This window comes from Pseudochaenichthys georgianus, chromosome 10 (assembly GCF_902827115.2).
Source record: "Pseudochaenichthys georgianus chromosome 10, fPseGeo1.2, whole genome shotgun sequence".
In the NCBI taxonomy this organism is placed as follows: Eukaryota; Metazoa; Chordata; class Actinopteri; order Perciformes; family Channichthyidae; genus Pseudochaenichthys; species Pseudochaenichthys georgianus.
In genome coordinates this window covers 30,057,431-30,186,271 of record NC_047512.1, presented here as the reverse complement: position 1 = coordinate 30,186,271, position 128,841 = coordinate 30,057,431, and the positions used below count along the sequence as shown (strand labels likewise).

The window sequence follows — 128,841 nt, the reverse complement described above, 5'->3', positions numbered from 1 at the left end:
CACTAACAGGCCTATCAAAATCTCGCCAGAGGGAATTGTAATTATGTCAGAGAGCGGTAGTGAATTTCTAATATTTTCTCTCCATAACGAAGCTATCATTTCAGTGTAAACCTCTCTATATTTAGTTTTCCTCCGCAAGAATCTATAGAATTTACTGTATAGGATTACAGTATCTGCTATTTGGCTGCCTTCTTTACTCTTCTTTGAAAGCAATGATGATTAATGGTCTCTTTGGATCTCTTTCTAGTCGTCCCCTTTTGGGATAATGAACTGCATGAGAACTTAGTCTCTAGTGTCAATAGACAATAGACGGTCGGTAGCCTATAGTCATTGGGCCATTCATTCATTGAGGACGAAATGCTTGACACATAATTGATCATGTCCATGTCTGTGCCCCCTTTGTGTGTGTGTGTGTGTGTGTGTGTGTGTGTGTGTGTGTGTGTGTGTGTGTGTGTGTGTGTGTGTGTGTGTGTGTGTGTGTGTGTGTGTGTGTGTGTGTGTGTGCGCGCGCGAGAGAGAGAGGGAGAAGGAGAGCTTTTCTTAATTTAAGTGCATTTATCCAATCAATGCCGCCCCCTAATGGTTGTGATGAAATCGATTCCAAGGAATACAGGAGTGTGGACTTCAATATAATTAGAAAGGAGAGATAAGAGACATTTAAAGACATGGTTTATGGTTCCTGAAATTATTTGTTATTACATCCCGTTGTGCCCTGACAGCCCATCAGCTTCAAAACCCAAATGATTATGCAGTCTGTGAGTATTTATATTTCTGTGTGCGTGAGGATACCATGGCTGCATCAGAGTATGCATTTCTGGCTCACCTACTTCCAAGGTGCATGGAAAACAGAGGAAAAGTCTGCAGAGGTCATTTCGTCTTTCTTTACACTAATAAGTGTTGCTGGAGTTCTGCCATTGCTGCATCCTCAGCAGCCTGGCTGAGACCATCAGAGTGTTGTCATAGTAACAACAAACAGAGGCCAGTTGCCACAGAGCTGGTATGTCCCGTCTGATGGCCTAGACATCTGGGATACCTGATACCTCAACGGCCAATCAGACAGTCACATAAAGATACCTGATCTGCTGCGAGCCAATGAGACGCCTCCTGTGCAAAAACTTTGACGAGGGCCACAGCTGCGGCCTAGGATGAGTAGCCAATAGGAATATGTTTCCAGGACGATAGTGGTGGTGGACATACCACGCTGTTGTTGTAAGAGTGTGATCAAACTACAGCCTGGAAGCAGTAGAATGAAAAACACATTATAAGCCAAGTACAATAAAATGCAGACATGTGCCTTGAGAAGCGATCAGAACTAATCTGTTAAAAGTACATGTGGCAGAAGAACGGCGCATAATAATGAGTAGAGGATTATGGGGGATATGTAGGAGTATTGGACTGTCCACGTTATTCTACATAAACAGAAAAGCCTTATGCAACGTGACACAAAGTGAGGTTCCGTAAGGATAAAGGACTCGGAGTGTATTGAGCGTAGCTTTCACATTCAGTCTGACACAGCGTAGGCAATTAGATCGTTTCCCCTCCTCTTACAGTCACCTATAAAATAGTGGCATTTCCAAGGAATGAGGTCATCATGTTAATGTATATAGGTGCTCGTGATTAGTGCTTCTATAAATAGCGTGAATGTACTTTCATGTCACTGAAGCTCATACACAGACGCTCTTCAGACCCTCCCATTGGAGTCAGCAAATTAAGATTACTTTTATTGTTCATAGTCACACTTCCTCCTAGGGAAGGGGGGATGCATGTATGTAACATGGTTCATGGCTATCCATCCAATAGTTGTTAAAACATTTAATGAAGTTGACATTTTAATATTAATATCACTTTCAATGGTGGTACTACATCAAAAGTCACCACAATCGGTAAGGATTTATCCTCTACATCAGGGATGGGCAAATGCGGCCCCCACCTCCTCTTTTTGCGGCCCTTAATATAAACAACGTAATTAATTAAAACAATTTTATTATTTTTACTTGTAGTAGCTACTACCGTCCACTAGACTCCTAGTTACGTCGCGAGCTGCGTAGATGATTTCAAACACCGCGAAATAATCTGCGACGCATTTGTGTGTATTGTGTTTGTTTCCCGGGGAAACCCTCACAAGAAACACCGGCTGTTGTTATGCCTGCTGTGACGTTAAATTGCCTCTTGTAATTATGCCTTTACAAGCTTAAAAGTTGTTTTTATCATCTGAATTTGGCGAAACAAGTTTAATATTCTTAAAACCAAGACTTTGTTTATTTGAAATCAGATGAAAACAAACTGTCACGGACCCTGCCGTGTTATCTATGATTACTATGCTTTTCATTCATAACTTCAGCGGGAGGGAGGGGGAGCGGCGCTGAGGAACAGCAGTCTGACAGGTGTCTGTGTTGACTTTCCCATTATTGTGGAATAAGGGGAATGCATAGACTGGCTACAAGTGTTTTAGGTTCAAGTTAGACAACTAATGTCTGGGTTAGTGTTCATGACTTCATGTGTATGTCATCTAATGGTTAATCTCAATTCACACACATTTTCCGTGCTTTCCAATAGTTTAAAATAGTTTTATTCCACTGTTTAATAACCTGTTCAATACAAACATGCCACTTGTAAAAATGAAATAACATTTCTGTGAACTGATATTTGTTTTGTGAGCTTATTAGAGGATGTTCCCATTTTTGGGGGATGTTCCCTTTGATTGTAAAATGTCAATGAAGATGTCAGACTTAGTATATTTGTTAATAATTACATACAACACATGGAATTTGTGTGTGTGTGTTCCAAGTTAATCTGCGGCCCCCTGGTGGCCAGTACATCAATGATGTGGCCCCCACCACCATCAAAGTTGCCCATCCCTGCTCTACATGAATATGTCTGCAAAAGTGTTGGCCAATCTACCTAGTAGATCTTGGGATATTGAACAATTAAATGTGAAGGCATTACTAAAGTCCGCCAGGAACCATGACAATCCCAAGCAAATATCATAACAATCCATCTATTAGTTATCAAGTGATGTCACTGACATGCCAACTTCCTGTGGGAGTTTGTGGAAAGACAAGGTGTTGTTGACTAAAGTCAATCGGATTCATCCTCTGGGGATCATGAATGTCTGTACCATATGTTGTGTCAATCCAGTCTACCAAAGTTTAGATGTTTCACAAAGTATGTGAAAACTTGTATAAGAACAGGAAATCCCCAAATTCAGATGAATTCATCCTTTTGGAACCATGATACCAAATTGCATGTTAACCCAAGCAGTAGTTGTCCAGAAATGTCACTAAAAAGCTAAATGATGTCAACCTCATGGGGGCGTGATCGGAAAGACAAGGGGTTCACCAAAGTCAGATGAATTCATCCTCTTGGAACCTTAAATATGTATACCAAAATGTTACCAATACATCAAATATTTGTTGAGATATTTCATTAAAGGGAAGAAAAAGTCAACCTCATTGGATTCTAATGTAAAAACAAGGGATCAACAAATTCAGTTGGATTCATCCTCTGGGAACCATGAAGATCTTTACCAAATTCCATGGCAATCCAACCAATAGTTGAAATGTTTTAGTCTGGATCACAAAAGTGGATTGTTATATAGCTTGACATATTCATTTTATAATGATATAAAGAGAGGAACGCAGGACATCTTCTCATTAAGACATGTTGTCTTTTCTGAATGAATGATTAAAAGCAAAATGGTTTCACTTGAATATTCTCTTCATCGTCTTCTGATTTGTATCAGATCTAAAATGGAGGACAGTAAGGCAGAAGAGGGTGTATATTTTGTCTTCCGCTCTCTTAGACTCCAAGATGAACCCTGCTGCCGAGGACAAAGTTCCTTCCCAATCTGCTATTTACACTTCGCAAACACTGAAACCATGACATCATCATTCCGGGGTAAAGCCGCTGCGTTCCTGCAGTCGACCCAGCAACCTCACAGTGAAAATAAATCACACTTAAAGTGGCCTCCGATTTCTTTTAATCTGCCCTTAATGAAGTCTGGCACATTTCCCTCTGATGTGGCTCCACAACACGGCCGTGATCTACGGGCCAAGCCGGAGACCCGAGGGCTGCGGCCTCTCTGGAGATGTGGGACATGTGGCTTAGGCCGGGGCTATGGATCCAGGTATGAACGGAGCCCCTTTGGCATGTAAGGGGTCGAGTGGTTAACCCTCGTTATCTGGAGAGGACTAGGAACATGTGAGTCGGACGTTCCAGCTGTAATCAATATCAAGCAGCCATTAACCAGTGAGACAACACGTCTTCTCAAAGCCACACACATAAGCACTTAGCAGCCTGTTTCCCGTCTGTCTCACACACTGTAAAGTGTTCACTAAAGGAAACACTAGGGCATTGACGCAAACAACATGGAAATACTCCAAACACCGGGCTTGTTATAATAGTGGGAAAAGTCTGTTAATGTAAACGGACTATTTTCGGAGTGCGACACTTGAAAAGTTGTCGTGTGAGCTATTCCTGCTGCTTTGATTCAACTGTAAGAGCAGCGAGGCCGAAACACAACAGCTGGGGCATCCTCAGACTTGCATTTCCTGTTTGCGGTACGCTTGATTGCTGTCCAGACGTCTTCCTCCTCTTTCTTTCCCCCTTCTCTTGCTTCACTCCACCTTCTCTCCTTTTTCCATCTCAGCCATCATGACTGACAGGGTTGCACTGATTACAGACAAATAACAATCTGCGCTAAACATGTCCTCTGCAATTTAACATCCCAGCAGGAGATGTAAGCAAAACCTCATCTCTTCTCCTCTCTTCTCCTCGCCTCTCATATCAGTAATTAGGTCTGATAACAAGCCACGACAATGGATGTTTCGTGTAGCCGTCTTTGTCTACATATAAACATCTGGGGATCTTGATAACAATCGTGATTAGAAGCCGGTTCTGATCCTCCTATCTTAACTCGCCACAGTTCCCTGCATTATACCTTTTTTAGCCTCTCGGATGAGATTAGAATTTAAAAAGAGAAATTGTTCTTTGATGCTTAATATCAAAAGAACTCAACAATTCCCCCTTGAAAAAAAAACTGGTGGAAAGTTTCCATGCAGACACACAAACACACACACAGAGACACACACCTTATTAACTGGCTGTGATTATTTGTTAGCGTAAACTGCATTTTGTAGGCCTGTGGCCCGGAGGGTTTAGAAGACAGCTACATTGATGGAGAGAATATGCCAAATGCTGGCCTGGGGGGGATGTTCTGTCCATTCTAATATAATTACAAGCCTCTGATAGATGAGTCTTTTCTCCAAGGCTACTTGTCTGTCAAACATTAGGTCACACTCAGCTTCCAGACTGGAAGGGGAAGAGGGGGAGAAAGCAGTGAGCAAAGAAGAGGAGGGGGATAGCAGGGGGCTCAGGGCATGGAGAAGAAAACGTCTGGAGAGGTGCCTCACTCCCTGCCAAGAAAATGAGGGCAACAAAAGTGAAAAAGGGGTTAGAGGAGAGAGGGAAAGGAATGAGAGAGAGGGTGGGAGGGTGGGAGCCGGTTGAAAGAGAGTGAAAATGAGTGCGGGTGGGGGTTAAAGAAAGAGGAGAGAGTGAGGAGGCTACAAAAGAGTGCATTCGAATCCGCTCTAATTAAGGCCTGCGTGATGGACAGGACCTGCGGACGTGCCTTCTTTTCTTTTCGAGTGTGTGTGAGGGGACGGTGTGATGGTGGGAGGGGCCGGGCCTCTAGTAGAGATGTCTACTGCCAGCAGTCTGAATGGGACAAAGACCTGAATAGAAACTTCAAAGCGACCTCTGTGAGCTCACCCCCCCACCCCTCCTTCTTCCCAGTCTCTTGGCTGTATGATGGTCAACAAGCTCCTGTTCAAGTGGTGTGTGTGTGTGTGTGTGTGTGTGTGTGTGTGTGTGTGTGTGTGTGTGTGTGTGTGTGTGTGTGTGTGTGTGTGTGTGTGTGTGTGTGTGTGTGTGTGTGTGTGTGTGTGTGTGTGTGCTCACAGCATGTGTGATTCTGTTTTCTAGGCTGTTATTTTCTGACTGCTACATGCATTTCTTGGCAGCTATGCGTGTAGTGTGGATTTCAAACGGTGTCTATCTGCCCGCGTGTGTTTTGTCCCGCGTGTGGGGATGTGTGTGCTTGCTTTAGAGCTTTAGAAGAGCAGAGTGCAGGATGCAGATATAATTGGAGCAGAGGATCTGACTCATTGCTCTCCCCCTTTTGAACCGAGCACTGGCGGCTGGGATTGGATCTGAAACAAGTAGCCCACAGAGCTGACGTGCTGAAGAAATTATTGTCGCTATATTACACGGAGGGATTCGGCGTCTAATTCCATCCCAATGTCCTTACTGATTTTGGCCCACGTTGTATGATCTTGTGGCTTGCGTCATCTAATTCTGTTTGGCTCCAGTTCAGGGGCTTCTAATGATCTTCCACTTATCACCCCTCTCTCGACAGTAGATACTCCTCAAAGTGGCTCTCTCAGCAAAGCAACAGCCTCACACGACTCCACCGAGTTGGAATTCGTCCTGGGGCCCCTGAGAAAAACAGGAAGGCCCGGGGTGATGGCCAGGGCAGCCGCACAGATAAGACTTGTGTGTGTTTTGTGAGGTTCGGCATCTGTGTGACCGTGTGTGTGTGTGTGTGTGTGTGTGTGTGTGTTGGAGCCCCTCACCAAAGTATCTGTCCTGCCTGAGCCCACTTCGCATCAGTCAAGAGCCAGGTCAGGCTGCAAAGCCCCCCCGGGATCAACGTGTCACTGTAGCCACTCTGCGTCGCTGACATGTCCTCGGTGACATCATCACTCGGGGACACTGAACAGATGATTAATCTCTCTTCAATGCTCAGTTGAAGAGCCATTTAGAGCCCACCTCTAATCAGAATAAAGTGGCCCCAACTATCTCATCAGCGCTGTCTTTCTTCCCCCTGGCAGGTGCTGGGTAACCGCAGCTTTGATCATATATTTATATTTATAAGAGGTAATACGTAAGCTCTTCATGCAGCCCCATACCTCATAATGCCTGTGGAGAAAACACCCTGTGAATGTGATTTTATTTCCTGTCGCTGTCACCTGTTTCCTGGGAAATTACGTTTTATATACCAACCATAGAAAATCACATTGAGATAACCTTATCTGCAGATAGAATGCTATCCGTCATCCTGCTTATGTCATGAGCATGAGTGTGTGCAGCTATAAATAAAGAGGCCATAAAAATCCTGGAGGAGGTCCGTAGTGTGTAATCCCCCCCCGACACACACACACACACACACACAAAGCTGTAAGTATGACATGCCTTTAAAACAAAGACGCAAAAGAATCACAGCTAGGAAACATTGCACCTCAGCACTGTTACACAAACACACCGTTGGCAACATGAGATATATACAGTGAGAAACACACTTTAAATCAAGGGAGGAAAACCTAAATCTGAGGGTGTCCTTGTTAGTAAGAAGCAGAGGGTACACGAGTGCTCTCAGCCGCATCATCAAAGCCTCAGCAATTACTCCCATGCTCCCTCACTCTGGCATAAATCTGCTCTTATCTCGGCTCGCTTCAGGATCAGGGAATATCAGCTCCAGCATCTGCTCCATCTACAAACCCGGCCACTAATAGCACAACAAAGTGGCTCCGCAGGCATAAATAAAGGCAGGAGGGGCACCGGAAAAAGCAACAAAAAAGAAAAAGAAGTGAAACAGAGAATGAAAGATAGGCAGACGGAGACATAGGTGTAGGGGTGTGTGTGTGTGTGTGTGTGTGTGTGTGTGTGTGTGTGTGTGTGTGTGTGTGTGTGTGTGTGTGTGTGTGTGTGTGTGTGTGTGTGTGTGTGTGTGTGTGTGTGTGTGTGTGTGTGTGTCTTTTCTGGCTTGTCTTATTTGCCTGGAGCATTGGGGCTCGCTCACACTGTGATCTGTCAATCAGCCGGTCAGGAGGAAACTTTCCAATAAGTGATTTCCAAGCTCGGCTCCGGAGGAATTCTTCACGGGAAATGAAGACATATGGAGTGGAGGCAGGTCACCAGCCCGGGTTTGGGGGTAAAAGGTCAGAGTTGAGGGTTTAGTGGTCAGGGGCAGATATGAAGTTAAGACCGGCATGTCATATTTATTGGTGGGGTTAAGATAATCATCGACTGTTTGTCAAACGGAACCTATGAACTCGGGATTAAGGCCCCCGAAGGACACTTTTTTAGCATTATTAACTTAGACAAGGACAACTCAGCAGATTTTCCAGGTCAGACTAAAGTTCTGCAGCTGGATGAAGTGGCTGCGGTGACGGATGATCAGCTCTTCCAACTATTTTTAGGAGGATGTTTATTTTGCTCACGGCCGGACTGAAGCAACATCTTTCATCCTGACCTCTTTATCGCAGCTGTGACCCTGACCTCCTTCCTCCTCTTGCCATTCTGTCTCCTGTACCTCCCTTATGCATTTCCTCCTTCCTCTCGAGGCCTTCCACTCCTTTTTCGCCCTGAGCCAACCACTCCCTGCTATACAAATACTCCTCGTACCAGCCTGATACATTTTTCCTGCGATGTACAATATAGATACCACTCAAATTTACAACCATTGGGAAGGCTTTTAAATTAAACGTGCAGCTAAAAGCCCTCTCGCTGTGAATCAGAGACAAAATGTTTCAAGTCAATTAGTTATGAGGAAATACCTCAGTTCCAGGTGCTGGGGGGGCCAGGGGTGAGAGGTGACGGGTCACACACCACCCCTCAGGGCTCCCTGACCTCACATGACTGATGAATAGTGCGCTAACAAGAAACAGCTCTCTCTTACCGAGTCTGCACTCTCTCTTCTTGTCTTTTTTTCTCCTCTCTGGGATGAGGTCTGGCAGCAGCAGAGTAGGCATACTTCTACCTGCTGAACCTTTAAAGTACCCCGCCATCTGTCAACCCCTTCGGATTTATAATTATCATCATATCACATTCAAACTAGGCACTGTCGCACTCTTACATAACCTAACCCCTATCTACTAGCGCATGCAATACTTAAGAATAGATTGAATACATTATTATTGGGTGAGGTGTTAAATCTTGGCTGGCTATTGAAGCGCTCTCTTTCTAATGAGGCCGCTCTACCTCATCTCTGGCTCGCAGGGAAAGCTAATAATCACAGGCACATGCATGGGCCACCAAACACATGCAGTCACACCCAGTGCACCCCCGCATGCATGCACACATGGACATTGGAGGCACATTTAACACGTGCACTCCGGCCATTTGCACAGTCATATCATCGAGCCAATTAAAGAGATGAGTCTTATTAGCAGAGGTGTCCCAGGCCTCGTAAATCACCGGGGTTTCCTGGCAGGGGCTGTGACATGCAGAGCGCTTCGTCATCTTTATTAGACCCGTCTCATCACGCCCTTATAAGACACTCATCCAAACTTTACAGAGACTCATGATTTAGCAGAGCTGGAACGCCATAGAAATGCGTTCAGTCATCTGCACGGGTCACCTTTGAATAAGCTTCAAAGGATTCGAAGATGGAGGAAATGTAAGCCTTATGTGGCACAGTCAGTTGTAGAATCTTTTACTTATCTAAAATACAAGTGTTGAAATACAAGTAAAAGTCCTACATTCAAAATGTTCCATAAGTACAGTATATTGTTAGCAGTATTGCCATCAAATTATATTGAACATACTAAAGTACTCCTCATGCAGACTGCAATATATATTATGCCGTTGGATTATAATGATCAATGCGTTCATGTATTTATCTCCTAAATGCTGCAGACGGAAAGGGAAGAGCTTATCTTTGTACTTAAATGCTGCTGGGGTGGTCGACATTTCACCAAGGGATGAATTATGTTATTAAGTTATAGAGTCAATGATTTATGCTGACCTATAATGATCAATGATAAATGATTTGTAGGTTTAAATATGTATCATTCATCTGAATCTCTATCTTCAGAAGCTAAAGGTATCACATGAATGTAGTGGAACATAGTGTATGAACAGAAGAACTTGTATTATTGCAAACAAACATCTATAATATCTGCGGAATAGGAAGAGGGGTGGGGGCAGAATTGGCAAGGGACTCCAAAAAGATGTCTGGATTTACAATTGTACAGTTTGTATCTGTACGTTTGTGTCATCTTGTGAAAATGACAGGAAAATGTGATCCAAATTTGGTCACAAAGAAAACGTAGTTGAAAAATATCACAATATCAAACTGGGAGTTAAAGAGGAGTGGATGTAAAGTATCAGGGAATGGAAATGCTTAAATTAAGTACCTCAAAATTGTACTTGAGAGAATCTACTTATAGCGCTACTCGGCACAGTGCTAGCTCACACACAGGCTCAAAGAGCTTCCCTCTAATTGAAAACCATCATTACGTCCACTGGGACAAGTGAAAGTGGCTTCACTACAATGATGTGAGGTGAGGAGAGAAGTTGTCGAGAATCAGATTTCATGGTAACCCCGGGTAAATATCACCCTGCTCCCAACTGACATCTCTCCTTGTTTTCCTGCCTCGCGGGGCCCACTGAATCGCCAGACCACCTGCAGCTCTGCTGATGACAGATTCCCTCCACACACTGGACCATCCCAGCCCTCAGTGTCAAAGGGGCACTAATCCTCCGGCTTCTGTCCTATACACACAATAGGCCTGTCACTCGTTCAACATACCTTTAGCTGTTCTGCCCGTGTGTCAATACGGGGAACACCGACAGAACGAGGACAGTAGTTCCCATGCCGCTCTATTCATAGCTTTCCACAGGAATCTCTGACCTGTTCTGTCTCGTGAAACCGGCTCCTCATAATGAACGCCATTGATACCTTTTTTCATTTCACATTCACCTCGACATCTCCGTTACGGCCCACAGAGCGTCAACCTCTTAATGCAGGAGAGATTCTTTTCCCGTTTATTTGGATACCAGACATCTTTATTGGGTGCTTGGCGTATTGCAAGCCGTTTACATTTTTTATTTCATTTTCTTGATGTCAGATAGCAGTCTCTACCAGACAGTTGGCTCCAACACTAACCCTAGTTGGACAGTTGGTTAAACAAGCTTGTTATTCCGTCTCGGTCGTTGAACAAAAACTGGTACTAGTCGATCTTTTTCAGCAACCACTTTTGTCAAGCTAAATACGCCTTACTGGTGACGACAGGCGCAGCTTGGCACCAAAGTCCAAACGCACCCACCAGTTTCAAAGTCTTAAAAATTAGCTAGAGTTGCTAACTTCTTAACTTGTGAAATATGGATTCAGCTCCCTGCTGAAAAAACCAGCATAGACCAGCTTAAGATGGTTACTGGTTTTTACTGTGTTCGGCTGGTTTAGTTGGTGTACCAGGCTGGACAAGCTGGCCAGGCTGTTCTTGCTGGTTCAAGACCAGCCTGGTCAGCTAAACCAGCATAGCCCAGCATGGATGTCATGCTGGTCTATGCTGGTTTTAGCTGGTCTATGCTGGTCTACCAGCAGTCTTGCTGGCGAAACTGAAACAGACAGACAGAGAGGGCGGGACACGGGGGAACGGCGAGACGGCAGTGGTTGAAACAAAGCAGTATTGTTTTGACCGCCCGCCCACACAGCGGCGTTGGAAGCTTCTTCCAACGCTTCTGCCAATTCATGTAAACGGCAATTTATCGAGCTCAGAAAAGTTATCGAGTCAATTTTTATTTATAGTACGATAAGTCAATTTATCGATTATCGCGACAGGCCTAGCGCTGATATAGTTTATATAATATGCGGTTGAATTTAAAATTAAATGATTTCCGGTGCAGAGCCAAACACTCAAGTTATAAAGTACATACTGGTGTTAATAAAATATAGCGTATATCCCTCAATTTATCGACAATAAGAATGACGATACATACTTCCGGGTGTAAAGTAATATATCTATCATACTGTAGATCCACATCCACTGGAGGTAGATTCTGAAAGTAAAATATACACTTCTCACTAGAAATGTAATCATAAAGCATTATTATCGCCAAACTATCCTACAATTTAGGATTTTCCACTGAAAAAAGTGTTGGATTCAATATTCAAAGGTCTTATCATATGCACAGCAGCTACAGTGTAGAAATGTCAATGAAATTCTTCTGACCTGAGCTCCTCCAACAATTCAACATATATAATAAAATACAAAAATACAAAATAAAAAGTAGTGCAAAAAGTTTATATACATGTAATATAATATGATATTTACAATGACAGAATATGAAATTAGATAATGTAAATTAAGATAATAGACCTAATCACAGTGAATGTTCAAAGCAAAACAAAATGTCCTTTCTCTTTTCAAGAGTGCTTCAGAGGATGGTTGAATTCACAAAACGTGGAGAAGACCGAGAGGGAGAAGTTACTACATTTCACAAAAAATACCGTTGTGAAAAACGGAAAGAAACAATTGAAGGAAACTGCTTAAAAATATGAAGTAATGGGTGTTTTGAAAATGTTTTCAAATTTGTGTTAATGTTCATTGTGTGTTATAAATTATTTTCCTGCTTCTAATCATTTGATGTATGAGTATTTATTTACAGACACTCTATACATTCTGGTACCTTTCTGGTAAGGTAGGTGCTCTGATCTGAAATGATAGATGTTCATTGAGCTACTGCAATTGGGTGAGAGTGTTTCATCATCATATATGACCAGCTTAACCATCAAGTAATCCCAGTTAAAGTTATACTCAAGATCATACCAGTCTGACCAGCAAATGGTGACCACCAGCTTTTACCAGCTAACCCGACCAGCAAATGGTGACCAGCTAGACCACTGCGACCAAACCAGCTATCCTGACCAGCTAAAGTGTCCAAAACCCCTCTTAACCAGCCAACTAATCCAGCCTAATATTGACAGACCAGCCTTGTTGGTCTAAGCTGGTTTTTTCAGCAGGGATAGTCAACTCGTGGCCTACATTTTGCTAAACTAGTGCTGTTGAAAGACACATTGCACTGTGACAAGTGAACATTTCGCCTTAACTAGTTAAATATTTGAGCAGTGTGTATAAATAGTTAACTAGTAAAGTCAGAAGTGAGCATTTTGGCTTACACATCGAGGCTACAGAACATTGCCTTCTGATATCAAGAATATGGAATAAATACTCTTACAGCTTGCTCCTACAGCCATATTGTTGGAGTTGGCACAGAAATGTCAGGCATGGGGTTTACTGCACCATGAGACACTGCTAGAAAATGAGTCTGGACATTTGAGCGTCAGTGGCCTGGAATTCTTACTGTTTGCGTGCCTCTGTTGGCCTAATCTGAGGCAGGTCCTGCTAGAAGATTTTCCAGGGTCAGCTGCCTCCAAACTGAGATTACCACCAATGCTCATGTACGATTAATCCGTGGAATTAAAATTCTGTGTTTATCTTCTTTCAGAGTACTGTAAAAAAAAAAGTCTAGCCTTCCATGTGCTGCAGCTCTGAGAGTTAGAATCAATTAAATGAAAGAGCGGTTGTGATGAATATAGATTCCATGAAGTATTTGTCAGATCTTGTTAGTTTCCCCAGTGATATCTGCACATGCGTGTGTGGATCATGAGTCCCAGACCCTCCTTGACCCTCTTTGAGGTCTCAACAGCAGCTCAACTGATAGGGCCTGTGGAGGCCCTTGGGTTATCAGGAGTAAATATAAGCCAGGAGCCCTGTGGCTCTGATTTAAACTGAGCAGCCCTGACCCCAGAAACACAAGTTCACCTAACTCAGAGCTAGAAGATACACTGCTGTCGGAACAAGGGATGCACAAAGATATCTGCATGTCATCGGTCGAAAGAGGCTTCAAATTAAATTTGGACCAGACCAAAATAAACATTTCTGCTAACACGGACGACTGATTCAATTATGCGCATGTGAAACGAGCCTAAGCAGGTAAACAAGTAAGAAAACATCTATGCAGTGGTTCATTTTCCTCCAGAAAATATTCTGACTTAAAGGGTGCAGGCTTCTCAGCTTTGCTTTTCGGAATTAAAAAAGAGAGCCACATAAGAACTGAAGCTGCTTATTTTTTAGCACTTTGGCAAAATGCATTAAAGGGTAGTAGTAGTTCAAATGAAATGCAGGCAGATTTTGCCTAGTTTTAACTTTGTTCTACAAAGCCAAATAATGGGCTCCAATTCATTCACTTTACATTGAGTTTAAGCCACAATCTGTAAAGCACATGTTCTCATTTGGTGTCAGCATAATGATGTTAATTCCACTAAAAGAGGGGCCTGGTGTTAGGTGGAAGAACATATGCATGTATCAATATTGGCCAAAAATGTATGTAGTCAAAATCAAATATGGTGCATTCCAAAGTGAGAAGAAATCATACTTAAGAGAGAAAAGTAGACATACAAGTAAAGAAGCGTGAGATTTGGACATAAAGAAGGTCCTCATAAAACAGGTTTGATGACAACTGCTTTACGCTAAATCAAAAATGTCTATTTGGTGTCTTTCTTTACAAACACCTCCAACAGCCATGTTACAAACAAATCTGACAGCTCACGAGACAATTGCAGAGGTAAGAGCTTTCCTTATATTATTATAATATTGGACATGTGACGGGCAGACTGACGCAGTGATAGATGGACCTCTTCACGTATCACACATATGGAGTTGAATGGGTCGCGCTGTAATAGGCCCGCATTGATCTGAGCCCCTCTTTATTAATCATGCACTTAACACAGAAGTCTCGGTTGCTTTCATCCTTTCTCCTGCTACCTTGTGTCCTCACTTTTATCATTACAGCAACTCTGTTTCTGCAGAACAAGACATTACCCTCGCTGCAATGGGCCTCCTTTGATAGTCGACACAAATGTAAAAGGCTGTCATATGCACTGAGATGTGTGCGTTGGAGAAGCAGAGTGCCTGATCATTAATATTCATAACCTTTTCTGCAAAGAGAAAAAAAATACATGCATTACACAAAGTGACACCACTTATAGCACTGACACTGGAGTTCAGATGTAGGCATAGGTCTATACTGCCCCCTTGTGATGAAAAGTGAAATGCCACCCGAAATACATATTATGCAAAAAATAACGACATGTGGAACCTGGATTACTCCCAGAATAAGTGTTCAATGTGGCCAAAAGTCAAAAGTACCGCAGATGTAATGTGTTGATTTTTATTCAAAAGTTACTGTCTCCAGACAAGTACAAATCAGAAACAGAGTGACTGAAAGAGGATGGGATAATAGACAACAACTTAGAGTGTAGGCAAGAGTGCAGAAAAAAACGAAAGAAAAAAAAACCCGGAAATGGCCAAAAAGGAAGGGAAAAAAAATTAAATTTTGTATATATACACACATGATCTAATAAGAATTTATACCAATGTAGTGGTAAGTAACAAACAATAAACAGTACTTTTTCCTTAAAAGAATTTTCTTTTTTACTTACATAAAATAATTAGGCAAAACACATAATAGTCTGTTCATCTACTTTATCACATTACACCTGACCGCCTCATGTTTCGTGTCCTAAGAAGCCAATTATCCACCTTTAAACACGACCGATCCTCTGACATGGAAGATTACTGTGAGAGAAGGTGACCTTCACAAGCATGTTTAAGGCTTAAGCATGGAATGACTACAAAATAAAAACCTCAGTAGACAAAACATTTCATTAAAACTTGTGTGACAAATATATGTCAAAATCTAAGCTTTGTCTAGCTGCCACAGCGCTGCTGAATAACTCTCCTCTTCAGTATTGTCTTAATGACTACCTTTGAAATCATTTAAGTGTTTTGTGACAGGACCGTTTAATGTTGAGAAAAACCGTAACTCTGAATTTCACAAGTCTTATCATTAGTTTTATCCAAACTAATTTACATGTAGGAAAAAAGGTAGAAACCCCCGAAGACATTATCAAGACAAAAAAAAGAAAAAACATAAAAATACAAATTTAAAAATCTTCCTTGACGCATGGCTTCACATGCTTTCATTTTTTTTCCTTTTTTTTTTTAGTTTTACTTACATTTCTCAAACTTTGTGATTGAAGGTTAAAAATAAGAAAAACCAAAAGCACATATATAAAATCAGCACCGATTCATATATAACTTTTATTTAAAATGTAGAGATACCCATTTCAACATTATGCTGCTGGATTTTAAAGAGAAGAAACAAAAAAAAGATGTGTATTTCTTTGAGTGAGCTGCTATCTGCCAGAGCCCACACAGTGGCACTACTGGGAGAGAAATCTGCTCTTTGTTTGGGGGGGGGGGGGGGGGCACATTTCTCTAGTAGATGCAGGGTTACGGAGTGGTCCAAATCTTGGGGTAAGCTCTGGGACTTACTGCTTAACAGTGTGGGGAATCTTCACAGCATAAGGGGACTGATTCTACGTGACACCGCACCGCCTTAACCACCAGTGGTTACAGGACCGAGAAGAGGCCCAACAACAAGGACGTGATGGAGGGAGGAGCACAGACACATAAAGACCTCCATCCACCTGGCTAACACAGTACGAGCAAGCTACTACAGTCTGCTTATAAATTACTACTTCACACCTGGTAACTTACTACAATTGTAAAAAGGGTTAGACATGAACAAAAAAAGTATCTTAAGTTAAAAACACCAATTCAACCCCGTTTTTAAAAAAAAAAGGAAAGGAGAAAAAAAAAAAAAGCTATTATGTATTTTTCTTCAGACACGTCTCATTTCTAAATAGGTTTGGAAGTGGCCTGTCACACTATCTCTGAACAGGAAGAGCTTACCCAAGATTATAAAAGTAAATATTTGAAACAATGTCCTCTCTGAGCAAGCAACACTGAGTGTGGGTTGTCGTTGGTCCACGTGGAGTACAAGCCTGATTTCTTTTTTTGGATTTTTCTTACAGAAAACACTTTTGTTTTCACATCTAAAATTCTCTTTAAATACAAAGCGCCTCTTCTGTTATCCCAGCGTCAAAATCATCTGGAGATTAGCTTAAAACATGGACACCCCGAGGACCTAGAGGAGAGGGGGAAGCATTAACAACCAGTTCAAGTCAAAGACATTTAAGAAATCAGTAGGCACAAGACATGTAGGTACTAAGAATTTACTACTTTTCGACAAAGTATGCAAATTAATGAAATGTAGGAGTTGCATTTGGCATGTTTTATATAACAGAAGTAAATGAGTTTCACAACTTTAAAAATAGGAATACTTTGGTCGTACTTAGTATAAACCAAACTGGTTGGGTCATCTAATTTTTTATTTTTTTTTTAAATGTCAAAGATTCAACGAAACAAATGTGATTCTTGAAGCCAGCCACTAACATAAAGTAAGTGTATGTTTTTAATGTTGTCGATATCACAATGCACAGAGTCAAATGACTTTCTGGGTGTTTCTCAGTCTCGAGTAAAGAGCACCGAGTGCCGCCAAAGTACTGTTCCAATGTCCAGCATACTTGGAATTCTACCGAGCCCGGCGTACTTTGTTAGGAGAAATTTCGAGGCTGCACATGTGTAGATTCCGGTCTTAAAATCCCCACAATGCTTTGCGCACGGACCAATGTCCCCTGAAATGTGGCTGAAAATGTAAGGCGGGGCCTCATGTGACGCACACCTGCACACTTGCTCGCCCGTTTCATTCTTCGTTTTCCGAATGCCAGGAAGGATTCTTCCCTCGCTTCTGAAGCAAGATGCTCGGCAGACATGTGCTACCAAGCAAGCATACTCGAGATTGAGAAACACCCTCCGGCTTCCTATAGTTTGCTCACGCATTAGATTCATACATTTAAACTGATGTTTCTTTATCAATTATGCCATACATTTGAATAAGCTAGTGTTTGTTTTATTTGGCATGTTAAGACTGAACATTATTCCATTTATTATGTTTTGTACACATCTTAGCTAGACAAAAAAAAAAACGGGCCGATTCAGATTCTTCCAAGCCCAGCAATGAAGCACATTGTGATCGCACAGCCTGATCATTTGTCAAATCTTTTAGAATTCAAATTCAGGGAAAAAAGGATCTAAGACAGAGTTCTTGTGAGCAGGTTGTGTGCAGCGCTGAAAGCAGCTAAGTGTTCTGCGTGTTGGTTCCTCTCAGAAAAAGCATAATAGAACCAGACGGCTTGGTGTTTGGTGAAAAGAAAACAGTTTTTCTGCTGCGATTATGAAATAACTCAAAAGTTGACATAAAACAGACACATTTTCTAAGTGCTAGAGCGAGGCAGAGTGGGAGCGTTTCAGTGTGAGAACGAGCGCAGAGGCTTCCTGAGGCTGGAACAGGAATCCAATGCCTGCAGTGCATTCTGAATTAAATGAAAAATGGGCGTGTTTACACAGGCTAAATGTTGGCTTTCCAACCAATGAGATGTTGTGTTTGGCGGTGGAGCGTGCAGGCTGGTCAGCGGGACTTGTCTAAATGTTTTGCACCGCCTCATTCAGCACCACCAAACACAACGTGCCCTGAAGTGGTCTGTGTAATGGGACGTCTCCATTTCCTCACATACAGTTGAAGTTATTTTAGTGCGATGAGTTGTCTCTTACTATTCCTCACAAGCTCCTCCAGCTGGCCGTTACACAAGCACGCTGTTTATGTTTGTAGCACTATATAGTGCTACAAACATAAACATATACATATATATATATATATATATATATATATATACACACAGACATATTTATAACTGTGACCTAAGATAGAGAGAAGATGCAACCTACCGATTCATCCATGATAGAGGCAGGGTCAAAGTAGTCCGGCTTGAGCTCGGATCTTTCACGGCGGTTCTTCGAAGGCGGCTGGAAGAGAGAAAATGTGTTTAGAGTAGAGCTGGGAAATGAATACCATATCGATATGGTGATATGAGACGAGATATGGTCTAAGATTTGAGATTGTAATTGCAGAATTGTCGTCTTTGTCTTGTTTTAAAAAAGGTGAAACAGTAACAGTGAAATGATGTGTTTTATTATTGGCCTTTACAGACAGTCATAAAATCCACATTACTGATGATATTTGATTAAGAGTCAAAGGTCAACCATCAAATATTGCAATACCTTTTGAGCCATTTGATAGAAAATATCGTAATGTATGATATTAGTCATATCGCCAAGCCTTGTTTAAATATTCCACAAACTCTTCCTGCTCCATCTGCTTTAGTAGCCAGCCCAACGTTGTGATAATATGGATTTCAGCAAACCTGCTGTATTATTTAAATAAAAGAGGCTAAATCATTTCAGCAGATATTTGCAGCGTTGTCCTCATACAGCTCAATTCTGAAAGATGTGCAGCGTGAGGAGTGCAAAACCAGGGCAATTTCCTGGTTGATTCAACATGACATCTGGATTATTGAGTCAGAAAGCAGCACAAGGGAAGAATCCAAATGGACCTTTCTCTGGGATAACATTTGGTTCTCACTCATCATACATCGTGCTTTTGCGTTGTTAGGGTAAGTGGTGAAATAAATGCGTCATGTTGCGCTTACAAGTCGTCTTTTAAAACAAACAGACACATCCTTCAACAGCCAACAATTCCCTTTGATGATCTCCTGTCTTTTTTGCTCATTTTGATGTTACATGCTAATATCAACACAAGCTGCTTGTTATGGATTTTTGCATGGAAAACAAATCAGTGTTTTCTAAGAATAGCTGCCATGTAGGCAGAGAATGCAAACAAAACAAGTAACCAAGTGTAATTCAATCAGAATATATTCTGGGCTGAGCCATGGCAAAGCTAACGTAGTTAGCTGAGTGCTAATAAAAATCAAGCTGAATGGAAAAACTGAGGGAGACACATTCTGGAAACTATGTGGCCATAAAACAAAAGATCTTGATCGGTGGTCTTCGAGTTCAACATTCAACAGAAAATGATAAACAAGAAACGATGAGACGTCAAATCTCATGGAATGAATGTGTTTCCCTGGGCGATCCGAACCACACGGCTTTCTAACGGCAGTTAAAGTTTCTTGTGTGTCTCCACATGAGGTCTTTGGCCGGCCACTTGTGAGCTGGCGCCAGCTTCAGGATAGCATGCCATCCACTAACGAGGCTTTCTGGGACTTTGAGATCTTTGAGGTTTCGAAAACGATTATCTTCAGCATATCTCAGAATTGAAATCAGATTTAAACTGTTTCTGGCTGTTTGAAAATATATCTAGTATTGCGACTGCAAAAATAATCAGACCGTGATGATTCTCCAGATGCAACATCTGGCCTTAATGTCCGGGGACCAGATGTTACATTTGTAGCAATAACAGCAGCTAATGTTGCCTCCTAATGGCCGTTTGACTAAGTGTCTGAAGAATACTTTCCTGTTTGTTGAATCTGATCTCCAGAGATCCAAGAAGTCAACAGGGTGTTCGTAATGAAACGCCATTTAGAAAGCGGAAACAGAATCTAAGTGCATCACTGCTGCTGTCGAGAGAGCTTTAGAACATTCGGCTTCATTTGTTTGAAGTCTCGAGCTTTACAGGGTCTGTTTTCTTTGTTATTTATTCAACATTATCATTTATGTTTGAGTGAGCTGGTACATTTGATTATACTGTCGTGTCCTTTATGTGCATCTCTTGCCTGTACTAACTAAAAGAACACCACCTTTTTATTTAGGTACGAATGAATAAACATTATTGAGTTAAATGCGCCTCTTACCAGATCAATGTCCATGGTGTCAAAGTCCATGCCTTCGTTGAGGTCATCCATGCGGCCCTCTGATGACATCATCACGTCCTCAACGATCGGCTCTTCGTCTTCCTCCATCAGCCCAGTGCCGCGACGACTGCAAAAACAAACAGGTGTTCAATTATGGAAACGTAACTTCTATGTTCACACTATGTGCAGGTGTGTGTGTGTGTGTGTGTGTGTGTGTGTGTGTGTGTGTGTGTGTGTGTGTGTGTGTGTGTGTGTGTGTGTGTGTGTGTGTGTGTGTGTGTGTGTGTCTTACATGGCATGCTGCAGATTGGTCCTGAGCTTGGCGTAGTTCATGGCTCTTTCCTGCTGCTGGCGTGCTTCTTCCTGTTGTCTCTGAGCCAGCATCCACGTCACCTGGGAACTGCACGCACACAGGTTTTTACTCCACATGTGTTTGGTAATTAAACTGGAGATACTACAATGATGCTAGACTGAAATACCTGGCCTGGCTCCTATGAAAAGTCAGGTCGGATAAATTAACTAATCAGTCACTGTCCCAGCAGGAGCAACACTTGGCAGGGTGCTGAGTACAAGCATCTTGCAGCCGTTTACCCTCAGAAATTAACTATCCTAATGAAGTTTGGCTACATATTCCAGTCCGTTGATCCCATTCGTAGAGAAGAAGTGATCAACTCAACCGTATGATGGGCCTGGCCTATACATTTATAGAAACCTCTGGTAGGAGGTATCAGGGTTCAAGGACAACACATTATTCCAGGGCAAAACAGAACATTGGGGAAAGAAAAGGGTTTCAAAGTGTAAGAAATAAAAATGTTTGTGAAAAGTTTGATGTTTTTAACAGTGGAACTGAAAGATCGATTTAAATATTCCTATTCATAAATGCACCCTGAGGACATTTGGAAAGAGTGAACACTTGTCATGAATCTGAACTTTTATAAGTCCAAACTACTTTTATGTTTACCGGTTATTAATTTTGCAATGAAAAATATCATTTGAAAACATGTATTTTTTATTTGAATATTGTTAATTTATCAAAAGGAGAATCCAATTGTAACGGAGAACAAGTTCAGTGCTGCAAGAGTATTTAGAAAAAAACGTTTTAGTAAAACTGGTTTTGCGTGCAGGAAATAAATATTCTATAGTGAAGTAGTTTAAATACAAGTACACATTTGTATGTACAGTTGAGGCCTACATTATTAGCCCCCCAGGAGTTATGGAACATTTTCCTAAAATTCTTCCAGCATTGATAAAACTTGATAATCAAACATTAACCAGTGCTATTTAGTAGCTTTTGGTACATAAAATACATTTTTAGACTTGCTTTATATCAAATATACTGAAAAATGGGTTGGTCAAAAATATTAGCCCCCCATGTGAATCTTTGCTTTCAAACCACACCTAATCAACCAATCAGCTTTCAAGCCACACCTGAGCATTCAATCAGCATAAAAGGACTCTAATACCTTATTGAGAGGGTCTATACTACCATGCCAAAGACAAAGGAAATCAGTTTTGAGCTGAAGAAGATAATGGAGGCTCATGATAAGGGGGAAGGCTATACTGCTATTTCCAAGCGCTTCACAGTGTCTAGAACAAATTCTGTAAGAAACAAACCTAGGCGTGGTCGAAAGCGCAAGATTTCAAGAACTCTGGAGAGGGAGATGTCAGCAAGAATCCCCGGACATCTGCCAAGATGATTGTTGCTGACCTGGCCTCTTCTGGAGTTGATGTTTCAAGGAACACAGTGGTGAGGGCTCTTCAACGTGGTGGGCTACAGGGCCATCGTCCCAGAAGAACCCCTTTACTCAAAGAGTGGCACATCAGAGCCAGACTGAGGTTTGCCCGGGAACATTTGAAAGGTAAAGATGAGTTTTGTAAGTTTGGTCTGATGAGACTAAACTGGAACTGTTTGGGCACATGGATGTTGCTTGTGTTTGGCGAAGAAAGGGAGAGGCCTTCAACCCTAAGAACACATCATGCTGTGGGGCTGTGTTGCAGCCTCAGGCACAGGGAGCCTTGTTCGGGTGCAAGGCATCATGAAAAATTTAAATTATGTTGACATTTTGAGGGATAATATGAAAAAAATCTGCTCTTAGGTCGTCGCTGGGTCTTCCAACAAGACAATGACCCAAAGCACACATCAAAATTGATCCAACAGTTCCTAAAGGACACCAAAACCAAGGTGCTGGAATGGCCCACACATAGCCCAGATCTGAATCCTATTGAGAATCTGGCGGGTGCTCAAAGTGAATGTCCATGCTCGGAAACCAATTTGGACCAGCTGGAACAATTTGCAATGGAAGAATGGGCCAAAATCCCTCAAGAGACCTGTGCCAACCTAGTAAAGAACTACTCTAAGAGGTTGTTGTCAGTTGTGGCTCAGAAAGGGTACACTATTGACTATTAATGGCCTGGGGCTAATATTTTTTGACCAACCCATTTTTCACTATATTTGATATAAAGCAAGCCTAAGAACTTATTTTATTTTCCAAAATATACCAAAAGCTACTAAATAGCACTGGTTAATGTTTGATTATATCAAGTTTTATCAATGCTGGAAACATTGGGAAGAATTTTAGGAAAATATTCCATAACTCCTGGGGGGCTAATAATGTAGGCCTCAACTGTAACTTAGATTATTTTAATGAACCAGTACCCCCTTGTTACTGTGACATCACCCCTCGGGAATGCGGCGCTGACAAACACTCACTTGTAGTCCAGGGGGGTTTGGTGCTGCGGCGTCTGTTGATGGTGCTGCGGTAGTTGATGGGGCTGCGGCTGGTCCTGGGGGAGAGGGTACACTCCCATGAAGCTGTCATCACGCCCCCTCTTAGGGTCTCGCATGGCAGTGGAAGTGAGGTGGGGGGACGGCAACATGATGGGGGTCTGCATGCTCTGCTGCCACGGCTCACTGCTGCTGGTCTCCTCTGCAGGGGAAGGTCAGAGTGTGAGACAGGCTGCACAAAACTCACACTTGTTCTATTATACTGCTTTCAAAAGGCCAAGTTTGCACACAAGTTCTTTATACTGAACTTCAAATCAAAGTTAGCAAGTTAAGGATTGTTATTTAATATCGTTACACAAAGACCGGGATCTTGTGTGATACCAAGAACATGACCGTAATACTGGTGACCTGATATACTAAAGGCCCTGCTTTTCATCATTCAACAAGCATTTTGAATAATCCCCTCATGCAAACTTTCCAATAACAGTTATTTGTATTATTTTATCTCCTTATTTGAATCATTTGCTTTAGTTAGACGTAGGCAGGGGCGGACTGGCCATTGGGAATACCGGGAGTCTTCCCAAGTGGACAATTGACTAGCAGTACCGAGTTGGACCGGTCGAGTTTCCTGGGCTGATTTTTTTGTCCCGGTCCGACGTAGGCCTACATGTGGCAGTCTTGTTCTAAGCTATAGGCTATTGTTAATAATTAATGTCATGGTCTACAGATGTCTGTCTGAACTTTTGTATTCAAAGTGGGTTTAAGTTGACTTAAAAAAAAACTGATCATGAGAACATCCTCGGTCGTCAGTAAATCCTCAGCGAACACACAGACAGGAGCCGAGTCCTCTGACTCTCTCCCACCATCTGCTGTTTAATCTCCTCCGCATCAGATCGCCGGGCATCTGGGTTAATCTGGGCTCCAGCCCTGCTGCTGTAACATCACAGATGGGCTGGGCTCTAATGTATATGTTCACATGAACACCTGGGCTCTAATGTATATGTTCACATGAACACCTGGGCTCTAATGTATATGTTCACATTAAGACCTGGGCTCTAATGTATATGTTCACATGAAGACCTGGGCTCTAATGTATATGTTCACATGAAGACCTGGGCTCTAATGTATATGTTCACATGAAGACCTGGGCTCTAATGTATATGTTCACATGAAGACCTGGGCTCTAATGTATATGTTCACATGAAGACCTGGGCTCTAATGTATATGTTCACATGAAGACCTGGGCTCTAATGTATATGTTCACATGAAGACCTGGGCTCTAATGTATATGTTCACATGAAGACCTGGGCTCTAATGTATATGTTCACATGAAGACCTGGGCTCTAATGTATATGTTCACATGAAGACCTGGGCTCTAATGTATATGTTCACATGAAGACCTGGGCTCTAATGTATATGTTCACATGAAGACCTGGGCTCTAATGTATATGTTCACATGAAGACCTGGGCTCTAATGTATATGTTCACATGAAGACCTGGGCTCTAATGTATATGTTCACATGAAGACCTGGGCTCTAATGTATATGTTCACATGAAGACCTGGGCTCTAATGTATATGTTCACATGAACACCAGGGCTCTAATGTATATGTTCACATGAAGACCTGGGCTCTAATGTATATGTTCACATGAACACCTGGGCTCTAATGTATATGTTCACATGAAGACCTGGGCTCTAATGTATATGTTCACATGAACACCTGGGCTCTAATGTATATGTTCACATGAACACATGGGCTCTAATGTATATGTTCACATGAAGACCTGGGCTCTAATGTATATGTTCACATGAACACATGGGCTCTAATGTATATGTTCACATGAACACATGGGCTCTAATGTATATGTTCACATGAAGACCTGGGCTCTAATGTATATGTTCACATGAACACATGGGCTCTAATGTATATGTTCACATGAAGACCTGGGCTCTAATGTATATGTTCACATGAAGACCTGGGCTCTAATGTATATGTTCACATGAAGACCTGGGCTCTAATGTATATGTTCACATGAAGACCTGGGCTCTAATGTATATCTTCACATGAACACCTGGGCTCTAATGTATATGTTCACATGAAGACCTGGGCTCTAATGTATATGTTCACATGAACACATGGGCTCTAATGTATATGTTCACATGAACACATGGGCTCTAATGTATATGTTCACATGAAGACCTGGGCTCTAATGTATATGTTCACATGAACACATGGGCTCTAATGTATATGTTCACATGAAGACCTGGGCTCTAATGTATATGTTCACATGAAGACCTGGGCTCTAATGTATATGTTCACATGAAGACCTGGGCTCTAATGTATATGTTCACATGAAGACCTGGGCTCTAATGTATATCTTCACATGAACACCTGGGCTCTAATGTATATGTTCACATGAAGACCTGGGCTCTAATGTATATGTTCACATGAAGACCTGGGCTCTAATGTATATGTTCACATGAACACCTGGGCTCTAATGTATATGTTCACATGAAGACCAGGGCTCTAATGTATATGTTCACATGAACACCTGGGCTCTAATGTATATGTTCACATGAAGACCTGGGCTCTAATGTATATGTTCACATGAACACCTGGGCTCTAATGTATATGTTCACATGAACACCTGGGCTCTAATGTATATGTTCACATGAAGACCTGGGCTCTAATGTATATGGTTCACCTTTTTATTGGATAGTTTACTTTAATGTGTTATGTTTGTTTATTTTACTTAACTTTATTATTGCATATTTGATTAAACTTTTTATTTTTTATTAATATTAGTTTTTTTTTTTTAACCTATCTTTTATTTATTTCATGCAAGAAAGGGATCAACATTCACAGAAAGAAAATGTTCCCCAGGGATAAATAAAGTAGTTTGATTCTGATTCATGATTCTACGTAGTCAAAAAGACACCCCAGTTATGAGCCCCCTCCTTAATGATTGTGTGGGTTCCTTAGTGGGGGATACCTTCTGGCAGTTTCCTCTTGGCTGCTGAGGTTCCAGCTGTAACAGCCGGGGGTTTAATCTTCTTGGAGCGGACCGAAGACCCTCTGCTCGAGTAGCCGCTCATCACCGACATGGTGTCGTCATCGCCGCCGGCCTGCAGGGAGTTCCTGTAGGAGATGAGGGGCAGCCAGCAGTCCTCCCGCTGCAGCGCCATCTGGAACGTCATGAAGCGCTCCAGGTACATGTGGCTGAGGAGAAGCAGAAAACAAGATGAAGAAACTCATGCATCTTTGCAGACAACCAGGTGCACATTCCAACTGGGGGGGAAAGAGCCGCGCTGCACGCATCAGAGACACCAGTTGCACCAGTTGTCACAAACACCTGTTACACTGAAGACCCCCGACTGTCGGCTCGGCAGGGAAACACTTACACAGTCCTCTTGTCTTGTCTCATGAGCTTGGAGGAGAACTCGCTGAGGATGTCTAAGAAAGACAAGTTGAGAGGCGGGCCTCCCTCTCCCTGGGTGCTTGGATCCTTAAACGCAAACTCGATACCGTCCCTGAGACGCAGAGACAGGGAGAAAGAAAAGAAACACTGAGCAAAAGGTGTGGCTTCATGGGCATAAAACATTTAATTCCGACTGCGTAGTGTCATATAGTAAAATGAAGTCTAACAGATGGAAAATGTCAAAACATATTCAGTTAGTATTTTGAACCATTGTCATGTTGAGCTAGTTTAAAACATTAAGTCCAGCAGCGTGAGTTAAACGACTTTTAAGAGTTGAGTTTTTAAGAAGCTTCTCTCAGTACCTCTGAATACCTTTTATCAACAGATTGAGTGAACGTTTGGAATACATATAATAAATACGTAATGTGATTATTTTGGAATGATTTTGCACCTGCGATATGAATCATGGTATTTGAGAGATTGATCATTATTGAATCAGTTCTCATTGGAAAAAAAGAAGATTAAATGATTAAAGCGCTTCGCTCACTTTTTCGAAACAAATCCAACAGATTTGAAGAATGTTCTTCATCCGTGTTAGTTCTTTAAAGCCTACATAACTGAATGTGTCACTTAGTTCTGATTGTGAGAAGAACAGACAATCATAATGTGTTCACACTGCTATAATGTAATGCAGCGCCACATACACTTTGTACAGTTTAGTATCTTAAATACTAGATGGAAACAACGCTTGTTTAGCCTGGCTGTCATTTCTTTACCGCCTGTCGCACATCTGGCATATCCCGTTACATAGTGCGCCCATGTGTTGCACAAGTGTAGGGGACGCAAAAGCTAGCGTAACAAATGTGCATACATGAGATTTCCTGGAACCTGGCGAGATGATCCCGTTATAATCCACATGAGAAATGAATTGTGATGACGCTGGTGTGTTTACAAATGTGGAGGACAGTGGGCCTTTAATACACTCGTTTGCTGCTGAAAGGAAACAATATGTACTTCTTAAAAGGTCAAATGTGTCACTGCAACAGATAGCCTTAAACACGCTGGTGGGAATTACATGATGTAGCCACAGGAGTTAGCATTGTTACAAACTGAGAGGCCCACATTTTGCTAGACACGGAACACATTGTGCTGCTCTGGACTAAGTATGCAACAGAGGAGTCGTGTGTTTGTGGATCTGTTTCTCTGCCGTGCGTTTGATGTTTTTACGGGTTATTGGGAAAGGCAGAAGTGCAACATTATATCACTTAAAGCAATCATAAATCCAGAGGAAAGAACAACATGGCAAGCAGAAGCACGCTAATCAAAGGGTCATTTGTCTAACGTGACAGTTCCCAGATGCCAAGCCAACAAATGTAACAGGAGTGGAACGAAGCCTTACTTGTGAAGCATAGCGATAGCGTCCCTGGTTTTCACTTGGTCGAGACCGAAGGTTAGAGAAAAGCGTCGAGCCAACTCTTTGATTCCGCAGAATAAAGAGGAGGAGCGGTCGAACCCGTGGCCCAGCTCAGACAGCATCTCATGGAACAGCTAGAAGAAGGAGAACATAAGACTAACCATCTCTTACAAAGTAGGATGAAACAATTAAAAGTGACTGAAAGAATGAACAAGGGAGCAAAAGTGTGGTGACTGACCTGCTGCAGACTGATGATGAGCGTCTTGGCACACTGAATCTTGTCGATTTGCCGAGTCTTACTCATAGTCTCCTTGATGATGTCTCCATAATCATTGTAATACTGTAAAGAACGCAGAAAACATTACTCAGACATTAACATGTATCCCTGTAGACGAAAGGATTTATATGTGTAAGACGGACAATGTACCATCTGCTGCACGTGTACAGTTCATTATTGGCCACTTTTAATTGATCAGAACGTACCCTCATGTACTGTTTAAAGATGTCCGCTCCCGTCTTCATGTCTACCACGCAGAAGATGATGAGTTTACAGTAGGCAGCGAGGAGGTTTCTCCTCTTGTGCAGGGCTTCAATCTTTAGTGCCTCATCGTCCTGTTGCCCGTCTGAGGTGATTGGAGAAGAAAAGGGAAAATTACAAGCTGCACATTGGCCGATTTGCAAAAAGTGCATGTGACCACATAGCGTCTGCATCTAGCAGAAAGGCGCTCGGAAGAGGATCGTTTCACCACTGTAGTACGACAGACCAGAATCGCCACTTGGCACCTATTTCTGCTACTCTGTTTGACATTGTTTTCTACTAGGGGTCGATATTCCGCATTTGACCGATTATCGGTCTCTTTTTTTAAATCAAATTGCCGATAAATTGCGAGTGGAGCCTCGCAGTTTTTCAGGTTGATATGTGAAGCTCATTAGCTAGCCAACATGTATCTAGCAAATGTTTTGCAAAATATTAGACGATAGGTTTACAGCAATAGCCTCACTTTTAATAGTTTGCAAAACATTAGCTAGCACTAGTGTTTCGCAGTTGCTAGCAGCTTATTGGGATGTTATGCTAGATAGACCGGCATTGTTTTGATATAATGAATTAAGCATTATTGTTAGTTAAGCATGTCAGCCCCACTTCTTGTCTCTCTCTAACTCATAGCAGATGGCTGCACTAAAGAAAAGGGCACAGAGAGGAAACCAGTTGTAAGACGTTTAAAAGTTCATTAAACATAATATATGCTTAAATGCATTTCAAAGAAGTTGTGTTGAGTAGTGTTAATTTCGTCAGCTATTTTTTAATTTAGTTTTAGTCTTAGTCCGGTGTTAAATTTCCTTTTTAGTTTTAGTCATATTTAGTCACCTTAATCCTGTTTTTATTTAGTCAAGTTTTAGTCGACTATAAGTCTGAGCATTTTAGACTTATTTTAGTCAAAGAAAACTAATTATCTACTTTTTGTCTATGAAAACTGTTGAGTCTTTTTTAGTCATCAGATTATATAGAACATTTCAGTCAAACTAGCCAAAACCAATAATTTGTCATTTTAGTCAAACTTATTTCACAATAAGATTATATCTCGTCCTTATTTGATGAAAAACACAGGTTGAATGATTTAAGAAAGCAGCTTTGCAGAGAGTATCTTGTCAGGTTTGTGGTGTTTGTACCTCTGTGTTATGGCCACATTAATTCCCTTCTGATAAAACAATGCATTCGCTTTTTTTCTCCGCCTCATTGTAGCGAAAATGGGCCCAAATATCACATCGTTTCTTTCTCCCAAGCAGTGGTGGCTTTAGACTTTTTCGTTGTCAGTCATTTTGACGGACAGGATCGTAACATTTCCGTCATAAGCCATTATTACCTGTCGAGTGCACAATGTATTACTCACTCGCGCTGACGGGGGGGGGGGGGGGTATTCGGTTAACGCGAGTTAACTGCTCCCATGCCCTGTTGTTGCCATTTTATTTTCTGTTAAATAAGATTAGTTAGACCCGAGTCTTCCTGACAGTTCACAGTGTAATTCAAATCTACCGCCGCGCGCAGCACAGACACACACAGCTGCTGCCCTGCCAGTGCCGCAGCACCGGAAGTGGAACTGCAGGGAGAAAAACTGACTATCAGAGATGTAACGTTATCTTTGATAATATTTAGTCTCCTCATTTTTCGTCAACGAAAGTAAAGAGATTTTGGCATAGTTTTTATTTAGAAAACTACACTTTCGTCTCGTCACTTTTCGGCAACGATATTGCATGACGATTTTGTGACAGTTATTGTTTACTGCCGTCGGTGCCGTCTCGTCATCGTTTCGTTTTCGTCATGGAAAAAAAGGTCGCTGACGAACATATTTCGTCATAGTTTTAGTCAACGAAATTAACACTAGTGTCGAGTTGTGTTGGAGTTTGTGTTATTCTACATTTTGACACCAAGATTTTCTGATTTTACTGCAAATGTATATCGGTTCCAAATATCGGTTATCGGTCAAGGAGACCGATAACCGATATTTGGAACCGATATACATTTGCAGTTACTAATAATCGGTATGGGCCTTGAAAAAGCAATATTGGTCGATCCCTATTATCTACCATTACGTTGAACCTGGGAATGCTTGCTCTTACACTTTATATGAATGAGCTTCAGCGTTCATCAGTCTGACAGACGTAGAGCGAGGAGGACAATCCTCGTGCGGCAATAAAAGTACAAAACTCCCCAGCAACAGCATCCAAGGTCCGCTCGGCCGAAATGTGCTTTTCCATCTCTGTTATGATGTTTCTGTCTGAGGACGCGGCCATAAACAAGCTACTGCTCCAGTTTTTAATAGTGATGTCACCAAATCTTTTCTGAAAAATGTTAAACTATTTCTAACTGCCAGGGCTTGGAGCAGGCACACAAAAACAGGAGTGGTCTCAGAAAAAAAAGACACGGTGTAAACCGTTTTAAAAAAAAAAATTTTTATCAAGAATCTGTGAAAAAGACGCAACAATTGAAAAAGACCCTGGCGCTCAGAAAGAGGCACCTAGTGGACCCTTACTTGCTGTCCTTGCTTTGGGAGCGGAGCAGAAAGTAAATGAGCTGCCTGACCTGGTCATTTGTACCTGTGCTGTTTGTTTCATCGTCCTGGTCTATGAAGACATGGTTCAGGATGAAGGAGAGCAGCTCCACCTGCAGCGAGTCCTCGGGGGAATAGACCAGAGGCTCCAGGTGTTCCCTGCCTCCGGACACCATCTGGTGGCTGAAGATGAGTAGGAGATCACACAGGATGGTGAATGCCTGTAGGAGGGAGGAAGGAGACAGAAAAAGATACAAAAGGTCAGTGTGGACGAGAGCAGTGCAAGTGATGTTCCTGAGAAAATGATACAGGGAATTTGATATTGTACATCTGTTGTGAGGCGCAGATGGTCCACGTTAAAGATATGCATCAAAGATGTTTGCAACGACTGCTGCTACACATGTCAATGTCAAATGCACGTGTGTGTGTGTCACCTGTTCTTTGACGGCTGTGTTGACATTGGTGAGGTAGCGCTGACACATCATACAGAACGCCCTCATCTGCTTCCTCAGGGTAATCATGTCGTCCTGATTTTTTATAGAAAAGACAGATTTAATTTGTTACCATTGCTCTTTCAAGTTCTCCTCAGTGCAGAATAGGGCTATGAAGTTTGTCTTTTAGACCTCACCTTTTTGGAGTTGCCCTCAGAGGACTTGGCCAGGTTCCACAGGATCACATAGTGGGTACACTGCAGAGAGTGGATGACTATCTGCTCACCAGAAGAGAAGAAAATCAATCACAGATGAGTTAGCTTCATTACTTTTCTCAAAATGGACCATTTTAAGCGTTCACTTTGCGCGTGTGTATGTTTACTAACCTGCTCGGGCATGTCTCCATTCTCTATGCCTGTGTTGAGAAGCTTGAAGTTGCTGGTGAACAGGTCCCACCCCGACAAGTCATGTGCGCTGCAACAGGTTAGAGGAAAACTCCAGTCAGTTTCAGACACATGTAGCAGAGGTACATTATTGCTATGTCTTTAGCACAGGAGATTGAGAGGGGGAAGGGCATGAGGAAACGGTACTCAAATTAAAATGACTGTCTTACTTGTGGAAAGCTGTGATCCTCTTTATAGTTGACAAAACCTGATAAGCATCATCTTCATCAGCCTCTTCACCCTGGAAAGAGACATTTGGGAACCGTGTTAAATTGTTATGGTTTACTCATCAGGTAAAAAGACTGAGCCTCCCAGTGCGGATACAAACACGGCTTTTCAGATCAAACGTAAATGTTGATTTGACATGTTGGCAGGGCTCGACAGTAACGGTTGCCAGGTTGCCAAAAACTGTCAACAACTTCTTGGCCTTTGGTCGCCATCAGTGGCAACCAGTTTTTTACATAAAGAAATAAGGACAGCAAAATGTGCACCCCAAAAGAGATAAATGTTAATTATTTGTTAACATAAGTCTTGGGAGGCGAAATATATATGTACATTCTGCTCCGTTGTCCATTCACTTCTGGTAAAAGTTCCTAAATAAGAGTCCCGATCTTATTACTACCAAAATAAAAGTGCAAAACGAAACTTTAGCGTGTGAATGGTTTTAATTTATTTAAAATTAGAAATGTATTAGTCTGGCCAATCCAAGACTTCAATGCTGAAGGGCCAATGGTGGGGGTCAGCACAAAGGTCAGGAAAACCCACATTTGAAAGGGAGACAACGGATGACCAAGAAACCAGTGACTTGCTAAATTCATTTGTGAGGGATCTGTGAAGAACAACCGCACTACTGGTATTTAGTATACCAGCAATTGAGGGTGGACAAGTTTACTACCACTTAAGTTTAAATTAATTGTGTTAATTACTTATTGTAAAGCATTTGAACATTCTTTTGTGTCACATGTTCATCATTAAGTTGATGTATAACTGTATAGTATCTTAATTATATAAAATATAAGGTGACTAAAAATGGCAACCGTATTTCAGTTTTGGCAACCAAAAGCTGATGCCTGGTTGCCAGCCTGGTAACCACTTTTAAAGGTTAGCGTTGAGCCCTGTGTTGATTGACACACAATTTAGTACATTTTTCAAATGCACAGGATCCCATCCCTGCAGGTTATGTTGTTCAGTAAGAAAAGCCAAACACAAACGCATTGTATCATAACTTTTGAAATTAATAGTCACCAAAGTCTTGGACTAAAAGTCTTATTGCAGGTAAATCAAAGTTGACATTTTCCGGTGAAACATAACAATAAGGAAAAACATGGTGGCGAATTTATGATGTGGTTAAGTAGATAAGTGTTAGAGGGTCAGGCCCATTTGACCAGAAGAGTGATGAGTAAAACCATGCGTGTTTCAGGAACACGTGCGTCCCGTCACTCCTACCTCTTGAAGGAAGTCCTCCAGTAGCCGGTTGAACTTGTCCACCAGCTCATCCAGCAGCTGGGAGCGGGCGATGTCCACCTTGTTGAAGATGGTGAACTCCTCGTTGCAGAGGGCGTGGTAAGTCTTGGAGCAGACCTCCAACACGTCAGTGTCTGTGTGCTTCTCCACAATCTCCCTGATCTGACGCAGCAGGGACTCCAGGTGCTGCGTCAAGAGAGACGTATCATGTTATTGCAGTCAATGAGGAAGACAAACAAACAAACCCAATTTTCTCTTATTTAACTAGTGCTTTCTGTCTTACCTTTTCTAGACGCCCTGTGGTGTAAATGTCCAGGTCAAAGTACTGAGGCAGCTGCAGGAGGTTAGTTATCTTCTCTGAATCCATGGCGTACTGTGGGACAAACATTCAACGTTATATTTTCTAACAGATGAACACAGAGGCAGAACACTTGTTGAGAACACAGAGTGGCTGTATCATACCTTGGCCAGCAGAGGGGGCAAAGCCACAGCAAACAGCTCCGTCATTCTGGTCCTGTCATCCAGCTGAGTCTTCTTCTCTTTAGCCGTCATCACCTGATCGTACATGCAGAGAGTTAGAGCTTGTTCTGCACATCGAACTTTCTGTAGTTTACTTTTCAAAAGAGGCTATTTGCGGTTAGAGTTCGGGTTAAGTTGATGCCATGTGCAAATGTCACATTTATAGAGATGTATGTAGCTCCAGTTCAAAAGAAGAATGTTTGAGCGGCAGGTTTTAAATGTGTCTATGAGATATCTTAACTGTTTAAAAAAAAAATCTTCAAATTATTTAAACTTATCCTGCTCGTCAATAAGTAGTTTAGCTTTCAAATACATATTTAAAAAGGACCAAAAGGCTTCTAAAGTTATATCCCTTAAGAAATAAAAAGTTTATTTTTAGAACTTTAACGTCTCATTTCTATTAGATGGTAAAAAATTAAGTGAATGGTATAATATCCTGCCAGATGTGGTAACTACAGTCCTTAAGGAAATGGCTACACATGAACTGTCTACAGGCAATACCAAGCAGAATGGCGGGAAAACCTTTAGCAGGCTCTTTTATCTCAAATGTGTAAACACGAGCATTAAACAGTGTCATACATTCCCCAATATCAACCAACAACTGTTCACACGCTCCAACAAATGCAATTTACCATTCGTAGAAAACAATGATTTTATCTTAAATTCTTAAACACACTTTACCTCACTTTATGAGGGTTGAAGACTTATTTAAAAATAAATGTACTGTGCAAGTGAGTGAGGTGGACATAAAGTGCCTTTAGATTTAACACTGATCCATCTCCAAAGTTGACTGACTGATCAATGTTCAACACAATGGCTGTTATTACAGTCAGGCCTATGCGAAGAAAGCCCTGAATTATCATTTGAGCATTCTTTGAAAATGTGTGAGCCGCTCTTACCCTCTTGCCTGTTCCTCTCCCAACAGGTGGGTGGCATTCAGCCGCCTGGCGTACAGTGCACAGCATGATTTCTATCAGGGCCGTCTCTTGTCTCTCCGTGAGAGCTGCAAGAAGTGACATAAAACAATCAGAATGATCTGTTGGTGCTCAGAAGCGTAACACAAGCGGCGTTGGTTTGAATTAGAAACCGGTGCCTCACCTTCCTCCCCCGGCAGCGGGTCATCCAGCAGTAAGCTGATCATACACTCCCAGTCCTTCAGTAGCTCTGGACCGCACTCCCACAGAGAGTCCACCAGGTAGGCTGCATGCTCGTGGAGCTGGGGGAGGGGGGGGAAATGTTCACTCAAATGAAGGACACTGGAAGGAAAGACTTTAGCCCATGTGTGAGAGTAACTATCCAAACAGCGTGATGACATACCTCGCTCTCCAGGAAGAAGAAGACAGTGGTCTTGATGAGGTTGGCGTTGGGGCTTTGTCTGCCTCTCCTCTTGGGGGCACCTTCCTCCTCTGGTTCTCGCTGGCTGAACAATCTGTGAGAACATTAAAGCATGAGTTGGCAAACACACAACTGCAAGTGGCACAATGCAAACACAAGCTAAACTGAGGACTGACTGACTTGTTAAATGAACTAAACATAAAAACAAGTTGTGAACTTACAAAAACTCAGTGATGCAAAAGCTACAAAGTTTTTAATGCACCCTCACATACTATTTTCTTTAGTCATTAGGTGTGAATCTTTACTGGCCTCAGGATCAGAATGTCGATAAATCTCAACGCATCACAGCCCTCAATTCTTGTTTACTGTATTTCGATATTTACTCCATAAATGCTCTTGTCCTTAAAATGACCATTAAGCTCTCCTCCTTTCCCAAGTGGCCTCGAAAATAATTCCCCTAATGCTTCTCTGTTCTGTTCAGTGAGAAATTGGATTTAAGTCGGACATACTTCTTAAAGAGGAACTCTCCAGCTGCGATGGCGACGGGCCTGTGTGCCGAGTAGACCAAGTGATACACACTCTCACAGTCCTCAGGAGTCAGCACTTCATCTGTACTACTGCAGGGGCAAATAACAAAGTAAACATTAGTAACCAAGTAGTTATCAGAGTGCACTTGAGGTGATTATTGAAAAGTGTGTGCCTTTAACGCAAATACTATGCTCTATTTATACATGGAAATAATATTACACGGACAACCAAGAACACAGGCACTTACTTCAACACTAGAGTGAGCAGCTTAATCGCTTGTACTGCAACGTCGTACTCCTTGTCAAGAGTCATGGAGACAATGCGGTCCTGTGCAGAGAGAAATCAATTAAAGATCATTTATTTTGCAACTGATTAGCAGGTGACATTCTGTCAGTGCACAGTCCAAAGAGCATGTGTATACGTTTGAAACAATAAGGCTGTTGTGAGGCAAGTGTCCAGCAGGTGGTGCTGACCTTGAAGCGGCTGGTGAAGAGCTCCAGTCTGGCGTTGAGCTCTCTGTTGTAGTAGAGACCCTGCAGAGCTGTCAGACACTTCAGACGTACCTCGCCTTGCTGCACAAGAGAATTGAAAAAACAGTCATTTAAGTTCATAGAATACTTTTCCTTCTTGCGTTTACAAAAAATAAACCTTGAAAACATAACTCCCCGTTTCCTTTTGATTTCCAATTAGAGAATTAGTGAATCAATGGCAGTGTAACAGCAGGCATTAATTGTGTGTTCTGGATTTCTGTTGCTACACTTAACTAACAATTGAGTCATTGATTGGGCCTTTCACAGCCCTGCACACCCACACAGGTGCTTTCAATTATTCTGCTTGAGTAGACATCTGCTCAGTCTGACGTTCAGCTACACTGGGAATTATGTGGCACCACAGAACTCCCTGTAATGCCAACATAATCAATTGTAGGCTACACCTACAGATTCAACAAAAGTAAGAGAAGGAGGGCTTTAAAAGAGGATTTGGAGCAAAATATATTTTGTTGAGTTTGTAGAATGCGATTTTTAGGCCAGGTAATACTACAGCTCCACACAAATGTATTCAAAATGTTATTTTAACACCTTTTCTGCATTAAAACATTGTGCTTCCTGCCATTTGAATATTGCACTGATCCATGTTGCAATTTTTATAAAAATGTAGATTAGTTGTGAAGCCATAACTCACATAATTACTTGTTTCACACAGTCGTCAAAAGGTATGATGAGCTAAATAAAGTAATAACTTCACGCTGGACCGTGTGTGTGTGTTAGAAGAATCTTAAGAAAAAGAGCTAAAGAAATGTTGACCCACCTTATCGTGCATCGTCCAGCCCACATACTTCAGATAGCTGTCGTTGAGGAAGGCATCGCTATAGAGTTTCATCCACACTCCGATCTCTTCTATACAGATCGCCCTGATTTCTGCTATCGCATCACTGGAAAGCATCACATACGTCTTTGTTTAACAGGATACGATGATACAGTTTCGCTAAATGCTTTAAAAACCAGAATCAACGTCATCGTTTTTTTGAATAATAGATGAGCATTATGGGAAGCCATACCGATATCGGTGAACGAACACTCCTTTGAATATGGCGTTCATCATGTTTTCAATCTCATCCTGATTTTCTTGGAGCTGAAATGGAGAGCAGAACAAAAGACATTGGTCACACATGAAGCCTTAATTCACAGAATGCTACAGTAAGAGGTGAATGAGAGGCATCGTAAACATAACAGACGAGCGTGTTTGCCAAGTGAACCAGCAGATGGATGCCCGGTGGGACCTGCTGTTATATAAATGGGAATAAAACAGACAATCCCTGCTGAATAGAGAGGCGAAGTCCCTCCCTTTCCAGTTGAGCTCCATGGGACCTTATTTCGGAAAAAGTATGTATTGAATTCAATGGAGAGAGAAAGTTTATCTTTTGAATTGTGCCACGAATTACACTTATGATGTTTGTCAATTTAAAAGATCATTTTGAAAAAAATAATAAAAATGTGTTGTAAAACTGTGAAGTAACACTTTTTTTGTGTGAAACCGCTCAATGAACTACATCTCCCGTCTCGCACCCGTCACATTTCACCTCTTTCTTTCAGAATGAGGCGAAAAGTATTAAAAGAGGTGAAAATCACTCCAAGTCTGGGCATGTTGAGAGCTGTACATACACACAAGGGGAGTTAGTCGGTTCTGTAAGAGCCAGCATGCCGGGACCGGGATTCGTAGTCTTTCTATTTGTGTATTTTTCATAGTCTTATATTTCAACAGTTTTAAGACAAACTGTGACTTTTTTGACACGGAAATGATTTTTTAAATTGACAAACATCATATGTGTAATTCGTGGCACAATTCAAACGGGATCGAAAGATACGTTTTCTCTCCCCATTGACTTCAATACATAATTTTTCCGAAATAAGGTCCCATGGGGCGGAAGTAGATGGGCGTGACTTCGCTGCTCTGAATTAAATTGGCTATCTGGGAAAAGACGAACTACGGAAAAAGTGGTTAAAAAAGGCATTATATAAAAAAGGTAATTTAATTGGAAAGCAGACTTCGGCCTACATGGGAATAAAAACAATGAAAATGCAATTTCCTTTCCGACATCACTGGCTGAATATCTTTTGAATGGCAGAAGTTTATCTCTGTACTCTAGAGCGAGGGGGAAATAATAATAATCGTAGCTCTCTGCTGTGTTATTACTATAGCTCTGTATCTATCAAAACACACTGTTTTCCACAATTCTGTACAAGGAAGGATTTGATATTACATCAACAAAAAGCATACATATCACAGTGAGCGCACACTATATACAAATTGGCCTGTTGACTTCCTGCCAAAGTTGCGACAAAATCACAGCTCAAAATCACCCACATCTGGCGGGAATGTAATGATCCAATTAGAATTTGAATAATCTGATGTGTGTTGAAATGCGAAAGGCATGTGCTCAGGTATTTTTAAGCAAAGGGGGCAAGTTGCCATGCGGCCACCCTCACCTCTTTGCGTTTCTGCAGGAGCAGCTCCAGTCTGTCGTTAGCTCTTTTGGCCACGATCTTATTCCTCTCCGCCTCGTACTGGCGCTGAGTGTTGTCCATGTTGATGCTCAGGTTCAGAGCTACATTCACCAGGGCTGTCATCAGCTTCATGGCTGCCAAAAAACAAACGAGTAACATCAAGACACAGGCAAAACCAATGCAGAACAACGATAACCCTTTCATGCATTATTACTTCAAAGCCTCATGTGTGTGTTTCCCTGCCTCGATACTTTGTTTATGCTTCCATAGACGCACAACACAAACTAACCCGTGGGGGGAAATGTAATCTGTAGGTAAGAAAAGCAACTGAAAAATGGGACTTTCAAATATGACTTTCAGTTTCTTTAACTCTTTCATTTATTAGGAGGGGGCCAAACTTTTCCCTTAGAAGACCAAAACTAAAAAAGTAATGAGGCACAGGCCGAAAGCAAACACCTTTAAATACTTTCTTGAATGTTCTTCAAATCCTACATATTTAAAAATCAAACCTTATGTGCAGCCCTCTCATATTTAATCTTGGATGGGAATACGCTTGAAATGATACGAGGCAAACAAAGTAATGGCGCATTTCCATTGCAGGGCCTCGCTTGGCTTAGTACGGTATAGTTAGGCCTTGTTAGGACTGGCTCACTTTATGCTGTGTTTCCATTAGAGTTTAGTAGTTGGGGCAGTAACTATAGTAACGCAGTGTAGGCGGAGCCGTGACGCCATCTTCAATGTGAACCACAGAAAAACAACATCCGCCGTTAGCTCTTAGCCCTCAGAGCTCCTCATATCTGTTCAGAAACTAGACAAAAGTTAAACAAGTACAAACCACAGACTGCCTGTCTCATGGCGAATACAGTCGCTGGTTTATTTATGTCTGTATAGGCCGTTGTTGTGAGTGTGGACGGTCGAAGCATACAGCGTTAGCTTAGCCGATCTCCATTTAGAAAACACGCATTTTAAAAAAGGTGTTTCGCCTGCCGTCTGTCTGCAGACTTGTCAAAGCATAAATTCATGGTTTTTACTAACCGGTATCAGTATGTTGTTACTTCGGCATCATTTTGAAACGTGTATTACAATTAAATCACGGTCAAATATGTTCATTTTGTTGTAGTCCCCTTGCCAGCGATTCTCTCTCTAGTTTAGCATACTGAGCCCGACTCAGCCTGGTTGTTGGCCCGCTAAGAACCTCGATTTTATGGGGCCAGATAGGGATGCATACCGGTATCCGGTATTACCGAAATACCGGTTACTGGTGGCTACGGTATACCGTACCGAAATGAGATCCGGTTTCGATACTTTCAAAAAAAAAAAATTCTTTAAAAAAAAAAATATATATATATATATATATTTTATTTTAAAAGTGAGTCCGTGGCGGGTGTTATAAATTAGATTGCATAATCGTTTTTCTTCATATTTTATGTATTTTTCATTGTTTGTTCAATACTAGAAAGGTAAAAGTCCCACAAATGAACTGTGATGGGATTTGTTTTCTCTCACCAGTGAAGGTAAATGTTTATTTTAAAGATGAGATTTGTTTGTTTGTGCAATGCCGAGATCTCATGACCTTTATTCTATTATTTATTTGTTCTCTAGTCGAATCTCAGGTTTAACATTAATTATAACGGTGCTATAACGGTCTGTTTGCATTGACAAGATGTGCTATTCACGCGGCACACCTGATGGCGGGAGTTATAAAAGATATTCCATAATCGGTTTTCTTCATATTTTGTATGTATCTTTCATTGTTTGTTCAGTACTAAAAAGGTCCAAGAAGTCCCACAATTTAATTTAATATTCATTTGACATGTTAACTATATCGTAAAGTGCTTCATGGGATGATACATTTTCAAAGTATCACGATATGTATCGGTTGAGTATCGGTATTGTTCAGTGGTATCGGTATCGTAAAAAAGTCAACGATATGCATCCCTAGGGCCAGAAAACTGTGAAACAGTGCCCGCTAGCCGGAACTACACTAAGTGGAAACGCAACCAAAAACGGGCACGGCAAGCTTAAACCGCGCTGTAGTGGAAATGCGCCATAAGAGGCTAAGGGTACAAGTTGGTCCACACCTCTCATAGATGTCGTAAAAAAGTATCAACACACAGAGAACCTGAAATATCTCTGCAGTAACTGCTCCAACAGGGCAGCCAAGACCAGCGTCAACACCATAACAAAAAAAGCATGCAACAGTTGTACACCGCCATGAGAATAGAGACATTTTCCCCACACAGAACATCACTTGAATGTTTTCTGGTCGCACCCACACATGCTCAATTACAACTATTGTTTAAAGAATGTATAATAGAGTTGCATAAATCATTTTGGCAACATGTTCTGCATGCCTCTGGTTATAGTAGAGCACATTATTTGCATCATCCGGGGCCTTTGGCAATTTATTATAGCAGGTAAATCCATCTACGGCCTGGTATTTGTAAACAAGCACTGCTCATGATAAAGGTGTCAGGTACTGTGCTCTCACAGGGGGAACGCAACTCAAAGGGAGTTTAATCAGACAAGACAAGTTCAAACAGCCATGTTCAATAAGCGTTTAGGGAATTTATCTAGGGCTTGGAAAAAGATAACGTATTGTGAATATTTTGACAATTGCATTTTAATTTGCTATATTAGTGGGGCACTATTAGCATTGAAAAATGATATTAAATACTTTATTCAGAATTTAAAAACTTGCTACTATTTCCTAATTACACAAGTCCATATTGCAATGTCTATAACATTTGGATGATTTGAACAGCCATCATTTTCTAATTTGTTAAATTGACTCTATCACCCAATACAAATATAAAGAAAAAAGCTGTTCTGATTAACCAAAAACAGTGCTCCATGATCCCTCCCAACTGGCCGCTGTTCCCAGACACATAGCTACTCTGTTTACGTATAGAACATGCCAATTACTGCCATTCAGCGGTACCTCAACCACACACAGAAATACAGACTCCGCTCCTCCTACCTGCCAGTGTTGAGGTGTGTCTGAAGGCTCGGACTTGGGAGTCCGATAGTCCGGTGAGGAGGGAGATGACTGTGTCCATCATGTACTCATCATAGATGATACTGTATTGACACTGGCGCACGAGCACCGCAATGAATTCACAAAAGCTTGACTTGAACTTTTTCCACTGGGGTCCTGCTATGGTTAGAGGGTAGTCACCGCTGTCCTACAGAGGCCACAGAGGGAAGGACGTCAGTAAATGCAAAGAAAAAAACACGACTACAATGTGTAGTTATAACTGTCCTGTAAGAAATGTAGCAAATCATATTTGGTTAATATAATATATAACTTGAAATGACCTGTAAGATATTGTAATGATTTAACTGGAAAAAGTGTAGTTACCTCATCAAATTCTTCTGTCATTCGTCGGATGATCTCAGAGTTCTGCATGTTTCGAAACATTTCTCCGCTGACCACACCTAATTAAAACAGAAGAGTTAGACAGAAAATGTTTTACTTTACGTTCAAGAATACCAACTTAAAGAGAAGAGAGTAACAAATACGTCTGAGTGGTTCTGGTTCTTAATGCATCGAAAAAGGACCAATGCGAGGGGGATAACCTAAATAGATACACACGTACCTTTACATCCCGAGCACTGGATAAAGAAATTAATGAGATCTAGTAGCGCAACATCTCTGTCAGTTTTGTAGGACTCAATCCAATCATCAACGACAGACTGCAGGAAAAATAAAGGGTACAGCAAGAGACCATTAGTTAGAATGAGTTTGTTCGTGTGAATGGAGGAACAGATTTGTTTTATTGTGGCGATCTCAAATAGAATGCCATTCCTACCTGCATAGCACTCCTGCCCAGCCGCACCACCTCAAACAGCATCATGTTCTCCATGCCATTCTCTTGGTGGTGGCCATTTAACCGGCCCGCTCCCTTCCCGCCTTTGCCTTTCTCCCCTGCTGCTTTCTTCCCCTTCCTTCCACCCTGGAACAATATAGAAGACAACAATTAGTTATTAAGTGTGAGAATCAGTATAGAGAAACCATTTTTTTTTTGCATATACACTCGTCACATATTGGGTCAAAACAATGTTGATTGCCAAGTAAAATGCTGTGTTAGGCTAACAAAAGTAGCAACTCACATGCTCAGTCGGGCACAAACAAGAGATGCCCCTATTGATTGTTCTCGCTTCAGTAAAAAATATGCAACCAGGAGAATGTTATTTATATTTTTGGCTAATAGCACAGCAAAGTTCTGTTTGGTTAAATAACGGCGGTAACAGCTTAAACTTACAGAGGTTGCATTGACTTACATTATATTGTGTTTAAGCTCTTTTTAGCAAACAAATGTATTTGTTGAAGGTAAATGATAATGTTATCATGTTGTGCCTCAATGTAATCTGTGAAAAGGTTTGGCAACACATTTGTATAACAGATGTAATCACAGCAATATAAAATAGACAGAGTGAATTATGACCTGTTTAACTAACAACACTTTAAGCAGCTTATTGTACATTATCAAAATGACAAATGCCAAGATTGACTTGTAATCAAAGCAGATCTTCAAAAGAAAATCACAATAATTGATACTAATAACCACAGTAAATGACAATAACAAAGTAGAATGACAATATCTCCAACTAATATAGTCAGATGTGCTTTCTATACCTTTCCTTTGGCTGGGGTCGCACTCCTTCCATCGAGTTCCTCAGAGAAGTCTGTGTCTGAAGAGAATCGGGTATCTGTATCCCTGGGAGACACAAGCAAATATTAGATTTGAAATTCACATCATCAACCTCAACCTAAATCAGAGCAAATTAAATGTGGAAGCAAGAACTTACTGGTGAGTATAGGTGAACTCTGATGGTATTTCTGGTGCTGCTATCATTTCTGTAACATCTTCTGGATAACTTCAACTTATGACTGGCTTTATATCCTCAGAAAATAAAAAGACAGGAGAGGGTGCATGTGACCTAGAAAATGAAAGAGAGAAATTGAGTGAGCTACATGCAGACGTATTCCTTGTTTGGACACAGCAGAAACAATAAATGCTACAAAAGCACGTGTATGTGTATGTTCAAATAAATCACATGCTCTGTATTGAGCAAATGTTTCTTTGATTACATTCAGAGAAAAACGGTTTCACATGGTAACAGTGGGCGGACACTGATGCTGCTGTCATGCTAAGCTGTGTAGCCATTGGCTCCCTGGCTTTCTCTCTCCCTTGCTTTAGAGCCAACATCAGGCAAGGAATATTGGAGCGTCTTCCTCAATGGCCAAATATGGCACTGCCCTATCCGCCCCATACATATCTCCACCAATCAAACGACGGCATCAACATCAACAAGATACTGCAGGCCACAGAAAAACTATTGCATGCTTGTGATGTGTAAATTAGGGGCAAATACATCAAAGGGGAGGGCAGATGTAACTTTTTAAAATCGGATTTTGAATTCGACAGACATTTAGGACACGTGTAAAAGCCTCTGTAAGAATTGAGAAGACAATAAAACTACCCCAGGGAAAACTATTCACTCCTGAAAAGGACTTTTAACTCCACCTATGATATACCCGCTCGGGGTGCAATAGGTTCATTTTATGATCCGAAAAAACACGCAGTGATGATGACATGCAAGTGTCACTCGTATTCCTAAATTATACTAAAATGTATGAGTAGTGAGAAGCCTTCCGATAAATAGTCTGTGGTAATTAAGATGTAACGTTCGTCATGGTATTATCACTAACAATATCCCAAACGTGGTGGCCCACATGACGAATTCGTGAACGTACAAACATTTTTTGCTAATGAATATACAATGATCGACGTAGAAATCTTCACAACACAGTCAACGTAGACACATGCAACATGATCAATATGTATAAAGTAGTTGGGACTTCGCGAGTTCTAAGTTCATGGTTATATTTGTGGATTTGAAAACCTGTTAGGTTACAGTGCATATCGGTAGTGAGAGGATAATGCATGACAAGACGACGGGATTATATGGGTGTAGACTGAAAAAGTGGCGCCAAATTGGTCAGTGTATCTCATAAACTTGTTACTGCGGAGCGAGACTAGACGAGTATACCTCGATTTACTGAAACACACAATAGTGTAGACTCCTGCAAGTCAACTATGCCATTAACCACCGGCTCTGTTCCCTCCAACAACGCCGACACGGCTGCGTTCTTCATCGGCGCCTGTCAAAAATTGACACCGGTGCTCTGCTAATGCTAGCGCCACTAGCTGAGCAACTGAGGATTTCGGCGTTTTCCCCCCAGCGTCAGCCAATTGAAATTTGATCAAATAAGCATGCACTGGTCCATATGAGCGAACTGTGAATTACTGAACACAAAGGGCTACGAATGAACCGTGCATTTTCGTTGGTTATCGAGAACGTCAGCGTGTTCTAGCTCTATCGTACTTGGTCCATAATAACAAAACAACGCAAGCCCTACTGTACTAGCGCATGCTAATGCTGGCTAGTACACAATAACGCTAGTCACCAATGTTTGCGAGAACAAAACCAGCCTTAGTTCTACACACAACTCGTATGCAGTGCTTATCCGAAGATAAAGCAAATCATGCCAACAAATATGCTGCAATTTAGGAGTTGATATTAACTACCACTCGTTAGCTATGCTAACAGCTACGGCTAACGTTACCTAAAAAAACATCACGTCCTTGCGTCCTCCATCTTGCCTCGGGAGTTCCAGTACCGTATTGCATAAGCAACAAACACTTTGTTTACAAATATATAAAGTGCAAGTAAGTTGCCTGAAACAACAACACGTTTATTTTGGGTACGAACTACACACTTTGCGTCGCTGTGCCGAAAACCCAGTTCGTTAGCTTGCTAACAACCAGCCATGTACCGCGAGCTAGCGAAGCGACTTGGTTCAGGCAGGCGTCCGCGCTCAGGGCTCAGCTAGAGCTACACGGCTAGCAAAATACAAATCAACTAACTTCCAGATAGCTCTCCGCCATTTTACAGCTAACTTACCTTGTTGTGCAATATAGTCCCAGCAGAATCTTAACTTTTAATATTGTTGGACAGCTTCCGTCTGAATCCCACTGAAATTCTGTAAAAAGAGTTTAAAAGTCGCGGTCAGAGGCGGTTTCGGACGTTCTCTCACCCCGCTTGCTCCGTAGTTCGGTTTGTTGTTTCGACGACCTGGGAGGAGGATATCCTGGTGTAGAGCTACCACCTAGCGGCCGAGGGACTCGCTTTTAGATATACCGAGGATGAGCTGACATCTAGCGGTCACTGAGGCTCACTACATCCTACGACTGTGCTTTGTCCTCTCTTACAAGCTGCTGTGGAAACGCAAATAGCAACCTTATGTAGTCACGAAGTCGAAAGTATTTCGGTAAAATACTGACCTAAAAGAGAGTTTATTACCACCATAGTTCAGTATTTGATATAATACCTCAGTCAAATTAGCTAATTTAAATCCCTCTTGCGACACAGGGATATCAACTAATCCATAATGCGCCGGCGGCGATCTGCACCCTATGTAAAATATTCAGATTAACCAATTTCATATTGCCTGGACGAAGGTACGTTTTAACTGTTTGTTTTTTCGTTCTAATTGAAAAAAAAATAAGCAGAAACGGGTCGTTTTTTTGTTTTTCAATTTTGCCCCGAAACGAAAAAACGGAAATTCAGCTCGTTTTTTCGTTTTTCTGTTCTTACTGTTAAAACAAGTATACCACTCAATGTTTCGTTTCCATAAGTGGGTGTGTCTCCAGCGCCTCCTTGCTTTTGATTGGCTAGTGTGCCCTATGCTTGCGCTGTACTCTTCAAAATAAAGGTTCTACGTCTTTGCCTTTAGACTGCGTTACCAATATACGTATATTATTATATTCATACATACAAGTACAGAATACAGCCTGTCCGTATGTCTGTCTTTCTATGTATATGTCTGTCTCGATGTCTTTCTATCTCGATGTCTGTCTGTCTTTCTGTAACTATATTTTAGAGTTTAAAGCGTAGCCACTTTTACTCCACTACATGTATTTAAAAACCTTTAGTAACTTTACAGATTTGGATTAATTATGTGAAATGTAATCAACACTTAAATCAGACTTTAGTTCCACCTGGAGTACATTCACAAGCTACCCTGCAGTATACAAAGTCATTCAAACTAGCTGCACCTTTACCAGCTTTGAGAACACTTTCATGATCAATCATTATAAAACATATCATATATATTGTCCTGAAATGGACCAATCTGCACAATGACTACTTTTACTGTCGCTACTTTCACTATATTTTGATGAGAATACTTTTATACTTTCACTTGAGGAACATTTTGAATGCAGGACTTTTACTGTAACAGAGTATTCCTACACTCTGGTACTTCTACTTTGACTAAAGTACAAGACCTGAGTACTTCTACTTTGACTCAAGTACAAGATCTGAGTACTTCTACTTTTACTCAAGTACAATATCTGATTACTTCTACTTTTACTCAAGTACAAGATCTGAGTACTTTTACTTTTACTCAAGTACAACATCTGAGTACTTCGACAACCTCTGATTAATGGTTGATTTCCAAATGTTCTGTTGGTGCGTGGATGATACAATAATAGTGTTTGATTGTATTGCCTTACGTATGCAGCTACAGTGGCAAATGGGTTTCTCCCAAACAGCGACACTCGTGTCAGAGAGGACCCCACTTCCTGATGATAGCAGTCTGCAGCATCTGTAGCTTCAGGCAAAAGATCTGCAGGCAGTCTCTTTGGGCACCCACCATGAGCAAGTTGATCTGGGATACCCTTACCTTAAAAAAAAACACAAATAAGTGGCCATTGTTAGTGTAATGTTACATATCATGCATATCAATGAACCTCACACAGCGTGTAATCATAGCCTGCCCTTACACATTTTTTTACTTGTGCTATTAGTACACTTCTTACAAACTTTAAAAAGTATGGTTTTAATTTGACTGTTTATGTAGGCCTACTTACCAAAAATATATGTTTCATGCAATAAGAGCAATCTATAAACTAGATAGTAGATATGTCTTTACTCAGACAATTATTGAAATATATACATGCCACATTTAAACATTTCCATCAACCTAGTGTAAAAAAGGGGATACAGAGAGAAACAAATGTAGGATATAAGTACAACTTGTAAAAATGCATAAAGAAGGTCATTTGTTATGGGGCTTAAGTAACATTCTGAAAACTGCTATACAAACCTTGGATTCTGTGTGCATTCCAGGACTGCACCATCCGGTCAAGTCCAATTTTGGCTACCTGACAGGTAAGAGTGGACACACAATATCGTGTGATGTTGTCTTCGAGATTTAGTTCCTCCTGGTCAACAAGGTGGTTGAGTGCGCCTTTCAGTATGGGCTCAGAACAGTCTCATAATACACACATGCACACAGAAGGATTCAAACTTGTATTTCCGGATCCATACTTGTGTTTTTCAATGCACACACAAATGTATTCCGTTTCATAAACATGTAAATAAAATCCAAATACAGAAAAAAGTTTTACATATGTATTTTTGATCCTCACTTATTAGTTTCCCGTTTAAATCCCCTGAACCTACAATCACAAACAGCTTTCTGTGCACGGATCGCTTTGCATTCGTGTGTGGGTTTTTTGAGACTCCCCTGACGGTCAGCCGATTCGTACTTGTAATTTTTTTCTATCTATAGCCAATCAGATGTCTCCTTCATTCTAAGCCAATCACATGAGCGCGCCCCCACGAGGGTAAGATTACTTCATATACGCATTTTGCGCAGTCCGGTCAGCTCGCTAAACAGAGGGCGGAGCATCAGGTGATCATGCAGAGCAGCGTGTCTCCATCAGACTCAGCAGCTGATCTGATCTCTCTCTCGCGTCCGGTTATACTCCACTCGCGTTTATGTCCATATCGATCAGATCTAGCTCTCCTGATCGGCCTTTATAGAGAGCACCGATCGAACTATTAAGAGTGAATATCGGCCGATAATGACCGGCGGGGCTCCCCCCCGTTGACAGTTCACTGTCTAGCACTGGCTTCGTAGTGCACTGATCGATTAGGCTAAGCTAACCTGTAGCTGCTCCCTGCACACTCACAACAACTCATACACAGTGTGCGAACTATACCACGGTCACCGGGGGAGCCGGGATTTTTTTTTTTGCGGGGCCCCCCCCGCAAATGCTGATCCGTGCATTAATAGCAACAGCACAGACATAGGCCTATTATATAGAGAAAATCTGTTGCACACGGGGTGATGCCACAGGTCTACATTTACATGAAACGTCCCGATGGATCATGTTCATGTCAACAGATTTCCCGAGCATGTATGGGCTACGCAAACTTCAATCAACTTGATAATAAGTAATCCACGGACCACCAATGTAACGTTTGACTGTTTAATTAAATCAACTTAAAATGTCTCAAAAATGTGATCCACTCACTCCACTGTTGGCTGGTCCAGCCAGCCGGCGGCCGCGGGACCACCGCAGCAACAATGCCTGGTAAACATGCAGTGCCAACTAAACGAGCTTGTGAGTGAGTGGGTAGTGGGTGGAGCTGCGGGCAGCGTGCAAGCAGGCGACACTTTTTTCATGAATCATAAACTATAATTTTATTTCACTTATTTTACACCTTTGAAAAAAAAAACATGCCCAAAATGGAATTTATTTGGTCATCATATCAGTATTTTAGAGAGCTCCCCCCAAATTTCACAAACCATGTTCCCAGGGGAGCTCATGTCACTACTAGGGGAGCTATAGAGAGGCGAAGTCACGCCCATCTACTTCCGGCCCATGGGACCCCGGAAGCGAAAAATTAACATTGAATTCAATGGAGAGAGAACACGTATCTTTTGATCCCGTTTGAATTGTGCCACGAACTACACATATGATGTTTGTCAATCTTAAACAATAAGTTCCATGTCAAAAAAGTCACATTTTGTCGTAAAACTGTTGAAATATAAGACTATGAAAAATACGCGACTACAAAGACTACAAATCCCATTCTGGCTCGCGTAAGTGATGTCACAGGCGATAATTCTCCAAGTGGTTGCGACTCGTAATTAAAGCGAAGAAGAAGAAGAAGATCTCATAACCGATTTATTCCCTCCAATAAATAAGAGATTGCTAAAAATAAATTCACTTTTACAAGATGCATGTGTGCTTTGTACCAGGTTGTAATCACATAAGTGATCAAACCACTTGCTCGTTCTATCGCTTCCCGTCTGATGAAAGGACCAGGAGTCGCCGGATCAGACATCTCAGGTAATATACATGTTGTGCATGGAACACAGTCAAGTTAGCTACCTAGCTAGTAGCGACGAGTAGCGAGCACGTTAGTTAGCATTACATTACGTAGCCTTGTCATTTTTAGTAGCCTTACCATGAAGTTATTATTTTATTACATGAAGTAAGAGTAAGAGTAGATGGTAAGCATTTCGTGAAACATTTGAAGAGTAGCCGACTGCGCCATCCACCGGGTGCTAGGGAAGCAGTCAGGGAGAGTCGAAGGCAGGCAGGGAGCTTTGCATGACAGATTCTTCTGGACGTGTTTCATTGTGATGACAGTAAGGGTGAGTCAATCTGTTTGTTGGAAAGACAGTAGTTGAGTGATTACTGAGAGAAAATTATTAGAAGAGATAATTATTCAAAGTGTTACTGTTGTGTTACTTTAAAGTGTTGTTACTGACCTTTTTCTCTTTTATTTCCTTTCCCTCACCTGTAACTGCTGAGACCCTGAGGAACATGCACACTGACCTGCTCTGGCAACCTGATTTCCACTGTACGTAATAGTATTTGGTTATGGTATATTATTTATATACATCAAAGGCACAATGCACCCCCCAGAGACACACATCTATTGAGTGTGATATTTTGCATAGGTCAAGTGAAATCATCTTTACACACTAGAAAACTGTAGGAGCGGCAACTTGTTTTGAAATTGAATTTTTAATATCCGAAAATGAAGTTGATCTGTTTTCTTTATTCTTCTCTCTTCCCAGCTCCATCCATCACCGTGCTCTGTTCCTGCAGGTCCTGCTTGCTAATCATTATGCTCATATGTTTTCACACAATTACAAATAAAGTCAATGTATTGTATGACATGAAGTCAATAATACATTCATTCTGCCTTCATCCATTCTGCCTTCAACTGCACAATGACTGTGGACTGCACCGACATCCATTTAGCTGCCCCCAGTAAGATGAACCAAGCAAAGAGGGTCGCCATCATGCCCAAGGACATCCGGCTGCATCCGCGGAGAGAGGGCTTAGACTGACCTGAGACCAGCACACCCAAACACAACGGCTCTTTTAAGAGCCACCTACAGTTTCAAAGAGTTGCAATCCTACGTTGTTATAATGATCAAACCGGTTCATGTGTCACTTAGTTTACTGAACCGTGATGAATGAAAGAAATTAGTGAGGTAGTGGTTTACTGAAGTTACAAAGACATTACTATATGAGTAACAGGTCAGTGTAAACACAAGCTTCTGTCAATTATGGATCATTCAAACTATATACAAATAATATGTAATAAAGTTCTAAAATAAGTATTCGGTATATTCCTTGATAGCTTTTGGAGAAGGTTGTTTTTAAGTTTACTAAAAATCTATCGTTTCAACTGTTTCACTTTATAAAAAGGAACAGGTGAGTAGAGCATTATTGAGTTTCTTATTCTGTCAGTAAATTATCCAAATGAAATGTTTATCATTATTTTAGTCAACCCTAAACAAATTGATTGTACCTTTTTAATAATGACCTTACATGGTCGGCAAAGTTAAATTAACTTCAATCAAATCTGTTCTGAGAAAAAACTAATAAATGTTTAAAGATAGGAACTTGCCATCCCACTGAAGAACAGTCCGTAGAGATTTAAAGGCGTAGTTGTAGTTCAGTCCAACATTTCATTTGGATTCATTTCGCCAACAGGCAACTATTTTCATAAAGAATATATATATTTTTCAAAGTCAACTTTATTGTCAATCTTACTCAGTTTGTGTTTATAGACAGAGAGATCAAAAAGACGTTTCCAACAATCCCAAATACGAAAAATTAAATTATACAATTTACAGATGTGTAATGTATACAAATATATATATCCTATATACACCATCATGTATAATGATGGTGTATGATGTAGAAGGAAGTGTGGTAGATAACAAGTAAATATAGAGTTGCATACAATGTATGTACAGCAAAAGATGGAATAACTAAGAAGCACGCAGTACAATAATAATTACATGCAACAATTAAATAACTGCTCAGCATCTCCACCACAATCCCAATCTGCTGTGTCCTGTTTTCCTCCCCTCTGCATAACACCCATCGCACATACGGAACACAACGCAGAGTCTGAGGGTGTTAAGAGTATGTTTATTTAAATGTCCTCCTCTCTACTGGCCAACACAGGGAGCATATGCTGGGTGTAGAATTGTTCCAGGAGGAGGAGATTTCCATGCCATGCAGGGTCTTTGGGGATGAGGATGATGATCGCCTCCTTCGTGGTCCACACAACAAAGTAGCAGAGACTCCGGTCTGTGATGTGCAGCTGCCCTTGGACCTGGTGCCAGTATGGGTGATATATGACCCACCCTCCTCACGGAGACAGAAGGATGGTAACTGGACTGCCTCCGCGATGGTCATGTTCATGTCACCAAAATCCTTGAATCTACACACAGCAAATAAACTCAAATGACACATCGAGATGTAAAAGGAGATCACACATACAGTATAGAATATCCTGTATAGGCGATATAAAACTGGCCGCTTCAATCTGAAGAGCAACTAAAACAAAACACGGGAGTTTACCTTGTTCTTGTGAACACTAATGTTATCCACAGCACACACAGACCACGAAGTTCTAAAGGAGAACACTAGTTACTGAAACAAAACACGTTAGTGTACCTTGTTAGCTAATGTTAGCTAGCTGACATTAACGTTACACATTGCACTCATATTACTCACCAACATCTTGTAAAGCCGGTCCCGCTGCTCTTACAGAACCGACTAACTCCCCTTTCGTGTATGTACAGCTCTCAACGTGTCCAGACTTGTAGTCACCTCGTTTTATACTTTTATTCTCATTCTGAAAGAAACAGGTGAAATTTGCTAACGTGACGGCCATCTTTGTGATGGTGACGCGTATTGTGCGAGACGAGAGACCTGTAGTTCACTCAGCGGTTTCACACAAAAAAATGTGTAACTTCACAGTTTTACGACACATTTTAATTTTTTTGACTTGCAAAATATTCTTTTAAATTGACAAACATCATATGTGTCATTCGTGGCACAATTCAAACGGGATCAAAAGATAACCTTTCTCTCTCCATTGACTTCAATGTATAATTTTACGCTTCCGGGGTCCCATGGAGGCTCCCGGAAAGGGAGGGACTTCGCCTCTCTATAGCTCCCCCTGCTCCCCTCCAGTTCGCACTAGAGATGGCAAATCCGGATCATTTTATGGACTCGGAGTCTTCTGAGTCAATCATTGAAGAGATCCGGATCATACGAGTCATTTGAGTCATATGAGTCAGCATGACCAAGACCGTAGAAATCCTACCGGTGAAACCGAAAAGTTGTTGCATTTAACCAGCATATTAAACTAACTGTAGAGTATTCGCATTTGGTCTCTTTGGTCCTTCTGCAGACACTGTACCGGATGTAGGGATCTACATGCGGCACACGAGTAGTGTTGTGATAACTACCAGGTGTATGTATGTTGCTCCGTTACTATCAAGGTTATTAAACCAAGTTCTATAACAAACATGACTCGTTTATGAGAACATCAAACATGGTGTCAGAAGTCAAGTCTCCGGAGTTTTTTTTACGGCGGATTTTTCACGTCTGGGTGACGTTTGAGAGGACAACTAAGCCTGCTCCAACACGACGCATGCAGCTAAGCTAACATGGCGGAAGGATTCCGGAGACCCGACCCACTCGTCTTTGACGGTAACATCGCAGAGAACTGGCGAGTATTCGAACAGGAATATGACATTTTCATCGCGGCGGCACACTATGACAAGCCAGCACGGACACGAGCATACATTCTCCTCAATATAGCGGGATCAGAGGCCATCGAGCGCGAGAGGTCTTTCGTCTATGCGGCTGAAGTGAGGGGTCCTGGCGAGGATGCGCCCATCATCACTCATGCCGAGTCTAAAGAAGACCCGGAGTGTCTAAAAAGGAAATTTAGGGAGATGTGTAACCCTCAAACAAATGTCACTATGGAAAGACACAAGTTCAATACAAGGAATCAAAAAATCGGTGAGTCAATTGAATCGTATGTCAGTGCTTTAAGGATCAAGGCAAAGAGCTGCAAATTTGGGAATCTCTATGAAGAACTAACCAGAGATAGACTGGTCTGTGGTATCAGTAATGACAACTTAAGGAAAGTGCTCCTGAGAGACTGTGATTTAACACTAATCAAAGCTGTTAACATATGTCAGATCCATGAGATGACTGAAGAGCACAATAAAACGCTAGCTATGCCACAGCACTCTGCCACAAATGTGGATTCAGTTCAGACTTACCAGAGAGGAACACGAAAATACGACAACAAAAGGAAACCTCAGGCAAATGGAGCTAGCTCTATTTCCAACTGCTACAACTGTGGAGGTAGTCATGCAGCAAAGAGGGACAACTGTCCAGCAAATGGTCAACAGTGTCATACCTGCAAAAAGTGGAATCATTTCAAGAAGTGTTGCAATTCCATACAACAAGCATATAACAAGCAAGGGCCCAGGAGGATAGTTCATCAACTAGAACCTGATCAAGCTGATACAACTACAGATGAAACATTCTATGTTGACGGCGTAACACTGCAAGTAAGTGTTGACGCAACTGATGCACAGATCGATAAAAATGATGAGGCTTTTGTCACAGTGCAAATCAATGACAATGTAGTCGAGATGAAAGTAGACACTGGTGTGAAGTGCAATGTTATGTCAAAAATGTCATTCAATGTGATAAAAGGAGATGAAAAAATACAGACGTGTTTTAAATCCACTAATCTTGTTGCATATGGTGGTAGCAAAATCAAAACTGCGGGCGTAGTCAGACTGCAGTGCCACCTAGTGGGAAAAGTCCACACACTGCCATTCTACATTGTGGAAGAGGATGTCCTGCCACTGCTTGGGCTACGAGCGTGCAGACGGATGGGACTAGTTTCATTCAGTGAAGCAGTTCATCAATTAAGCCCCACTGACGATGATTTTTCAGTTGAGATCCAAACAGAATACAGCGATCTCTTCTCTGATGAGCTTGGAAAGCTACCTGTGACGTACTCCATGACTCTCGACCCAGATGTAAAACCAGTCGTTCGTCCTGCACATCGCATACCTGTGGCTATGAAAGACAGAGTCAAAGCTGAACTCGACAAGATGCAGGAACTGGGCGTCATCATTCCTGTCTCAGAGCCCACTGATTGGGTGTCCTCTATGGTAGCCACTAGCAAAAAGGACAAACAAGAAATCAGGATATGCATCAATCCAAGAGACTTGAACACGGCTCTGAAAAGACCACACCATCCTATGCGTACTGTGGAAGAAGTCGCCACACACATGTCAAAAGCAACTATGTTTTCTGTATTAGATGCAAAGAGATCTTTTTGGCAGATTCCACTCGACCATAAGTCTTCCATGTTAACCACTTTCAGCTCCCCTTTTGGTCGTTACAGATTTCTAAGAATGCCATTTGGAATCAATTCTGCCAGCGAGGTGTTCCAGCGCTCCATGGAACAGATTTTCGACGGATACCCCTGTGAAATAATCGTTGATGATATCATTATTGCAGGTAAAGATGTTGCAGAGCACGATGCCAACCTGAGAAAAGTGCTCAACAGGGTCAGGGAGGTAAACTTAAGGCTTAACCCCCTCAAGTGCAAGTTCAGGCTAAGCCAAGTCGGCTATGTCGGCCATGTTTTCACCAGTGAAGGACTCAAAGCAGATCCTTCCAAAACAAGTGCTATTAAGGAGATGCCAGTGCCAGCAGACGTCCCAGCCTTACAAAGATTTCTGGGGATGGTCAACTATCTTGGAAAGTTCATACCAAACTTCAGCCAGCTATCAGCTCCACTACGGCAGCTCACACATAAAGACACAGAATGGACATGGCACGAACAGCAGCAGAAAGCTTTTGAAGATTTAAAGAAACGCATGTCTTGCCCACCGGTGTTGCTATACTACGACGTTGACAAGCCAGTGACACTTACCTGTGACGCTTCACAGTACGGACTCGGTGCAGCGTGTTTGCAGGAAGGAAAACCTGTAGCGTATGCTTCGCGTACACTAACTGAAACAGAAACCAGATATGCTCAAATCGAAAAAGAGTTGTTGGCAGTGGTCTTTGCATGTTCAAAATTCAATGACTATATCTATGGTAAACCAGTCACTATTGAAACAGACCACCAGCCCCTCGTCACCATACTAAAAAGCCCATACACACAGCACCTGCAAGACTACAAAGAATGATGCTACGACTACAAAAGTACGACATCACTCTTGTGTACAAATGTGGAAAGCAAATGTTCCTGGCTGACACTTTGTCGCGAGCTCCCCGCAGCTCCACAGTTCAGCAAGCTGAAGAAGAGGACAACTTCGACGTGATGACTGTTAACTACATATCTTCTTCTCGCTTAGAAGAGTTAAAGAGGCACACCGCTGAAGACATGACTCTGCAAACACTCAGCACCACTATCAGACACGGGTGGCCCGCTAAACAGCATAATCTTCCACATGCCATTAGACCGTATTTCCCTTTCAGAGACGAACTGATTGTTGAAAATTGAGTCATAATGAAGGGTCACAAAGCAGTTATTCCTCTGTCACTACAGAAAGAATACATCAGCATCATGCACAGAGGACATCCTGGCGAAGAAGCTACAAAGCGGAGAGCACGTGGCATTGTTTTCTGGCCAACTATGACAGACAACATTCACACAGAAATACAGTCATGCTCTGTGTGCAACAGCACAAAACCACACCAGCAGAAAGAACCACTCCATCTGCATCCAGTTCCAGACCTGCCGTGGTCAACTGTAGCAACTGACATCTTTGAGTGGCACAATCAGCAATACTTAGTGCTAGTGGACTCATATTCAGGCTGGTATGAGATCGACATGCTTCGTGATATCACTGCAGCAACAGTCATTGCAAAGCTGAAAAGACATTTCTCAGTTCATGGAACACCTCACACCCTCATGTCAGACAATGGGAGGCAGTTTACTAGCCAGCGCTTTAAAGACTTTGCTTCACAGTGGGACTTCACTCATATTACCAGCAGCCCTGAGTATCCCCAGTCCAACGGGCTAGCTGAACGAGCTGTGCGCAGTGCTAAGCAGCTCATGGAGAAATCTCATAGAGATGGAACTGATGTTTTTCTCAACCTATTAAACATCAGGAATGTACCACGTGACGCAAAATTAGGATCTCCTGCACAGAGACTGATGTCGAGACAAACACGTACAACACTCCCAGTCTCGGTGAAGCTGCTTGAGCCACACATGCGTCATCCACAAGAGGTAAAAGCCCAGCTTCTAAACAAGAGGCTGTATCAAAAACAGTGCTATGATAAGTCAAGCCGACCACTACAACCTTTGATGGAAGGACAGGTTGTTAGGATGCAGACCCCACAAGGTTACAACAGGACTGGAATGATTCAAGAGATTTGCAAGGAACCCCGGTCATACGTCGTCCACTCAGACGGGAAGCTGTACAGAAGGAATCGTAGGCACATTCTGCCTGTAGCTGAGCCCGTCCCGTCACACACCTCCACAAGTGACACTGATCATCAGGACACAGGACTTGAGTTCACAGATTGTAACACACAGGAATCACTGAACAGTGAACACATGAGGGCTGATGTTCCCACAGCTAAACTGCTGCCAGACACTCCTGAGAGTGTCTACAGGACACGCTCAGGCCGTGCTATCAAGCCTAATCCCAAATACAGAGACTGAAACTTTGTCATGTATGCATAAGCATACCACTCTGAGAACAATGACTCTAAACTGTTAGTTCACACAGTTATGCCATATTGAGGCCTAAAGTTTTGTTGCATAGTGCAAATGTATTCTATTCTAGTAATCTACTTGTTACTGTAGTAATTACTGAGTTAAATGCTGCACTCCTTCTTTGAGATAGCCTCTGTGTTCATCAGTTACTAAATGCACACATAGTTTGATAATGTGTACATTTGCAGCATCCTGTATGTTCTGTCATATGTGCTCAGTATAACAGTTTTGTTCACTACTGTAGGAAGAGCTAAAGAAAGGGGATGTAGAGTATTCGCATTTGGTCTCTTTGGTCCTTCTGCAGACACTGTACCGGATGTAGGGATCTACATGCGGCACACGAGTAGTGTTGTGATAACTACCAGGTGTATGTATGTTGCTCCGTTACTATCAAGGTTATTAAACCAAGTTCTATAACAAACATGACTCGTTTATGAGAACATCAAACACTAACGTTACATTAACCTCCGCTACACAGTGTATTTTGCTTTAATAAAACATGTGTGTGTGTGTGCCTTTTAAAAAAACAAGTGTTTTGCATTATATGTATATAGTTATTTTAATATGTTCCTGTACTTAAGCTAATTTTGCACAATTGTGTTTTCATTTAATAATAATAATAATAATTGTATAATATATATAATAATAATATATAATTACAACTGTTTTGAAATGTTCTATAATTTGTTTCTTTTTGTGTGCCATGTTCAAAATAAACGAGTTTCCAAGTAAGATCCGATTCCTTATTGGAAATGCAGCTATTATTACAGGAGAGTCTCCTGTAATAATAGCTGCATTTCCTGAGGAGACTGTTGCACAACATGACCATTTTGTTAGAAGTCTACACTGAAACTTAATTTAGAGCCGGAAAAATCGCGGGATCCATGAATCCAGGTCAATGATCGAGAGAGACCAGTAGCCTACGAGGACTCAGAGCCGTAACATATAGCAGGCAGCAGATCCAGAGATCCAGCAGACTCGTCCCCATGCACGAATCTACAGCAGACTCAGCCCCTCCTCCGGCTCGCACGGCTCCCGCGAGTTCCACGGCTCCCTCGACGAGTCGCAGCAGACTCAGAGATTTGCGGACTCACGGCTCACTCACGGCTCCCGCGAGTCCAACGACTCACGGCTCACTCACGGCTCACGGGACTCTCGCGGGAGCCGGAGGAGAGGCTGAATTTGCTGTTGATTCGTGCATGGCGACGAGTCTGCTGGATCTCTGGATACAACAACGTTGTAATGTGATTGTACACGTTATAAAGAGAGTAAAGAGTGACGCAATTTATAGTTTTAATTGTTACGTCACATCAGGTGTAGGACTCAAAGGACTCGGGTTAATCGAGAGGGAGACTCGTCACGACCGGCTCATTACTAGGATCCGGGTTAATGATCCGGATGAATCATGACTCGCCCATCTCTAGTTCGCACCCTGCTCATACAGACATAAATAAAGCAGCTGTATTCGCCACACAGGAAACACACATTTAAAACGGTTTTTCCTGCCGTTTTTGTGTACACAAGCATTCATCAATGGTTTGGAAAGTGGCGCTGTACCTTAATAATATAAAGGCTTGTATTTGCGTGCATTTCCTGTTCGGAAAGTGGCGCTGTACTGAGAGTGGAGGGTGTCCTGAGATTAGCGCCTGCAGGCAGGCTCCATGGAGCTGTCAGCTCCGGACTGCGCAAAATGCGTACATGAAGCGCTACGTCATGAACGCAAGAAATCTACCCTCGTGGGGGCGCGCTCATGTGATTGGCTTAGAATTGAGGAGACATCTGATTGGCTATAGATAGAAATAATTACAAGTACGAATCGGCTGACCGTCAGGGGAGTCTCAAAAAACCCACACACGAATGCACAGCGATCCGTGCACAGAAAGCGGTTTGTGTTGCAGGTTCAGAGGTTTTAAACGGAAAACAAATATGTGAGGATCAAAAATACACATGTAAAACTTTTTTCTGTATTTGGATTTTATTTACATGTATATGAAACGGAATACATTTGTGTGTGCATTGAAAAACACAAGTGTGGATCCCGAAATACAAGTGTGAATCCTTTTGTTGGATCATGAAATACAAGTGTGAATCCTTCTGTGCGCATGTGTGTATTATGAGACTGTTCTGAGCCCATATTTCAGAGGGTAGTTTACCCTGTTGTTTACCTCTGGCCACATCCTTTCTATAATATGATTCTGTAATTTAAAGTAAACAAAAATGAGAAGAGTCAAATGTAGAGAGCACATTGTAATTTCCCAATTTCCGGCTTTGTATTTGATCCATTTCCTGTTGTATCCAGTTCAAAAGTACTGTGTATCTCTCCTATGTCATAGGAAAAAGCTAGCAGTCCCCTAGAGAAGTTTAGTGAACGCCATGGATCTATTGACAGCTTTATCAGCTAGCAGTTGGGTGAATAATGGAATGAGATCAGAAATCTTTTATTTGTCTCGCCACAGGGTAATTTACATGATTACAGCAGATAAAGTGAGGAATAAAAGACAAAAATGGCTATGTGGGGATTGTCCACAGTGTTGAGTATGTAAGTCGCTTTGGATAAAAGCGTCTAACAAGTGACATGTGATGTAATGTATGAACACGTTGATTGCAATTCAGATAAAAAAACAACTCGCCTGTGTTGACTTTGTTTGCATGTATGGCTGTCTGCCTGTGTTATTCCGGTAGTCTGCCAATTTCTCCTGCATGAAAAGAGTCAAGTAGAATTCTTTTCCATGGTCTACTCGGATTTGGTCCCACATTCCATATCGTAGGACAGCACTCCTGCAAAACAGCAATACAAAAGTCTTATGACATGTAACAGAATTTCATGTTTGTTGTTACAACCTAAGCATTGCTAAAGCGAATTTTGTACGCAGTTAAAATGTTGATCTCATCAATCAATTACCAAGTAATGTACAATATACAGTGGTTACCTGTCAGTAGTTTTCGATTTACAATATTTTTCCCAAATAAAACTGTTCAAATAAAGCTACATTTAGCCATTGTGTTTTTATTTAGCTAAATGTTTACTAAATTATTTACTGTCTGCTGTTTGCAACCTTTTTATTAGGTTATTATTATATTATTATAACAGAAACAGGGCACTGAAACTTACTGGTAAACCTCTTGATATATGGTCAGGTTGTTTTTCACTGGCATGGTGGAGTGGCTTACAATGTTGCTGGAGAATCCGTCCACGACAAGGACGTGGGTCACCCCATACATCACCAGTTTCTCGTTTTGGTCAATGTGCAATTTGTGACCCATGTACTCTGCACTGTATGGCACTGGATTTAAATTCCTTAATCTCTGAGGAATTAAACACAATGTTATTGTTCTCACAATATGTTCACAGCAATGTACAATACAGGAAAATCTAGATGTTTTTTAATAATACCTACACGATACCGCTCTGCATGATATGGCTGGTTAGTTTCTCTGAGGACACGACCAACACGCCCCTCTGATGCTCGGATTCCTTTTGAGGCCAGGTAACCAGTCATCATTTTTCTTCCATATGTTGGTCCAGTCTGAATTTGTAAACACAAAACAAAAACTAAATAGGACCAAGGTACGTTTTAACCGTTTTTTTTTTAGTTCTAATTGAAACAAAAAAAAACAGAATAGTTATCTCATTATTATTTACACAATTATGTGTAAATAATAATAAGTTATTAGTGAGTATTTCTGTCACATTAAGCCTCAACTCAGCTCCTACGTCTCAAAGAAAACCCATAATTCAGGGCTCGTTACATTTGTTTGTATTGTGAGAACGAATGAAACCGGAACTTTAGTCCACTGATGTATTGTTCCCCCACGGACAAATATCGGGGGTAGTAGCTTCCGGAACCGGAAGTTGCATTGTTTTTAGCACAGTAGGATGTAGCATATCAAGCAGCATTAGTGAAGAGATGGATAAAAACGTGTGTAGTTACATACTAAACACACTGTCTCCAACTGCCACTCATCGATGCTAACATATCAACTGTTACTATATGGTTAACTATCATGTATATAGCTATTTAAATGCTTATGAATGGATGTTTAGCTACGTCAATAGAGGGCAACGGAATATGACGCCGTCAACCAATTAAATGGGAGAAGACTGGAAGTACCAGAGAGTCTATAATCGGAGCTGAAACGTTTATACGGCCCCTCTCCCGTCGCAGCCTCAGAGGAACGTCATGTTTACTATAATTAAAACCCTGTCAATTTTACAAGAAGTGTCTTGGATTCTTTCTGGACATTTACTCCTCCCAGCATTCCGAAACCCAACAGTAGGCTATAGAGTCGTGCAGTGACACGTCCTAAAATCATAAATCTTTCGATTCGATTTATGATTATAAAAGTAGGGTAGACATGTGGAGATTATCCAACTGAACAAAACGTGATCCGTCTCTTAAATGTGTGTCAACCACAGACATTATTTCGAGCTATTTTCCAAAATCCTATGGCGAAATTGCATAGATTTTGGCGAGGGAACCAGAAGGAACTTACTTCCGGGGTTTAGGACGCTTCACTACACCACTCTATTACTATGAAGTAATAACTACAGTACTTGAGTAAATCTACGTAATTACTTTACATCACTGAATTAAGCCATAGGCCTACCTCACCTCAACAGCTGCTTTAGCAACCTCTACTTCCAGTTGGGAATCGTGCACTCTCTCTGCCTATACCATTTTGGGTACAAAAGCAACGGATGTTTGTTTGAGAGAAGTTGGGCCGGCCCTCGGCATAGGCAGTATAGGCGAATGCTAAGGGCGCATCAACCCATAGGGGGCGCCGAAAAAAAAAAAAAAAAAGAAGTTAGAAATAAAAAATAAATATTTTTTTTTAATTTCATAACAACACAATTTCCCGATTTTGGATCAACAAAGTACATCTTATTATCTTATACTAACAGAACTACGCCTATATTGCGTACAGCACCCATAAACTATGGCACACACCCCCCCCCCAAAATCAAGTTGAACTGCCCCAGTCCCAGTAAAAACCAAAGGTTTATGTGAAATTGTTCTTTTTTTGAAATAATGGTTTTAGTGTGCAATTATAGGTTTTAATTTTGTATTTGTATTCATTTAAAATAAATCAAACTCCCAAAACACGTACACAGCTTCTGTGTGCTTTTATTAACATTGGAATTTACTGTGTAAGCGGCCGCGAGGGGGAGAGCTTTAGAGAGCTCTCTCCTGAAAGACTGAGAGGCTCTGATAACCTCAGCTCAGTGAGGTAAAGGCACACCTTTATATGATCATTATAGTTATAAAAAAACAAGAGAATAGGTGAAAAACAGGTATAAAATACTGACAGTAAAAAAAAGTTGTTATTAATAAACAAGAATACAGTTTGAAAGGGGAGTGATTTGTAAAATATCCATAAAGAAAAAGAAAATCTGCTTACAGTTCTGTGTCATCTGGGTGTTGAGAGATGTTTCCATAGATCTCCTAATGTTGCTCTCAAAGTGCACCAGATTGATGCTTTTAACTTCAATATAAAAAAAAGTCTTCCCCCCCCCCCCCCCCCACTTAAATCATGTTCAAATGGATAGGAAACTAAATACAGTTGCACACATCTTGTGTCAATATCTTTGTTTTTGTGGTCATGCCACAACCATGCACGTGCGAATCATAGTGAGTGTCTGCATTTGGGGGGTGGGGGGGCGCCAGCTAAAATCTTGCCTAGGGCGGCAAATTGGTCAGGGCCGGCCCTGGGGAGAACCCTTTTGTTAAGCCACATTCATAGTGGAGATGATCGGATATATTTTGATCAGTATAACCATCTTTTATCATATTTTGTATAACTTCTCTGTAGGCCAACAAACTGGACTCCATTAATATTAATAAGGAGGGTGACTATATTTCCCGCGATCAAACTTTCCTGTCATGCGCACAGCAGTCCTGGTGTAATGCACCCTGTGTAATGCACACATTACCGCCAAGAACGACTTGTCGGACACGGCGATAGCAATATATTGTCAGTGGCGTTTCTATATGTACAAAAGTGGTGGGGCACAAAAAACTCAGATGTCTATATATAAGCTTCTGCAGAGAGGTTCATGGCTGGTGAGGCACTGGCACTGACTCTTTAGGTTTACAAATATATTAAATCAAAATATAATATTATTTTCAAAAGCTTTTTTTGTCTGATGCTTCAATTACTTTTAAACAGACAGTTCAACAGAAGGATACCCACAAAAATGTAATTGTATCATTTAAATATTGAATTGTTCTCTCTTAGTAATATCCCATTTTCAATAAAATTGCAGTCTTACCTTGACTTGAAGATTAAGTCCATTTGCCTATCCCTCTGGACAAAAATCTCTATTACTTTTTTGTAAAAGTCCTCCTTATCTTCTTGTAGTTTAAAAAGTCTATCATAAATCTAATCTAATCAATAGATGTATGATTCGAAAATGATAAAAGTAGGGTAGATATTGTGGATATTATCCGGCTGAACAAAACGTACATTTATCTAACAGCTACGTTTCCCACAGATCTTATTTTGAGCTATTTTCTAAAATCCTATGGAGAAATCTCGTTGCTTTTTTGTGGAGGGAAGCCATGCGCAGCTTACTTCCTGGTTTTAGGACGCCTCACTGCAGCTCTCTCTCCTCCTCTTCACACACCACACTTTTCGCGGCACACGTACTTACAGCCAATCAGCTCTGAATTATGTGAGATGACGTATGGTGGGGATGGCAGCACTTTGCCCCTATGGTCATTATTTTTTGCCACACACATTAAATAGGAAAATACTCTGAGCATGCGCAGTGTAGTTTTTGCAGTCACCGTTCACTTAAGAGGCTTCTCAATACTCAAATTTCCCCTCCTCGACTCCTCGACTCCTCGGTCCTCCGGTAGTGACCCGGAAATGAATTTCAGCGCGCCATTTTGAAGGACGTCTCATTTCTCTAAATGCACACCGAGGACCGAGGATCGAGCGTCGAGGAGGCTCTCTGGAGGAGCTATAACCGAGGATACACTGATGGTTCCTCCACGGCTCCTCCGCGGATGCATTTCCGGGAACGGTGGAGGCGTGACACACGGCCGGACTTATCTCAGCCAATGACAGCTCTGCATGCATCCCCTGGATATTATTTTAGAAACTGCTCTCATCGCAACGCGATGTTTACAGTGAGAACAGCTGTGAGGTCCTGCAGAAAGCAGAGCAGTGTGTAAAATAAATATCACTCAGTATAACAGACCTACTCTCTTTATTTGCTTTAGTTTAGTAGATATATACAAACAAAGAGTCGATATTTTTCTAAGAACATTTAGTGCTTCACATACTAAAATACACAACGGCTGTAGCCTGATTATGCTTTAGGAGCTTAGGTGTGTGTGGTACAGTGTGTAGGTGTGTGTGTGTGTGTGTGTGTGTGTGTGTGTGTGTGTGTGTGTGTGTGTGTGTGTGTGTGTGTGTGTGTGTGTGTGTGTGGTACAGTGTGTAGGTATGTCCTGTACAGTGTGTAGGTGTGTGTGTGGTACAATGTGTGCGCAGATGCGGCGGACAGACAGGTCTCAGTTGGTTTGGTGTCCTCTGCTTACTTTTAATACTTGCAAATACAACTTTTGGCCCGTAATTTCAATTCCCCATTTCAGTCTCTGATTGTGTTACGTTATTATGAGAGTGCTCTCATACTTTAAATTGCATATATTTATATAAATATATTTGTGTGTGTGTGTCCGCATCTGTAGCCTGTTATTGTCTCATTATACCGCACTCTCAATGAATTCAAGGTAAATATGTGGGGGAACAATGTTCAGCTGATCTAACAGAGATTATAAAATATGACAAAACACTCGACAGCTGATGCAGCTGTTGCCACGTAATAATGAACGGACGTCGCTTTAATATGACCGCTCAGAGGAGAGGAGTTCTCATTTCTTTAAACGTCTGCTGCTTCCCCTCCTCTTTCCCCGGTTCCCCTCCTCGGTCCTCCGCTCGCATCTCCTGTGGGCGGGACTAAGTCTCGAGGAGGGGAGTCGAGGAGGGGAGTCGAGGAGGGGAAATTTGAGTATTGAGAAGCCTCTTATGACAGTCAGAGGGAGGGGCAGGATCGGGTTTTGTCCCACATGGCTCTAAACAGCTCAATAGGCACACACTGTAGACACTAATTAGAAGAACACATGCTAAAACAGCAATGCACAGACGAATCAGATGATTAAACATGATCTTAAAATATATTTTATATATGTTTTAATTTATTTTTTGCATTTTGTTGTAATCATTATTTTAATACTTTCTGCTGACACTAGGTGGGGCTGTGCCCCACCTGCCCCTAATGACCAGTCGCCACTGAATATTGTTAACAAGAAAAACGGAGATGGAGTCATACTTTCTTTTCAGAGGCAGCCAGCGAGTTACTCTTAAAATAGACGACATGCGCGTCGACAGAATCAGCAGGATTTTTCAGGTATTTTTAAGAGATCCGTGATTAATTATTGATTGAACAGGCACATGGTGTGTTAACGTGTAACAAGCTAACCTCGTTTCAATAGCAATAAAGCTACGAGTCATCTGGACGAGAGAGTCAGTTAATCATTCATTTAAAAACAAAACAATATTTAGATATCACATTGTAAATGGGGAAGGATATTATTAGGATGTTATCGGATTGTATCCTTAATTTGGTGCACAAAATAGACATGGCATGAAAAGATGTAAAAAGATTCAATGATAATGATTTTATATGAACTGTTTTGCACAAATAACTGCATAACTATAATTGAACTTTTCAGAAGCGAAGCAAGAAGAAACTTCAACAACTTAAAAACAGCATTTACTTGGTGACAGCCCTGAGACAATTTAGTCGTACAGTCCAGCAAGACATTTATTTATAAACTATATCAGTGACATTTAGATTGATACTGAGTTCTGATATAGGCATACAAATAATCTTGAGGATTAACTACTAACTGCATGTTTTTTTAATACAATTAATAAACCACTACCACCATTGAAGAAACGACACAAAGGAAGAAATTATGCAAGGACACACATGGAAAGACAAAGAAGTGATTGTTTAAAAGGAAATTGTGAAATATATATAACCTGTTATTTTCTTTTAGGTCAACGCAGGTAGCCTTTTCATCACTGATGCCGCCAACGTTGTGGTTTTTCCATTGGATAGTGGGTGTTTCTGCTCACGGCCATTATGAGGTTCATGGGGAAAAACCTGGGGAGACTCAAAGGATCCAGACAGAGCCAGCTGAGTCACGGCCGTTTGCTTTTTGTCATAGTCAGCCAATGTCTACTGCAAACGAGTCAGTTGACTAGATCAATTAGCACCCCTCGGTCATTTCAAAGGTAATGAGATGCCCATTTCATACGTTGGCATGCTTTAGAATGTTACGTTTTAGTCCATGTTGCTAACTAAATGTGTGTCACTGTTCTTTTTGCATTACAGGTCAATACATGTGTCAGAAATAATGGATGGAAAGATTGTTTCCACAAGGGTGGTCATGATCAGATTTGTTGAATCAGAGGCAAGCGTTCCACTGATCACAGGAAAAGTGAATGTGGCCATGGGAGACAGTGAGGAGTACATCCTTACAGACACCGTTGGGAATGAAATAGTTGAGTCTGAAGGGACAATTGGTAAATATAATTATTCTATATTTCATTTTCATTTGTGCAAAAGATAAGGGTCTGAAAGTGCTATCAGTACAACAATGTGCCCTTTTAACATTTTATTTTCACGTGTGTCTTCACTCTTTATTTCTCTCATAAAGGGTCTTTGTACTGGAAGCCGAATGCAAGAAAGATCCATGCTGTTGAGAGCTCTGCTTTCAGGCAATGGCGTCGAAGAGGCTCAAGAAGCAGGTGTGGTTGGATAACAAAACTGATTTTGTCTGGAGAAGGTTTGAACTGGTCTATCAATAGGGAAATAATGTAATGTGTAAAGAAGGGCTAGCACTCAAACTGAAGGGTCACGATATGCAGCATTTCACTTTATTTTACTTGCTAACAACAGACTGGCAAAACCCTCTCATTATTTGAAAAAGGCTGCTTTCTGGCCATTTAGCATTTTTGCAGCTCAAGGGCTATATACGTTTGCCATCTGGGGCAGACATGCATAAGCATGGGCTTCACTGTAGCACACCTCAGTACTCTGTGGGTCAGCACATGGTATGAAGAGTCACAGTCAACATCCGTTCTACAATCAGCATTAATAAACAATATCCTTTAAATGTAATTTCAAGAAATGAAATGTTTCCACATGCTCTTGTTTATTTAGCATCATCTAATTTGCCATGGAATACATAACTTTCTTTTATCTCTAATAAAATGAAGAAAAAATCTTAAATGACTGCTAATACTTAAACTATTTTCAAAATGTGACAAAAACAGAAATGAGCTATCTGAAGTCCACACACTGAGCAACAAGGTGGAGGAACTGCTGGATGCATCCCAAGGCCTGGAAGAAGTCACTAGGAAGATTTCTGACATAGTGGCAGCCAGCCAGGACTTGGTAGTACCAAGGCCAGAAGTCAAACAGGCATTTAGCTGTTTGATCTGCAGAGGTATTGTTTTCATCCTCTCTTTGAATAATGCTCAGTGTAACAAACAGTATTTAAAAAATAAAACGTATAGGTGCCGGATTTTCATATTATTCTAAGTTCAGTCAGACAACTCACGTGTTCCTTTAACATGTTTATTAGAAGCAGCATATAGTTGAGTTTGGCGACTAGGCTCGGGTCTCATCACTCCATAGATATACAAAGCACGATGAGTGATGATTAAATAACTAACCCCCGAGCCTACAGGTGGAAGCTGGGGTGGTGGTGGGGCAGCAAGCAGCAGCGACGTAGAGGTAGCTGCGGCAATAGCAGCAGCAAGCAATGCATGGAGAGAGATCTGGCAGGTTAAATAGAGCGGCATATTAAGGAGACTCTGATTGGTTGGTTGTAGAGTGGCAAGGGGCGTTATGTATGAATGCAGCATAAGTGCTCGAGTTGACTGCCTGAACTAGCTCGCAGGCTTCACCCCATTTAATCTTTTCAAATCTATTTCTGAACAGTATCTTTCTCAGTTTGAGTGCATGCTTCAGAAATACAGTCCATGACATCAATCAGTAACTATCAGCATATCTTTAAAAACCTGTCTTTTTTCTTTTTAAAGACACAATGACTGGACCCATGTTTTCCTCCTGCTGCCGAAGCATCGTGGGATGCAGGCTCTGTGTGGAGGAGTGGAGGATAACATCTCCCCAATGCCTTAAGTGCAGGGATCAGGAGCCAGTGTATACCCAGGTTGCTGGACTGTCTGCAGCACTGGATGCTTTAAGGGCCCTACCCTAAAGTGGACAGCAGTTCAGTCGTTTATTGTTAAGTTTATTGTTTATTGTTAAGTGGTGTGTGTTCAAATTCCAGGTTCCATGATATCATCATACAGAAAATTATTGTTGTAGTTTTTTTTAGCTGTATGACTTGTTAATTGTTCATCTGCAATGTTTAATAAATGGAAAATTGTTTGAATGTGTGTCCATGGTATGTTTAATTATGTTTCTAAACACAGGCAAATAGCTGCATATACGTAAGGCAATACAATCAAACACTATTATTTTATCATCCACGCACCAACAGAACATTTGGAAATCAACCATTAATCAGAGGTTGTCGAAGTACTCAGATCTTGTACTTGAGTAAAAGTAGAAGTACTCAGGTCTTGTAAAAGTAGAAGTACTCAGGTCTTGTACTTTAGTCAAAGTAGAAGTACCAGAGTGTAGGAATACTCTGTTACAGTAAAAGTCCTACATTCAAAATGTTCCTCAAGTGAAAGTATAAAAGTATTCTCATCAAAATATAGTGAAAGTAGCGACAGTAAAAGTAGTCATTGTGCAGATTGGTCCATTTCAGAACAATATATATGATATGTTTTATAATGATTGATCATGAAAGTGTTCTCAAAGCTGGTAAAGGTGCAGCTAGTTTGAATGACTTTGTATACTGCAGGGTAGCTTGTGAATGTACTCCAGGTGGAACTAAAGTCTGATTTAAGTGTTGATTACATTTCACATAATTAATCCAAATCTGTAAAGTTACTAAAGGTTTTAAATACATGTAGTGGAGTAAAAGTGGCTACGCTTTAAACTCTAAAATATAGTTACAGAAAGACAGACAGACATCGAGATAGAAAGACATCGAGACAGACATATACATAGAAAGACAGACATACGGACAGGCTGTATTCTGTACTTGTATGTATGAATATAATAATATACGTATATTGGTAACGCAGTCTAAAGGCAAAGACGTAGAACCTTTATTTTGAAGAGTACAGCGCAAGCATAGGGCACACTAGCCAATCAGAAGCAAGGAGGCGCTGGAGACACACCCACTTATGGAAACGAAACATTGAGTGGTATACTTGTTTTAACAGTAAGAACAGAAAAACGAGCTGAATTTCCGTTTTTTCGTTTTGGGGCAAAATTGAAAAACAAAAAAACGACCCGTTTATGCTTTTTTTTTGTTTCAATTAGAACGAAAAAACAAACGGTTAAAACGTACCTTCGTCTTTGAGCTCTCTTTGAATATTAATAACTTCAGGAGCTTTATGCAAAAGTCACAAACGGTTATAGTTAATTAAAAATGTAACGTCTCCTTCTGGACATTTCAAGATACTGGTATTCAAAAGTTATACAAACCTTTGTGTGGGTAAAGTTGCATTGGTGTCCTCTGTGACTAGTAGAAGTAAGACAACTCAAAGCAAGAAAAACATTTCCAAGTCCAAACATTCAGATTTATTCACTCTTGATGACCAAACAGATTGCATGATGGAACGGTTAATACAACTCACTGATTAATTGTCGGCCCCTAATTAGAGTTGATTGTGTCAGTTAAAAAGCAACGGGCAGTTAGGGATCGACATTTATTTATTTCAGTAAAGAGCCAGACAAAACAGACAAGTGGGACACATAAGGGTATAAAACAAACACAATGAGATGACTAGTTCAATTACCCTGTGGAAAATGTCCTAAAAGAAAACACACAAAAAGACACGAGTACATCAACCAAGACAAAGGCACCTCTGGCAATAAAGAAGGTTGCATTGCTAATAATTATTCTTTAGTGTGTATTTACAAGTTTCTATTATCTATAAAATCAACATCAACTATTTATAATAAACCATCTCAGTATTAACAGCTATTTAACATCTCAGTGATTGTGAAGACACATTATTTTATTCTCATACTCAAACAAACAACATGGTCTTTAAATATGTCACAGGGCATCTACATTATTTATTAAAATACAATATTGAGATCGTGCGAAAGCAGCATTAATATTTGGCAAGAGTTTGTGATTCCCTTAGGCGATGTAGGTCTTGAGCTTCTGTGTTATGGCCCCACAGCAGATTGGACACTTGATGAGCGTTTCTGAACACTGCTTACAGGTGGCCAGATGGCCACATGGAATGAAGACAATACAGATATCTCTGTCCATACATATTTTGCACTGTTTTTCCCTCTGCAGCTTCCGTAGTTTCTCCAGTGGGTCCTCATCTGGAAGAAAGGGGGGGGGGAATTATATTAATATGAAATGACTGTTACACAGGCTTTGTTACATGTAGTCAGTATCAGTATTTTAATATTAGCATTTATAAACAGGATTCATATTTAATTAATGCTAATACACCAATGTATAATATACTGTGTGAGATACATGTTACATCTTGTATTACAATGTGCACATTTTTACTTTACTTTTAAATGAATACATTTACATTTATTGGACATTTTAATTTAACTCCCTATGTTTGTATAAATACCTCTATTCTTTTTATTTTATATCTTATTATTGCACTTTTCTACCCTGACATTTTACGTTTGCAAAACATTTTTATATTGTTATTAATCTTTTCTTTTCTTTCTTTTTAAAATGGAGCAACTATCACAAAACCACATTTTTCCCGGGACAACAAAATATGTATTCTGATTCTGATTATAATATGAAGCTGGTTTAGGATTCAGAGTGGACAGTACCTTGACTCTGTGACGAGGCAGCATCACTCATTGCTGTGTCGTTGAAACAATCATCCATTAGAGCTTCCAGGGTGGAGTAGCCTGAGCCAGTCGCACTGATTTTCTCCAGGATGGTCTTTTCCACCACACTGGGCTCCAGACCCGCCTCTATGGCCCTCTGAGCCATGTCGGACCGCAGCACCTCTGAAAACAAAGAGGACACATTAGTATATATATATATATATATATATATATATATATATTACAACTTGTTTCAATCAGTCTCTTTATTTAAGTAGTCGTGTCCTGTACATGAGAAGTTTTCTATAGTTGTTAAATTAGAAAAGGGGGAAATGTTCATATTTACCATTCCTATGACCAGAAAACCCATTCTGATGACTTGAAGTCTGGAAACAAACATGGTGATAGGGTCAGGTTAAGGCAAGCAGCACATCAAGTGACATCACTACAGGCAACAACAGATTTGATTTGCTTATAATTGTCCAGAGACCAATTAACATTACAGCATCATTATTTAAGTATGTTTAGTATTTCATGATTGTCAATTCGTCCAACACAAATCTAAATTCCCATAATGTGCATAAGAACTTTATACATTTACGAGCACATATGCACATGGATGTAGTTATTGGTTGCTGTAATTGTTCCTCATGCCCAAATTGTCAGGAAAGACGTCCGATTAGCAGGTCTAATCAAATATTAGAGATGGGTGACAACATCTGTCTTGTTTAACAATGCATTATAGAGCTAAACTGAAGTCAAGAAGTTGCTGGTTTTCTTAAAAGGTCCCCTATTATATAGTTTTTCATCAACATATTATAGATCTCAGATATATACAAAACATATCTCTGAAGTGTTTGGCTCGAAATACCAAACAGATCATGCATTGCAGTATCCCATAATCCCCTCTGTTTCAGCCCTGTTTCAAAAAGTGCTGATTCTCTGTCTGTTACTTTAGATGAAAATAAAGAGCCACTCCCCATGCCCCTCTGATAGATATTTGGTTAAAAATAACACAATGGTGCTCTAGGAGGAGATTCAAGTGATAATGTGGGGGGGGGGGGGGGGGTTACCTTGGTTGGTGATTGGCTAATGGTTACTCAAGCCAAAAAAAAAATCGTTATGACATCATAAAGTGGTCAAAATCTGAACAGCTCATTTTCAGACAGGTCTTTATATAAATGGATCAGCACAAAAAGTGAGCGAATCTTTTTTCCTGAAACGTTCAGAATCTCTCTACTCACCTCTCCCTCGGTCGTAACCGTGGAGAAAAATGAGGCTGCGGCTGACAGAGCACACCCTGACGCGCTTACCCCACAGAGGTGTGCTATGACGTGGAGGACTCCCCCCACCTGCCCTAAAGCAGGGGGAAAAGAGTCCTCCAGCCCCTATGGGCCCATGTGCGAATCACATCCCCCGGGGCAAAAGGTAAGCGCATTATGCCCGGGGAGGGGGTCAGCTGCCCACTGACCCACACAGCCCCCCTCCCTCCTCACCAGTCCTGCGTTGTCCCAGCAAGCACAGACGATGAAAAGGACCCAGACATGTCCAAGAGATAAAACTTTATGAAGGGGCCTGGCGTGCATATGTCCTCCACACTCACGCCGTTAAATAAAGCTGTTGACACAGCCATGGCTTGTGTAGAGTGTGCACGGACCCCCGTGGGGAAAGCTTTCCCCGCCTGTCCGTAGGCATGTGCAATGCACTCGCAGAGCCAGCCTGCCAGGCGTCTCTTGGACAGGGCTTTCCCGATCACCCCGCCCCCGAAGCACACAAACAGCTGTTCAGTGCGTCTAAGGGCAGCCGTGCACTCCACATAACACGCTAGCGCACGCACCGGGCTGAGGAGGTGTAATTTAGCCTCCCTCGACCCACTATGGAGTGGAAGATTAAACTCCCCCAATAGCCCTCAACCTGAACGCAGTCCTTAGGCTCTTGGGCACAAAGGAGGGGTTCGGTCTGAGTGTCACCCCTGATCATTAAAACAACTCGGGAGCACCGAGAGAGCGGTTAACTCGGAGACTCTTTTGGCTGACGTCAAGGCAAGTAGCAAAGCTGTCTTCCACAACAGTGCTTTTAGGGAGGAGAGCTCCAGAGGCTCAAATGGTTCTGTGACCAGAGCCTCGAGCACCAGCGGCAGGTCCCACTGCGGGGCGGAGGCGCGCACTACTGGGCGCAGCCTCCTGACCCCCCGTAAAAACGTAACATTAGTGGCTGAGAAAAGGCTGACCTGCTGCCAAATCCCTCATGGCAGGACGAGATGGCTGCTGCATACACTTTCACTGTGGAATGAGCAAGCCCTCTGTCCACCAGTAACTGTAAGTACGACAACATAGATCCCAATTCACAAGACAGGGGCTCTATTTTCCGCTCCTCACACCATCGCTGGAATACAAGCCACTTCGGCCGGTAACAGGCTGTGGTGGATCCCGCTCTAGCTGCCTGGATAGACTGAATAACACTATCCGACAATCCACCCTGTCTTAGCCTGTCCCACAAACATTTGCTGAACGAGCGTGGGGATAGGGAGTAGCCGAACGGTAGTCTGTTGTACTCGAAGGCCACCCCCATGAAGGAAAAACGTAAATACTTTCTGTGTTTCAGAGCAATCTCGACATGAAAGCCGATGTGAACCAATCGCCTGGCTGCACCAGTCCCAGTAACTGTTTTATAGTTAACATCCGGAATTTTCTACGTGCAATGTGGAGATTCAGACTGCGAAGTTCCAGAATGGGCCTGAATTCGGCTGTCTTTACAAGTACAGGGAATAATGCCCCACCTCTCTGTCTTGCGGGTTAGGGCAGATACTGCCTGTTTTTTCACCAAGGCCTGAACCTCTGCTGAGGCTATCTCCCCTCGGGATGATAGCTTTGCCTCTCTTATTCCTGTGAACAGAGGAGGGATGCTGCAAAACTGGAGTGAATAACCCAGTCTCAGCGTCCTGTCCATCCACTCCACTGCGCTTCCATTCCCCATAACACTGTGTTAGGGGATGTGCAATCAGCTGTGGGGCCCCAGCGATAAAGCTGTAGTACTCTCTGGCGACCCGTCCCGCCGCAAAATTCCCCGCGAAGGGAAGCTCTGCCCATGGGGCGTCGACACAGAAAGGACCGACTCTCTACTGAGGGCCTTGAATGCGTGGGGGCACGCGCCCCGCCAAACCATGCCGGGTTTGGTCTACCTGACCTCGTGAGGGCCGGTACTGGGCCGGTACCTTGGGACAGACTGCGGAGGCAGAGGGCGCGCCAGGAGCTCTGTACCGACGACTATCTCTCCGCCTTACCACAGCCGGGCGCTCTCTCTCTTTTGCGGAGAGGCCTGAGGGCGAGCCAGCGGCAGCATGCGGATATCGATCCGAGGAGCCCTTCCGTGGCAACGGGGGCCCCAAGGAGATCGTCTCGGTCTTTCTTGGCCAGTGCGGTCAGACCTAGCCACACGTGAGGCGACGCCACGTGGTCAGGGACATCACACGACCGGCTGCGGTAGCCGGTCCATAGAAGCCCCGACGTAGGCGGCTCACTGGCCTCGGTGGCAGCGGCAAGCCTGTACGCTCTGCCGCCATAGTCATCACCGCCGGGAAGTCCTGTCGCGCAGACCTGTGCCCGGTCCGCTGGTATGGCGAACACGAAGGGCACACCTTCCTCGAGGTCCTCCATCTCCACCACGTCGAGCTCTGGGTCCTCCACCAGCGAGATGTAGCAGTCCTCAAACGGTTGGCCGCAGTGTGGTCGGACCCAAAGCACTCAATGCACTGGTGGGGGTCGGCGCCTTCTATGGCGCCCGGACACGAAGGACAGGGCCGCTGATCCACCAATGGTGAGTCAATTTTCTTCGTATTTGATTTTTATCCGTCTCTCTTCACTCAGTTGTGTCTCACTGCCTTGCTGAAGAGAAAGGGATGTGCAAGCATTCAGGTAGGCCCGCCCCGGGGCCGGCTACGTCGAGAAAGTCTCAGTGGATGAATGTTTGCATGATAGGATCACGGGGAAGTACCCATAGAGTCCAGTAGAGGGCGGAGCCTGTGAGAGATATAATTTGAGGAAAAGTAAATGCAATGAATGCTTACAGCTCGATTTCGTCGAGGGTCTTGAAGCTGGATGTTGTTAACAAACTCTTGTCCTTTTTCTGCTAACAGGAAGCTGCATCTGTTTAAAAAAAAATCAGAAAAAGTTGTGTTAGAACTAAATCTACTATACATTTTAGGAATTAGAAGAGGGACCATCATGGTTGGTTACCCAGGGTAGTGTTTGGCATGTTCTTCCCAAGGGTCTTCCTCAGGTTGCCATCCTTTCAAACCTCCATCACAGCGGAAACACAGGACCATGTCTCTTGCACCTGCAAGGACACAAACAATTCAATCTTTTGTGCAATTATACCCCAAACAATCATTAAACATCAGATTTTAATTTTTTTTACTTCACCATCATGGGTCTGTGGGTTAGGATTTGGGGTTAGCGAGGTAAATTCAGGGTAAACTACGACGCTGGTTACATTTTTACCGGGGTAGACTTTCATGGTAACTAATGCTGAACACCTAACCTGCATTGGAGCAGGTTATGTTTGAGATAAGAGATCTACTCGAGTAAAAGCATGGCATACTGACCAATCAGAGCTCTGTGTGTGAAGTTTAAAAGCTATGAAGTCGTTTTCCAATCCAAAACAAACATTGTTCAAGGTTTAAACTGCTAAATGCAGGAAAGACAGCCCACAATAAATCACAGAATGTGTGCTTGTAGCCAGACTGAGAAACCCTGGGTTGACTTACTTAGCTCATAATAGTGTCATAGGACCGCTTAACGGGATAGCGATTGTTAGGGTAAGTTAAGCCAGATAACCCTAACCCTAACCCAGGGTATGCTGAACTGTCTTCTCAGTAAAGGCCTCAGGTTTCTTGTGAGTTTGGCAAGCATTGACATGATTGTGTCAGTGGGGATGAATTATTAGTTTATAGTAGGGGAAATAATCGATACCGCATAGTATCGCGATACTTTGCGTGGCGATATTGTAACGATACATGGACGGCAAGTATCAATATTTTATTAATATAAACTATTCCTATTAGAAATCCAAATAAAAGTTTTTGGGAACAATTGCTTTTTCAATCCACTACTAGAATGATGCTGAGCCATGGGTAAAGTCAGTGGTATTGGCAGGAGGTAAGTCAAAACAAAGATGGAGTCAGCAGAGAAAGAAATCAGAAATGCGCCGGTCGCGTTTAAATCGTATCGCAATATGTTTAAATCGTATCGCAATATGTTTAAATCGTATTGCAATACTTAGCATATCGTAGAATCGCAATACTATTGTATCGTGGCTTAACCTCTTAAGCCCGAAGGTCTCCCCAGTGGACCCCTCCCACAGTATTTTTTCGAGACTATGTCTCAGGGCTTCTTAACATTTATGAAACTATTAATGTTTCATACCCCTTTAAAAAGGTAAGAAACTCCGCTAACTGACAATAAGAACAATTGTTAGCTAAAAAAAACACAAGAGTAATACCAGGCCTTTGAATTAGCATTGAGCGAAAAAATGCTAACTAATGCCAACGCTTTTTTACACAGAACTCACGGTAGAAATGCCCTTATTACTATCTTAACTGCACAAACAAGATATACGATTTAAACCTTAGACTCCACAGATTCCACACATGTAATGTCATCACTGTACGACCTCGAATTCCTGGAGCTATCAGCCAGAAAAGAGAAAGTAAACAACATCCGGTTTCAAAAATATTCCAATAATTACGTCTTACCTTTTTTGATTTGTGATCAAAAGTTGTGTTCAACGGAATAAAATCGCCGCTCAAGGTTAATCCAATGTCTTTTATCACGTAGAAATTTTTACTGATAATCCATCATCATATTTATGGCAATATACTGGGTATAAAGTTTTGCCATCCAGGCTTGCACTTTCAGATATGCTTCGTTTGCTTCTCTATTACGTCCGCTATGGTAATGTTTACGTGGATTTGGGAACTGCCCATCGATTCTATTGGATGTAATGGTTAATGGTTATGGGACGGTGGTCTGTGTATCTGATCATCAGATCAAGGGGGGTGTTGGGGAACTGTTGATCATCAGATCAAGGGGTGAAACCCGCCGCTGCTGCGTCTGTAAAGCCGTTGTGTCCTTGGGCAAGACACTTCACCTGAACTTGCTCCTGTGGGTATTGTCCACAGTGACCATTGCATGTATACAAAAATATGTGTAATATCTGTAAAGCACTTTGAGCACTGAAAAAGTGCTATAATAAATGTAAGGAATTATTATTATTATTATTATTATTAAGAAAAAGGTGTAAATCACACGAATCGACAAATGGGTTCCAGAGATATGGTACTGCGTAAAGTATAAAGAATGCCAGCCAGCGTAACAACATTACGCAGCCGACTTCATTTATTGTTTACAACGTAACGAAGCAGGAATTGCAGCAGGACCCACGGAGCACAGAGCGGACAGCAGATAACGGAATTGCAGTTTTATTGCTTATAGATTATCAGAACATTTCAAAGGGGACACAGCCCCATTGGATATTAATCTATGGATTAACTACATCATCGTTTTTATCGTTGTAATGCCATTGAAGACCAGTTTAGACCAGACAACGAGGAAGGTAAGTCATTGTTAGCATAGCGCATGTTAGTACCACTTGTTTTGATGTACGTTTTTGTTGATAACCTTGCGAGTTTGTATTGTTCAGTGTTCAGGTGGGCACCGTTAGATTCTGTGTCTTTACGATCATAAACAATGTGTTGGATGTGCAGCTAGGATAAATAATAAGGGAGCTAGGAGTGATTTTCGGTGCAGTAATAGGTTAGCATTTTTCGCTCGGGGGTAATTCAGAGGCTCACTGTAAGAGGATAACAGAGTAGGCCTATGTTTTATTTTTTAACAACAGTTGTATTTGGATGGAATGAATACCTATAGTGATAATTCAAAGTAATAAAATGATTTTTACAGTGAAAAGGTTCAAATGGAACTGATGGTTCCCAAATTACCCAGAGGTGAGTCCGCTTGGACTTTATTTTTCTAAACCTCTCTAAAAAGGTCAAATTTCACTTGTTTTGCATCAATCTTGATACAGGGTACTTATTATATGTTATAGTTTGGATTCCTAAAGCTTTTAGTCTACTAGCCCATCATTCAAGGGTGGTTTTCACTATAAGTAATGGGTTTTTTTTAGGCGGACATTAGAATTTACATGTTTTTACTGTGTTCCATCTGAATTTACTTTAAAATAAAAACATCTATATTGATTCTGACACTTCTACATCCAACTCACAGATGTAACCTTGCTTTGAGAGAAAAGATTATTAATTTACCCCTTTTAGAAGTGAAGATATAGTCTTTGTTGTGTTAGTGGCATTTTCGAGCCTGAAACCTGAAAAACAGGCTCAGGGCTTAAAGAGCTTACGAAATGCTTTTAGCACCTGTTAGTGGGCTTAGTATATGATAGAGGTTGCATTTGTATTGTGAAATGTGCCATATGATTTTTTTATTATTGATCTATTTTTAATAAATCACGATTATAACAGCATACAAAAGTTGTCAGTTAGTAACAATCGTTCGTTGCTCCGGAAACATCAACTTCGGCCATTTCCGGCGGTGACGTCATGAGTAGAACACAGCTGAGCTCAGTCCCGTTAATGCATTGAAGGGCCAAATATTATGACAAAGGATGCACAGCAATAAGACGCCAAGAATAATTGGCAAGCGATATGTTGTATGGGGATGTGGGGCCGTCTCAACATCTGGTGATGGGATGTTTTTGTGGCCAAAAAATGATCAAATGTTGCGTATATGGACAAAACAAGTGCGTCGTACGAGGCGGACGTTTGCTAGACCAGGTAACCCGGGGTCGATGAAACCGACGATGTGTGGGCAGCACATCGAGAGATCGTGTTTCGAACAATCAACAATGCCCGCTAAGGAGAGAGAGTAAACGCTTTCTCGAAGGTTCGTTTTGCTTTCTTACAACGTTACGTTAACTCAACCTTACGTTTGCCATGAGGCTATGTTACTTCCCTTAAGAGCTAGCTGTCTTAGCTAACAACAGTTAGCAGCTAACGTTTTCTGCAGTTTGTGTTTCCACTGAAAAACGTGATGTAGTTATTTAAGGGTAAGTTAACAAAACGTTATCTTACAAGTAGAGAAAGTTAAGTTGTGTTTAAAATCGTCAATGTAATGCACGTTAAAGGTTTTGTGTTGAGCATGAAGTTAGCTTTACTGTAGCTCACCAAAGGTTAGCATGTTAAGCTGCACTTTCTGTGGCAGCTCGCTTAATACAAAGAGGGGTTTTGTGCTTCATTGTAAACTTTTCTTACAAATGTGTGTTAATCTACCTGAAATTGTAGGGACAGTTTTTTTCTACTCAACTATACAGACCATTATTGAGGAGATTCAAAACATATTGTAAATGAGTTGGGTCTGACATATACTTTGACTAATGTTACTTTGCTGCTAAAAAATGAAACCTTATCAGATGAGGACATCACCAAAGTGTGTGAGTTCAGGGGATTTGATCTGTTCTTTGCATGTCGTTCAGGGCCTGTACACACTGCTCTGGTATGAATTAAAAATATAATTGTAAAATGTATGTCTCTCGCACTTGTCATCATTCAGGCTTTGCATTTGAACTCCTATGACTGGTTGCAGACTTGAAGGGAACGACTCCATGGCCTTCCTGACATCCAGGAAAAGGTGAGATTCTAATCCATTTCAATGCCAACAGCAAGTCATTGTTTTTAACTTTTTTAATATGATTTTTTGGGGAATTTCTGTTTTATTGGATAGTAGAGATCTACTGGAACCTAACACCAGGGAGAGAGAGATCGAGGGAGGAGATGATATGCAGCAAAAGGCCCAGCCGGATGGTTGCTGCTCCGTGTGGAGCGTGTTCTATCAGGTAAAGCACTTTGGTACCCAGTTATTTATGGTATTGAGTTTGAATTTAGCCTTTGGAAGGTCATTTCCTGCATTGTAAAGACTGAAAAAACATTTATTTTTCTCAACATTCCTGTAATAATTTGTTTTTTTATTGTTGATATTGTTTTGTTCTTTATTTTTGTTGTGAGAATCACTTTGCAATTGTGTAAGTGCTATATACATAATTATACTAATATTATTGTTGTTACCATCATTAAAAATGTTTTCTTTGTTTTCTTTATTTATCGCTGCAGAAAGGATCATGCCAGCCCACATCAAACACCTGATCAAGAACTTGTGAATCTTCAGGCAGAAAAGATGAAAACACCTGTTCAAAGTTCCAGTTTCCTGTACATGGAACCATGCCTGTCCTCTGTTCCACATGTCTTCAGTCAGTCCTGAGGCCTGTACTACGAAGCTGGATGTTCTCTTAGCGGCTAACTTCAGGGAAAACTCCGGCTTTCCGGTCCTACGAAGCTGGTTCTCTTTTTATCGGGCTAGATCTCCATGGTAACTGATGCTGAGCAGCTAACCTGCCCTGGACCAGGTTAGGTTGCAGGCTAAGAGCTCAACTCAGTGAAAGCACTGCCTGCTGACCAATCAGAGCTCAGTGTGCGGAGTTTAAAGCGATCAAGTCATATTACAGGAGAAAGGAAATACAGAAAAGCTGCCGTTGCAGGAAAGACGGCCGGCAAAAATCACAGACTGTGTGAACGTGAAAATTAATAGAATATCACCTCCATCTTCAGAGCAATCTGACTATTATAACATTAGCGTTAAGAAAGCTTACTTAAATATCTGCCATAACATCAGTAACCGGATCAGAGTAACAGTACAGTCCGCGGCATATCACTTCATAATTAGGGATGCACGATATTGTTTTTTTTAAACCGATAACTTCCTGCTTCTCAAGACCGATACCGATAACCGATAATACAATTATGACGCCACTAATTATTTTAACGCATGTGTATTTTTTTTCCTCGGCCGCCCCGTAGTTTCAGAGCGCATCGAGTTTAAAATACCGTCTACAAGCTGATGCTGACAGCCCCGCTCCTGCCGCCCGCTTGTGGCAGACCACACTTCCACGCTCACCGGCAGGCACCGACTGGCCATCGGGAGGACCGGGAGGGTGTGTGTATGTGTGGTCCGAGCGAGCGAGAGAGAGACCTTTACGTGCATTGTTGTTGTTAGCATCTGGTGCTAGCTAGCTGCGTTAACGGATATAAGGAGCTGTTTCAATGAAAACAGAGGAGCGACATTTCGCCACAACTGCGCCGAGCACTTGACTTTATGCCGGTTCGAGCATATGCCTTGAGTTGCACATAGCTCCAACGCGCGCGCAGACACACACTCTTTGTATTGTATTATTGTCTTCGTACGCTTTTAACACCATCGTAGCGATGGCGATGTTTCAGGTGACTGATCAGGTTCGAAGTATTAGGGAGCGCTGGATTTGTGAAGAACTCCCCTCTTCCTAAACCACTAATACCACAGTACTGGCAAAACGGGAGGAGCCGAGTGAAAAACAAGCGCCCCTCATCCCAATCCACCCACACCGCAGGATTTGTTTCTTTTTTTTTACCCAAAAAATATATTGTATATTATCGGGGCTATTAATACTGGTATCGGGTTTATCGGGATGACGTCATAATTCCTAATATCGGGCCGATAATTATCGTGCATCCCTAATCATAATGTATCACATATCTCCTGATCTGAGTCAGCTGAGCCGTATCTGGCCGTGCAACACTCACAGCGTCACAGACTGTATGCAGAAGTATTATTTTAAGCAACACATTAAGTTGAGGAAACACTCGAGTCAAATGTAATGAAAGTCAGATCGTGTGTTAGACGGGCCGTGATATAATGAACCTGTTGATGGACGCATTCAAACACTTGTTCTGTTACCAGCTGTATTCACCTTGCAGGTGCAGCTCTGTGGCTTTTATCCTGGATAAAGTGTTTAAGTCATGGATGTTTAAAGTTTAACTTCTTCATATTTGACTAATATTATAGTTCACTTTTCATTCAGGAAGTATGACGCTGCGCTGTCAGTGCGCTTCTCCATGTTTGTGATTGGTCGAATGCTCCAGATACCACCCCTTTCATGTGAACGCGCACCTAACTAGATAGGACACGGCTGGCTTGAGCGATCCACTTGATAACCCGCGTCGTAGGACCGTTTAGCGAGAGCGCGTGTGTTTTGGATTAGGCCAACCGGCTAACTCAAACATATCCAGGTTAGGTTGAACCGGCTTCGTACTACAGGCCTCTGTACCCTATGACTCGGACACTAGTTCTACCAAGGCTTATTAGAGGTAAGAGTGAGAGGAGAGGAGTGGAGTTATCTTTGTATTTAGGCTGCAAGTCGACAAAGGTGATCAGATGCTAATAATGATCCGATTCATTTGATATTGATTGTCTGCCAATACCGAATCCTGATCCGATTCTTCTATTTCCCAGATAATACAGCTGCACCGTGTACACTCGCTCTATTTGTTTTTGCCATTGTAATTCACCATAAGCAATTGTTGACTGTAACGTCTAGACTCTATGCCAACCAACTGTAATTTGTAATGTATTATACTTTAACGGTTCTGGCAACCACAGCAGCCCAAATGTTAACGTAAATGTCAAGTTTTCTTTTTACAGTGTACTTATATCTGTACATTTCTTTTCAGTTTGCTTCAAGAAGTGGCTTCAACAGACAGAAGTACAGGCCAGATTGGGAAAGCCTGGATGCTACACAACGGGAAACATTATAGACATGAACAAGAAAAAACAACAAACACTTTCTTTGTTGCCTTGTTCTTATCATACATAGTGTTACGGTTTTTGTTACCATTTAAATATTGAATTCTATGTATTACTTTTATTTTAAATCAAATGCACCGGTTTTAGATAATATATTTATTTTGATGTGTAGGTTGGTTGTTATTTGTATAATTATTGTATTGTTACTGTGTATTTTATTATATTAACTAGCTATTTATTAAATTAAAATACTATTATGAACACTATACAATGTCTTTATTTTGGTAGATACCAGAATACATGACACAATGAATCTTTGTAATATATTTATGTTCTCTTGTTTAAATAATCATACCAGTATTTAATGTATGCTGGTCACCTGGAATCCTGGTAAGCTCCCAGCAGGGTATATTTAATACTATTATTAAACATAAGCTGGTGATAGATGGATAAACCAGCCCTCCTGGCCAGCTGAAGTGTCCAAAACCCTTCTCCAGCCAACCATTCCAGCCTAATATATACTGGCTGGTCAATTTACAACAGCCTGACCAGCTACATGTATCTAAACTGGTTTTTTCAACAGTCATTATTATTTATTTACTATTTTATGAGAATCTCTATGCATTTTAGTCAAATGTATATACCAGTCTCTGTTATGTTGCCTGAGCCAAGTTTGCCTGCTACATTACGATGTATTATTATTGATTTACTATGTATTGAGAATCTCTATGAATTAAAGTCAAATGTATACCAGTCTGTGTTCTGTTGCCGCATCGGATCTCCGCCAAATGAGTCTTGACTGTCACTCGATTCTGTCTCCACAGTCCGACATCAGCCACAGAGGTAGTGTATTATTCAACAGGTGTTCTACTCGTGACGTGCGTGACGTCACTAACCGGCGAAAGCTGTTTTGTTCGGAGCGGTCGTGTAACATCGGAAGTGAGCATGGAAAGTTGTAATAAACCACGATTTATAAATACAGCGGGCATATTGTCATGAATGACATGATTTCCCATTAATAATAGTATATATATTATCGTAATAAGAACAGTATTGTCCTTCATTTCGTAAGCTCTTTAAGAGGTTAAGTGTTGCGATAATATCGTATTGTGGGGAGCTTGGTGATTCCCACCTCTAGTTTATCGTATATATAATTGAAGAGTTTTTGGAATAAATGCAAATTGTGTAACATGTTGAAATATTGAAAGTAGGGTATTAAAACTCTTACTCACTCAGTACAAATTAAATGATACATTTATAAAAACAAAACAAAGCATAATGCTCAGAGAAAAGTCTTCATCACTGCTCTACCTGTGCTGTAGAAGCCAGCTGTGGCCAGCCTCTCGGGGTCAATAGGGTGCTGGACAGCCACGAAGCTAGCAAGCCTCTCTTCATAACTCCCCATCTGGGCTCGAACATTTGCCTGTTGTCTACTCCCACACTCCTCCTCCACCGTCCCCCCCGCTAATGGGACATTGCCAACATCATTGCCGAGGATGAACGAGCAATCGGGGAAATATTTGGCGTGTTCTCCCCAGGGGGTGTCTCCCGCGTCCCAGCCCCCCAGCATGTTGTTGCAGCAGAAACACTGCACATGGTCGGCTTCCCCTAGGTAATAGAGGCCGGATTGGGCCAGGTCTTGGGGTCTCACTGGAGCAGTAGAGGGCCAGGCAGAGAAGGTCCGAAGCCGGGCCTCCTCGCTCCTCATGTGAGGGACCATCGGGTAGGTGCTCTCATCGACTACCTCTCCACTTCTCAATCGAAACTCCATGTCTTCTGCTTCTTCGTTGTAGGTGGAACCGTTAGTCAGGCTGGCATCAAAACTTGCGTTGAAATTGGTGCGGTGGATGCAGCTCAGAAACCTGCATGATGGGGAAACCTGAAATAAAAATTCAAATTATTTATTGTCATATGCACAATAGGTACAGCTAGGGCTGCTCGATTATGGCAAAAATCATAATCTCGATTATTTGGGTCAATAATTGATATCACGATTATTAAAAACGATTATCCATTTACTTTGAAAACATCCATTTATTGAAAAAAAAAAAAAAGTTGTGAAGTAAATAGTATGTTTTTAACAGTTGATTACTCTGAACTCTAAGTATAATTCAACTGAAAAACCAATACAAATAATAAAAAAAATAAAAATCGTTTTATTTCGATTATGTTGTTTTCATAATCGTTGCAAGCCAAAATCATAATTGCGATTAATTGAGCAGCCCTAGTTACACAGCACAGTATTGTCAATGGAAATCTCAATGCCAATAGCTCCTACAACAAGGCAACAAACAATACGCTAATTATATTAGACATATAATACATTATTATAATGGAAATGTAATACACATGCCCTAAAAAAACAACAACAAAAACAGTGAAAGAGACAGGTGCCAGTAAGTGCCAGGAATAATAAAAGTATAATAATAAAAAAACAATAAAAAGAGAATGTTCAGTTTAATACTGTACAGTAGAAAAATATTGTATTGTACTTGTAAGGACATAATTCACCATTGTTTTGTGGTTAACACATGTAATCTCTCAAATGTATGTGGCTTTTTGGTGATGTTTTACCTTGGACAGTGTCAATGTGTTACACTGGAAACATAAAGTGTTGAGAGTAACATTTTCCAATGGTTTCCTGGATGAATTTTGTTGCTGTGTTAATAAAGAACACACACATTGTTGTGTGTTGTTCACATAATTAAATGCTACAGTTAACTTTGTTATCTGTGGATCTGAGAATATAAGGGATTACCGGTAGTATGAATTAGAACAGGATGAAAACCTAAAAGTTAAACCATGTTAGTTTTTTCATTATGATTACCTCGATATGCCTCTCCACAGGCGTGTCTCCCCTGCACCAGTTCTCCACGGTCATCCCGCAGCTGAAACATTGGACACGGTCAGCGTAGCCGGTGAAGTAGAAGCCGGCGCGGGCCAGTCTTTCTGCGGACACCTGCTGGGCCAGGCTGGAGCCGCGGAATGAGTCCAGGCGAATGTTTATCTGGGAGAAATCAGCCATGTGATCTGTCTCCAAATCGCTGTCTTGTCTGAGATCACACATGATGGAACCAGGGAGGAAACTGCTGAAACTTGGTGGACCAAATGTCTACACATGAAATAGAAGAAAAAAAGATACGACAGGTGTTAAAGTACATTTTGTCCAGCAAAAAGGTCAGTTAATATCAGAGAAAGCTTGCTGCACGTTTAGCACTCACTTAGTAAAAGGTAAACAAAGTAGCTATGAGCTAACAGACTATAATTTACCCAAAGCGTCAAAAAAGTATTTGGAAATCAATCAGTTTGGTGGTTTAATTGGGACTGTCTCCTCTTAGTTGACGAATCATTTCTTTTGGTCTTAGTTCAATAAGATTTCTTTATTTTGTAATGTATTTTAGTTTGCTGAATTGACTTACTTTCAAGAAAGCAGATATCTGGTAAACAAAGACTTAAAAGCGTTTTGAAAGATTATTTTCTCTTGCCCCTGCCTTTTATTAAAAATAATTATTCATATCTTACTGTAACATTTATTCTTGTACTTTATACCTCTGTTATTCTACTTCAGCTCATTTGAATATGTATTCACCTGGCTTTTTAATTACTTTCTTTAAAACTTGTAAAAATGACATTTTATAATGCGTTTCTTTTTGCCTTTTAAATGCTATCAATGTTTTTTTGTAAAGCCTTTAAAAATTGCCCTGTTGTTCAAATGTTATTTATAAATAAACTTGTCTTGCCTTAGTTGAGAAACTCATCCAAAACAGACCATTCCAAAAAACGAATCCATGAATTGATCAAATGTTAGTCAATGTCTCGAACGTATTTCTGGGCCTACTCTCTATCAGCACAACCAGGCACATGGAAGGCCACTGCCTTCACACTAAACACAGAAACACTAAAGTGTGATCACGTGGTGCCATTGGATCATCCATGTGAGGGATGGGCACCAGAGACTCAGCAATGGCTTTCGGCTCAGTGCACTGCAATACAATAGTCTGGCATCAGTGCATTTCTGTGCAGCACAACAACTCACACCATACCTAAGGCCCACAATAATAACCCTTCCTTGGGGAAAAGAAAGGAGAGTCAGGTATTCACTGATAATCAAATAGGTCTATTAAAGTATGTTTTATGTCGTACATACTTTAATAGACGTATTAGATAAAAGTGACTAAAAGGATCAGCATTACGCAGGTGTGGCATCCATTAAAGTAGAGTAAGGTACAGGATGTGCATTAGTTACAATAACTAATGTGTTGCAACACATCATGGCACTGATACACACCTCAATTCATGCATATTTCACACAGGGGTGGAACTTTAAAGTTGTTCCTCTCCACATTGTTCACATAACCCATGAATTCCATTAGAATACAGCATAGGTATGAAGAATAACTTCTGTAGTGTAAAATGTGTTTGTTTTTTTACCATCAGCTGTGTATTAGAAGCGTTGGTCTCAAAATGGAAAGCAGTATCACATCTTGATAAAACGACTTACCTTCTGGCCACATTATATCATTGCTGAATATGGCGCTATTGATCTACTGCTATCTTTAAGATTATACTATGTTTGTTTCTTCTGATCTTTGAACTTTGTAACACGTCTGCATTCTTAAAAAAACCCCGCAATCACCAGATCAATAGCAACGTTTTGGGATGCATTTTGAATTTGATATAGTAAGACAAAAGGGGATTTTGTCTGAGGCATTTTGTATCTGAATCTGCAAGTTGAAGGACTCAGTGTGAAACCTACTAGGTGGAAACCCTGACCCAGAAATCCACGTACCACCTTCACTTATAATAATGACCAGGGGCCTCATCTATAACGCCAGGCGTAGGATTCACGTGGGAAGGTTGCTTACGTAGTAGAAATCCAAAAAGTAGGTACAGAAATGTCCCGACATTTTATGATTCACCAAACATTGCGCACCGGCGAGGAAAGTGCGGACAGCACTTCCTACGCCGGTCCCTAAATCACAACCGACTCGAAATGCGGTGCAGCTTTTGCGGGCTTCACGTAACGCCCATATTCGCCTATAAATAGTCAAAGAAACGCCCATTCATTCATTCATTCTGACTGACTGCATGAAGAAGATCGCAGGAAATGACGACAGAACAGCTAAAAAAGACATCTCACACGGTGTCAGATTTTGGTTATTTTTTGGAAGGTCGAGATAAATCATATTGTTTGGTGGATGCAGTTTGAACCAGAGTAGCAGCATGGAGGTCGGATCGTCACCAAAATAAATAAATAAATGGCCCGAAAAAGGTTAATGACAAAATAAATACACATAGCCTTCCTCAGGCAGTGTGTTTGTACCGGGGACAGGAGACACCCCCTTGATGAGAAACTGTAAGAAGTGAATGGGGAATCCCCCCGGTGTGGAGTCATGACAACTGGATCTGAATTATATTTTTGTATTTGGTGGTTTGTGTTCCAGCTGTCGATCAGCTGTGCGCGTCTCCACTGCAGCCTGTGCGTCTCAACCACCCCCCCCCCCAGCAACCCTATATCCACCAGTTAAAGAAAATACAACTAATGTGTTGTGTTATATTAGCTGTACAATTGACCACATATGGTGTTCTTAGTTTCCATACCTACTGTGTTTTACGAGCGACTTATCAAGTCTTGGCAAACGGCATAAAACACGATTAAACATGATAGTATATAAAACCATGCAACCTGAAATGCAAAACGGCGTCAGTTTAGATGTAATTCTGTCCTTCTGCTTACCGCATCATTTATGAGAAAACATTTCATAACATTAACACAACATATTCGAGGTGGTTTTCAATAACATATCCGTATTTATTTATTTCTCCAAGTTATGTTTTTGTGTGCACCGAGGAGTCGCAAACAGGCGTTTGTTTAATCATTTTAAGATTGGCTTTAATCAATTTGTGAAAATTAATTCATATATGATAAATGAGGTAACATTTTATTTATGGTATTATTTCCACATATTTCTCTCCATTCTTCCTTCTGCCAACGGTGTCGCAGTTTCTCGTCTCTCCCGTTTTTGTGCTTAGTGCGTACGCATGGGTTAGAGTTTGCGTGGAGGACCGCACGTTTTCCCGTCAAGTTAGTATTTTATAAATCGGAAACATTGCGTAGAAACTGGCGTACGCCATTTTTTGAGCGTATATATCCCTTTATAAATGAGGCCCCAGAAGTGGTGAAATTAAACTATTTACTGAAATACTGTGCTGGAGTACCATTTTGAGGTAGTTGCACTTCACTTGAGTATTTTCATGTTACATTTTGGAGGCAGTTTTGTACTAGCAACCAATAACTCTCTGCATTTATACAATGCAGTATATTTAAGTATTTATATAAACCACACTTTTACCAAGTGCAACATTGACATTAATAATTATAACTAGTGATGTTACGTATTGCGCCGCCGCCGAGGATTCGGAGCGTGTGTCGAGTAATCCCCGAAGCTTTTTGTGAAGCTTGTCTCGAGGCTTGTATCGTTTTGGGCCAGTGACCTCATCGATGACAAACGAAGCCTCGCTGCCTGTCGATACCACGTGACTGCTTCACGAAGCGATTCAGATCGGTTGAACCGTTGAACCACAATGCTCATATTACCCATGGATGTATAATAAGAACCATATTACCCCTCCTGTACCCGGGCCCGGTGACACGATGGAATCAAGAGAGCTCAGACCCTCACTTACAGAGGTCGGAACATGTCATAAGTATAAATAAATACAAGCTTAAATAAATGTAGGAATAAAAACATCAATAAATACAGGAATACATATGTTGCAGTGTTTTCAGGGAGCTTTAGTGTGTGTGCTGTGGCTCAGCTGGAAAGCAGTTGACTCATGACCGCAGGGTCCCTGGTTCAACGACTGAACAATACGTATTTGTTGTTGTTTATAAAAGCTACAGCTAAATGAGATAATGTAGTTAATAAATGTATTCTTTGATATGGTTTAGCCTTTCTCAGGCAACAACATGGTTACGTTTATGAATATTATTAAGGAATACAAATCCCTCTTTGCAATGTTTAACAGCCTCCTAAGGCTTTTCAATCACAATCATTAAACTGGAATAAATACAATATTGTTAACATGAAAATATGATTTAATGTTCGTAGTTTAGAGTTATTCTAAGGCTTTACTCATTGGGAACTCGGTATGAGATAGTACGGTGGCCCTGAAGTGCAAGACACCACAGCATTTCAGAAAACACCACAGCATTTCACATTGGACGGAAAGGGTATTCCTTTAGGGAGAACACTTCTTGTTTGTGATTGGACAGAGCCAGCCAGAGAAGCACTGCTGTGATTGGTTGTTTTTGCTGCCAGTCAAGAAATGACGCTTCGTGATTGGTCAACACCCGACAGCTAAATATGTCCCAACCATGGTCCCACAACGTATGGTCCCAACACATCAGCTGTTAGCACACACTCAGATCTCACAGCTCCTCATATCTGTTCAGAAACTGGACAACAGTTAAACATGTACAAACCACAGACTGTCTATGTCATGGCGAATACAGTCGCTGCTTTATTTATGTATGTATGATGTTGTTGTGAGTGTGGACGGAGCAGCTACAGGTTAGTTTAGCCTGATGAATCCGATTCAGAAAACACGCATTTTAAAAGCTTTTCGCCTGCCGTCTTGTCTGCAGACTTGTCAAAGCGTTAATTCATGGTTTTTACTAACTGTTATCAGTATGTAGTTACTTCGGCATCACTTTGAAACGTGTATTACAATTAAATCACGGTCAAATATGTTAATTCTGTTGTAGGATTTACATGGAGATACGCCCCGTCCCCTCTCCAGCGCCTCTTGTTTGAATGACAGCATTGACAGGAGCAAACACAGCTGACAGCCGCGGTGAAACTCGAGCGATTAGAGCGATGCGAATATTGGGTGGTCTACCATAGTATTTACATGGAGATAAGCCCCTTAAAAACCATGAGCTAATAAAGCATTAATTCTGTGTTTACTCCTGTCATTCAAACAAGACGCTGGAGAGGGGGCGGGCCGTATATCCATGTAAATTGGAATCGGATCCATCAGGCTAAACTAACCTGTAGCTGCTCCGTCCACACTCACAACAACGTCATACAGACATAAATAAAGCAACGACTGTATTCACCATGACATAGACAGTCTGTGGTTTGTACATGTTTAACTTTTGTTCAGTTTCTGAACATATATGAGGAGCTGTGAGCTCTGAGTGTGTGCTAACAGCTAACGGCTGATGTGTTGGGCTAATCACGAAGCGTCATTTCTTGACTGGCAGCAAAAACAAACAATCACAGTAGTGCTTCTCTGGCTGGCTCTGTCCAATCACAAACAAGAAGTGTTCTCCCTAAGGAATACCCTTTCCGTCCAATGTGAAATGCTGTGGTGTTTTGTGAAATGCTGCGGCATTTTGTGAAATGCTGCGGCGTTTTGTGAAATGCTGCGGCGTTTTGTGAAATGCTGCGGCGTTTTGTGAAATGCTGCGGCGTTTTGTGAAATGCTGTGGTGTCTTGCACTTCAGGGCCACCGTAAGATAGAGCACACTGTTGAGATGTCCAATCTGCCTGTTTTACACACTTTGACCAACAGGGGGGTTTGTGTTCAAATGAAGCCCATGATGAAGCCTCATGAGATGAACCCTTTTGCGAACCAATTGGCTGGAAAGCTTCATAAGGCTTAAATGTGATATGAGCCATACTGGAAACAATAATACGTTTACTTGTTGTACTTGAAGTATATTTTGATACCAATACTTTGTATGTATTATTGCAACTTTCCTAAAAGATCTGAGTAATTCTTACACCTCTGATGGCCAGACCATAATGACTGATCGAGCAAACTCCAGAAAGGTCTCGCAGCTAGAAGCTTGACAATAGCTTCACAGCCGTCCCATAGTCTCTGCCAGGTAAACACAGACTGCTGCTCGCATCTGACAGCTGACACCATGCTAACACTACAAACACTGCGTTCAGACCAATAAAGCAATATACTGCCCTAAAAGTACGCATACCATCATTAACGTGTAGAAACAGTGGATTTGGACTTTGACCTGTTCTGTCGAGCTCTAATGTTGGGTTTATAAAAGCAGATATAATCTAACCTAATGCTAGCTACAAACATTAGCTAGCTACGTTAGCTTGTCTAGTCTACGTAACGTGCGGACAAAAGTTACTTGATAAACTATCGCTGCAAAACTCACATTATTACCTTAAAAGTTCGAAGTCAGTTCTTGTCTTCAATTTCAGCCAGTCTCTGGTGTGACCACAGCCTAAAGGGGAACGCAATGATTAAAGAGAACTGTTTATTGACGCGCCCTCGCTTCCAGGAAGTGAAAGCAACACATGCGCAGTTTGCCTGCGCGTCCCTGCTGACCACTGACGTATTGAGAAGATAGGACTTTTTTTGCGGGGGGGAAAATGAAACTTGTTAGCATGGGGCAGAGCCAAATATGGCTCTGGCATGGGGTTTTTCAAGCGAAAGCACCAGTTTAACGGTTAAACGTAACCAGAGCTATTTAATAGAAGAGTTACGACACCGGAAGTCCAAAAACGGTTATCGTCACGTGGTTCATGTAGACGAGGATCGTTCCCCGGAAGTTCATGGCGGGCAATGTGAATGCATTGATAACAGGAGATAGAACTACGATTTTTGGTAATTATTAGTGAATAAAGGTTTTGATTTGCAATATTTATACAACAAATCGATATGTGTATGTATTTACATCAATATGTTTTCAAAAATAAAATCGAATTTGCTAATATTAAGTGGTAATATTAGGATTAGTGTGAACAACTAGTTTACATGTTAGGCTATCAGTGCCTTGGTTAAAGAGCCTGTTGCTGTTTATGTATAGCTTTGAATTCTTTCAAACCAATATTATCTTCTTAAACTTGTATGGTAGTCAGGAGGATCACTTTCTAATGTTTATTGATACATTTAGAGGGAGGGGATCTAAAGTAATGCTTTAAAATTCAGATTCATTTCTACCATTTTCTTAAATTCATGGTAGTTTCAGTAATCCCCATGGTAACTGAGGACACAAGTTATCTAAATGACTAATGTCATCTTTATGGCTTTCAGAAAGGACAGGTGACCAACAGGATATGATGATGATGATGTTAAATGTGTTGCTTTAGGAACATCCATTGCAAATACATGGAATTCAATAAACATAGAAGAGCATATCATGCAGTTTGTCGGTGCCTTTTCCTCCGTGTTGTCCTGGTTTGCTGTGCTGCCTCCTAGTCGCCACCATGGTTTGCTGTGCTGCCTGGGGATGCTCAAATCGCTCAGAGAAAGGAGTACGAATGTACGGCTTTCCCCACTGACACAGAGCGGAGCAATTTCACGACCAACAGCAACAAAATATGTGATTTATATACAAACACTGCATTTGCACTTTTTCACAAAACGAAAACCACACCATTGGGAGAGCTTAATGTGTTGTTTAATACAAAAAAACAGGGAAAGGCTTGAAAAACACAGAGTTGAGACTCAGGGTGCGGGGTGAGGGTCTCAGTGCAGGTATTCAGGCTCCATTGAACCCCCCTCTGGTTCTTGTGCTGAGAGAGGGAGTAACAGACAGGAGAAAGGGTTATACACACCTATATAGCACACCTATTGCCTTGGGGAGATAACGTGTTTACTTATATAAACCAGTAGTATTAAACGTACCTTGTATTTTCACTCTCACTTAAGTCCCTCTCCCTTTGCCATCAATCCAGAATCAGCTGGGCTGCAACATTATACAGACAGGTAATAATCAACAGAATCACAAGGACACAATATGGCTCTGCTAAAAACACTCACTCTTACACACACCAAAGTTATATTTATCTAATATTTAACTCCCTCCACCCCCGCATACAATCCCGTTTAGAAGCCCCTCTTCTCTAATTCAACATGTTGGACGAAATGACAGAGAGAACGGAATTTACAATTAAAAGGCTGTTCAACGTGTGTTGCTAACTTGCTTCGGTATGCTAGCTTAATCTGTTATCTGTAAACGTTCCCTAAATCTACTAATTTAGGGATAATCCACTGACATCCTTTAATACACATGTTCATTTGAATCAGATGTACTGATAATATCCGCAATATACATCTTTAAACTTCTTCTTACCTTTAAAAGTCCGTCACGAACGGTCTATTATGCAGCAACTCCACAGCTCTGCCAGCCTTGGCGCTAACTTCCGGGGAACGATTGAGAGGCTACACGATCCGCCATTGCTGTAAAAAAGTGGTCCGTTGGAGTGAATGGAGATGTCGTAACTCTTCTATTAAATGGCTCTGAACGTAACGTATGGGATTTCTGTGGTTGTCCATTTCCCCTCAAGAGATTGAGAAACTCCAACTGTCTCATTATTTTGACTTACATATTCATTATTTTGACTCACTATCTCACTACTTTGAATAAGTATCTACAAAAAACTAAATAGGCTTTTTATGGAAGCCCATTTCCGCCACTTGAAAAAAATAAAATCCCCATGAAAAGTCATAATTATGAGATAAAAAAGTCGAAATAATGAGATAAAAAGTCATAATTATGAGATAAGAAAGTCGAAATTATGAGATAAAAAGTTATAATAATGAGATAAGAAAGTCGAAATAATGAGATAAAAAGTCATAATTATGAGATAAAAAGTCATAATAATGAGATAAGAAAGTCGAAATAATGAGATAAAAAGTCATAATTATGAGATAAGAAGTGCGCATGCGCTGCAGTGGCGCTGTCTTTAAAGGTCCCTTCATCACCTTGCTGCTCTCCACCATGCAAACAGCATCTATCTAGTCCTAAATAAGGTAACTATTACAGGTGACTTTTGTAAATGTTAGATGTTACATATAGCCTATATTGCAGCTAAACTACAACAATGCAGTTCATAGCTTTGACATTACCTGTTATGAACTATAATATATATGCCTATAGTTTTGTGGTAACGTTCACGCCACTAATGACAATAGTGCAGGCATACTGCTGCTGTGAGTTGCTCTAACTCTAACCCGTGAACGTTACCACAAAACTATAGGCATATATATTATATTCATAACAGGTAATGTCAAAGCTATAAACTGCATTGTTGTAGTTTAGCTGCAATATAGGCTATATGTAACATCTAACATTTACAAAAGTCACCTGTAATAGTTACCTTATTTAGGACTAGATGCCGTTTGCATGGTGGAGAGCAGCAAGGTGATGAAGGGACCTTTGAAGACAGCGCCACTGCAGCGCATGCGCACTTCTTATCTCATAATTATGACTTTTTATCTCATTATTATGACTTTTTATCTCATAATGACTTTTTATCTCATTATTTCGACTTTCTTATCTCATTATTATGATTTTTTATCTCATAATTATGACTTTTTATCTCATTATTTCGACTTTCTTATCTCATAATTATGACTTTTTATCTCATTATGACTTTTTATCTCATTATTTCGACTTTCTTATCTCATAATTATGACTTTTTATCTCATAATTTCGACTTTTTTATCTCATAATTATGACTTTTCATGGGGATTTAATTTTTTCCAAGTGGCGGAAATGGGCTTCCATAGTTTTGCATCATTTTGGTGAAAAAAAAAAAAATACAAAATAACAAAATTACTTCATACAATAATGTTCTTCCGATGGTTAGATTTCCCCGTGGCGAAGTCACGCCCATCTACTTCGGCGCCATGGGACCTTATTTCTGAAAAAGTATGTATTGAAGTCAATGGGGAGAGAAAGATTATCTTTCGATCCCGTTTGAATTGTGCCACGAATTACACATATGATGTTTGTCAATCTTAAAAAAATAATTTCCATGTAAAAAAAGTCACAGTTTGTCTTAAAAGGGAAAAAAGTCGGTTCCGTAAGAGCCGGCTTTACAAGGTTTCGGTGAGTAACTAAATAAATTCACTTACGCAACTCTGGGATTTGTAGTCTTTCTAGTTGCGTATTTTTCAGTCTTATATTTCAACAGTTTTAAGACAAACTGTGACTTTTTTTACATGGAAATTATTTTTTAAGATTGACAAACATCATATGTGTAATTTGTGGCACAATTCAAACGGGATCGAAAGATAATCTTTCTCTCCCCATTGACTTCAATACATAATTTTTCAGAAATAAGGTCCCATGGGGCGGAAGTAGGAGGTCCCCCCGAAGCGGAGGCACTTCGCCTGCTTTTCGGATCAGGCTGGAGCAGGCGGGAGTTAGACGTTGGAAAAACATGCATTTGCAATATTGTTGTGAATATTGTTAATGGAAAAAGTTCATTACCTTCATGTCCAACAGTATTGTATCAAAATAGCTTCACACATCAATGGTCTGGTCTCCCACTAGTTATACTGCAACATTTATTTTGAAAAAAAATGCTTTTGAATAATTTAGTTGAATTTCTCTAAGCAACAACTCCACTGTTATAGTCAGTGAAGTGCTACCACAATCACTTAATACTTGTATGGTGTCCTATTGGTTATACTACAACACTTACTTTAAAGAAATATGCTTTTGAATCATTTTGGTGATTTTTTCTTTTTGGAAATATTCAACAACTCCAATGTTATGTGATGTGCTACCAAAATTACTTCTTACATGAATGGTCTCTTGTTGGCTATATTACACCAACAAGTTTTGGTTCTCTCTCAATTCGTTTTCAGCCATGCAAGGCAGCTGTTTACATCAGGAAAGAGTTCTAAAAATCTACTGTACATGAACTTCTCAGCATCAGACAGACAGAGTTAGCAACTAGCTGAAGCATTTAACAGCTAAAGAGCATGATATTTCACTCAGGAGTTGGCCAGAAACACATATTGAATGTTTTGCTGAATTTAATGAGCGCATGTACAACAGATAAACACATCCTCAACTATTTTAAAAGGCCTGAAAACATATTTTTAATTGGTAATTTAAATCAAACTTAAAAAGAAATATATCATAAGAAAATGCCGCCTTGTTGCACAGGATACTGTTTTTGATCAGACATCTAAGTTCAGAGCAGTTTCAGTGCCCCATCAAAGGGTCTGAAAACAATGAAGTACAGTCCAACTTTTCTCCCTTACACCAGCTCATCTTCGACCTGTTACACATCTGACTGTCACTCCAGGGATGACAGACTGGGAGGAGATTTCTAATGATGTAACTTGTGATGGTGGGGATCAGAGCAGGAGTGAGACATGGGGTCATGAATCATCCCTCAACAATCCGGCGCAGAACGTTGTCCAGGCCGCCCTTGGCTAGCTGTAGCGGGGTCTTCTCCTCCTTGTTCTCAATGTAGATGCTGGCCCCATGCTCCACCAGCATCTTGGCTGCTTCCACACGCTCTTCCTCGCACGCCAGATGGCTGGGGAAAAAAAGCAGAATTATAAATACAGAGATGCTTTTCAGGGGCAGCGGGTACTGTAGGCTAGGGAAGGCTAAGCCTTCCCAAATATTTTTGTCACTGCATCCTGGTAAAATAAAAGTATACTGTTTGTGTCTTTGACATTAGCGCTGCTATGCAGCCACCTGTGCCCGAAGCTAGTTCAACAGACCCTGGATATGTTTGAGTTATCTTAACTAACCCTCAAACGAGATCTCGGTAAGCGGTCCTACGACGCTGGTTATCAACTCGGTAAATCAAGCCAGGGATTCTCTCTCCAGCTGAGAGCGCGTTCACGTGAAAGGGGGGGGTTAGCAACATTTGACCAATCACAAACAGGGACAAGTGTACTGACAGCGCAGCGTCATACTTCATTAATGAAAAGTAAACTAATATTTGACAAATATGAACTTTAAACATCCATGATTTAAACATATAATGATCAGCTGCTGCTTGTAGTCCCAAAAACAAAGAAAAAGACCAGGGGAGACCGAGCGTTCTCATCGGTAGCCCCCAGGCCCCCTCATGTTAAATTGTCGCCCACTCTTGAAGCTTTTAAGTCCCGCCTAAAAACCCACCTCTTTTCCCTCGCTTACCAGTCAGTCTGAGCTATGTCATACCTATTTGTATGCTTTTACTGCCTGTCCTTAGCCTTCATGTGCCTTGTATTTATTCTTATGTGTGCTTTTTTATCTTTTCTTATGTGTGCTTTTTATCTATTCGTGTAATATTATATTTTATTATAATGTTATGTTCATTGTAAAGCACTTTGGCAAACCCTCTGTTTTTAAACTGTGCTATATAAATAAAGTGGATTGGATTGGATATAATCCAGGATACTAGCCACAAACCACATGCACCTGCAAGGTGAATATAGAACAACTGGTTAAAAAATAAATAAAACTACCGAGTGTTTGAAAGCGTACAACAGTTTTATGATATCCCTGCCCCGTCTAAAAGAGACGAGTGGATCTGACTTTAATTACATTTGAGTTGAGTGTTTCGTCAACCTAATGTGTTGCTTAAAATAATACTTCTGCAGACAGTATGTGACACTGTAAGTGTTGCACGGCCAGATGAGGCTGGAGAAGCTGACTCAGATAAGGAAATATATGATACATTATGATATTATATGATTGATGATCTGATTGATGATGTAATATGAATGATAAGTGCGACACGTCGGCGCCTTCTCTGCATACGGCAGTTTAAACTGTATTTCATTTATCCTGTAATATGACTTGATAGATTTAAACTCCGCACACTGAGTTGATCTCTTTTCTATAGACGCCGGAGGCGGGCAGCGTCAGGTTAAAAAAGTGATTTAGCCTTCCCAAACCTGAGCCTCACGCGCCTATGATGCTTTTCCTTTTTTTTTTTTTTTTAAATTGTGATTGCACTACATGCTAAATTCTAATCACCTTCATTATATTGGTCCAGGGGTCTGCAACCTTTTTGACCAAAAGAGCCATTTTGCCCCTTTTTCCACCAATTTTTTTAGTCTGGAGCCGCAAAACATATTTGATAGCCTATAATGGTGTATATATTGTTATATCATAGACAAAAACTATAGTTTGTTTGCATGTATTATTTATTACATTATAGAAAGCTGTTTACCTCTAATAATAAACAAAGAACTCGTATAAGGAGAATAAAAAAAAATACAGGCCTACTTTAAAATAAATAAAACCTATAGCTGCACCCTAAAAATAGTTGTGATTGAATTATGACTGAACATCGTTAGCTGTCTTCCTCTTCCGTGTTTTTCCTCCAATACGTAAAGGCTGCAGCACCTTTGACAACTTCTCTCTACATATCAAATATACCGGTAAACCAGTATCGTTTGCTGTGAAAGCATAACTCTAACCACGCAGAATTAAACCCTCTGTGTTCCTCCGATACTTTTATTTTCTTTGATTTATCCATAGTTCGCTCATCGAGCCGGGGATCAGGTTATCATCGCCTGCAAGAAAAGGTGCTGGTGCGGGACCGCCGCAGGATATGACGCATATTTTAGTTGACTTAATTAAAACTGTTTATTTGTATTTTTTATGTGTCACAGTATCACCTCAAAATACAAGATACGAAACACTTTCAACCATGCAACAAAATATAAATAGTCCTACAAATATTTGTATTTTATTTCCTTCTTATTTTTGTCTAAGCTCAAGGGAGCCAGAGTAGAGGGCTTAAAGAGCCGCAGGTTGCAGACCCCTGTATTAGGCCAAAGGTGAACATATCTAAGACAAACATTCACACATTGGGATTACTGTAATTCTCTAAAGATAAGTGAGAACACGTTATTTAAATTTTGTTGAATTTACACTTTAGGGCAGGGTTTTCTTTTAACATTTTAGAGTTTGCATACCCCCTTAATAATCAGGCAATCATCCTTCATAAATTCTTTGCAAATATAGGGGAAGATGCACTGTGTTTTAATGTTTGGGGTTTAAACACTTCTGCCTTGTGATTGTGCCCTACAGTTAAGCAAGTGTGATGTGAATGGTTAAATTAGTAGAGCTAAATGAAGGGGTGGTTGTGTGGATGTATTACAATAACATTCAATAAAATATATTCTAAAGCAAACGATATCCCCAGTTTAAAATACAACATTTAATTTTTTACTGGTGTTGTTTTCCACCCCCAGAAATATCTCCAAAACTCCAGGTTGAGAACGACTGCTTTAAGGGCTGGTAGTTTTAAACTCTAGCCTACAGTATTTGAAAGCCCCAATGTAGTATAAGTCAAATACGTATCCACACGTACAGTGGTGTGTTGCCCTGTGAGTCCTGGATGTTGGTGGAGGCGCTCTGTTTGAGCAGCAGCTGGATGAGGTGGTGGTTGCCCTTGGCAGACGCTCTGTGAAGGGGAGTGGACTCGTATCTGTCGCTGATATTGGGGTCTGCTCCGCTTTCCAACAACAGCTGAGCGATCTATAAAGAGAGGAAAGATTTGGTAGTAACACGTCAGTGAAAGTATCCTACTAACACTGACTTCCCATTTATATGAAAAACACATCTTCAGATCCTGTTGTGTAGGTTTCAAAATGGCATGCCACAGGTAAAATGTCAAACTCCATGTTAATGCATGTAGGCATCTTGTGTGACTGTGACTTGCTGCATGTTCTTGTCCCCTGCAGGGGTAAACAATGTGCACCAACATATTTTCTCCCAATTCAATACTAAATACAAAAAAAAGACAAGTGTATTTAGGGTTATACATTACAACTTTTCTTTAGAAAAATGGAAGCATTCTCGGGATGAGTTCAAGTTTTACAACATTTACTAGGTGGCCACTATATTAGGTACACCAGTACAATCTAGAAAAATACAACACTGCTGTTCTGAAATAAAGTTAATTTATAAAAGAGGAGTTTATTCAATCCTCGTTCAGCAATGAGGTCATAGTTAGTTGTGGTGTTGCACTCGATTACATTATATGGAAGGATTTTCTAATATTCTGCCCCAGTCCTAAGAAATACACATTAAAGATATTTCTCAATAAAATGTAGCCTGATCGTGCTGTTGTTCTCAAATATTACTAAATGCAAAAAGAAGTTGATAGCAATGATATCCTGCAGCATATGTATTATCCAAGTGATCATTCTACCCCCAACAGCAAAGTAAACAAATATTATTATATTATATGATATAATGTGGCCAGAAGGCAAGTCGTTTTATCAAGATGTGATACTGCTTTCCATTTTCAGACCAAAGATTCTAATCCACAGCTGATGGTAAAAAAACAAAAAACATATTTTACACTCCAGAAGTTATTCTTCATACCTATGCTGTATTCATGGGTTATGTGAAAAATGTGGAGAGGAACAACTTTAAAGTTCCACCCCTGTGTGACATATGCATATATATATATATATATATATATAGCATCATGAAAACACTTAATACAAGTTTAGGATTACAAGTATGTAGTATAGTCTTCTTCATGAGATCAGAGTATCAGTAAAAGTAACTGCAACCTGGGAGCCTTACCTCATATCTGTCTTTGGAGGCGGCATAGTGCAGAGCTGTGCATCCATTTTGGTTCACTGAATTCAGCTGAGCTCCTTTGGATATTAAAGCCTTCACTATGTCCTCTCTGCCTGCTGACGCTGCGATGTGAAGAGGGGTCCACAAAGCCTGGGAAGCAAAACATCACATGTTTGTTTGTTTATTTATTTAAATAAATAATAATAAAATAGATTGTTGTCAATCCATAACACAAAGTGAATTGGATGATCTTTAGATTACACACAATTATGTATGTTCACATTCTACAACATGACATTCGGATGTATACATATTTTGTAATTTATTTGACATCTTATAGACATTTAAAATGTACAAACTACAAGATTACAAACGTTTTATATACAATATTTAACTAACTTTATAGACTAACATTATGAGCTAATGCAAAATAGCTAAACTACAAAATTAAACACTGTTGAATTTATAGGTTAAGATATCCAGCAGTAGTAAACAAAGTAATACAAATGAGTGCCACTTTTACCAGCTCTGAGAGACACATTAAAGCATCAATAATCATAATATCCAAAATTAAGAGTGTTTGAACATTTGACCTGAGAGACTGGAGGCCATCTTGGATGTTACCTCTCACGGTCCTTATAAATCCATGGTCCTCACAGGTCAAATCTGACTTCCCTCCACATCTGAAAATAAACCTTATGGTATGCACTAACTATGTTAGAAATGTCATGCTTTTCTCATAAAATGCACAATTGTTATAAATATGAGAGCTTATCCGCTGTACTATAATGCAGTTATTTAATATTCATGATTCTGAAATGGGCGATTAGGAGAACTTTACATTTTGGTAGTTTGAGTATTTGCCAATATGTGTTTAATTTTAAGTAGGCTTTTTAATACAGGACTTTTACTCTATTTGTTTACTTGTGTGTATTTTTGAAAATATTGGTTTTGCTATTTCAACTATTTAAGTACTTCTTCCACAACTGTAAAAACATAAATTCTACTACATTTTCTTTACATGGTAATTATAAATGCAACGTCTCTAAAAGCCAGAGGGTTTAAAGAGACACATTTAAGTTATTCATTATTCTCGAATGTGTATCAAGTTGGGTAGTTGCTGTAGTATAAGGACAATAGTATATAATACTAACTGCACTAAATTAGAGGACAGAAATACTGCAACCAAACATTTGTAAACATTTAGTTGTAGAAGTGCCTACATCATCTTGCAGATTCACTTCCACTTTCAGGTCCAGCAGAAACTCCACAATGTTGGTGTGTCCAGCTGAACAAGCCCAGTGCAGAGCGGTTCTACAGTCCTGAAACCACAGGAAACGGTGGGTGAATCCCTAGAATGCTTAAAAGATGTGAACAATTTCCCTTGACTTGTGTCTTTATTTTTAAAAACATTCATGCTTACCTGGTCCGTTTTGCAGGCAAGCGTTTTATCTGCCAGGATGCACTCTTTTAATTTTTCAAACTCCCCCGTGAAAGCTAAATTACAGACCTTTACATTTGATACAGTGCTCTCCATTGTTAAAAATAATTCAAGATATAAACAATGTACACAGTAGTTAGCAAAGTGGGGTTGTTTCAGGTTGTTTGAACCGTGCAGCCGTGACTCAGGAAACTATGAACTCTACTTCCGCTCTTCCGTTATATTCCCCCTTCAAAGTAAAATACTATCAGCGGCATCACCCGACGTTGAGGCTAAATTCGTATGTGGTTCTATTATTAATTCAATTATTATTAAATTTGTATCACTTGTCAAATATAATTTGTGTAACACGGTATTCATAGTCTTGAAACCACGCTATCAGAGGCACTCGTTATAAAACACACACACACACGTTTTATTTTGGTAGGTATGGTTAGTGACCAGAGGAAGTAATTCATTCGTCAAAATGGCAGCGTTGGATGCTAAATCCAAATGAACAAGAAAATAAACGCTACCTTAATTGACGCTTACATTATTTTTCACTGTACTATTTGATAATAGTTAATACATCCAGAGTTGTTCCGCTCCATACAACTCTAAAATGGCTAGCCCGCTGCTGGTAAGTTTGAAACTTGTGCTACACTTTATGCTGAAAGGAACTAGCTAACGCGTTGTTTTGCTAGCTAGTAGGTAACGTCACTTTCCAATGTGCGACTTTTAAAATGCATTGACCGTCTCACACACCTTGTCATGTTTGTTTATTTTAAACATTTGCGATCAGCTTTCAATAAGTGATTTTTCACTCTAGGATTTCAGGACCCATGTCGACCAGTCATGCCGATATTCAGAAGAATTTGTCAACATTTATTACGACTGCATGGATAAGAAAAGAAGGGTGAGTGATGGTCTTGTGTTGTTGTCTGAAATGGGAAACACAAATACTCCAGTTATTATAAATCATTTGTCTGAGGTCATTTAAGCCTGACCAATACATCGACATGTGTAGATCATTCGGTGAATTATAAGACTGTGTCCATTGTAGGCCACCATAGTGAGTGCTATGTGAGTTTAGCTGTTTGGGGTTATGGTCACTTTGTCAGTTACCTGCTGGACGTTCACAATAAAGCAGCGACATTGCTTATACTGTGTGTTCAATGTACATATACACTACCAGTCAAACATTTGGACACACCTTCTCATTCGAAGTTTTGTATTTATTTTAATTTGTTCTACATTGTAGATTTATACTGAAGACATCACAACTATAAAAGAACACATTTGGAATTATCTAGTTAACAAAAAAGTGTAAAAAGAATATGATTTATATGTTGCTGGCTACTGCAGACATACATTCCAGGTGACGATCTCATGAAGCTGACAAGCCAAGAGTGTGCAAAGCTGTCATCAAGGCAAAACGGGGCTACTTTGAAGAATATAAAATAAAAATCATATTCTGGATTTCTTAACACTTTTTTGTTAACTAGATAATTCCATGTGTTCTTTCATAGTTTTGATGTCTTCAGTATTAATATACAAAGTATCTTCTACAACATGGATATCAGAGATATCGGTATTTGGGAATATATCAGATACTGAAGGCTCATCTCAATTGAATATTTCACCTCCTCCTTTCCCTCATTCGCGTCCCTTCCTTGCGTCTTTGCTCCGCCTCCGTAAGATGCGAGCGAGAGACACGAGGAGGAGACGCGAGGACAGAGGAGTCCTCAGGTATTAATTGGGACGTCCTCGTTCACTCAAACGTCACTTTTAAACGACGTCTGTTAATGATGACATGTGCACAGCTGTATCCCCTCTCATCGGGCTTAACTGAATAACCCCTTAGAACCGGCCCATTTGTTGTTAAATATTTATTTGAATGAATCTTTCTCTTGTTAGTCAAGGAATTCAATGTATGATGGTTGGTCCTGCTTTTGTGTTCCGTTTTGGTGTAAAATGTAGCCTACATTTAAATAAAAATATAATTATAGTAATGTGAAAGCCTTTACTCTGAAAATGTGTGTCCTGAGGAGGTTGAGCCCTCTAAAGGACTCTTGTAAAAAGAAAACCGACTCTGTTTTATATTCTTTTTCTACCCCCACATTCACCACAAACCCACATTCAGGACTGTGAATTTTAAATAATTTAACTACTGAATATTTTAACACAAAACTATGAAATAGTTATTTATCAAGATCTAGCCATTTATGAAATAGCTTTCTTAATAGCTATGTTTTAGTGACGTTCATTAAACATGACTTAAATTGTTAGTATAACTGTAAGAAATGAATTGCACATAATAATTCCCACGGAGCTTTGAGCACTTGTGACGCTTTTCCACTCATTCTTCCAGTTCTCCGTTTTCCTGTGTTGAAATCGACCAGCTGTGAATGTGGGGACGGGGCTTTTATACGCGAGTAGTGAAAACACTTCCGCGTAGTCTCTCGTGTATCCTCCCTTTCGCCTCCTCGACTCCTCCGTGAAGGCTTCTCAATCCTCTAATTTCCCCTCCTCGACTCCTATCCTCGTGTCTTAGTCCGGACCACAAGAGATGCGAGCGGAAGAGTCGAGGAGGGGGAGAGAGGAGTGGAAGCAGCAGGCGTTTAGAGAAATCCTCTCCTGAGCGGTCATATTAAAGAGACGTCCATTAATGATGACGGGAGGCACAGCAGCACTCTGTCTGATGGACAGATGTGTTCATGACCACTTATATATTTACTTTGAATTCATTCACAGTGCGGAATAATGAGACAATGACAGGCTACAGATGTGTACATATATATTTATATAAATACAATTTCAGAATCAAACAAGTATGAGAGCACTCTCATAATAACGTAACACAATCAGAGACTGGATATATTATTACATAGTTTGGTCACCAGAGAGCAGTAAAAACCATAACATGTCCAATTTAACCCATCAAATTAAATGTTATTTTCTGAGACGAATAGCGGATATATTTTATGATTTATAAAAATGTTTTCCCCCGTATATCAATAAAAGTATTGGCCTGCTCAATCCAGTATTGGTCTGGGTGTAGATCAAGCTATTTGCTGCTTTCCCTTGAGGTTTGTGATCTTGTTAATGTTTTTTTCACGACTGTCTCAGAACTTGACCCGGCTCTACCTGGACAAGGCGACCTTGGTGTGGAATGGGAATGCTGTGTCTGGAAACGATGCTCTGGCGGATTTCTTCGATTCATTGCCTTCAAGCGAGTTCCAAGTTCAAACACTGGATTGTCAGCCAGTTCACGGTTAGTTTCGTGATAAAACAACTTCTATTGATGATCCTCTAATGAAGAGGGGGATTCCAAATTTGAAGCAGATTAAAATGCCATGGTTGGTAGAACTTCAACCATGTGATGTTATTGCATTGAAGGTGCACTAATCCAGGATCAATCTACCCTTTCTTCACAGAACAGGCAACCCAGGGTCAGACTACACTGCTCGTGGTGACTGGTGGGACTGTCAAATTTGAAGGGAACAAACAGCGTTTCTTCAACCAGAACTTTCTTTTGACAGCTCAGGCAACACCCAACAATGACCAGCCTGTTTGGAAGATTGCTAGTGACTGTTTCCGGTTTCAAGACTGGAGCAGTTGAGGGTCTCCCCATCAAAACAATCAACAACATTAATGTAGATGCTTTTTGTTTATATCTCTTTTTGTAATAAAATGTCATACACCACAAAATATGCAAAAAAAAACGTTTATTCTTGAACAAGGCATGTGATCATAATAATGGAGTAATAAATACAAACAGGATCACCAAACTGTGTAGAGACGGTCAGTGTCCATAACATATTTTAATGATGCAAATACAATTACACAACAACACTTTGAAAAATACATAGAAAACACTCATATTTAAATGAACAGACTCCACTTCGGATAACCTTCTGATACCAAATTGTACATTAACTGAGGTAAAAGACACACAGTATTATAGACACTTCCTGACTAGCTAATGCTAATGAGCATGTTAGCAGTTGGTTTGGAGACAAGCATGCCTGCTCTTAAATAAATAAGGTGCCCACAAGAATTTCAACAAAAGGGCTTTGTATACAAGTAACCCATTATTTGACAATTCAAATATTAAAGCATTTGCTTAGCTTCCTGAGTCATTTGTGTTCACACATGTAGGTCTGACTTATTCAATAAGTTGACACAAATAAAATAAATAAAAGATTGGACAGGAAAAAAAATAGTTGATAAGCAGACATGATCACATGTATGATCCATGACAGAGTATCTGGGTGGGAATATATTTCCCCAAGTAAACAAAGCACAAACCTATTTGTTTGAATAATGTAGCTGACACTTCTGCGTGACTACACGAGTACTGCAGAGTGAAGGCACAGTAACATCATTACTGCAACTTTACAAAACAGGAAAAACAAGCCTCCGTGATGATAACAGTTGTTCATATTTTCAAACGAAAGTAACAAAAAAGCATCAGCAACATATAGAGGACAGTGGTATGTTTTTTTAAAATAAATCAGCTACAACCAGTGCCAGCGGATTTAAGTGAATGGCAGTTAAGTGCTGTAACGGTTTCAGACCCTTTTCATGGCATACGAGTTGCAAGTTGAGTGCATTTCTTTTGACAATCAAAACTCATGTACACGAGAATACAGCTTTTCTTTTCAAGACATATTCAAAGTCGACGCCAGTGGTACATAAACAGCATTAAAAATCATATCGGGTACCGGGAAGATTATTTACATTGTTATAGTTACACTGGAGACTCTTAGGTGGAATTGAGCAGTTATTTGCCTCCGTACATTCTCTCTATGTGGTGGAGATAGTGGTTCTTCAGCTCTTTCCTCTTCAGCTTGAAAGCATCTGTGACCAGGCCCGTCTCGGGGGTCCATGGCTCTGGACTTAGGTGAACCTTCACTGGAATCTCAAATCGCTGAAGTTTGACTGAATGGATGAAAGACGAAGAGAACAGTTCATCTCACATACATTCTTCACAGTATAGTTAAATCTATAATGCTCTTTTTTACTCAAATATCAGTACATACTGTTTACCTTTTTCATTTTTAACTTCTTACTCTTGATACTGTTCCAATTTCTAAATAAATGTTTTTTGCTTATTTTTGTGAGAAAAATGTATAAATGAGGTAATTATTTTGTATTAATGGAAATGAGCATTGAAACAATAACACCTTTTTTATAATATATAGTTTTGACTCAATAAAAACATTTTAATAGGGATAAGGACAGAATGAGAATTGTGCATTTAGTAAAGATAATCTCTACAGCTTTTTCACACAGTTATAAAAAGTTAACACATGATCAGTTCTTACTGTTAGCAGCAACCTCCTTGATCTCCCTCAGAACCTCTCTCTCCATGTCGGGGTGAGTGCAGATCTCCTCCCATTCTCCCACAATGCCTTTCTTCCTGGCCAGTTCTGTCATCCTCTTCTGGTCGGGAACCACGAAGCTGATCACGTAGTTTTGCTCACTGAAATAACAATAGAAAATGAAAGTTGATAAGCTGAAACCATTAAAATAGTTGAAGTAGTCTTCTAAGTGGCAGACAAGTTACAAAGCTAAGTGTTTACTAGTTAGGGAATCAGAATCCCTTTATTCATAGGGGATAAAGATAAATAAAGCTTTGAAGTGAAAGTACTGAATGGTGGTTGAAAGGCTGGAAGTATTGTAAATGTCAGATGAAGCGTACAGTTGAAGTGGAAGTCCTGAACAAACATTATGTTAAAGGTGAGGAACTGAAAGATTTCAGTAGCCCTGCAGGCTCAGATGTGAACACTGAAATCAGCTGGGGCAAAGTGTGTGTAAACAGTGGAAGTTGTTAGACTTAAGGGCTGATGTTTTAGTTTATTCATTGTTTTTCAGAGATGAAGACATGAAAAGGTGTGACGTGTTATATGTAGTGTAAGCATATGTGTTCCCAATGATGGCAAAAAAATGCTTCTGTTAGTGGAAATGCAATATTATCTGCATTACTGTTTTTCATCAAACTACTTGTTTTTGTCTTTTTTGTAAGGAACTTAAAATGATGCAACAAGTCGAAATATGAATGTTGTGTATTTAAAACCCCCACTCACTCCGTTCATTTTTTTAAAAAATAATCGTAAAAAGGTAGAATGAAAAAGGAAAGGAGTGGAGTCCTTACACAATATTAAAAAGATCATGTTTTAATGGAGAGATGATGAAGTAATGATTCTGCATTAACCACATTTGATGTCCAGAGTAATGACACAAAGCACACTAAGTCTAAGGACTGTAAGATGTGAATATAACACATTTCACAGTCTGAGTTTAGGTATGTACTGTAGGTCATTGGTTACAGTTAGTAAAGACCAGCTTTCTTTACAGCGCATATGCATCACATTATAAACAAACTCCCTCTAGTATGATAGTTATACAGTTATATATTTGCAAACTAATGCATGCTGATAACTACTGCTGTGGATTTGCATACAATATTTGAGTGAGATAAAAAGTGAACAAACACTATTGTTTCAACTGTAGCTGTGCAAAGGGCATGTTCGCAAAAGCACACATGAAACAGGAAAACACATCATTAGGAATTTGTGGCCAGGGGTGTAAAGTTACCAAGTACATTTAATCAAGTACTGTGCTTGAGTATACTTTTGAGGTACTTGTACTTTACGTGAGTATTTCAATTTTATGCTACTTTGTACTTCTACTCAACACAATTCAGAGGTCAATATTGTACTTTAACTCCACTAAATGTATTTAATACCTTTAGTTACTTTGCAGATATATATATTAATGATAAACAATAGGATCAACCCTTAGATACACCTGGAGTAAAATCACAATTAGTTGAAATTAGTGTCACCTTTACCAGCTTTGATAAACACATCAATTATAACCAAAACATATAATACTTTATTATTCTGAATCGGCATAATGAGTACTTTTACTTTTGGTACTTTAAGTATATTTTGATGCCAATACTTTTGTACTTTTACTTGAGTAACATTTTGAATGCAGGACTTTTACTTCTAACAGAGTATTCCTACACTCTGGTACTTCTACTTTGACTCAAGTACAAGACCTGAGTACTTCTTCCACCTCTGTTGGTAGCTTCATAAATGTCAGCTATACATGTTGTTGAGACTCCAAAAACAGCCATAAACCTCAAGTTCTTTTTAATGTCCTCAACTCTATTATTAATCCCTGTGATGTTTCTTCTATTGTGCCATCATCTACTCTGTGATAAGTGTCTTACATTTTAAAGTATCTACACTTAGGCTAGCCCACACTAATGCTACCCCAGATCCTGCTCCTTTTCTGTGCCCTGCTGTCCTCGACCACTTTGAGCTCTTCTCTCTCGGATGTAGTCAAGCACCTGCAGCCGACAAACTGCACCTCAGACAGCATTTCCTCTCGCCTTCTCAGAGATGTTTTCAAATCAGTTGGAGCAAGTATTTTATTACTAATAAAAACCTCTCTTAGCTCAGGATGTGTCCCAGCTGCCTTCAAACATGCCGTGTCCCAGCCACTACTTAAAAAGAAAAATCTCGACCCCTCCATTCTCGCAAGTGTTAGGCCCATCTCCCAGCTACCTTTTTTACCTAAAGTCCTGGAACGAGTAGTCTATGTCCAGCTGCAGTCGTTCTTAACCACGCATGGCATCCATGAAAAGTTTCAGTCTGGCTTCAAACCTATGCACAGTACTGAAACAGCCCTTTTAAGAGATTTTAATGATCTGCTCCTAGCCGCAGACTCAGGTAGCCCAGCTGTCCTGGTGCTGTTAGACCTGACAGCTGCCTTTGACACTGTGGACCATAGCATCCTGTTGTCGCTAGGGATGCCAGCGATTATTCGCTACAGTCTCCATAATCGAATATTATTTTTAAAAATCGATTTTATTTATATATATTTTTTATTATTATTTATAAATACGTGCGACTAAAGATGAACAAAGCGGCAGGTAAAAAGAGTTCCTCGTGGAACTACTCCGAACTTACAAGTCCAAAGGAAGTTAAATGCAAGCTCTGCGAAAAGACATTGGTCTATCACAGCTCAACCTCAACAATGCGTTCGCATTTGAGTGCGAAGCACGCCAAAGAGGTTACAGAGAAAGACGCAGCACAGCCGAACATTACCAACTTCACTTCAAGGCCACGTCGTTGTGATGACATGCTTGTTTGTTGTTTGTACTGTTAAACATGTTACAGTAAAGAAAACAACGGAATTCCTTCTTTTTTCCTTCGGTCGAATAATCGATTATTATTCGCCAGGGCTGCCGAATAATCGATTTTGATCATGGTCAGTTTCTGGCAACCCTAGTTGTCGCGGCTCGAACAGTCCACAGGCATCACACACAGGCTCTGCCCTTGCATGGTTCAGGTCCTACCTGAAAGATCGTAGCTTCTCAGTGCAGCTAGGTGCCTTCTCCTCTGCTAAAGCCCATCTTACCTGTGGGGTTCCCCAAGGCTCTATCCTGGGCCCCATCCTCTTTTTACTGTACATACTGCCCCTAGGTTCAATTCTCACTAAACACAATATTCCCTTTCACTGCTATGCCGACAATGTACAGATCTATCTGCCTCTCAAAGCAAATGTCAAACACTCTCTACAGCAGTTGATAGACTGCTTGATAGAGATACAAATCCTGGCTGAGCAAAAACTTGATTAACCTCAACGAGAGCAAGACCGAGGTCATCTTTTTTGGACACCAACCTCCAGCCTCTCCGGGTTGATATTCTGGGCTCTCTCAATGAGAACATCCTCCCCTCTGTCATGAACCTTGGAGTGACCTTCACTAGCCCTTTTAAATTTCGACAAGCAGGTCAGCACCGTAGTCAAATCCTTTTTATTTTATTTTTATAAATAAGACTATTTATCTATCGTATTTATCTTTTAAAGACCTAGAAAGAGTTATTAACGCCTCTGTTACCTCAAGACTGGACTATTGCAACGCTCTGTATGTGGGTATGGACCAGGACTCAATTAAACGCCTGCAGCTAGTCTGACTGGCCACAAAAAGCGTGACCACATCACCCCAATTCTGGCCTCACTACACTGGCTTCCAATTCGGTTCCGAATTGATTTTAAAATCCTTTTATTTGTTTTCAAAGCCCTAAATTGGCTGGCTCCTGCCTATATAGCCAAACTCCTCCATCGCTACACCCCAGCCAGAGCTTTAAGGTCTGCTGACCAGCTGTTGCTGATAGTGCCCAAGACCAGGCTCAAAACCCGAGGGCACCGAGCCTTCGCAGCAGCTGGCCCTAGGCTCTGGAATAGTCTGCATCTCCATGTGAGGTTGGACTTTCGAGAGTTTTTTTTTAAATCCTCACTAAAGACTAGGGATGGGTATGGTTTTAAATGTATCGATTCCGATTCCGGTTCCGCTTATTGATTCCGGTTCTTACCGATTCCCCGTTTCGATTCCAAAATTGTAAAAGAAAGAGGTCAAACGTTTAGATAACAAAAATATCTTTATTCTTTTAAGCTTTAACTGACATTTTTACAAATAAAAAATATACATGCAATACAAATGTTTTGCATAATAGCTGTGCTTTAGTTTAACTGAGCTATGCCTGTGGTTGAGGTCGATTGCAAGGTTGATTGGCTGCAAGCTATTAACAGGCATTACACTGTGCCTTGTCTTTTTTTTCTTTTTTAGTGTAGTGGAGCCTCACTTTAGGGCGTTTACCGCGATCCATCTTTGGTGTTATGAAGTGACTGAGCTCGTGAACTGTCTACGGGAGGGCGGGGGGAGCCTCGCTGCGGTGCAACTGTGGACCTCTGTCGCCTGTCAGCGCCACTTACATGATGCCGTTTAAAAAAAATTAAGGGTGGTGTCGGCCGGCTGTTCTGTGATTCTCCAGACACACAGATGGCCAGTCCACCCTTACCCTGTATTCCACCGGGTCACCGTGGCGCAGATACAGGGTCTACCGCGTTTAGGAACCGTTAAGCAGAACCGAAATAGTGTATTTTGTATGGGTACTCGGCATTTTCTTATCGGTTCGATCTGGAACCGAGTTTCGGTTCCCAACCCTACAAAAGACTCACTTCTTCTCCCTGGCCTTCTAGTCAGAGAGGAGCATGACACCTGACTATTTTTTTGTTTAGTGGCAAACACAAGTTTATGATGATTACAAATTACATTTTCCATTTAAACACCACTTGTATAAATGTTGAAGCGGAAATAGCTATGCGTAGAAATCGTAAGAACTAAGAAGTTAAAGGTGGGGTAGGTAATTTTGGAGAAACCAGCTCGAGTGCGCTACAATTTGAAAATACACAGCCGGTGTCAGTACCAGATGTGTTCGGGGTACCAGATATGTTCGGGTGTATTTCCGTCGCATCTGTCATCCATCATATCCGTCTACTCACCTCCCTCTGCTCCCAGCGCTCTGCTGCCACACACCGGCCGTCTGCAGAACTGCAGCCGGAGGAACTCGGGACAGCTTGTTATGTGTGGGGTGCTATGGTGGGGTCCCATGTACTTGTGCACATAAATAATGTTTCTAATTATTTACAATTAAAAAATATATATATTCTGCGTTACTTTAGCCAACACTTTTATAAGGCCACTAGATTAGATAATTACGAAATGTGTAGATAGAATACATATCTTTCAGGTTGTTATTTTGTCATTATGTTTCATGTTTTATTTACCTTTTAGTATTTTTATATAGTATCTGAACTTTGGAGAGGAGTTGGGAGACACACGACACATTAAATCACATCTACAGATCAAGATAAAGCGAATGGAAGTACTCCCATACTCCTAGCGTGAAAATGTTTGTGAAAACGTGTGCAAAGTCTCTGAAAATCCTAAAAATAAGCTCATATTTGAATTCCCCATAAAAAAACAAATCATTCAGTAAAAACAAGGCCCCACTGATCATCGACTCTATAAGACGATCCCAGGGATGTCTGGCTTGAGTTTCTACCACCAGGGAAAGTGGACAAAAGTGCCCGAGATCAGCCTCTTAATTTACCCAGGGCCTAGTGCTTGGCTTTGGGCATGAAAATTCAGGAAACTCCCCTGAGTATTTTATTAAATATCTGAACTTTGGAGAGGAGTTGGGGGGGACACGACACATCAAATCACATCTACAGATCAAGACAAAGCAAATGGAAGTACTCCTAGCGTGTGAAAATGTTTGTGAAAAACGTGTGCAAAGTCTCTAAAAACGGAGCAGTGGCTGTGATGCTAGCTTTGCGGCTAGCGGTTAGTTGTTGTTGTTTGAAGTTGTTGCTATGGAAACAACATGACGGAGAAAAAAATGTATATCTTCTACATATAATAACGAACAAAGTAAAGAATGAAGTGTAGGCTATGCCTGTTTGAAGTTGTTGCTATGGAAACAACATGACGGAGAAAAGTATAATCTTCAACATATAATAACGGACAAAGTAAATAATGAAGTGTCGGCTATGTTTAAATGTTCGGAATTTGACCATCATGGCCCTCTTGAGTTGCCGTAAAATATGACTGATGACGGATGCGACGGAAATACACCCGAACACATCTGGTACCCCGAACACATCTGGTACCTACACCGGAACAAATCTGCCACTTCTTTACAGAGCCCCTCCTCCAACACACACGAACATGACCAATGAGGGCACGAGATAAGTTTGTGCACCTGCTGACAGGCAGGTAGGCTATCCAGCTAAAATGATTGGTCGTGCTTTTTACAGTATTACAGCTTCCACAGATGACATTTTTTTAATGGATTTTTTGTCAAAGCACTTAAGATATTCATTGCTATCGGGATGTTAAGAGCATTCCATGGAATATAACAAAAAGTGTATCTCGAGCCGGTTTCTCACACTTACCTACCACACCTTTAACGTTAAACAAACAAACAAAATCACAGTCACATGACTTCACGTCACCACCACTAAGCTAAAGGTGGCTAATGTTCAGCATCATGACGTTTAGTATTCTCATTTAGATACTTGTTAGCACCCAGTTTGTATGACACACGGAAGCTTCAATTATTCACATTAGGGGGATTTAATGACGGAAAATGTTGTAGAACAAAATATTAAAATATGTTAAGCTTGTTATAAAACAAACCTTTTGTCAGGCTCCCAACTAAGGGATTGCTCGAGTAAAAACACATTTTCTGGTCTTAGGACATTCCTGCATCACTCTATTGTATTGTAAAACAAAAAAAAAAAAAAAATCGAAACGTTACTTCTAAATAACATTTCATATTGATAAAAGAATAATTGAAATCCTATTTCCTGTAACTCACCTGTTGGCGTAAGCACAGATGTTTTCTATGATGGAGCAGTTCTTCAGAGCGGACTCGACCTTCCCCAGAGACACGTACTCGCCCGCCTGCAGTTTGACCAAGTCCTTCTTGCGATCTAAATGAGAATTAAAACGAAACTGGTTACAATAGTGCTCTGTTAATAAAGCACAGTCTGCCTGTCAGGAGTTATACAGCCACATTGGGTGTAGATCCAAGCCAGGAAATTAAGTATGTGGTGAGCCCATTACCAACGCGAACAAAGGACAGCCTTTGGACAGAATTATACACACCCACTATCTGTAGACAGCCGTCTGGGTAAACCTCTCCAACATCGCCGGTGCAGAACCATCTCTGACCCTTTTCATCCGCGAAAAAGTCCTGATCGTTGCTTTCGTTCCTGTAGTAACCCATGGTTACATTGGGGCCGCCGATAAGGATCTCCCCTCTAGGGTTCGGCTTGTCGTCCTTGGTGTAGCCACCTGAGACAAAGTGTTCAAATGTAATTACCTTGGTGTTAAAAATACATTATGTTCAGTGGTGTAATTACAGCTTGTGCCAACAGGTTAAAGAGTGGGACAGAAAGATAAGATTAGGGTGTACTAACGGAGTAACAAGTGTTAGGAATTGGTGTTTAATATGTTTGTTTTCAACACGTACCCTCAGCCCAGTCCCTGAGTCTGACCTCACAGCAAATAACAGGAGCTCCAACGCGACCGGTGCTGATGTCCGCAACTGTAGGCCAAAGACAACATTTTAATATCATATCCATTCATTCATTCTCATCTTTACAATACAATACAAAGGGGCTTTATTGGCATGAGCACATGTTAAACATAGTATTGCCAAAGCATTCCGCACAAGGCGTTATAACAGAACAAAAACAAGAAAGAAACACTAAACATGTCGTCAATACATGTGGCACAACAGCAAAACACAAAGCACACTGTATATGCCAACATGCAAATAATAATTTTTAAAAATCGATATATTCATTCTCATCGTTACACTCTCTTCCTGCGCTAAAGGGTCTTACCCTCTGTGATGGTGCCTGCCCCACAGGTCTCGGTGAGGCCGTAGCCCTGACCCACCGGACAACAGAAACAAATGTTCATGAACCTCTGCGTGGCCGAGGAGAGGGGGGCGCCTCCGGACAGCATCATCCTCACCCGGCCTCCCAGAAGTTTCTTCACTTTGCGGAACAGCAGGCTGCAGAGATAAGAGGACTGTGTGTTACAAGTTGAACACCACATTTGTATAAAGGGCAATAAAAGGGGTCATGGCGGTTTCTTACGCATTGCAGAGTGGTGCGTCATAGCCCCTCTTGATCTGCTCCAGTTTATATCTGTAGCCCAGAGTAAACAGCGTCTTCTGGATTAGACTCATTTCCTGCACTTTGCTCATCACATTCTTGTTGATGCGATCCATGATTTCCTTTTAAGGAGAAATAGATAAAAAGGTAAATGTATACATTTGATGATGAATAGGTTAAACAGGTATGTATACAAAATAAAGCAGGTTTCTTACCGGCACAGCTGCCATCAGCGTGGGTTTGAGCACCGAGCTGTCTCCTTTACTTCCTCTCTTTATCTTAGTGGACTAGAGGGAACAAAAGGCACCGATTACCTCAGACAGCAACAATGATTAAACTAATGGCAACAATGTATTGGGGACCGAATCATACTTTATTCTGACTGGTTAATTACGCTCATTACTTCATAGCAGACTGCTGCTATGCATAACAGACCGTTGCCATGGACACAGTTCTGAGCCCCTAAACCTGAGCATGGACTTTCTCTTTTTTGCAGGTGCAATAAAATCTCTTTTAATCAATATAAAGTAACCCTTCATCACTCAAATCAACTCTAAATATATAAACTCACTTTTAAATATATAAAAACTCTTTCAAATATTTGGTTTATTTAGTTTGTAATTGTGTGATAAAAAGGATAATTTACAGCAAGTGTGCCATTATTGCAACATAGTGGAATGATATTAGATTGACTGTAACTTAAGAGCCCTGCTCACTCTGCTGGACTACATGTTCTCAATAATGACCAGCTTGTTGTAACCTTACATAAAGCCTGAGAAATAGAACATGACATGGTGTCGGTGCTGTCTAGTACCTGGTTGGACAGTGTCTGTGGGGAGGAGTAGCCGATCCGACAGCCGTATGTGACACAGGAGATTTCAGCGGTCATTTCTAGAACATGAGCCAGGGGCAGGTAGGCGATGTAAGTGTCTTTAGGCCTGCAGAGACACAGGGAGAGGAAGTGAAGGTTAGTGTCAACAAGCTACAACAGGTTTTCTCTTTCTCTTTCCAATGATCACACCAAGCGTCTTTGAGTGCTGTTCCGTGTTTCATACCGTTCAACTCTAGATAGCTGGAGGGCGACTATTCTATTCCTGGAAGTCTGTCCCAGCACAAGTTTATGCGGAAAAAACAATTAACTTGTCATTCAGATGTTGTTAAAGTTGAAAAATACAAAAGAGGACTGAAGAAATCTGCTTTTGAGTAAGAGCTGTGAAAATTGGGTGAATTAAACCATGAATGATAAAAGAGACTGTCAGCAGTGTACGGGCAGCTTTTTAAGAGTATACTTAAATCAAATTTGAAGTCACCTACAGGGTTCATACACTTTTTCACCAATGACTTTTCCATGACTTCTCAATGACCTTTACCTCATTTTCCATGACCAAAAAGAAATTCCCACTGAAAATGGTTTATTTTAACATGGAACAGGAAAATAAGGTCTGCATATGAAACATGTTGTGCCCATCTAAAACAAATCAAATAGTAGGCTTACTAGCTTCTACACGCTAAAGCAACTGTAGTCAGGGAGGCTGGTATGAAAAAGGTGGCAAGGACCCGACCCCTGACCCCCTGAAAGCAGCAGTGTCAATAATAACAGAAACGCCAAAGAGTCACATCTAATAGAAATATATAAAAGCATTTATTTTAATTGTGTAGCAGTCAGTTTATAATTCTGGCAGCACTGTTGAGCATTTTGAAAATGTATTGTCATGCCTGTGCAAGGTGTAGTCTTTCTATCTTTATAGCCACTGGTGTAAAGTAACTAAGTTCATAAACTCAACAAGTACTATACGTGGGTACAATTTTGAGATACTTGTACTTTATTTAAGTATTTCAATGTTTTGCTACTTTGTACTTCTACTCCTCTACAGTTCAGAGGTACATGGTGTACTTCTACTCCTCTACAGTTCAGAGGTACATGGTGTACTTCTACTCCTCTACAGTTCAGAGGTACATGGTGTACTTTTCCTCCATTACATGTATTTAATACCTTTAGTTACTCTACAGATGTGGATGAATGATGTGAAATCTAATCAAGTGTTGAATCAGACTTTAGTTCCACCTGGAGTAAATCCACAAGCTACCCTGCAGTATACAAAGTCATTCAAACTAGCTGCACCTTTACCAGCTTTGAGAACACTTTCATGATCAGATAATCATTATAAAACATATCATATATATTATTCTAAAATGGACCAATCTGCACAATGACTACTTTTACTGTCGCTACTTTCACTATATTTTGATGAGAATACTTTTCTACTTTACTTGAGTAACATTTTGAATGCAGGACTTTTACTGTAACAGAGTATTCCTACACTCTGGTACTTCTACTTTTACTCAAGTACAAGATCTGAGTACTTCTACTTTTACTACCAGATCAGAGTACTTCTACTTTTATTCAAGTACAAGACCTGAGTACTTCTACTTTTACTCAAGTACAAGACCTGAGTACTTCTACTTTTACTCAAGTACAAGACCTGAGTACTTCTACTTTTACTCAAGTACAAGACCTGAGTACTTCTACTTTTACTCAAGTACAAGACCTGAGTACTTCTACTTTTACTCAAGTACAAGACCTGAGTACTTCTACTTTTACTCAAGTACAAGACCTGAGTACTTCTACTTTACTCAAGTACAAGACCTGAGTACTTCTACTTTTACTCAAGTACAAGATCTGAGTACTTCCACTTCTACTAAAGTACAAGATCTGAGTACTTCTACTTTAACTCAAGTACAAGACCTGAGTACTTCTACTTTTACTTAAGTAAAAGACCTGAGTACTTCTACTTTTACTCAAGTACAAGATCTGAGTACTTCTACTTTTAAGAACAAGATCTGAGTACTTCTACTTGTAATCAAGTACAAGATCTGAGTACTTCTACTTTTACTCTAGCATAATATCTATACTTATACCACCCTCCGTTTATAGCCTATGAAAAAAAACTATTAGAAAACGAAGGCTAAAGCTAACGTTAGCAGATAGTGACAATGTATGCTATTGCTAGCTAGCTAGCTCAACGATTCCTTAATGATATTGTGACAGAAAAACATTTCAGTTCACATCACGCTCTGCCGCTCTGCTCTGAACACCTGAACGGCCCGTTGTAACAGCTGTTCACCAGCGGCTCAGTCTGTGCCACAGTGACTCCGCACAGTTAACGAACGCACCGTAGATAATGTAGCTGACCGTCATACCGGAGCAGCAGAGTTCAAACCGACAGGCAGGAAGACTCGAGCACCACAGCTCGCGCTTCATATATTAAAAAATAATACCCATGCGCGTCATGATGGCACATAATAGATCGCGACCCGCAGATTATTTTGGCGATTAGATAAAATGTAAATTATATTTGACGCAGTTTACATTTCCATGACTTTTACAAAACTTTGGGAAAAAACATCGTTTTCCATAAATTTTCCAGGGCCTGGAATTTTCATTTTGAATTTCCATGACTTTTCCAGGTTTTCAATGACCGTACGAACCCTGCACCTAAAACAAAAACTACAACATTCCTGAAGCCTTTTCCATCAGGGCAGTCCCTTTTTAGTCAATAAGTAAACTAATACGCCGTTTATGTCCGAGTTAACTAAGATTTCTAAAGTCGATTAGTCATATTATTTTAGTTGTTTCCTTCTGAATGACATGTTCACATGTATATATGCACTTTATTTGACCAGATGTTCATGTTAACTTTACTTGTATGTTTTGGCCTTCATTAATCAGTGCTTAGTTAGCTCAAGACAACAAACACATGTGTAGAGGGGATTGTTTCATTTAAAAAACTAAAGTATTTGTTGGTTCACATGAGATATCGTGCAGGACCACCAGGTACCGTTTTATCCCACAGGCCATAAAACAAACTCAAAAATAAAACTCGGAGCTCTGTGAAGTGTCATCACTTAGGTATGTTTATAGCACACACCTCTGTTTATACTCCACATATTTATATATTATTACAAGCTACAGTATCTAATTCAAAATTCTGTTTGATCTCATTCTATTTCACATTTTGTACTTATTCCTAAAATGTGCTTATTGTGATTACTTTGACTGATATTGATGTGATTTCCGTTATCGTAGGGATTGTTTATGAGTCATTATTCTCATTATCATTGAAAGGCTTATTTAAAAAGATAATGTGGTGATTGTTTTTAAGAGCATCTCTACAAAACAACTATATTTTATTAAGATAAGAGATAAGATAAGACTTTATTTATCCCGAAGGAAATTGTTGTGCCAGAGTTACAAAGATATAATAAACACAGCAGCATAATAATACAACTACTGTACACTAGCAGTGCAGTCAAAAGAGCTAATTAAATAAACTACAAGAAACATAGACAGTCAAATGATCAATATAAAAAAACTGGACAGTGTGTATTGAATAGTGCGAGAAAAAAAAATGTAGTGGCAGATACGCAATTGCATTTTTTTTTTATATTGCTCATGTTATATAGCAGAGATTTTTGTTGTTGTAATAATGGTATCTATATTGCACATAGTGGTGGTGTGGAAGTTCTCATCTCTCTTTACTGAAGGGTGTTATAGAGTTGGATGGCAACTGGGAGGAAAGACCTCTAATCTCTGCAGCACCACAATACTTTATCAGGACAATATTTATACATACTGTGCCTGTGACAAATATTTATTTCGTTATATATATATATATATATATATATATATATATATATATATATAGTGAATTGTTCAGTCCTAACACTAGATAAGACCAAAACTCACCCGAGTCCAGGGATGCGCTCACACTGGCCCGTCATGCCTGCGATGAGGTTGCTGTGGACGATCATCACTCCTTTGGGTCTGCCTGTGGAGCCGCTGGTGTACATCACCACGGCCAGGTCAGAGGGCTGGGGCTTCACGATCTCACTCCCAACTGCGAAACAGACAGACAGTTATTGTCTCTTACAGTAAGAGGCTTTTCACCCCTGACTTGCAGGGAGAACCAAGGTGAGTCAGACGGATACGTACTGTTCTCCGGCAGCGCGCCCAGCTCTCGTACGGCCTGCATGCTGTGGATGGACAGGCCGTCTGAGAAGCCTTGTGTGCTCACTTTCTTCTGGTCCACGTAGATCACGTGCTTCAGTTTTGGGATCAGAGGAAGCACATTCTGGACAGAAAGAGAGGACACAGCAGCTATTAGGACAGGATGTCAAATCACATGATTTCCTTTAACAAATAGGAATGTTTCCTAGCTCCTTATTTGCTGACTGTTCTTTATAATGGCCAGAAACCACATCTCCAAAATATATAAAAGATAAATCGACTGGAACTAACAAAAATGTTAATAGAGACAGGAATCCAAAAGAGATCCGTCACTTGATATTATTTAAATCATTTCCCTTAAGTCTGGATTCTGTTTGTATCTATTTGTTAAGTTCATATTTACACGCATTCCTTTGCTTCCAGGTTTTGTTTTCATTACCTTTCTCACTCGTCAATTTTGAACAAATCCAAATTGTATTTACTTAATAAAAAATGGCTTCCATAGTGAATTAACATATATAATAAAAGCTACACCAGCTTCAACGTGCATCTGGTTGGTTTAAAAATTATTTTAATGATTTATTTCCCCCCTAATTTATTAAGCTGTTTTACCACGCCTTCTCTCTGTAAAGCACTTTATACTTTGCTATACAATTCTTCTATAAAATGTAAAAAGTGATTATATTTAATTAAGATCATTAATTCTCTCAACAGATGTTGGTACATCCGTTAATGCGGATGCTGATATTACAACATATATTTTAGGTTCCGCATTCCATTCGAGCTATTAAGAGTGTCATATGATTATGATTAGTAATAAAGATAGATCAGCCGTTTCCTGACTATTCACTTCTTCTCCTCTCCTGCCGTAAGGGATGAACTCACTTTCAGTTTGGTCTGGAGCAGTTCTGAACTGGTAACTAGATGTGTCACTTCGGTCTCGTTCAGACCGAAAGCAATTGCCTCCTCTCCCAGTGTAGAATAGAAGGTCACCACTGTTGTGTAAACAAAACACACAGTGAGTGGAAACATTTAATCAGCAGTTATAACATCCTGCACTGTACCGTATGATGTGTTTTATACTTACAGGGGAAGTTGCGCCTGAAGCACGCCTGGGCGGTGATCATCCACTCGGCTCTTGTTTCACAAAATATTGCGATACTGCTTTTGGGCTGCTGCCCTAGGGCTGCCAGCCCGCTCCCAAACTCACTGACTATAGAGTCCACCTCATTGTAGGAGAGCCATTTGTAATCCCCAGGATCAACTAAGAAAGGGAAGAGTCAGATGTAACTTTAGACATCTTTGTCCTCGCAAGCATCCTTCATCAATAATTAAAAACGTAATATAATGATGGGAATCCTCACCTTTTTAAATACTTTTCCGCTGGGTTGAATCTCATTCTCTTCACTCAGAAGGTCTCTGGTGCCGAGGCAGTGCTCTGTTCCAAAGCGCTGCACAGCGTGATACATCAGCTTATCCAGCGTGTCCTTGCCGGGGAAGTCCTCCCTGGCCAAGGACTCAAATTGATCCACGGAGCGGTACGGTCCCTCGGCACAGCCTGAAGTGGAGCGGGCTTTCACCCTCTTCGACAGAGCTTTTTTTTCTCCGGCACTGGTGATGTAGTACCAGGGAAGAAAGGACACGACGGAGTACAGCCATATCAGAAAGTGGACTGGAAAAAGGAGGACAGTTTGAAGGGTGGAGTCTGCCTGGAGACCCATACTGGTCTCTGGGAGAGTGCGTGTGGAAGGGGTCTATGGAGCAGCCGTGGTCAGGCTGGTTGTGAAAAGTGTGCTGGTCCCAGAAATTATTTGAATGTGTTGGACTGGAAGCCTCAGAAAGAGAAATGCCTGAAACACTTTTGTCCCACACTTGTAGTATGAAAATGTTTGGTCCACTCTCCATACGATGTTGCACCTAAAGATGGAATACAGCAGAAAAGAAAAACTTTTAAAAGAAAATGTTTTTTAAGCACATATGAGATAATAACATTTAACAGGGTTCATACATCTTTTGCCAAACTCTGATTTAGATTCAGATGAAAACAATTATCCAGCATTTAACAGAAGGTTGACGATTACATTTCCAAACGCTCTGTTAAAAATCCAAACACTTTCCAACTATGAGGACACTCAATTCAAGTGTTCAAACCCACTTTCAGCTATGTGACGAGTGACGACAGCTGTCTGCAAGAGGAAGTTGGTAACCAAAGAAAGTCTGGTGGCATACTTCTCAGAAACAAATACAGAAGCTTGGAAAAACCATTATTCGCAAATCAAAGATTTAATCCAATTACTTAAGGTTATCTACCATCTGAAAGCCATTCAAACCAATCCCTTGATAAGCTACTCTTAACACACAATATGAGTGTGTTATGTTGACTAAGAATACACTCTGTCCTCATCCTAGAGTCTAGACTCACCTTGTTCGGTCTGTACCAGACCGCTTCTGTATGTCTGTCCGACTCCAAGGCACAATTATATGTGATTCATCCTTAGAGGGTGTGTTTCATTACAAGATCCCTCCCTTAGTGTTCTCACGGTCTTCATTATACCAATACAGGGTAAGTTATCAGATATGTCATGAATGGGGGAAGGTGTGTAAGGAGACTGACCAATGTCCGATGACCACACCACTGAGTTTTGCCTGAAAGCATTGAGCCGCGGACAACCAATGACAATACTCTTGAAGCTCACCCCACGCAGTGGCCAGTGTAAGGTCACTTTAGGTCAAGCTGAGCTCGCTAATAACCTTTCAGTGGGGGGTACGGAGCGTAAACTGACAAAACTAGTGTATGTATGTGTGTCTCTTTACTAGTTTCAGTGGAATGGGGATGAAACTAAGTATGGCACTTTAAACTGGTTTCCAACATCAGAGCAACTAAATAAAAAAGGAATACAACCAAATAGTGTAATGAAGTGTAGTTTACATCTATCATGTTTGACCTACTTTAATATTACCAATTCGATATTGAAAGCTATGAATTTCACAACATTTTACAGTAAAATGACTCAGCTACATTACCCAAACCTAAATCTTCCTCGATGCTGTAACCGTTCTCAGCATTTCCCTGAAGACTTCGTTTACACATGTCGTGATTTACATTTGAGTGAATCATAGGTCTAATCTACGTCACACATGTGTGTATGTAAAAAAAATCTGGATGCACTCCAGAGGATAAATAAAGAGTGGGGTGATGTGTTCGCATGCCACAGCGTGTGCGTGTTCCTTCACAGCCAAGCAGATTTTAATTCACAGCAGTACAAAACAAGTTTGAAACCATGAAACATTCCTCAGTAATAACAGTATGAAGCAGACACTCCCAGGGTATAAAGAACATGTGCGACATTGTGTCCAGCTACCAGTCGTTCCTGTTTTGCATCGGGATGGAACATTAAAATGGTCTTATTTGCAAATACATCGTTATGCCTGGAGCGATGCAAATTGTGGCATGCGGGTCCCTTATTAAAGAGGCATGGTGTGTTAAACCAAACCTATGTTACACGGTATCAAAAAAGAGGTGGAACATTTTTGAATCAAACCAACATTATGAATGTGTTATTTCCATGGCAACGTAGCCATTTAGAACAGATATTATTAATATGAATTATATACATTGCGATGTCTTACTATGAAATGCCCAAATCCACTGTGGGAAGTTTTACAGAACGTCATGTTCAAAAACCTCTTGAATGAACAAAAAGCGATATGTAAAATAAACCTATAAAAAGGAACCTATCAGAAATGTCTTTCCTCAAAATAACCCAAATAAATGCATCTATTGATACGTCATTTAGCGGGATATTTGACAATGGGTGAGGAGCGACGCAGATGATGACAAAAGCCTCCACACGCTACACAGCATCATTGAGTAACCGTTGGCACGTTGATTAACGTTAGCTACAGAGGATGTAGCTTAAACCAATTCAAAAAAGCCCACACAAAATTCTACAAACAGATATTAGGCAGTAATGAGATTACAGCAGTCAGCCAGAGAGTGATACCCTGCTTATCTGGCAGGCTGGAGGCTTTCTTACCTTCAGAGGAGAAGAAAACCGGGTCAGTCGTGTCTCTACCAGAAATGACCGAGAGTTACCTTTTCTGAAGGGCTAGAAACCCGGAACTACTACGTCATCTGATTCCATATTTCTGGACCAATCAGCAGCCGATGCAGATTTGCCCGGATAGGAAAAAAGTGCTGCTCTGTTCCTCGGATGTTGTGCCCGTCACGTAGTTGTGTGAATAATGTTATTTAAAGGGTATTCACTTTATACACCCATGAATTACATGCCTCCTCTTTTGTTTTAGATTAAAATATAGCAAAACACTGAAGAGAGGTATATATATATTGCAGTAGGTCATATAAAAATATATATAATTTGAACACCTTAATAATAATTTAAGACATAAAAAACGTCCAACATAACAGAAAAAACACCTTTATTAATAAAAAATAAAAAATGAAACTACATGTTATTTATTTGATTGGCTATATAAACATTTAGGTAGTATATTAACCTTTATATATACAGTCTATGATATTAACCCAGAAACTTAACCCAGAAAAAGGTGTCTTCTGTGTCAATACAAGTCTCAGTGCACTGGAGAATCCAAATAGTTATTCTCTGAAATAAACGCATTTTCGTTCACATCAGAGATCTTCAAATTACACGGTGTAAGTTACATATTGCAATATGTGTATCTCCAAAACCTTTCACGAAATGCAAGGGAATTGACAGACTTAGGCATTTTACCTTTTTTAAACCAATATTATTTATATTATAGTACGTTCATTAGAAACGATAGTTACGGCTGTAACTACGGTTCTATGAGTCCCGGATGACCGCCAGAGGCGGTGCTTTAGCACTGGATATGTCCATCGCGCGCATGCGCAGCTCGAGTACCAATAACAACAAAGTCACCTGTGACCCACGTGACACCGGCTATATCAGCCGGTATTGTCAGAGGATCTGTTCCCCGAATCTTCTCGCGAGCACACAAGAATTCTGAGTGACAGGGAACTCTGGCGGTCATCCGGGACTCATAGAACCGTAGTTACAGCCGTAACTATCGTTCTATTTCGTCCCTACTGACCGCCAGAGGCGGTGCTTTAGCACTGGATGACCTATACCAACAATGTCATGAAGAATCCAAGCCCTTGCTCACCACTGGAAGCAGCGGAGCTCGGCAAAAGGACCACGCCCAAAGAATGGGGAGTGGCGACATTGACCTGATGACAACTGGAGAATGTGCCAGAAGACGCCCACGACGCCGCGGCGCAGATGGTCTCCAGGGGCACCCCTCTCAGGGCAGCCCAATATGTTGAGATGCTCCTTGTAGAGTGGCATCTCAGCCTGGTGGCAGGGGGCGGGCACTGGCCCCGTAAGCCTGTGAGATGGTATCGACAACCCAGTGGGGAAGCCACTGGTTAGAGGGCCTAACCTCCTTTAGTGCCGCCAGGGCAAACTCAAGAGTTGCTCCTCCTGCCGTATACAGGCAGTAGCCTTGATATACGCCCTTTGGGCACCCCCCGGGCACAGCAACTTCGATGTGCCGTACTCCTGAATGTCAAAGCGTGCCAGCTGGACAGGCTGATTGAAGTGAGTTTGTGGAAGGACCCCGGGCGGGAATGCCACATTTGCCCAAAGGGCAACGCATGAGAGTCCCACCTCGGGCATGTATTGTTTATGGAGAGGACATGCAACTCCCCGACTCGCTTCCCTGAGGCTATGGCAAGCAGAAATGCTGCCTTTGTGGGCAGCCACCTAAGCCCCACCTGGGCCAGGGGCTCGAAGGGAGGAGGTGATAGGGCATCCGGCAGCAAGGGCAGGTCCCAAGCCGGAGCCCTCGGGGTGCAAGGGGGACGCTGCCGTAAAGCCCCTCTCATAAAGAGGGACACCGACCTGTGGCACCCCGCCGTGGCGCCGTCGACCCGAACATGTCGGGCAGAATCGCAGCCACATGAATTCAGAGTGGAGTGAGAACGTCCACTATCTAGAAGGGACTGTTGTCTAAGCAACAACGTACATGCTGTCCCCAAGGAACACGCACATTCTTGCCCCCCAGTTGGGGTAGAAAGTGCGTGAGTGCAAGCTGCACGGCCCGAAGCTCTAGCACGTTGACCCGGCGCGCACTCTGCTGGGCAGACCACTGACCCTGAACGGTCCTGCCCTGCCGCACTGCACCCCATCCTGAGAGACATGCACCTATGGTGATGGTCTCCTGGCGGGATGGGATGGCGCCCATGGGCACGCCTACCAGAGATAGGCCCTGCCCCTCCAGCGTGACGGAGAGTGGAGCAATGCTGCGACACCCTGACTTCACTGTGCCTGTGCCACTTGGCGTCCAAGTGAAGGCTGTTCAGCCACATCTGCATGGGGCACAACGACAGCGGGCCTAAGGGCCCAGCGGCCGAGGCAGCTGCCAGTCTGCCCAAGGGCCGGAGGAACTGAATATAAGGCACCCTCTTGCCCGGCCCACGTGGAAGTAGGCATCCCTCGGTTGGGAACCACTCCACCTGTGCGTATGCAGTAGTCAGCATATAGAATGGCAGCACCTTCAGGAATCTGTTGATTCCTCTGAGGTCCAAGATCGGGCGAAATCCGCCGACTTTCTTGCTCACGAGAAAGTATGCCGAGTAGAACCCCCTGGCTAAGCAGAGGGTCTTACTGGGTTGATTGCGTCCTTGGACAAAAGGACGGACAACTCTTGGCCCAGAGGTAGGGCCCCTGCCGGATCGCTGACGACTGTCAATTAGACCCAGCCGAAGGCTAGGGGCCGGAGCTGCGGTCCGTACCCCTGGGTTAAGGTGAAAACCACCCAAGGGACGGAAGTACAGACTGCCCAGAAACTGAGCTGCTGCTGGGAAAGCAGCCGCCGACCACCCTCGGGATTTCAGAGCCCAGCCCCCCCGGACCCTGGAGCCTCTTGGGGGGTTCCGGTCAGGCTCTGGGGCACGAGGCCGCCTGGAAGGCGGGCGACATGGGGCACGAAAGTCATTGGGAGGCGGTTGAGTGGGCCGCTAAGACCTCTGCAGACCACCCCTGTAATCCAGCGGCTGAGTGCGGCTGCTAGAGTGGCCCCTGGGCCTGCTGGGAGTGGGCACAGGTCTG

The 128,841-nt window shown here is 41.1% G+C and overlaps 7 protein-coding genes and 1 long non-coding RNA gene across 9 annotated transcripts; 2 read left to right on the top strand and 6 right to left on the bottom strand.

Annotated features, from left to right (window-relative positions):
* Positions 1-15,004: 15,004 nt before the first annotated feature.
* Positions 15,005-46,117, bottom strand: stag2b (STAG2 cohesin complex component b). Its single transcript, XM_034092518.2, has 34 exons — positions 45,764-46,117; positions 43,604-43,735; positions 43,431-43,512; positions 42,604-42,747; positions 42,391-42,487; positions 42,153-42,229; positions 41,772-41,976; positions 38,774-38,925; positions 37,345-37,418; positions 37,095-37,218; positions 36,260-36,358; positions 36,034-36,113; positions 35,768-35,875; positions 35,241-35,352; positions 35,022-35,139; positions 34,823-34,926; positions 33,867-33,959; positions 33,688-33,777; positions 33,387-33,590; positions 32,111-32,181; positions 31,884-31,971; positions 31,695-31,775; positions 31,501-31,593; positions 31,113-31,287; positions 28,503-28,642; positions 28,258-28,359; positions 28,005-28,153; positions 26,589-26,717; positions 26,180-26,406; positions 23,172-23,388; positions 20,754-20,861; positions 20,462-20,588; positions 18,540-18,617; positions 15,005-16,839 (listed from the first exon to the last, which is right to left on the bottom strand). The coding sequence occupies exons 2-34, from the start codon at positions 43,648-43,650 to the stop codon at positions 16,816-16,818; spliced, it is 3,819 nt and encodes a 1,272-aa protein (XP_033948409.1). The 5' UTR covers positions 43,651-43,735; positions 45,764-46,117; the 3' UTR covers positions 15,005-16,815.
* LOC139434551 (uncharacterized) lies at positions 46,045-63,582 on the bottom strand. Its single transcript, XM_071204503.1, is given in 9 exon segments — positions 46,045-46,077; positions 47,377-47,546; positions 47,970-48,126; positions 59,872-59,946; positions 60,382-60,529; positions 60,864-61,057; positions 61,150-61,278; positions 62,365-62,479; positions 63,470-63,582. Coding segments are annotated over 9 exon segments (1,134 nt in total).
* Positions 63,583-66,040: 2,458 nt separating this feature from the next.
* Positions 66,041-69,157, top strand: LOC117454372 (uncharacterized). Of its 2 annotated transcripts, XM_034093588.2 has the most exons (6): positions 66,041-66,167; positions 66,823-67,060; positions 67,161-67,351; positions 67,486-67,576; positions 68,105-68,277; positions 68,876-69,157. In XM_034093588.2, exons 2-6 carry the CDS (start codon positions 66,909-66,911, stop codon positions 69,052-69,054), a joined length of 786 nt encoding a protein of 261 aa, XP_033949479.1. In that variant the 5' UTR covers positions 66,041-66,167; positions 66,823-66,908; the 3' UTR covers positions 69,055-69,157. The 2 variants fall into 2 exon arrangements, with proteins under 2 accessions (XP_033949479.1, XP_033949480.1); XM_034093589.2 differs by lacking the exon at positions 68,105-68,277.
* Positions 69,158-70,473: 1,316 nt separating this feature from the next.
* xiap (X-linked inhibitor of apoptosis) lies at positions 70,474-93,014 on the bottom strand. Its single transcript, XM_034093147.2, has 8 exons — positions 92,618-93,014; positions 86,247-86,531; positions 84,731-85,298; positions 75,974-76,073; positions 75,805-75,883; positions 72,085-72,124; positions 71,739-71,921; positions 70,474-71,258 (listed from the first exon to the last, which is right to left on the bottom strand). The coding sequence occupies exons 2-8, from the start codon at positions 86,484-86,486 to the stop codon at positions 71,065-71,067; spliced, it is 1,404 nt and encodes a 467-aa protein (XP_033949038.1). The 5' UTR covers positions 86,487-86,531; positions 92,618-93,014; the 3' UTR covers positions 70,474-71,064.
* Positions 93,015-93,840: 826 nt separating this feature from the next.
* Positions 93,841-94,791, bottom strand: LOC139434618 (uncharacterized). Its single transcript, XR_011643951.1, has 3 exons — positions 94,533-94,791; positions 94,085-94,145; positions 93,841-93,972 (listed from the first exon to the last, which is right to left on the bottom strand). It is a non-coding gene; the product is annotated as an uncharacterized lncRNA (long non-coding RNA).
* Positions 94,792-97,210: 2,419 nt separating this feature from the next.
* On the bottom strand, positions 97,211-103,382 carry psmd10 (proteasome 26S subunit, non-ATPase 10). Its single transcript, XM_034092170.1, has 5 exons — positions 103,171-103,382; positions 102,971-103,069; positions 101,751-101,897; positions 100,525-100,691; positions 97,211-97,740 (listed from the first exon to the last, which is right to left on the bottom strand). Exons 1-5 carry the CDS (start codon positions 103,282-103,284, stop codon positions 97,587-97,589), a joined length of 681 nt encoding a protein of 226 aa, XP_033948061.1. The 5' UTR covers positions 103,285-103,382; the 3' UTR covers positions 97,211-97,586.
* A 259-nt stretch (positions 103,383-103,641) lies between these two features.
* On the top strand, positions 103,642-106,878 carry nxt2 (nuclear transport factor 2-like export factor 2). Its single transcript, XM_034092171.1, has 4 exons — positions 103,642-103,807; positions 103,997-104,083; positions 106,297-106,441; positions 106,605-106,878. The coding sequence occupies exons 1-4, from the start codon at positions 103,790-103,792 to the stop codon at positions 106,787-106,789; spliced, it is 435 nt and encodes a 144-aa protein (XP_033948062.1). The 5' UTR covers positions 103,642-103,789; the 3' UTR covers positions 106,790-106,878.
* Positions 106,879-125,847, bottom strand: acsl4a (acyl-CoA synthetase long chain family member 4a). The gene is made up of 15 exons (XM_034092172.1): positions 125,767-125,847; positions 123,069-123,646; positions 122,817-122,993; positions 122,615-122,724; positions 121,715-121,853; positions 121,469-121,619; positions 117,536-117,659; positions 116,937-117,008; positions 116,704-116,843; positions 116,446-116,618; positions 116,070-116,144; positions 115,703-115,891; positions 115,413-115,527; positions 108,498-108,655; positions 106,879-108,111 (listed from the first exon to the last, which is right to left on the bottom strand). The coding sequence occupies exons 2-15, from the start codon at positions 123,448-123,450 to the stop codon at positions 107,954-107,956; spliced, it is 2,163 nt and encodes a 720-aa protein (XP_033948063.1). The 5' UTR covers positions 123,451-123,646; positions 125,767-125,847; the 3' UTR covers positions 106,879-107,953.
* Between the last annotated feature and the right edge of the window lie 2,994 nt (positions 125,848-128,841).

Coding starts and splice junctions, on each gene's coding strand:
- LOC117454372 (XM_034093588.2), top strand. CDS start 66,909: ATGAGGTTCATGGGGAAAAACCTGGGGAGACTCAAAGGATCCAGACAG. Junction 67,577..68,104: donor CGAAGAGGCTCAAGAAGCAG/GTGTGGTTGGAT, acceptor TGACAAAAACAG/AAATGAGCTATCTGAAGTCC. Junction 68,278..68,875: donor TAGCTGTTTGATCTGCAGAG/GTATTGTTTTCA, acceptor TTCTTTTTAAAG/ACACAATGACTGGACCCATG.
- nxt2 (XM_034092171.1), top strand. Junction 104,084..106,296: donor GCATGGATAAGAAAAGAAGG/GTGAGTGATGGT, acceptor CGACTGTCTCAG/AACTTGACCCGGCTCTACCT. Junction 106,442..106,604: donor GGATTGTCAGCCAGTTCACG/GTTAGTTTCGTG, acceptor CTTTCTTCACAG/AACAGGCAACCCAGGGTCAG.
- xiap (XM_034093147.2), bottom strand. CDS start 86,486: ATGTGTGATCTCAGACAAGACAGCGATTTGGAGACAGATCACATGGCT. Junction 71,922..72,084: donor GTTTTCTGGTCATAGGAATG/GTAAATATGAAC, acceptor CTTTGTTTTCAG/AGGTGCTGCGGTCCGACATG. Junction 71,259..71,738: donor TGCCTCGTCACAGAGTCAAG/GTACTGTCCACT, acceptor CCTTTCTTCCAG/ATGAGGACCCACTGGAGAAA.
- psmd10 (XM_034092170.1), bottom strand. CDS start 103,284: ATGGAGAGCACTGTATCAAATGTAAAGGTCTGTAATTTAGCTTTCACG. Junction 103,070..103,170: donor TTGCCTGCAAAACGGACCAG/GTAAGCATGAAT, acceptor CTGTGGTTTCAG/GACTGTAGAACCGCTCTGCA. Junction 100,692..101,750: donor CCTCCAAAGACAGATATGAG/GTAAGGCTCCCA, acceptor CTCTCTTTATAG/ATCGCTCAGCTGTTGTTGGA.
- acsl4a (XM_034092172.1), bottom strand. CDS start 123,450: ATGGGTCTCCAGGCAGACTCCACCCTTCAAACTGTCCTCCTTTTTCCA. Junction 122,994..123,068: donor GATTCCCATCATTATATTAC/GTTTTTAATTAT, acceptor TCCCTTTCTTAG/TTGATCCTGGGGATTACAAA. Junction 116,844..116,936: donor CGCTGATGGCAGCTGTGCCG/GTAAGAAACCTG, acceptor TCTCCTTAAAAG/GAAATCATGGATCGCATCAA.
- stag2b (XM_034092518.2), bottom strand. CDS start 43,650: ATGATAGCAGCACCAGAAATACCATCAGAGTTCACCTATACTCACCA. Junction 36,114..36,259: donor TCTTCACCAGCCGCTTCAAG/GTCAGCACCACC, acceptor CTCTCTGCACAG/GACCGCATTGTCTCCATGAC. Junction 31,776..31,883: donor ATGGAGACATGCCCGAGCAG/GTTAGTAAACAT, acceptor TCTGGTGAGCAG/ATAGTCATCCACTCTCTGCA.